Below are 109115 nucleotides of genomic sequence, written 5' to 3'. Positions count from 1 at the left end.
TTTGTTTTCTGGAAGATTTTAAATCACAGTTTCAATTTCAGTGCTTGTGGTTGGCCTGTTCATGTTTTCTATTTCTTCCTCGTTCATTCTTGGAAAGCTATACCTTTCTAAAAGTTTGTCCATTTATTCCAGGTTGTCCATTTTATTGGCATAGAGTTGCTTGTAGTAATCTCTCATGATCCTTTGTATTTCTGCAGTGTCTGTTGTTACTTCTCCTTTTTCATTTCTAATTTTATTGATTTGAGTCCTCTCCCTCTTTTTCTTGATGAGTCTGGCTAATGGTTTATCAATGTTGTTTATCTTCTCAAAGAACCAGCTTTTAGTTTTATTGATCTTTGCTATTGTTTTCTTTGTTTCTATTTTATTTATTTCTGTTCTGATCTTTATGATTTCTTTCCTTCTGCTAACTTTGGGTTTTGTTTGTTCTTCTTTCTCTAGTTCCTTTAGGTGTAAGGTTAGATTGTTTATTTGAGATTTTTCTTGTTTCTTGAGGTAGGCTTGTATAGCTATAAACTTCCCTCTTAGAACTGTTTTGCCACATTGCATAGGTTTTGGATTGTCTGGTTTTCATTATCATTTGTCTCTAGGTATTTTTTGATTTCCTCTTTGGTTTCTTCAGTGATCTCTTGGTTATTTAGTAATGTTTTGTTTAGCCTCCATGTGTTTGTGTTTTTCACATTTTTTCCCTGTAAGTGATTTCTAATCTCAAAGCATTGTGGTCAGAAAAGATGCTAGATATGATTGCAATTTTCTTAAATTTACTGAGCTTGATTTGTGACTGAAGATGTGATCTATCCTGGAGAATGTTCCATGCGCACTCAAGAAGAAAGTGTAATCTGCTGTTTTTGGATGGAATGTCATATAGATATCAATTAACTCTATCTGGTCTATTGTCTCATTTAAAGCTTGTATTTCCTTATTAATTTTCTGTTTGGCTGATCTGTCCATTGGTGTCAGTGAGGTGTTAAAGTCCCCCACTATTATTGTGTTACTGTTGATTTCCTTTTTTATAGCTGTTAGCAGTTGCCTTATGTATTGAGGCGCTCCTATGTTGGGTGCATATATAATTGTTATATCTTCTTCTTGGATTGATCCCTTGATCATTATTTAGTGTCCGTCCTTGTCTCTTGTAACATTCTTTATTTTAAAGTCTATTTTATCTGATATGAGAATTGCTACTCCAGCTTTCTTTTGATTTTCATTTGCATGGAATATCTTTTTCCATCCCCTCACTTTCAGTCTGTATGTGTCCCTAGGTCTGAAGTGGGTCTCTTGTAGACAGCATATATATGGGTCTTGTTTTTGTATCCATTCAGCAAGCCTGTGTCTTTTGGTTGGAGCATTTAATCCATTCACGTTTAAGGTAATTATCTATATGTATGTTCCTATGATCATTTTCTTAATTGTTTTGGGTTTGTTTTTGTAGGTCCTTTTCTTCTCTTGTGTTTCCCACTTAGACAAGTTCCTTTAGCATTTGTTATAGAGCTGGTTTGGTGGTGCTGAATTCGCTTAGCTTTTGCTTGTCTGTAAAGCTTTTGATTTCTCCATCGAATCTAAATGAGATCCTTGTCAGGTAGAGTAATATTGGTTGTAGGTTCTTCCATTTCATCACTTTAAGTATATCATGCCACTCCCTTCTGGCTTCTAGAGTTTCTGCTGAGAAATCAGCTGTTAACCTTATGGGAGTTCCCTTGTATGTTATTTGTCATTTTTCCCTTGATGCTTTCTATAATTATTCTTTGTTTTTAATTTTTGCCAGTTTGATTACTATGTGTCTTGGCGTGTTTCTCCTTGGGTTTATCCTGTATGGGACTCACTGTGCTTCTTGGACTTGGGTGGCTATTTCCTTTCCCAGGTTAGGGAAGTTTTCAGCTATAATCTCTTCAAATATTTTCTCTGTTCCTTTCTCTCTCTCTTCTCCTTCTGGGACCCCTATAATGCGAATGTTGTTGTGTTTAATGTTGCCCCAGAGGTCTCTTAGTCTTAGTCTGTCTTCATTTCTTTTCATTCTTTTTTCTTTATTCTGTTCCACAGCAGTGAATTCCACCATTCTGTCTTCCAGGTCACTTATCTGTTCTTTTGCCTCAGTTATTCTGCTATTGATTCCTTCTAGTGTAGTTTTCATTTCAGTTATTGTACTGTTCATCTCTGTTTGTTTGTTCTTTAATTCTTCTAGTTCTTTGTTGAACATTTCTTGCATCTTCTCAATCTTTGCCTCTATTCATTTTCTGAGGTCCTGGATCATCTTCACTATCATTATTCTGAATTCTGTTTCCGGAAGGTTGCCTATCTTCACTTCATTTAGTTGTTTTTCTGGGGTTTTATCTTGTTCCTTCATCTGGTATGTAGCTCTCTGCATTTTCATTTTGTCTGTCTTTCTGTGAATGTGGCTTTTGTTTCACAGGATGCAGGATTGTAGTTCTTCTTGCTTCTGCTGTCTGCCCTCTGGTGGATGAGGCTATCTAAGAGGTTTGTGTAAATTTCCTGATGGGAGGGACTGGTGGTGGGTAGAGCTGGGTGTTGCTCTGGTGGGCAGAGCTCAGTAAAACTTTAATCTGCTTGTCTGCTGATGGGTGGGGCTGGGTCCCCTCCTTGTTGGTTGTTTGGCCTGAGGTGACCGAACACTGGAGTCTTCCTGGGCTCTTTGGTGGGGCTAATGACAGACTCTGGGAGGGCTTACACCAAGGAGTAACCAACTTCCCAGAACTTCTGCTGCCAGTGTCCTTGTCCTTGTCCTCATGGTGAGACAGAGCCACCCCCCGCCTCTGCAGGAGTCCCTCCAACACTAGCAGGTAGGTCTGGTTCAATCTCCTATGGGATCACTGCTCCTTCCCCTGGGTCCCGATGCGCACACTACTTTGTGTGTGCCCTCCAAGAGTGGAGTCTCTGTTTCCCCCAGTCCTGTCGATGTCCTGCAGTCAAATCCTGCCAGCTTTCAAAGTCTGATTCTCTAGGAATTCCTCCTCCCATTGCCCGACCCCCAGGTTCAGAAGCCTGACGTGGGGCTCAGAACCTTCACTCCATTGGGTTGACTTCTGTGGTATAAGTGTTCTCCAGTTTGTGAGTCACCCACCCATCAGTTATGGGATTTGATTTTATTGTGATTGCGCCCCTCCTACCATCTCATTGTGACCCTTCATTTGTCTTTGGATGTGGGGTATATTTTTTGGTGAGTGCCAGTGTTTTCCTGTCAATGATTGTTTAGCAGTGATTAGCAGTGATTCCAGTGTTCTTGCAAAAGGGAGTGAGAGCACATCCTTCTACTCCGCCATCTTGAGCCAATCTCCTACTCACTTGTCATTCTTAATATGCTCCCCTGTAATTCAGTGTGTCTTTCTGCCAGTTGCTGTAAAAACATTTTAAAATTACTGATTTTCAACAATTTGATCATGCTGTGCCTTTATGTGGTTTTCTTTATCTTGCTTGGCATTCATTGAGCTTCTAGGATATATGAGTATATATTTGTCAGCAAATTTACAAAAAATTTGGCCATTATTTTTTCAAATCCTTTTTCTTGCCCCAATATTTCTTCCCCTCCTACTGGTACACTAATTACATATGTGTTGGTCTGCTGACACTGTCTCATGGGTCACTGAGGTTCTGTTCCTTTTTATTTCAGCCCTCTTTCTCTCTATGTCCCAGTTTGGAGAGCTTGTACTGCACTGACTTCAAATAAATCAGCGATTTCTTCTAAAGTATCTAATCTAATTAGAATTTTTCATTTCAGATATTGTAGTTTTCATGCCTAGAATTTCCACCTGGTTCATTTTTAGTTTCCATTTCTCTATGCAGATTTTAAAATGTGTTCCCTTGTTATATTTCTCTTTAAGTAGTTGAACATTTTAATGCAGTATCTGGTCTGTTTCTATTCTCTGTTATTTCCAGTGCTTAAGGTCCTGCTTCTTCACACACCTAGTAATTTTGAGTTTGTGTTGAACATTATGAATGCTATGTCATGTGTCTGGATTTTGTTGTCTTCCTTAACAAAATGCTGAGTTTCATTCTGTTAGGCAGTCACTTTACTTACAGATTAACTTGATCTTTTAGGACTTGTTTTAAAGTTTTGTTAGAAGGGGTATGGCTTTACTCTAGAACAAGATCAAACCTACTCATATGGCATGTTATGGACTGAATGTTTGCGCCCCCGCCCCACATTCATATGTGGAAGCCATACCCCCCAATGTGATGCTATTAGGAGGTAGGGACTTTGGGAGGTAATTAGGGTTGGAAGAGGTCATGAGGATGGGTCCCCCATGATGGGGTTAGTGGTCTTATAGAAAGAGACAGCAGGGAACTCACCCTTTCTCCACCAGGTGAGCACACATTGAGAAGGCCACCATCTGCAAGCCAGGAAGAGAGCCCTCACCAGAACCCTACCCTGCAGCCACCCTGATAATGAATTTCCAGCCACCAGAACTGTGAGAAACCAATGTTGGTTGTTTAACCCAACTCCCTGTGGTATTTCGTTATGGCCACCCAAGCTGACTAAGACATGGCATGGTCATTCTATGTCCCTACTCAGTGCTTGGACAGCCAACAAGCCTTCCCCTGTGGCTGGCCAGAACTCATGTGAATCAGGCTGCTGACAGCCCTGTCTCCTTGGTGTGTGTTCCTTCCTGGGAGCTGTTTCTTCCTGGCCTTTTGTGTGTGGCGGCTTAGCATCTGACTAAACCCCAGGGAGTCCCCAGCCCTGTTTCAGGTGTCCCTCTCCTCCGACCCCCACCCTGGAAACCCATCCCCCCGTGGCCTCTGATTCCACCCTCTGTCCCTCAGCCCCATAAGCCTCTGATGCTCTGTGGCCAGACTGTGTTTCTAGACAGAAAACCAGGTGACCTTGGGCCTCTCCACACTGCTTCCCTTTCTGTCCCACACAGCCTGTTGCTCAGGATCTGTAAACGGTTATTCCACATAGGTTTAGAGTTACTTATAGCAGGAGGAAGTGTCTGGTACCAGTACCTCCATAATAATCAGAAGTAGACTGACATGGGTGACCTCTAAGGGACCCCCCATTTGGCTTCTGTTTCCTGTGAGAACTGATAGGTAACATCACTACAAAGAAGAATTGCAATTCCACTAGGCGCGGGATGGGTCTGAGACTGGGCGCTCCTGTGGCAGCACCAGCTAGCACAGCAGGTGTGGTGGGAGGGCCTGGAGATGGTCAACAGATGGGTACTCCTGGGGGTGATAAGACGGGGGGGAGCAGGTGGAGTGGGGACCATGGGAACCAGGCTGGAGAAGGAGGGGAGGGGGAGACGCAGACGGTACAGTGCTCAGAGGGGAAGCCAAGGGGTTAAGGGATTGGAGGGTTTAGGAGTAACGAGGAAGCAGTAGAAGCTTAGACATGCTGAAGAGAAAGGACATTTGCATGTCCTCTTTCAGAGGTGGAGTACGGGTTCTGAGTGTGGTCATGGGAGGGGTGGCAGAGTGGAGGAGGGATGGAAGTTCCCAGAGATGAGGAGGAAATAAAAACCTGAGTTCCTGTGGCTTTGGGTGAGATGTCCCTGGAGTGCTGAAGCCGCCCAGGATGTCACACATCTTGGTGTGACAAGGGACACAGCGAGCGCGGTGCCAAACCCTTAACAAGGAGCAGGTTGACAGTCAGCCGATGACGGTGGGGCAGGAGCCTTGAAGGTGGTACAGTCACAGCTGCGATTCCGAGGAGCATGGTGACACTGGGGCTCAAGGTCAATGTCCAGCCCCCAGCCTGAGCCCACGTGATGGGAGCACAGGCACCCAACGCAGCTTAGAGGTTGTGCCGTGCACAGAGCTCCACGTTCAGGTGGGTGCCACTCATACTGTAGACACTGTATCTAACGTAATGACTTCCCCACAGTGGAAGTAACTTGTCTTGAAGAAAATGTGCCTTTTTCTAAAAGCACTAAAATACCGTGTGGGCGGATGGTGCCCTGGATGGGGGCCTGAGCACCTCCACCTGAGATGCATGCAAGAGGAACATCGCAGGGAAGATGCAGGCTTCCGTTAGGGCCAGAGCAGGTCAGAGACCAAGGGGCTGATAAGCCGTCTCTTTGGCATGGGTCAGGCGGTTTTGGTGGGAATCCCGGAAGGGCCAGGAGGGCGCAGTGGGAAGTCGGGCCAAGGGGGAGGAAGCAAGAGGAAAGTGGAGGTGAGAATCTGGGGGAAGAGGGAGGACTTGGGGCCCTATGTCTTGGTGGTGACTAAGAGTGACAGGGACGCAGTGGGGAAAGGTGACTTTCTCAAGGTTTGCAAAGATAGAGTCATGGTGGTTGCTCAGTGGGGGAATAGGCAGGGGTCTGGGGCGGCTGGAGCTGGAGCTGGCAGAAGCCCTGAGCCCTCCAGACCCTGAGGACCCAGGGTTTCCGATTCCACGCATCTCTGGGTTCCTGGCTGCTCAAGCCGTGCTGTACAGATTGGTGGCTCCTGGAAGTCCCCCAGAGTAGGGAGTTTACGATCCTCTCTTTCCTCCACATTCCCCTTCTGTGTTGTGTGTCTCATCTCCACTTCTCTTTTCTCTCTTTGGGTCCCATGCACAGAGTCTTCCCCGGAGCATCTTATCCTGGGCATAGGCTGGCTTACAGGTACCATCTTTTAGGCAACACAGACAGTTCCCATGGAAGAAAAACATGACACACTTCAGGCTTTGCTGAAACGAACTTGTTACTTCTACACTCATCTGGGGCCGTTCCGTTTACCTGGACAGCTTCATCTCCACGAAGAGCAGCAGCCCCCTCCCCAAAACAGAGACAAGGAGATACAGACAGGGGCTGAGAGAGGGGTCTGCAGCCCTGAAGGAGGGTCTCCTGCCTTCCTCGGAGACCCTCCCATTCCTGGAGGAGGCGTCTTCTCTCTGTCCGCGGCTGGCCCGGTCATTTCCCCCAGTAGCCTTGGACCCAATATTTTAAAACTCCTGTGGTAGCCAAGTACTTTTTCAGGAGAAATACATGACTTCTCCCTTCCTGGGTGGGACCCTGTGAGTACCCAGCGCCACACGCGCACGTGGCCTGTCTTCCATGTTGGCATCCTGGCATGACCTGGCTCCCTGCCTGGGTCGGGGGGAGCCTGGGTGTGCCCGGGGAGCCCGGAGGCCTGCTCTGTCACCACTTGGCACTTCAGCCAAGCTACCTCAGCTCCTTCTCCTAACAAAGGTTCCAAAGTGTCAGTGCCACGGGGAGAGAGGGGGTTATCTTGCTTACTGAGCAAACAGAGAGAAGCTTATAAAACAACCCCCCGCAGTGGGGAGCGTGCACTCTTCCGGCGGCCCTGGGATGCAGGCGAGCGTGGGCATGGGGGTCCGCTGCACCCGGCTCCTGGCTGCGCTCCTTCTGCTAGGGCTGTGTGCCCTGGGGGGGGCCCAGAAACCTGGTAAGCGAGGGCTCAGGTCCTCGAGGGGCCGTGGGGACCATTCGGACCAGCGAGCCTGGGGAGGCCTCTAGGGCCCCGAGCGCAGGGAGGGCGTGAGAGGTCCTTGTTTTCTGCCCCTCGGGGTGTCTCTGTTCATGTTAGTTTCCCTCAGAGAGAAAACGCAGGCGATGAGTTAACTTGAGAAGGGAAGCAAGTGGGAAGGTGTCTTGAGGTTTGGGACGCTAGCCACACAGCCAGCTCCTGTGTGCGTCCCCCCGCTTCCCCGCCACTCAGGAAGGGCAGCAGGGGGGCACTGGAGGGGGGTGAGACCTCCCAGGAGGACCCCCTTCAGGATCAGTAGGATGGTCTCAGGCTCAGGTGGGCGGGGGCTCCGGGAGAGGCTGGGTGGGAGGCCCACTAAGGGCTCCTAGGGGTCCGGCCTTGCCCACCTTAATCCCGACCTGGGCCTGAGTGCATCTGTCCACTCTCTTGCCAGAAGGTTTTATTTTTAAACTAAGAAAACCCTTTCAGCTAAGCCCTGTCAGTTCCTCTGAGGGACACTGGCTGGTTCAAATACGACCAAGATAAGACGGCCTTTCCCAGGGTGGGAGTGGCACTGCTGGGGGGTCCCGGACGCGCCTGGGGGCTGGGGGCAGGTGTGGGGGGCTGGCTGAGCCAGGGCCTCTCCGCAGATCCCTGCCAATGCTCACGCGTGAGCACCAAGAACAGGTTGAACTGCGGCTTCCCGGGCATCTCCAGCGACCAGTGCTTCTCCGCCAGCTGCTGCTTCGACTCCAGCATCCCCGGGGTCCCCTGGTGTTTCAAGCCCCTCCCCAAGCAAGGTAACGTCCAGGAGAGCTGGGACCTCCTCCTGTGCCCCGGGTGGCAGCCCAGGACCTGGCTTCTTAGGGCTCCAACACCACCTGGGCCAGCCCCAGGGAAGGGAAAACGTGCCCCCACCCCTATGTCCACACTGGACCCCAAGGGGAGCCTTGTTGGAATCCGTTTTACAGTATTTGAAGAAAAAACAATTCTGAGGCCCCTCTTCGCTGTGGCTCCTGAGAAGCTTCTAAGGGACATGAGGCATTAAGATCAGGGCATTATTAACACAGCTGCAAACAGACCCTCAATGTTAAGAAATTCACTTAAGTCTTCTTGAGTTACCTTTTGAGAGTGAGTTTTGTGCCTGTGCATATTATCAGTTTAGAAAGTCCCCGACTCCAAAGCGTGCACACAAAAACGTCTGTGTGCGAAGCTGACCCGTGTGTGCAGAACTGAGTACCCTGGCCTCCCGTCCACAGCCCCCGAGGCTGCCGGTCAGAGGCTCCCGGGCTCCAGGGAAACAGGCCCGATGGCTGGCTGTTGGCTGGTTGTAGCCAGGCCTCTCCCGGTAGTGGAAGCATCGCTGGGTTTCAATTCTTTGGTCTAATGCTTTACATCCTTAAAGGGTCCCCACAGGAGGTACGGTGGGCCACCCCGCTTTACAGAGCAATGTCAAGTCCAGGGAGGTGAGACGATCTACCCTCCAGACATTCTGACTTTTGGCATCAGGAGGAAGGGGTGCCCACCTGCTGGCGCCCACTCTTAGCCCAGGGGTGACAGTCTCAGAAGCCCCTCATGCTACCCCGAGCCTGTGAGCCCAGCGGCGCTCCCCGGGGAGGATGGAATGGACATGTCTGGTTAGCTAGCTGGCCTAACTGAGTCCCCTTGTCGTCCCCAAATCCGGTGGCACGCGGCAGAGTCGGAGGAGTGTGTCATGGAGGTCTCAGCGCGCAAGAACTGCGGCTACCCAGGCATCAGCCCCGAGGAGTGCGCCTCTAGGAAGTGCTGCTTCTCCGACACCATCCCCCAAGTGCCCTGGTGCTTCTTCCCGCTCTCCGTGCAAGGTAATGTCCAGTTCCTGGACAAGGATGGTTCTCGAGGGCAGTGGGAGCTGGGGCAGAGGAGGTCCTAGGCTGGGCAGGATGCCTGATGCCATCCCGGCCAGGCCCCTGGACCCAGTGGGTGACCAGTTCAGGAAAAAGTGTCCTCATGTAGGAAGCCACCTTTATTGTGAACCAGCTCAAAAGGCAATTCCAGAATGTCTCAACAACGACAGCTTCTTTTTAATAAGTTAAGCCCTCCAGCCTTCCCACCGTGGCTTTTGGATGGTTGCAGAAAGCATCCCTTTCTCAGCGCACCCCCAGGTCCCAGCAGAGTGGGGTGGTGTCACTGTTTTGGGTGCTTTGAATGGCACGTGCTGTGCTGGGCATAGTGAGAGGGACCCAGAGTGAAGCAGATGTGGTCTCTTCTCTCGTGGACCCCGCAGTTCTCTCCCGTGACCACGAGTGACTGGTCTTGCCCCAGCGCCAGTCCCAAGAGAGCCCATCTCCCCTCCCCCGCCACCCCTCAGTTACAGTGTGTCCCTGACACTGAGTTTGATAAGATCAAGGAAAGACCGGGTATTCCAAAAGGTGGTGAGAATGCACTGATCCTTGAAGGACGCCTCTTCCCATTTTGAGAAAATCAGTGTGCTCTAAAGAGCATGGCCTTTCCTTTTAGAAATTTCCAAGTGATTTTTTTGTGTGACCTAAGTGTCTACCTGGAAAATTACCAGTTATCTGGGGAGAATGGACTCCCAGAGGGCATCTGGCCCCAGGGGATTGTGCCCCGCAGGCAGCTCCTTCTCCAGCAGGGACGGCTGGACTAAGGGCTATAGTCCCGTGAACCCACGGGGCCTTCTAGCTCAGGCACCCTGGCTCTCTGACGTGCTCACCAACAATGTCACGTTTAAATTTCTAGACTGTCATTATTAAGAGGCAGTGGCTTCAGAGAACCCCTCAGGCTCCTTGGATGTCCTGAAACTAAAGAAGAACATGCACCATCTTATGGGTTCAGGTTTCATGTTTCCCGAATTCCTGGGTTTTCTTAATCTGCTTTTTATCCTTTTCAATGGCTTCACATGCAATTTCTTCAAATAAAGAAAACAATTAAAATCTGCTAAATTTCATTTTGGCTTCATTGACACAGAGGTGGCAATAGCAGTGTGTGTGTGTGTGTGTGTGTGTGTGTGTGTGTGTGTGTGTGTGTGTGTGTGAGAGAGAGAGAGAGAGAGAGAGAGAGAGAGGTTGAGAGTACGAGTGTGTGTATAATTTTAAGATTCTTTCATTTGCTAGAAGAGCAAGAATTCATCTAATACGTTCAGGCTACTCTGACCGTGAAAAAGTATTGCATGTAAGGAATTTCAGAATCCATGATCCCGTTATAACTCTCGTACTAAATCACTGTATTAAAATTCAAATAATTTTTACCCCAAAAAACATACTAAAAATTATATGCTCCTCTTGGAGCAACATATAATTTCAGATCGCAATTACAAAACGGCTTTGCTTTTACAAATGCATCGCAGACCACGTGCTTTTGAAATTCGTGCCAGGAACCCCAGTACCTCTTCCAAAGGTGAGTCGGGGCTTGTGCCAGATTAGCTCCTATGAGTTCTCCCCTAGGCTTGGGAGCGCACGGCTGCAGCATCCGTCTTGTTGCGATTTGAAAGCCGTTCCAAAGAGGTAGTTGACAGCTTCCGTCAAGGCTTTTAGGAAGCGTGTGTGAAAGTCGTTGCGTGAAAGATATTTCAGGCATCCGGGTGAAGGGGTCCTGGCATTCTTCGGCTCAAGGGTGGAAGTGCAGGCGGGTGACCCCAGGCCAGACTTTCTGTGGCCTGTCCCTCCTCCCTAACCCTCCTCCAGCCCGGGGCCTATGGTCACCCTGGAAACCCAGGGCCTCTCCTTCTAGGTGACACTGGCTTTGCATTGAAAAGAGGGAATTTTAAAAAGTGTTTCTTTCAGGAAGGGACTTGGCCTCACATCCCCTCTCGGGACACCTATGTTGAGAAGGGGGCCCCATACGGTCTTAGGTCACTGAGGCATCTTCATCTTGCTAGTAACACACACAGAAGCTCCATGAAACAACGGCTCTTGCTGGAACACGGAGTCTGAAACATTCAAGACAAGTGGCGGGTGGAGACAGGCGCAGCCTTAGTGAATCGATTCCTCACCGGGAGCCATGTCCTCACGTGCGCTTCGCCTGTCCCGACTCAGCCCCGCGCTCGGCCCCCGCAGAGCCAAGGCCGGCCCTGGTATTGGCACATTGGGGAAAGGGTCTTTGACACATGAATTCTTCATACCCACACCCCCGGGGTTGGGAATTGGGCTGTGCTGCTCCCAGAGCGGCCCTGGCTGTCTTGGATTTGGGGTCTGGAGGAAGCTTTTGGTCTCAGGCCTCCTGTTCCAGGGCTGCAGGTGCGGGAGCCCTGGCTCTTTCTCGGGAGTCCTCGCGCACGACCCCAACCCCACCTCCTCTCGTACGTTCTCTCTGACGCGTTGACGCCCTCATTTCCCAGCCGGCTCCCGACGGCCCTTCTGATAACTGAGCGCAGACTTTTAGATTTTGAAGCAATTTCAGTGGCGTTCCCCGGGCGGGGGATCCTTAGGCCATTTAAATCTTTTTGACGTTATTTCCACACCTCCGCTTGCTCCAGCGCCATTGATGACAGAGAACGGCGTGGCCCCCCAGAGTGGTTCAGACCGTCCCCGTCCCCCTTCTGTAGGTGGCCCATGGGGAGTGTCCTCGTTGCCCCTGGAGCAGCAGCTGGTGACATCCGACCCCCCTCCGTCAGACAACCGACCTTTCTTCCTCCCCCCTCCATCCCCTCCTCGGCTGGGCCTACGCCCTCCAGGGGCACCCCTAGCCCCGCTGGGCTCAGCTGGGACATAGCTGAGGGTGGAGAAGGGCGGGCTTGGTGCAGAGGGCCTGGCAGGGGGAGGGGACAGCAGCTCCGCCCCTCACTCCCACTGTCCTGGTCTCCGGGCTCCGGGGCTTCACCCAGGTCCTTGCCTGGCTGGTTCAGGTAATGAAGGTGCTTTGAGGCAGTCACAGGAGAGGGGATGGGCCAGGTCTTTGGGGCGGAAACAACAGGAGACATCACAGTGCTGGTGTGTGACCTCGGGGAGGTTCTCCACATCTCCTGAGATGTGGTTAGAGCAGTGTCGGGCACGTGGCGAGGGCTTCATGACAATTAATACCAGTTACTGTTATATTCACACATACTGACCCGATAGTCCAGGCCCCATTAAGTAGGGGGACAGATGCGATCTCCTTACCCCAGTGCCCGGTCATCAGCCCCTCCCAGGTCACCCCTGCTGATGCAGGAAGGCTAATCCCTGCCAGGTCCCCTCCCCGGGGGGCCTTCTGTGGCCCTGGCTAATGCCATGGTCTTAGTGGACAACTGTACCCACAGCAGGCTGGGCCCCAACTGCTGGACCTCCTGGGAACACCCTGGGAGTTGGCCTGGCCAGCAGCGTTCCCGTGAAATGAGGGGAAGCTTCATCGTCCCTCTCGCTACACTTGGTGGGGACCCCGGAAGGGATGCTGAGCCTTGGCACCCCACAGCCTTGAGAAAGTGGCTGAAGCGGAGTGTCCTCTGCAGTCCCCGAGCCCACCGCTTCAGGGTCACACGCACAGAGTGCAGCGTGTTTCTGGGGTTTGCACACCTAAGCATCACCTGCGTGCTGAGCAGTGCCCCTTCCCCTGGCTGGTGGCCTGTCTTGCTACAATGAGGTGACACCGTGCCTCCCAGCCAGGCTGGCTCGGGGTGGCGTCCTCATGGACCTCCGCTCTCCCCTGCCGGGTGTCCCAGAGCCCCTCCCCCCTGGTCAAGCCCTTCCCTTTTCACAGCCTCTGGCCCTTCCCCAGGGCTTGTGTGCATCTGTGTGAACAGTTGTGGGAGGTTCCAGGACATGCAGCTTCTTGGGCTTCCCTGCAGCCCAGACGGATGGGGACCAGAGGAGCAGCCTCACTGCACAGCCCCTGGGGGCCGGATCCCCGCTCCAGCCCAGCCAGGCCTCCCTGGCAGCTCAGACACACGCCCAGGTGTCAGGTACCTGGGTTGATACTGCTCCGGGGCTGAGGGGCTGGGTTTCCAGAAAGTCCCGTGGGTGGCGACTTCTGTATTTATTTCCTGGGATCCAAAGAGAGCTCAGCACTTAATGAAGACTCGACCTTAATTTAGCACAGTCAGAAACGCGGCTTCAAGGAAGGAAGGCCCGTCCTGTTCGTCTCAGGACACAGGTTTAATGAACTTCGGAAGGTGTTTCCCCACGAAGAACCTTCAGGCCCAGGATGCTCGCAGGGCTGTCTGTCCTCCAGTGCCCTCTGCTGGCCACCCTGGGGACTGACGCACCCGCCTTCACCAAGGGGCAGGGATTTGTCTGACAATAGGTAGCCTCCTCATGTCCAGAGATTGGCCTCAATAACTATTGTAAAGGGGGAAAGGGGGGAGTGGGAGGAATTGGGAGATGGGGATTGACATATATACACTATTGATACTATGTATAAAATAGATAACTAATGAGAACCTACTGTACCGCACAGGGAACTACTCAGTGCTCTGTGGGGACCTAAATGGGAAGGAAATCCGAAAAAGGGGATATATGCATACGTAGAGCTGGTTCACTTTGTTGTACAGTAGAAACTAACACAACATTGTAAAGCAACTGTACCCCAATAAAAATTCTTTTAAAAAAGATTGTAAGTTGCTAAACTTATAAAGTTGGATCAGACCGAATTAATGATACGGGTTCACGAAGCAGAAATGTCACATGTAGTGTTGCAGCCTAGGAACTTGGAAAGGGCTCTCTTGCTGGTTTGAAGACAGCCACCTTCTGGCTGTCCTTACAGGGACTTTCCTAGGTGTATATACATGGAATGAGAGGCAGAGACTGAGATAGAGACAGAGCGGGACAGGGAGAGAGAAAGCTATAAGGCCTAATCCTATCAGGTCAAGGCCCTACCCTGATGACCTCATTTAAGCTTAATTACTTCCCTAAAAGCTCCATCTCCAAATACAGTCACATTGAGGCTTAGGGCTTCAACAGGTGAATTTGGGGCCACAATTTTGTCATAGCGTTGACTTTTCATTCAGCTCACTGTCTTTACACCAGTAATACTGATAATTGTTATACCTTGAGGTTTTTTTTTTTAATTAGCCTTATTGAGGTATAATTCAAGGCAATAAAATTTGTCTATTTTAACTGAATCAGTTCAGTGAGTTTTGAAAAATGTTTGCAGTTGTGTAAACACTACCACAAGGAAGATATAGAAGATCTTCATTCCCCCCCCCAATTCCCTCACGCCTGTTCGTAGTCAATGCCTTCCTTCCACTTCCAGCCCCTAGTAACCTATGAATCTGCTTCCTTTCACTATTGTTTTGCCTCTTCTAGAATTCCTGTAAATGTAGTCACGTTGTGCATGGTCCTTTGCATCTTTCTTTATGAGATTTATCTGGGTCGTCCACGCCTGTGGCTTGCTGAGTAGGATTCTGCAGGAGGGCATTTCACTGTGTGTTTACCATCCCTCAGTCGATGGGCATTTGGGTTGTTTCCGGGGCTTCACTCTTAGGAACAGACCTGCTGGGGACAAGTGTGTACGAGTCTGGAGTTGGCTGTGTAAATACCTTTTCTCTTGGAAAATATCTGCTAAGTAGGATTGCTGGGTCGTATGGCAACTGTTCTGTTGGACTTGATAAGAATCTAACAAACTCTTCTTGCAAAATGGTTGTGCCATTTTGCCTTCCCACCAACAAAGCATGAGAATCCGGAGGTTTCCCCCACCCTCCCCAGCACTATGTTGTTAGCTTTTACTTTGAGTCATGCTGCTGTGTGATGGGCATCTCATTTCCACTTTAATTTACATTTCCCTAGTAACTAATGATATGGAGTATCTTTTCATGGGCTTGTCTTTTTTTTTTTTTTTTTTTTTTACTTTTTCTCCGGTTAAGCATCTGTTCAAGTCTTTTTATTTTAAATTGATTTTTATTGGAGTAGAGTCGACTTACAATGTCTTGTTCGTTTCTGCTGTACAGCAAAGTGAGTCAGTTATACATATATCTACTCTTTTTTTAGATTCCTTTCCCATATAGGTCATTACAGAGTACTGAGTAGAGTTCCCTGTGCTCTACAGTAGGCTCTTATTAGTTATCTGTTTTATATACGGTAGTGTGTATATGTCAGTCCTACGGTTTTCATCAGGTGTTTTTTCTGCTTTATATTGAGTTCTAAGAGCTCTTTATCCATTCTGCATACAGATCCTTTATTAGATTTATGTTGTGCAGATATTTCCTCCAAGTCTGAGACTTGCCTTTTCATTTCCTTAAGTATTTTTCAAAGAACAGATGTTTTTAATTTTGTAGAAGTCTCATGTTTTCCATTTTTCTTTCATGATTCACACTTTATGTGCCCTAGCTGAAAAAATTATTTGCCTAATCCAAGACCACAAAGATTTTCTAGTATGTTTTCTTCTAGGAGTTTTATAGCCTTAGCTCCTATATTTTGGGTTTATGACACATTTTGAGGTAATTTTTTCAGTGTGAATTTTGGCATTTTCCTTTGCTTTTTTTTAATTCTCTGGAACAATATATGTCGCACTGGGACTATTTGGTATTTGCAGCGTTGTTAGAATTTCTCTGTGAGACCATCTGGGCATGGAGACTTTTACAGAACAAATCTGTAAAACTTGATAACGTTCTCTCTTTCCTCTATGGTTGATTTGAGCTTCATGCCTCTACCAGATCACTTCAGGTAAAGGGTGATTTTCCTAGGAACTTGTCTATTTCATCTAGATTTTCAAAATGAGCTGCATAAAGTTATTCAGAGTAGCCTCTTATAATTTTTAAAGTTTCCTCTATTGTAATAGGTGTTTCCCAAAGAATTCTTACTTTGTTTATTTGGGGTTTCTCTCTCTCTCTCTCTTTTTTTTTTCTGTTTTCTTTATTAGGTTCGCTAGTGGTTTGCATATTTTATTTTTCAAAAGAACCAAGATTTTGATTTATTACTTTATTCTTGTTCTCTGAGCTACTTCATTAATTTCTTCATCTTTGTGTTATTTTGGCTTGCGTTCCTATTCTTTTCCTAGCTTTCTGAGTTGGGAATTTTCTTCCATTCTTACTGATATGTGTTTAAAGCTATACATTTTCTTTTTTTCCTCCCCCCCCCCCCCCAGCTTGCATGTTTTGTTTCTGCCGTACGCGGGCCTCTCACTGCCTCTCACTGTTGTGGCCCCTCCCGTTGCAGAGCGCAGGCTCAGCGGCCATGGCTCACGGGCGTGGCTGCTCCGCGGCATGTGGGATCTTCCCGAACCGGGACAAGAACCCGTGTCCCCTGCATCGGCAGGTGGACTCTCAAGCACCGCACCAGCAGGGAAGCCCTACACATTTTCTTTTGATCACTATTTTAAATGCTCTTCATAGATTCAGAAATGTCGTGTTTTTATTACCATGATTTTTAAGAAAGTCTGTAATTTTGGTTTGTAGTTAATCTTTTAGCCACAGGTGTTTAGTAGAGATATTTAAATTTCCTTATGCAAGAACCTTCAGAAATGTTGTCATTATTTTCTAGCTGTTTTTACATTTGACCATAGAGTGATTGTCACATGTCTGCCATATGGAACACAATGCTTTCTTTGTGAACAAACATATGATTAAATTTTGTGAATATTTCACATGCACTTAGGAAGTTGTGTTATGGAACCCACGTTCGGCTGCTGGTGGCTCCTAAGCCAATAATTCGAGAGGCAATTGCCAGTAGAAAGGAAAGTTGCTTCAATCAGAAAAGCCAGCCATCTGGAGAGAAGGTGGACTCGTGCCCAGAGACCAGCTCCAGAGACTCTGCTCAGCCATGGCAGTTTTAAAAGGAAAAAAAACCGGGGTGGGGGAAGAGGCGAAATCTCAGTGAACTATGGAGTCAGGAGGTTGGGTTCTGCATCTTTCTCCATTGCGTGCAGACTGGATGACTCTTCAGATGTCATCTTTTTTTTTTTTTGCGGTACACGGGCCTCTCACTGTTGTGGCCTCTCCCGTTGCGGAGCACAGGCTCCGGATGCGCAGGCTCAGCGACCATGGCTCATGGGCCCAGCCGCTCCGCGGCACGTGGGATCTTCCCGGACCGAGGCACGAACCCGTGTCCCCCGCATCGGCAGGCGGACTCTCAACCACTGCGCCACCAGGGAAGCCCCAGATGTCATCTTGCCCAAATGGTCTGCAGGATTGCTGAGGGGCTGTTGAGGCAGAGAGCTGGTCACCCTTTAACTGCTTACTTCTTCATCCTTACTTATTTTTATCTAGGGAAAGAATCAACAGGTCAGACACGGCATGGTGGGCATTGAGGAGAGCACATGTCAGGAGTTAGTTTCAATTGCTTAGTGATCTCATTCCTATAATTAGGTTCTTTGTAAGGTTAGAGGGGAACAGAAAAGGGGACACAGGAAAAGGGCAAAAGAGCTGCTTAACAAATCCGCACTTGTCAGACATCACTCCAGCTCTAAAAGGTTATGGGCAAAAGTCCGCCTTCTGTAACTGACGGGCAAAAGTCCATCTTCTGTCACTTCTTCATGCTGAATAGGATGCCGTATTCTCAGAGTGGAAGATGTCAACATGGGTCTGTGGCATCTCTGGGCTGACAATTTTGGTTGCCCGCTTACAGACACGGGCAGAGCAAGCAATTATTTTGATGCCCACAAAAATATAGATTACTATGAGCAATCATGTTAATCCCATTCTCTTGAGACCAGTTCCTGGAATTGTGCTATAGCCACAGACTCAGTACTGCTCAAGATGGAGTAGCTTATGTCATGGCTGCAGTCTGGTCACCATGCAGTTAGCTTTTCCTCTCCAGTGGCAGTTCCAGTATCTGTAAAAGCAATTCGGGAATGTGCATCAGACAATGAGTCTGTGACTCTATTGACCTAATTATTAACTACTCGGTTTTGTACTTGGAGCAGGCAGGGGCTTCAGGGTTCTTCTTGGTTCCAGTTGTATTATCAGGCCTTAAGTTCGACATATGTATGTCCATAAGAGCTACCTTATTGATTATATTGTTTGTCTATCTTTTCTTACTTATATTTTTGTTCACATGACATACCCAGAATGGTGTCCTCATCAACACGGCATGGTGTTCCCAACTCAACATCAGCTGTGTTTTTCTCTCCTTCTGCATCACCTATGCTTTCTGGTTAGTAAAGTAGAATACCTTTGCCCAGCCCCTTATTGGTACGAAGATATTTGTAACTGGTATACCTTCATGGTGAATTATGGCTTATGAAGTGTCCCTGTGTTACGTACAAGTGCTTTGTCCTGAATTCTATTTCGACTGAGGTCAAGACACATCCCCTGCTTAATGTCACATCAGTCAAATCACTTTTGATCCTTAGTGTTTTCAAGTTTACATTTATTAGCAATATATTGACTGATTTTTCATCATAATGACAACTAGTTAAAAGCAAGAAGCAAGAGAAGACTGGTCAAGAAATACAGGAAGCCAATGAGGAGAAAAATCGTAAAAGTAATAATACTGAAAATTCACCTTCAGATCTTCAGCAGAGAAGTTATCTGAAGAATTGATTTAAAAACCTTACAGAGAACATCAAATTTCTCCAGAAAGTAAAAACGTTAAGAAATAAACACAACTGTAATAGAAATGACTGCAGTTTTAAGGAAACACCTAAAAGAAAATATTTTTATATCAATTCACTGTATCCTACACCATACAAAGTTACTGCGACTTATGTTTTTGTAATTCCTAGAAAAGCGTTTGAGGGTTTTTATGTTTTGCTGTGAAAAGGGCACAGTGGAAAGGGCTGGGAAGCCCGGCTCCAGGGCCTGCCTCCACAATTCCTTATCACTCGGAACCTCAGAATCACCCCCCCAGTTATTTATTAGCTACAGAATCTCTGAATTTTTCTACTTTATGGCTACATCATTCTGCAGAAGGTACCGTGGAGCCGTGAGTGTATTGAATTATGGTCCAAATGACCCTCATTAAGGCAGATAAACCCAGCACAGAGATCCTGCCTGCCTGCTCTCAGTTTCCTTTATTAGAGTCTATAAAAGTGGGATGATAAGCAAGCACCCAGCTGGTGGTTCTCCAATCAGTTAACAGCCTTTGGGCACTCGCCCGGAGCTGTGCAATCTGCTGGACTGCTAACTGCTGGCCTCAGGGTATAGCCCTCGCGTACAGGGCTCCTTATCCATGAGCTCCAGGCCAGGTCACCTCCTTCCTTCTCCTCCGTTAGCCATCCCACTTCCACACTCACCTACTGGGAGGACTCCCATCCCCCGCAGCTGGGGTGCCAAGGAATTGAGCAGACAGCAGCTTCCAGCTCAGGGCGAAGAGCTGGCAGGGCAGGGGGTGCCAAGGGTCTGGTCCAGGACTGGACAGCTGCTCTGGGCACAAAACCGAGAGTGGGACCCAGTCCCTGAGGCCCAGTCAAGCTGAACTGAGTCTTGAGGGATGGAGAACGTTTACAGGGTTTGCACCTCCAGATTATCACAACTGCACTCAAGCAGTCACCTTGTATAGGACTCCTGTAGTGATGGCAACACCTGCGACCAGCACGGGAATGACGCGTCGCCCATTAGATTATCCTGACATCACTGCTCCAGCCTCATACCCACCTCGGAAGGCGTCCTAGTTGCCCATCAGGAAACCACAGCTCAGGCATGCGGGGACACCCACGAAAGCTTGAATCCAGTTTTCCGTCTCTAGATCCCACAGGACCATCCTCTCTCAACCTTCCTGCGCGACAGCAAAGATGACATCATGGAGGGTCCAGGTCACGACCACTGTGCTTGGTCCTGGAGCTGCTGCCACGTGGACACCAAGTGCTGGGGACCCTTCTGCCCAGGGCTATCCAGGGTCTCTCACCACGTATGCTCCAGTGTCAGGACTGTCTCACTCTGCCCTGATGCCCTGGAAGGAGGCGTGTTCTCGCTACATCTTCATCTTCCTCTTTCTCACATTTAGGGCAACACACCCCCATTGCCCCCTGGCTGGCAGAGCCCGATTCCGGGTACCCTGTATCTTTCATATTGATATACCCTCTGTTAGGAAGAGTGATGTGCAGACATCGGGGCCCCAACACTCACATCTTTTCCTCCCACACGACTGCCTGTGTGTTTTGAATTTATTTTTGAAATCAGCATATTCACCCACTCAATCCTTCCTAATATAACGAATATGAAAAAGAATGTATATATATATGTGTGTGTGTGTGTGTGTGTGTGTGTGTGTGTGTGTATAACTGAATCACTGTGCTGTGCAGTAGAAATGAACACAGCAGAGTAAATCAACTGTACTTCAATAAAATAAATTTTTTAAAAAATGAGTAAGTTTGGGGAATGATAACAGCTTCCTTTTATGCAAATTGATGTCGGATTAATTTAATTATTCATGAAAGGCTATGTGTTATTCACCTCTATTCAGATAGAATTAGAAGGTATATACATAATGGAAAACAAAGCCCTAAATTGACTATAGAAGTTTTTCAATTAATTTCAGGAGGAAAGAATTCTAAGGTGAAATTAAACTTTGAGACAACGTTATACCATTTCAATACACATATGACCATGTAAAAATAAAGAAATATGGATTGTAGAAAAATAAATAAGTTGTTGTATTGTGTGTACTTTTAAAGACATAAGCTATTTGGAGTACAGTGGAGTTTTTCATGTCATGTTAACCATTTACTTAGTAAAATACCCCCCAAACATCTAATAAAAAGTATTCCTAACGTTTGGAGCCACTGGAGGGAAGTAGCTGCAGCAGAAGGAATGCTGCGTGGATTCCGTAATGAGGCATCTGGGCTTGAGTTCATGGTGCTCCCTTCATGACAACAGCTTCCCTATCAACTGTGACCACATCACCTTCTCCCTTTGGAACCTCCCCAGGGTATCTGGGCCAAAGGCTGTGCACACAACGGATGTTTAGTAAATATTGACTGATTTTTCTTTGCTCAGTAATGTATCGGCCTGTGGGAGTTGAACAAATATTAACGCTTTGGTAAAACTTCTCAGACAGTCAAACACAAGCTATCATGTGAGTGCTGTGGGTATGAATCATCTATTAATGGCCTTGGTTTTAGCTTATTTACATTTAATATGCGAAACAGGGCTACTCTGAGTCTTGAGAACATGTGAGCTCCTTTATAACCAAGAGCTACATATAGGGAGGCTTTGGCGGTTGAGGTAGGCTCTGGCCTGTCGATGTTGCCATTTTTGATGGTCTCACACTTTGCTTTCAATTTCCTGGTGCACTGAATTCTTAATGAGGAGAATATATTATAGCTGGGGAAATGCATTCTCTGAAATACTGAAATGCTGGTGAGTACGAAGGGTCAACCTGAGAGGTAGGCTTGCTTCAAACCCATGTGGCACCTTAGCACATACCAGCCAGAGTCCCTGTGAGCAGCAGCCCTGGAGAGGTGGCAACCGTGAGGAATTCTCCTCCATGCAGAGAAAGCTCCTTTCCCCCTGTGTAGACAGCTTCGAGGGATCCGTCGGAGATTCCAGTCTGGGTAGCGGATACATTCTCTTTGCAGTTTTGATGGTCCAGTATGGCTTTGTTTTTGGCGACACGTCTCTCACTGGACGGGTCTGCTCTCCATATCTTCTGAATTCCCTACAAATTACTTTCTACGCAGCGGAGCCAACAATGGTCTGGGATGTGGTGGAAAGAGCCAGGGGTGAGATATGGCTGCAGTGTATGAGATGTAAGGTGCCTTCAGTTCTGATCATTCTTATCCTGCATTGTAGTGAAAAACTGAATAGGCCATTTGCTCACCTCTGCTGGAATCACTTGCTTTTTGAACAACTTAGTGGTCACCCCTAAGAAGTCAGAACCACAACCTCCAGTTTATTTTCTCTGACGAACTTTGAGGTGAAGGATAAGCTGCTACATGGTGTGAGGGTCACACTGAGAGCACATTTGATCCAGGGACTCTATACGATCCAGGGATCGTATAAAACATGGTCACTTGCTGGACGCTTCCCTGGTGGGATGCTAAGTCACTCTCACGAATGTTGTCCATCCTCACCCAGGGATGTAGCCGGGTCTTGGTAGAATTAGTAGAATTTGGCAAACCTACTAATATACAGAGAAAGTTGGGATTGCACTGCAGATGCCCAGGGACCTCGGAATTAAAACAAGAAGACTTGAACTGGCTTGAGACTTTTATTTACTCTTAAGCTGGATGCTGGGTAGGATTTCAGTGGTTCCCTCCTTCATCCCTGGGCAGATCCATCTCTTTGGTATTGACTGGGCATCCAGGATGGGACGTTCAAATGGCTCCCAAACCGGGTCCCCAGTGTTCTGACCCCAAGTCTTAGTGCTGGCCTCTTCCAGGCCTACCTCACTCTCAGCCCTTCCTCTCCCTGCTTCCCGGACCACCTTATTTATTTGGATATTTTTAATGAAAATTTTAAGCTGCCATATTTTAAGCCCTTTCTCTCAGATTAACAGAGTGTAATGTTATGGGCATCTATATATGTGCTACCCAGATTTATCCACCTTGGACTTTGGTTCTATTTGCCTAGATACCTTTCATTTTATAAAAAGAAATAAAACAATAAATGTGCCCCCTTAACCCATCTTTTTTCCCTCCCTCCCCAGAGTCAACTGTCATTCTAAAGTCAGTGTACATTATTTCCATCATATCCATAAACATTCTATAGTATTTGTTGCTGTTTTTAAAATAATCAGAAATGGTAGGGACTTACCAGCGGTCCAGTGGTTAAGACTCCATGCTTCCACTGCAGGAGCATGGGTTCGATCCCTGGTGAGGGAACTAAGATCTCACGTGTTGCACAGCACAGCCAAAAAAAAAAAAAAGAAAAAATCAGAAATGATACCATAATATGCAGGCTTTTCATCTTATATTGTACAGTTAAATTTTGAAATTTATTTCTATTGATCAATAGGTCTGATTCATTTAATTTAACATAGAATGCATTCCCCTACTGAGAGGCAATTAGGTATATTATTCCCAGTTTCTTCCTTTTGGAACGATACGGACTTGTTCGATTTCCTAGGTATTGCCGAAATGCTTGCCGGGGTGGATGTGTCAATGATTCCCTACCAAATTTAAGAGTTCCTAATTCTCTGCACCCTTGTCAACATTTGGTGATATGTCATTCTAATGTTAGTTTACTTGGTAATTATCAGTTATAAGTGAGGTGGAGCCTCTTTCCACATCCTTATTGACTACTTAGGTTTCCCTTACCTTACACTTCCTATTTGTGTATTCTAAAAACCATGTTTGTCCTTTGTGACCTTAGTTTGTAGGAGTTCTTTGTGTATCCTTGATAGCAATCCTCTGTCAATTATGTGGGCTCCAAATATCTTCTCCGAGTTCAAGACTTGACTTTTTACTCATCTGTTACATACTGATACATATGTAGTCTTGATTTTAATTGAGTCATATTTGTCAACTGTGCCTTCACAATTTGTGCTGTTTTAGAAAATCCTAAGAAACCTTTGAAACAAAAAAGTTATAGGATACAAAGTTAATATAAAAAATCAATTGTGGTTTTATATATTAGCCACAAGCAGTTGGAAATAAGATTATGTTCTGTGAATAAAGTCAATTTTACTTCTTCCTTTGTGATCTCTACTATTTTTTTACCTTGCCTTAACACATTTTCTGGAACCACCGTCATAATGTTAAAAGAAGTGGTGCGATTGAGAATTCTTGCTTTGGTCCCAATCTTAGAATGAGAATGTCCAATATTTCACCTCAAGGTATGATGGTACTTGTGGGCTTCTTTTTTTGCCGATACCCTTTATCAGCTTAAGAATGTTCCCTTGTATTCCTAGTTGCTGAAATTTCTATCATGCATGGGTGTGAATTTTGTTGAACGCCTTTTATGCATTTATGAAAATGATTGCATGTTTTTATTTTCATTTTCCTATTAATGTGGTAAATTGCATTAATTATCTGATGTTAAACCTACCTTGTTTTCCTTAGATAAATCCACCTAAATCCTGATGTATCATTTTTGTGTCTTGCTGGATTCAATTTACTAAGATTTTGTCAGGTATTTTTGAATCTATATTCACAATGGTCTTTCATAATTCATAATGTATTTGTCAGGTTTGAGTATTAGGCTCACGCTGGCCCCATAAAATGAGTTGGGAAGTATTTCCTTCTTATCTTTTTTTTCTAAGTTTGCATTAAGATTAGAGTTCTTTGTTTGATAGAATGCAATAGTGAAACCACCTTAGTCCAAAACTTTCTTTGTAGGAAGGTGTTTGATAGTAACTTCAAACATTTTAATAGAAATAGGGATATTTAGATTTTGTTATTTATTCTTGTGCTCATCTAGGTAAATTTTGTTTTTCAAGGAATTTGTCCATTTCATCTAAGTTGTCAAATTTATTGGTATTAATATTAATTAATATTATTCTGAATATTACCTATTTTTCCTTTTAATGTCTGTAGGACCGTAGTAATAGCCCATCTTTCATTTCTGACGTTGGTAATTTGTGTTTTCTTTAATTTTTGTTTCTTCACCAGGCTAGTTAGAGGTTCATCATTTTGTTAATCTTTTCAAAGATCAAGGATTGGTAATTTTTTTATCTTGTTCATTTTTTTCTATTTTACTTCTGTTAGATGTTTTGATAGTTTCCCACAGGTACTGAGGACTTTGTGCATGTTTTAAACTTTTTTTCTTCTCTGTTCTTCAAATAGGATGATTTCCCTTGCTCTATCTTTAAGTTAACTGACCCTTTCTACTGCCATCTGTATTTTGCTAAGTCCATCCAATAAGTTTTAATTTCACATATTGGAGTTTTCAGTTTTCGAATTGTTATTTGTCTATTTTATTACCATTTTCTTTCCTTTTATTTCCTTCCTTCCTTTCTTCTATGATTTTCTATCTTTTCATACATTGTGAGCACATTTTTCTTTACTTCCTCAAACACAGTTATGGTTGCCGTTTTAAAATCTTTATCCTATTGTTGCAACATCTGGGCCATCTCCGTTTGTTTTTTCTCTTAAGAATGCATGACACTTTCCTGTTTCTTTGTCTTTTAGTAATTTTGGATTAAATACAGGATAATATATTGTTATGTTGTGGAGACTCTAGATTCTCTTACATTCCTCTGAAGACTGTTATATTTGTTTGTTTGTTTGTTTTAACAAACCATCTACTTGGTTGGATTCAAACTTCAAACTCTGCCTCTTGAGTGGCACTCAAACCTCAGTTCTTTTATTTTAGCTGGAGTCTGTCCTGCATACACATGGTTCAGAGGTCAGACCAAAATTTGGGAAGAGTTTTTACACACAATTTGGGGTTCTCCCTGTGGCTCTCTCCTTTTGGGAATTTCCCCTTCACTTCCCAGCCGCTGGGCTTGTCTTGTTCTCTGTATGCTAGTTACTTAGGCTAGAAAGACTGTAGATTTTCTGTTGGGGTTTCAGCCACCACTAGACAATATCAACCATGACCTACCCTCAGGCAAAAATCCATAAAGATAGCAAATTCACTCCATTCCCTTCCTCCAAGTGTCAATGCCCCTCTAGGATCTTACAGGGCATTTTTGTTCTGTTTTCGCTTCATTTTTCACTCCCCATTGCCTACACGTCATTGTTTTTGTATATTTTCCAGAGTTTTCATTATTATATTCAGGAGGGTTGGGTCTGGTGTGAGGTGGCTGGTCATCTGTATTTTCTTTTTAAATTTTAAGGCTTACTTTCACTTTGGGGCCTTTAATTTATCTGGGAATACGTTAATATGAGTTGTAAGTTGTGAATCTAAATTTACCTTTTTCTCGATATGGATAATTAAGAGATGCTTAGTGTTGTGATGCAAGGATCTAAGTTTATCCTTTTCTGATATCAATAACTGATTGTCCTGATACCATGTACTTAGCTGTCCTTTCTTTCCCCACTGATATGAGTCTTTTTCTGTTATTATCCAAGTTACCTTATATAAATGGATCTATTTCTAGGTTTTCTGTTCTGTTCCAGTTGTCTGTGACTCTATCACTGCACCAATACTTCTTTGCTTTAAACACAATTTTTGAATAATCTGATTAGACAGATACCTTCTGATCCTTCTCTTCCTCTTTTTACTACTTGTTTTTTAAAAGTTTCACTGGATATCTTTGGTCCTTTACCTTTCCATATAAATACTAGTACCAATTTGTGGTGTTTCATAAAAATCTCCCTCAGGGATTTTGATTAAAAATGCATTGAATATGTAGTTTAATTTTGAAAAAATTGCTACCTATAAAATCTAGTCTCTACAACAAGTGGTGTTGGGAAGGATGGACAGCTACATATAAATCAATGAAATTAGAACACTTCCTCACACCATATACAAAAATAAACTCAAAATGGTTTAAAGACAAATATAAGACATGGCACCATAAAACTCCTAGAAGGGAACATAGGCAAAACACTTTCAAACATAAGTTGCAGCAATATTTTCTTGGGTCAGTCTCTCAAGGCAAAAGAAATAAAAGCAAAAATAAACGAATGAGACCTAATCAAACTTAAAAGCTTTTGCACAGCAAAAGAAATCATCAACAACCAAAAAGACAACCTTCAGAATGGGAGAAAATATTTGCGAATGATGTGACTGACAAGGGGTTAATATCCAAAATATACAAACAACTCAATATCAAAAAAACAAACAACCCAATCAAAAAACGGGCAGAGGACCTAAAGAGACATTTCTCCAAAGAAGACATACACATGTCCAACAGGCACATCAAAAGATGCTCAACATCACTAATTATTAGAGAAATGCAATCAAAACCACAGTGAAGTACCACCTCACACCTGTCAGAACAGCTATCACCAAAAAGTCTACTAATAACAAATGCTGGAGAGGGTGTGGAGAAAAGGGAACCCTCCTACACTGCTAGAGGGAATGTAAATTGGAACAACCACTATGGAAAGCAGTATGGAGTTTCCTTAAAAAAATAAAAATAGAACTACCATATGATCCAACAACCCCACCCCTGGGCAGATATCCAGAAAAGAAGAAAACTCTGCTTCAAAAGATACATGCATCCCAGTGTTCATAGCAGCACTATTCACAATAGCCAAGACATGGAAACAACCCAAGTGCCCATCAACGGATGAATGGGTAAAGAAGATGTGGTACATATATATAATGGAATATTACTCAGACATAAAAAAGAGTGACATATTGCCATTTGCAGCAACATGGATGGACCTAGAAATTGTCATACTAAGCAAAGTAAGTCAGACAGAGAAAGACAAATATTATATGACATCACTTATACGTGGAATCTAAAAAGTAATACAAATGAATCTAAACACAAAACAGAAACAGACTCACAGACGTAGAAAACAAGCTTATGATTACCTAAGGGGAAAGGGGGTGTGGGAGGGATAAATTAGGAGTATGGGATTAGCAGATACAAGCTACTATATATAAAATAAACAACAAGGCCCTACTGTATAGCACAGGGAACTATATTCAGTATCTTGTGTAATCTAAATCTATTTCTATTTATGTTTACATATATATATATATATAAATGAATCACTATGTTGAAACCAGCACAGCTGAAACTAACACGATATAGTAAATCAACTATACTTCAATCAAAAAAAGTACAAAAAAATGTGGTCTTCTTATCCATGAATAGGCACCTCCCTACTTATTTAGTTCTTTCAGGGGCTTCAGTAAAGTACACAATTTGTTTATTTATTTAGCCTTCTGTTGTGCTATGAAGTCCCTCATGAGAAGGAAATGTTCATTTACCTGATTTTGTTCTCTCTCACTAGAGTCTGTCACAGTGACCTGCCCATTAGAAGATCTCAAGAAACAAACTTAGAACTTCTGTCTTTGGATTTTATATTCAATCAAGAATAAATACAGTTATAATCTCTCTTCTAGGTCCCCTACCCCTAGGGTCATAGGATGTTAAGAGTGGAGGGTCAGCTGGGACATCCAGAAACAACAGATGTCATGTTTCAATGTGAGATACAGACCATGACATCTTAAAAGTAATTTGGACAGTTAGATGAGTCTTAAATTTTGTACTTGTATTGAAGCTATAAAAGCTTCATGAGCAGAGAATTTTGGAGAAAATGACATGTGAGAACATTCAGAGAGAGCTGTTTAGGTGCTGCGAGTCCTTCCCACTCCCATCTTGCCCCAACAGGGAAGGAGGGTGGGTGTGCCTGCCCTTGATCTCAAGTCTGGTGGACAAGGCGTAGGGGGACCACTGAGAGAGCTTGGTCCATGCCCGCCATAGCTGGGGGTGACAGAAGGCTCGTTTCTGACTCTTGAGAACTCTAATCTCAAGCAAGGAACAAGATGAGCTGTTAGGATCTTCCTGCATCCCAGAGTTCGTTGGGCAAAGGATAAATAAATGTTTCTACTTATGAACCAGAGGCGGGCCATGGGGCCTAGGGGAACTCTGTGCATCCCCTCTAGGGCTTGTACAAGAAGTGTGAACTCTTCTTTTTTTTAAAATAATCTACCAATTTTTTAAAAAATTTTTTAAATTAAAAAATTTTTATTTTGGCCATGCTGAACAGCAGGTGGGATCTTAGTTCCCTGACCAGGGATCAAACCCGGGCCCTGGTATATATCTGAATATATATATAGGTACCTGAATATATATACAGATACACAGTCATAAATCTACAATACAATTATCATGCTACCACTAATCCCTTTATAGCATCAAATGAAATCAAATTTAGAATTTTGAATTTAATTATAACATGGAGCTTAAAGCTTCAGTTCCTGACAACTAAGTTTTGTGACTTTAGGGATTATGGGATCACCTGAGTTTTCATCCCAAAAGGAAAAGAATCGGTCCCCACTGAATGGGAAATGAAAACAAAGACACTTAGTGATGCAATCCCACAGGCCCTGTGTGGTTACTCCGCTCACTGACTACTGATTAGGGCCTGCAGTGGCCTGAATGCTTGTGTCCCTCCCAAACTCCTGTGTTGAAATCCTAATGCTCCATGTAATGGCCTTTGGGAGGTGATGAGGTCATGAGGGTGGAGCCCTCATGAATGGGATCAGTGGCCTTATACATGAGGCTCCAGAGATCCCCAGCCCCTCCCGCCATGTGAAGTGCAGATGTCTCTGAGCAGGCAGGCCCATCTATGAACCAGGACAATGACCCTCCACAGAAGGCCTCAGTGCCATGATCCTGGGCTTCCAACCTCCAGAGCTGTGAGAAATACGTGTTGTTTATAAGCCGCTCCATCTGTGGTGCTGTTATAGCAGCCTGAACACACTGAGACAGGGCTGGATATTCACACTCATACCCACAAGCACACTGCCCGCCAGGGCACAGGCATGCACGTCAGAGCGTGACGGACCGTGACACACTCATGTTTGCGCCCCTTGGCTTTGTGTCTGTTTCCAGAGCTTTAGAGAGCGCCTTGCCAGTGCCCCATCAAAGCCTCACGCTGTTCAAATCAGACTCAGAAGTGACTGCCACTGGTGAGGGGCTGGTTGAGTGCCCTCTTGGCGGGTGGCCTGGGACCCCACACCTCCTGTCCTGGCATAATCGCTAATAGCACCCCATACTCTCTGAACAGGTCCCAGTTTGGACAACTCAACTCACGACACGGTTGCCTCCCTTGGGCCTCCCCTGGCGTGGGCTGCTCCCTGCCCTGGCCCATGAGGCCCTGATTGGGAAGTGGGACCGCTGCACTTCCCTGCTGGTCAGTGTGGTCCAGCCTCCCCAAGACAAGGAAATTGGAATAAAGGAGCCATGGGGATTATTTGGGTGACGTGTGGAAGCATGGGAAGGGATTCAACAAGCACGTGGTCATTGATTATAGCCTGTGATTCAGAGGGGCCAACAATCACATGCGCACAGTGAGGACAAATGCAGAGGCCCGGGGCAGGGGTGGAGTCACAGTCTGCACAGCAGGAGGGTCGGGGTCCCAGGCGGGGGGCACTGGGCAGAGTGCATCCAGTTCACCAGGGGAGGGTCAGGGTGGGGAAGACGAGGGTCTCTTTTCAAAACAACTGCCGAGATTTTTAGCTGTGCCCTCCCCTCCCTGCCCCTCACCCGAGAAAGTACAAGTTAAAATAGCCCCTCGGAGCTGGGTGTCCCTTGGGGCGACCATAACAGAGTACCACAAACTGGGTGGTTTCAACCACAGAAATCCCTTCTCCCACAGTCTGGAGGCTGGAAGTGTCAGCGGGCTGGGCTCCCTCTGAGGGCTTGCCCCCGTCTCCGGGCTCCTTGGGTCTGCCCGCGTTCCTTGTATCTTAGCTGTATCTCCCGGTCTCGGTCCCCGAAGTCAAGGGCATCTCCCTGTCTGTCCGTGTTCACATCGTCTCCTTTCTGTGTGTCTGTCTCTGCATTTCCTCCCCTCTTATAAGGACACCAGTCAGATCGGACCAGGGACCCACCCTACTCCAGCCTGACCTCGTCCTAACTGAAACACATCTGCAACAACTCTGTTCCAGATAAAGCCACGCTCTGAGTTTCCGGGAAGGACGTGAATCTGGGGAGGACACGCTTGTATACCCAGCACACCTGCAAGTCATTCAGTGACAGCGGCTTGATTCACAGGGAAGAAGTGCGCGGTGGCTTTTATCCAACTTGGCTGGCGGGAGGATGGGGTCCCCGGGGTCTCCTGCAGCTGCTGGGCCTTTGTCCTGCCCTGCCTGTACCGGGGGCTCTCAGGGACCACCTCTGTCTTCCATGGCTGTCCCCCTGGGACACAGCGCAGGGCCAGGGGCTGGCGTTCGTCAGCCCCAAGTGGAGGCACACCCAGGTGCTGCCTTAGCAGCCGCCAGGCCTAGGTTCCTGCTGGAGCCCGTCCAGCTGCAGAGAAAGGCCGTCTGGGTCCAAAAGGCAGGGCTGTCCACGAGGGGCCGGGCACATCCGCTCCCGGCTCCCAGCTCTGTTTGCTTCTGACTTATCTCTGTTCCTTTGGGTGCCCGGGTCATCAGCTGACTTGTTCTTGGGAACATTTCCTTGGTGTCACGGCACCTGGGGCTGACGCATAGCTCCAAACCCAAGCGAGCCCTCGACGTAGAGGTCACTGTGGCAGCATCACCAGATATGTACCTTGAGCTGGACGCTGCTTTCCCTGAAACCCCCAATGGCTGTCACATGCCCTTGTATGTGGTATGATGGGTGCTGGCCCAGGACTGGGGGCAAGAGATCCAGGGTCCATGAGGGGCGTATTCGGGCCCATAACCTCTGTCCGGACTCAGGACCCGCTGTCCTCTACTCCTCCCCTACAGCTGGTGCGCGATACATGTGCACGACTCTAAGCCCCCCGCTTGTCCTCGGTGTAAACCAGGAGCCTCCCTGAATCGGTCCATGGTTGCGTCCCCAAAGCATACACACTCAGGTCCGGCTCCTCAGGAAGGGTCGGGCTGGAAGGAACTCTGTACGGAACACAGAGGGCAGGGCCACACCCAAGGCAGCCGCAGAGCGATGCGACAGCTGGTCAGCAGGAAGCTCCCTGGGGAGGTCTGTGGCCCCAGGGCTACCCTAGGTGTGTGGAAAAATGTGACTTTGTATCTTCCATCTCTGTGTGGCTCTCTGCCGGCTTGAGTAACCCAGAGGGACGGTATTAGAAAGCTGAGGGGTGACATGGAGTATTTGGCCCTGACTGTATTTTCTGTGAGGTGGTGAGTTCACAGTGACTGCCTGGAACGCGCTTCTGACCTTCATCCATCTGTGAACTCCTACTCATCCCTCAAGACCCAGTGCAGATTTCACCCCGGATGAGAAGCCTGCTGGGCAGCATTCTGCCAGGTCTTGTGGCGTCATACCACAGTTCACACTTCAAGGCTGGTTCGCCCTCACAGGGCTGTGGGCTCTGAGGGCAGGACTCTGCCTGGTGTCCTCAGGGCCCTACATTACAGGTCAAGTACCAGGCCTGTGATCACACTCGGTCCATGCTTGTTGTATACGTGCCAGGGGCCATGCATCCTGCAGGTGGGAGGTTGCAAACCTAGCACTTGGGGCCAGACAGCCTGCTTCTTGGCCCTCGCCTTCCCTGGGCACCAGCATACAAAGACCAGGGAGGGAGGATTGCAGGGTGGGCTCCCAGGACGGCCCAGGCAGCTCCTCACCCTGGTCTCTGGGAGCGCTGGGCAAGCCATCTGTCAAGGCTGGGCCAAGACAGGTGACCCTGGGGCCTGCCGCTCTGGCACTGGTGTTATTTCATTCCCGGAACTTGAACTCCCCCGGGGAAACGCGGATGGCTATGGGCCTGTGCGCTCTGGAGGGCAGGATGGGCTCTCTGCCCCCATCTTCTGCCCCTGGTGGACAGCCCAGGGTCCCCAGAACAGAACAAAGAGCACACACACGGCTGAACTTCCCCCAGCAACGTGTGCTCACCTCTCGAGGCTCCGAGGCCGGCCTCACCCTCTTCCCTCTAAGAAGCCTGTGCTCCGTCCCCCCCGCCCCCCTTCCCACAGCTGCCACTTCTATCAAGACCTGGAGTCTGCGAGGCTGGACCCTCTGCCGCTGTAGCTGCTGCACCGCAGCTGGCAGGTGATCAGGTGTGACCCCAGCACCTGGTTCGGGCTCACCAGCTCAGGCAAACCTGCAGATGAGGCTGTGTGTGACAGGCAAGGAGCTGGGGCACCGGCGGGAAGTGAAGCATCCAAGGTCACACAGCCCGGACTTGGGACCAGGTCTCGCAGCTTCATCATTGTAACGGTGACCCCCGTCTCCCTGTGAGGGAGTCTTTCAGGACGGGGCTCTGCCCCCTTGTTATTCCTTCCTCAGCCCCAAGCCCCAGGCTCCTGCAGCGGGGTCTCCACCCACATCCACCGAGTGAAACTGCAGCAGACCAGCAGGCAGTGGCTCGCGCTGGCTGCCGGGAGAACTCAGTGGTCTCCCAGCCACCTGCCCGGGCAGGCAGGGCCCAGGGGTCCACGCCGGTCCGGCCCTCCAGGTGATTCCAAGGGCAGCCAGGCGGGCTCCCTGCCAGGGCAGCCTTCACATAACTGCCCCTTCTAAGCCCGTTTCTGGGGGTCTGTGTTTTCCTGAAACCTGGTCCAACCCCAGCCTGGCCTGGCCTGGGGTACTATGGGGGGTGGGAGGGCGGGGGCTGTGGCAGCAGTGTGGCCAGAAGAGGCTCCCAGGAATTTCCCCTGCGATGACATAACCATCATGCCCTCTGTTAGCTGGGGCGACTCTCTCCCTCTGGGAACAGAGCGAGGGGCATGAAAACGATGAGGAGCCTGCTGTCTCCAAGCCTTGGAGCGGGGAGCAAACCAGATGCGGGTGTCACGGCATGTGGATTCCCCCAGGGCTCACTGGGTAGGCAGCAGGGCTGGGCCAGGGGAGTGGCGAGGGGGGACAGAGTCCCCGTTCCCAGTGTAAGCACAGTCTGGCCCTATGGGTCACTCAGGGGAGGACAGCTCTGAGGAGGAACCCCTGGGTGGTTTGGGGACCCCCTCCAACACTGTAACCCCACCTGGGGATTAAAGTGCGGCCAGCAAGTGGGTCCGCCCTGGGATGGTGTACAAAACCTACCCCACGGTCCCTGGGTCAGAGCTGAACAGGGAGAAGAATAGCCCAGCCAGGAAGGAAGCCTGAAGAACACACGATAGCTGGACCCCAGGTGCGCCCTCTCTCCCCAGTCAGCCAGCTGCAGGGTGGGGCGGGTACCCTGAATGGAGAGTGGAGACCGCAGGGTCCCACAGAGGCAGGTCGAATCCCAGCTCCGCCGGGTCCCCTAGGTAACCTTTGACAGCCATCCTGTAACAGAGAAGTACAAACCTGACTCCAGGCGGGATCTGTCCCCTCAGCTCTAACCTTGTGCTCTGTGCTTAATCATGTTGCCTCTTCACCTGGGTACCGGAACGTCCCCTATGGCCTGAAATATACATAACAGCCCTTTCCCAAGGCTCTGCCTCCCAGACTTGACCTTTAAATGTAAAACCCTTTTCACTCACATAGGGATAAAAAGTTGCACAATAGAGAATAACCCTTGTCTTGTTGGAAGTTTACAGGCACGCGGTGACTAGACCTACGTGGAGGCTGCAAGAACAAAGGTCTGGGTCTGGCGGCGCTAAGAAGTTTCAGGCATCAGCCGCGTCCCCTCCCCTTTTAGAATAAAAGAAGCCCGAATTCTAACCCGGGTAAGATGCTTCTTTGGGACACGAGTCCACCATCTTCTCGGACTCCCAGCTTTCCCAATAAAGCCGCTCTTCCTGCCCCAACCTGTCTCTCGATTTACTGGCCTTTTGTGTGGCCAGCAGTATGAGATTGGATTCAGTAACAACGTTTTGAGCCTTGGTGTGTTCCTCCAGAAAATGGGTAAAGTTATACCCGTATCATGTAGGTATGCTGTTATAAAATAATTTCCAAGATATAGCCTTCACTTAAAAAAAAAAAAACCAGCCAGCTGGGCAAGGTGTAAATTCGCCTTTGTGTTAAAAATGTGCTTAAATGTACAGAGAACATTCTGGAAAACACCTAAGAACGTGTTAAACATGGACAGCACCACACAAAAGGGGGAGAGTCTTCTGTACTGTCTGATTTTAAAAACCTACTGCAGGGACTTCCCTGGCGGTCCGGTGGTTAGGACTTCGCCTGCCATTGCAGGGGGAGCGGGCTCGATCCCTGGTCGGGGAGCTAAGATCCCACATGCCTCCTGGCCAAAAAACAAAACATAAAACAGAGACGATGTGGTAACAAATTCAATAAAGACTTAAAAAAACCAAATGGTCCACGGCAAGAAAATATTAAAGAAAATAAAAACCAGCTGCAGGTATTGTATTTTTATGAAAATGTATTGAATAAGTTTATTTAATACATTTGTTAACGTGTAGCTGATGATAAAAACAATTTTTTTGCTGGAGAAAAGCAAAAAGGAAGAAAAGGAACTTCTACCTTTCAAGAGCTGTGAAATCTGTGTGCACCACGTACCGCACTTGCGCCGTCACCTGTCTTTTCAAGTACCCGAGACTGGGCTGCGATTAAGCGGCCTGGGAGCTCTTGTCGCTGAGCAGGAACCCTGGTGGCCTGCTGCTGGGCGGGTTGCAGGATTGATGCCCAGGCCTGTTGACCCTGCCCTCCAGCCCCACGCTGAGCCTGTATCCTTTTCTTCCAGCCAGGCTAACACAGGCATCAACACGGCCCTGCTCCCTGACAGAGAGGTATTCGCAGGAAACTGGAATCTGCTACCACCACTGGCTTACTACCAGAAAGGTGGGGTCGGAAGCAGCCTCTCCCCTTTGGGATGGACGACGCTCTGGGGGCTGTACCATCCTGTGCAGGGGAGAAGCAGGTGGGGCTGGACCTAGAGGGAAGGGCTCCCCAGACAAACAGAATCCGGAGTGCCTGTGTAAACACAGGGGTATAAAAAATGAGTCTTCTTGGCAGACGTGGCATGTCCTCTGAGCCGACGGGTCCCCAGAGCCCGCCCGTGACCATGGAGGCCAGAACGTTCTGGCTGCTGGTGATGGTCCTGCCCTTGGTGTCCTCCAGCTCGACTGGGCAGTACGTGGGTCTGGGTGAGTACCGCTCTGACCTCCTTAAGGAGGAGGGGCCGGGTGGCGGGGTGGGAGCACATGACAAGCGGACGGGACGTGGGAGAGCCAGGCTGGGGGCTTCCTGTGACTTGAGGAGAGTGACCAGGCCCCTTAATAAAATTGCCACTTACCAGACACACACGTTTTCTCTCAACAGCTCTACATATTGGGTCTTGCTGTCCCCATTTTACAGACAAGGAAACTGAGGCTCTGAAAGTTGATAACTGACCCTCTCGGGCAGTGTGGAAATTAGGATTGGAACCCAGGTCCACCCGGCTGGCAGCCAACACCGAAGCCACTATCCCACTGCCTGTCTTGCTGGGGATTTCCAAATTACAGTATAGGTCTTTGTGCATTATGCTAGCACATTCGCAAGACAAAAAGAAAAGACAAATGAAAACGATCACATTTTCAATACCTACAAACACAGTTTTCATTTAGCCATTGCACTGCAGTTCCAGTGGAATGAGTCTGCCCCATTAACCAGCGTGTGAAGAAATTAGGGTGTGGAGCTTCCCTGGTGGCGCAGTGGTTGAGAGTCCGCCTGCCGATGCAGGGGACACGGGTTCGTGCCCCGGTCCGGGAAGATCCCACGTGCCGCGGAGCGGCTGGGCCCGTGAGCCATGGCCGCTGAGCCTGCGCGTCTGGAGCCTGTGCTCCGCGGCGGGAGAGGCCACAACAGTGAGAGGCCCGCGTATCGCAAAAAAGAAAAGAAAAGAAAAGAAAAGAAATTAGGGTGTGGCAGTTATCTGCTGAGAGGTCTCGAACTTGTCACCCATCAGAATCACCTGGAAGATTTTAAAACTCTTAAAGCCCAGGATACGCCAACTATATCAGAGAGTCTCTGGGTGGGAGGAGGTAGCAATGGTTTTTCAAGACCCCCGGCTGATCCCAATGTGAGCGAAGTTTGGGAACCAGTGGAATGAGGAATTATGAATTGGCAGCCATAGGAGAGGATTTGAGATTTCACGTGATTTCTATTTTCCTAAGGACAAATCCAGTTTAAGAAATGAGGCAAAGTGGACTTTTGCTGAACTTCAGACATAAAGGCTTACCTGGAAAATGAAGAGTAGAGGCGAAGGATGTACAGGGAAGGCTTGACAGGGGGGTAGGGAGATACAGAAAAGAAGCAGGAAATAGTAAACATTGTGATTTTCTCTTTTGAATACCCGCCTTCTATTATACTCCTTTTGTTTTAAGGGGGAGATTTTGTTGATAAGACAATAAAGAGGAACTGTTGTTTCCGGGTTCGGGGGCCCTGGATTCCCATGGGTACCTGCCAGCTGGAAGGAATCCAGGCCCTATTGACTTCCTGGCAAGGTGCTAGGAGCACCCAAGTGAGAGACACCAGGCAGCCAGCCAGATCTCCTACAGAACGTTTCTCTTTCAACATTTACGGGAAGAGTGTCCTCGACAAGCAGACAAGCACAGGTTATGGGAGGGGTGAGATCACAGCCTTTGAACTCAGGAGCTGGGGGAGGGTGCAGACCAGCAAATGCAGCCGGTAGACCAACCCCAAGCCAGCAAGGGCTCTGACTGGGCTTTGTTTGGGACAGCGCCGAACCAGTGCGTGGTCCCAGCCAAGGACAGGGTGGACTGCGCCTACCCCGACGTCACCGCCGAGCAGTGCACCAACCGGGGCTGCTGCTTCGACTCCAGCATCCCCGGGGTGCCCTGGTGCTTCAAGCCCCTGCAGGAAGCAGGTGAGTCAGCCCCACGTGCACGGGGGACCTTTCTGGGCTCCCAGGAAGCCACACACACCTGAGCCCTGGGTGGGACCCCCTGTGCCACGGCCGTCAGTTGGCCGAGGAGGTCTGTGCAAACTCTAATCATTTCAGAAAGGTGTTCAAAGTCGAGGCCCTACGGAGAGGGAACTAGTTTGGAGAGAAATGGACAATACGTAGGTTTGGAAAGTTGGGCGGATTTCAAGGTCATTTTCAGCACACGACCCCTGCAGAGTCTCTGTCCTTTGTGACTGGCGACATGCTGGGCTGGAGTCCTGGCACCTCTCCCCACCCTGCCATCCCCCACCCTGCCCCCAGCACGAGGTGCTCACCCCTCCATCGCTGGAGTAGTGGGGTGCAGGGCAGCCCCTGGGGAGCCGCGTGTCAGGAGCAGACTGCGCACAGGTGATTTGCCTCCATGCCCCGCCCATCACCTGTGCGGCGTGGAGGTGGCCGTGAGCCACCTGGCAGCCCCGGTGCCAGATCACCGTCTACGATGAACGTAGCTACCTAAGGCCCCTTCCTGGAACGAGCACCCGGGGGGGCCCCTCTTGCGCTTCGTCCCCGGGTAACGACGAAGGAGGCCACGTCTCAGCCAGATGCCGGCTCCCTAATCAGCACGGGGCCCCTTCCCACTGTCCAGGGCCTCCTCCCCTTCCCGGCAAAGCCAGGCAGAGGTCCAGATGAGGCTCTGGGCCCAGGAGGGAGAGTCAGCCCTGTGCTGGCCGTCCCCGCTCTGCCGGCTCCTCGGCCTGCGACGACACTTCTTTGAACTCTGGCAGTGGCCCTACCTGGGCCCGTCTCCGGTGCCATCTGTTCTGACAACCTGGGTCCCCGTGGGGCATGTGGCTATTCTCCCACGAGGGTCGGGGGGAGCTCAACCCTTCCCCAGGGACTTGGTGTGGAAAGCAGCAGACGGCGCTGACCTCGGAGCCTGTCTGGACCTGGAGAAGCGGGGCAGCGGGTGGGCAGGCACGGGATGGCTCAGGGTAACGCATGTCTGTGCTTTGTTTCCAGAATGCACCTTCTGAAGCCGTGCTGCTGCCCGACAGCTTGGGAGGGGACTCTGCCTGGCGCTAGCACCTCTCCTTTTCTATCACCTGCTCCCGGCAAGCACTGCCCCTAATGTGTGAGGCCTGATGTTTAAAGAATAAAGCTCCCGTGCTCAGCATGAGTTCACGTCTTCATTCCTGAGACTTTCCGCTGCTGTGTTTTATTTCTACCGAGTCACACTCCCCCTTCTCAGCATTTCACAGATGGGAGCGGAGGAGGGTGTCTTAGCATCTCCCAGCGGAGGGTCTCCCCCAGGCCTGGGGAGGAGGGAAGGCTCCCAATCTAGCTCCCTAGCTGTGACGGTGCAGCAAACCTCACATCTAGTGCTGACCAGACAGGGAGGGCAAGCCGCCTTCTAAGTGTCCCTTGAGAAACACCGTTTCAAATGTAAGTTCCAAAAAAAAAGATTATTAATGTCTTTCCTGGCGAAGAGAAAGCTAATAAAACCATCTTACCAATTGGCACTTTTTGGTTTCTTTGTAAGTCAAGTTTACCATCTGTGACAGCTTGGGTGGCCTTCTTTTGCTTTTTTCCTCTGAAAATGGATGCAGCTTTGTGGATACATGAACAAATGTCACCACGAACACTCATGAAGTCTTAGTGACCCCGAGATGGAGAGCTGTCCCCTCCCTCCCTCTTGGGGACACGCAGCTCTCCACGGACACCAGGAGGGTCTCCAGCCGTCCAAGCTGAGTGTCCTGCTCTCCTCCTGCTGACAGGACTCTGTTAAGGTTGCACAGACGATTCTACTCATTCTACCGCAGGGCTCGTTTACGCCGCATGCGCGGGGCGGAACGGAAAGCAGCGCAGCCTCCGGTCGGGGGTTTCTGGGTCTGAGCCATCCTTCCCGCTGGAAAAGAGACACTTGCTCCTTTTCGAAACCAAAGGCTTTGTTTTTAAGCTTGCACTTTGGGCCAGGTCTCTCGAGTGAGATCCTATGAACATCCTAGCAGTGAGATGTTATTCCCTTTGTTGTAGGATAAGTAACTCATCCCAAAGCCCCCGCTGAGGGCCCACCCAGGGGAGGCCTGTTACACTGCGATTTGTCACGTGAGGTCTAGTTGGAGGAGCTAGAGCCCCTCTGAGGTGCACGTGATTCCCCAAGAGCGAGATGCCCAGCCCGCTCCCTGAGCACTCTCACGCCCTCCACCCTGCGAGAGGGACTCCATCCTGTCCTTCCTCCCTGACGGCCGAGTCCGTAGCTCTTTGCGGCGTCTGCCCTCACGCACTCGACTTGTCCGCAGAGTCCCACCAGCGCCTTCCCCCACCCGCAGGTCCCCGCTCGCCCTCCACCCCCAGGAGGACCAGGCATTCAGCGGACAATCCCGTGGGGTGAGGAGGGAGCGGAGGCTGGGGACCACCCTCCACCCCAGAGGCCCCAGCATCCCAGGCCCCTGCACCCGCCCTTCTGGATGGAGCTCGAGGCCCGGGGAGCTGCTATCTCCCCTCACAGACGCTGCTGCCACCACCCCCCGTAGCTTCCGTGGTCAGATCTGAGCCACTGCTTCTGTGTCAAGGCCACCGACACCATCAGGGGAGACGGTGCTCACCCCTCACCCCCAGGCCCCAGACGGCGGCTTCTGTTCCCTTGCCGGCTGCTCAGGGCCCCGTCTTGAGTGTGTGCTTTCCCGGGGGAGACCCCGGGCCAGACTCAGACGCTGGAGCGACCTTCATCCCTGCTCAGGAGAATCACCCACAGGTGGGGGGATGGGGAGATGGACCTTCATCTTCCCCTCCTGGGGCGCACATGTCTCTCCCCAGCCTTCGCTCCGTTGTTCGTGCAGGGGGCAGAGGGGGTCATTGCGCAAGCCGGGCCGCGTGTGCCCTGGGGTCCCGGTGAACGTGAATATGGAGCGGCGCACCCTCCTTCAGTGCCCACCGCCGCAGCCCTGCAGGGTTTTACACATTTGACTTCCGTTAATTCCCACAGCAGCCCCGGATGATAATCTCCATTTCTGCAAGTGAACGAGCAGAGGCACAGAGGTTAGGTCAGGACCCCACGGCCACACGCAGTGCAGGGAGATCTGGTTCCAGTGTCCGAAGACACTCTCCCACCCCGCAGCTCTGAGCTCTCACAGGACAGGGGGCTCTTTCTCTGTTCCCAGCCTGGACGCCGGACGGGGCAGCCTCCGGGTGGCGGGGAGGGGAAGATGCGCGGGTGTGGCGGGCGGCTCCAGTGCCCTCAGGTCAGTGAGGACCCCGGTCTGCTGTGTGTCCTGCCAAAGAGAGCGGGAAGCAGCCCCGCTGAAGCCGCAGCTTCCAGAAGGGTCTGGGAGGGTGTCCCATCGGGACCCCACCTTGGTGCGCGCCAGCCCCACTGTGGGGGGGCTTGCGGAGGTCCACACCACCCTGTCCAGCATGGAAGCCCGGACCCCAGCAAGCCCCAGCTTGCTCAGCAGGGAACGGGATGGAATTTGCCCCAAAGTGCCTGGGTGGGGGATTTTAAGTTCGGCAGTAGAGAAAACTCAAGTCACTGACGTGCCCATCGCAAATGAATTTTGGGGTGAGGCCGAAACACGTGTGTGCCACATTTTGTGTGTCTGCCCTAATGGTGTGGCTGCCTCTCGTTTCACCCTTTGGGCAGACACACAAAGGGTCTGCGTGAAGCCCAGCATCTCAGGGTGACATCTGGGGGGTGGAAGGAACTTGGAGAGATGCCGTTCCCGGGGTGCTCTGTGTTGGGGGCAGGGTGGTTTCTGCCTTTATCTTTCCCCCAGGTATGGACATCTCACGGTGCAGCCAGCCGGGAGTCCCTGGCGGACACCCAGAGGAATCTGTAAAGATCATCAAAGCTAACGAGACGATCAAGCACTTGGCATGCGTCAGACACCCACCAGGTGCCTGAGATTTGCTAACTCCCTGAAAGCCCACGCAGTGAGGGGTACCACCATCCCCATTCTCGTTTTCGGAAGAGGGAACTCTCCACAGAGCCCCACAGTAACTTGGTCAGGGAGTGGCGCCCAGCAGCAGCCTGCGAGGACAGGCCAACGGCAGGAGGCGGGGAGGGTTCAGAGCCCTTCTCGAAGGTTGTGGCTGAATCCTAGCCCCTCCCACGGGTCATTCCCATCTCATTCAGTCTGTAAGTCACAATAGATCGGGGATAAGGAAATTACATAGTTACTATGTTTCCAACCTTGTGTAAAGGTCCATAATAACTGGCTAGGTTTAAAAAGGAAACACTGAGCTGCCGATAAGCTAGAGTAATTATTCTAATTACTGGCTTGCCAGGAGCCAGCAGACGATCCCACGGAGCCCTCTGCTGTCCTTGCGTTCACTGTGACTCGATGGGGGTCCCTCAGGGGTGGGTGGTCTCTGTCGGGAATTTTAAACAACCTTCTTGGCTCCGGACACTGGCTGTCAATTAAGTACCCAGAGAGTGCGAACCGATTTTAAAATTCGGGGATAAGAAGTACTACAGTGTGGACTGGAAACGTTTTTTTCTTTTATCTAGAGTGCAGTGAGTAACTTGATATTTACCGTTGCTTCGCCAATGAGGACATTGGGACAAATTCGCTCCAGGACACAGCCTTGCTAAGACTCAAACCCGGGATGGGCTGTGGCCACTTCTGCTGGGCTGCGTCTAATACGGTCATCATCGGTGGACTTCAGCCCCCCTGAAAGCACTTAGCTGACACTGACTGCCCACGGCCCACGTGGCCTTTACACCCCCTAACACTTCCCCACCTCCTGGTCAGTGCGCCTCTAAAATTTGAATCCACAAGTGGCTCAGGGTGAATTCAAATGATCAGTTGAGTTTCACAGGATCCAGGGATCACTTTGATATCAAGTACCTTCCTCACTGACTAATGGTGCATATTTGTAGAACCTTCCAGAAACCATGGAATGAGAGCTTTGACTTGCCAAGGAGAAGCCAGAACCCCACTGCTGCTGGTGGAAAAGGAAGATAACACCAGGCTTCCCTCCCACCAGCCCCCAACACACAGCGTGGCCACTAAACCTACGGATAACTTCTCGTGGCGTTTATGTGCTTCTCCCCTCCTCTTGTGTCAGTGTGGTTGGTCCGTAAGAGCGTCGCTTCAGCGTTTATTTGGCAATTGTTCCCTATGTACTGTTCCAGAGTATGTCAAAAGTTCACTGGAATTCGTCGCGCTATTCCAAGAATCCTTGAACAGTCAGTGGCACGGAGATGAGGGATTTAGCTTCCAGCTCAGACACCTGCGCAGGGTCAGATGCTCAGCAGACTCGTGGTGGGGGGGCCCTGTGAGGGAGAAGACCGGGTGGTGCAGGAGGTCTCAGATCTCACTGCGGATCTGACACCACTGAATGGAGCAGGGAAGGAAGGACTGGGTGGGCAGGGTCTCAGGCCACAGCCAACTTAGACAAGGTCTCCAAAAAGTGGATGGACGGTCCCTAAACCAAGGTGCCCCGTAGGGGAATCCTGTTTGGGGCAGGAATGGCCTGGTTGGGAGAGGCCAGGGGGAAGCGTGCTCGTGTGGGTGACATGGGACTGGAGGCAGAATGTGGGTGCTGGATGGGGCTGCCTTGAAAGCACCGTGAGAGTGGGAGGCACCCGTGGGGTCTGCAGCTCCACCTCCAGTGGGAAACCTTCTCTGCGTGCCTGTTGGGTTTCCTTCCGCTTGCGTTTCCAGAAAAGCTTCTGTGGTTTAAACGGTAGGTTGTAAGGATATAAGTACAAGGATGTTTTCCAAATTTTCAGACTTACTGAAGCACGGTTGTTATGGTAGAAACCACCACAGCAGGGATCAGGAGGGACATGGCTTTACGGATTCTGGAACATTCTGACGAGGGCATGAGTGCTGTACCTTCCGGTCCAGGGCGCTGTTGGCAATCTGGGGCGAGGCGCAGGAAGCGCGGCAATGAGGAGTGTCTTTCTGGGTGGGATGAGGGGCTGGGTGATAACCTGCCATCTGGTTACCTGGAGGGGGTGGGCTTGGGATAGGATGGTTTGGGGATGAGATTACTAACTTTTGTATTATTTGTTCAAAGAAGTGTGCAGGGTATTTGTAAATTAAAATTTCTAATAAAGAGCATTTGGGAAGGAGTGGGGAAGTAGTGGGGAAGGAGTGGGGATTTTGGTGGGGAAGGAGTGCGGAAGGAGTGGGGAAGGAGTGGGGAAGGAGTGGGGATTTTGGTGGGGAAGGAGCGGGGAAGGAGCAGGGAAGGAGCGGGGAAGGAGCGGGGAAGGTGGCAGGTGGTTCAGAAGCACAAGACAGCGTCCAGGGACAGAGAAGCCTGGGCAGGGAGAAGGAACGGAGGAGCCAGGTTTCTCTCTCTGTCCTGTCCCTGCACGCACACCTTCCTCCACACCGACAAAGGTAACCTAGTGCAACCCCATTACGGCCACACCCGGGTGATTAATCCCAGAGTGATGCCTGAACTCCAGTGCTGACCCATATGGGGCCCTAACAGCACAAAGACCCCCAAAGCTGACTCCTGGGGATGTTCGCCCATCACCCTACCCTAAGCAAAGTGTCTGGGAGAAATTCCCCCTGGGTGTGGGGGACGGACTCCCCCAGGCCACTTCCTGTGACCCGATGGATTCTTTGCTGTCAGTTTCTCAGTGTCTTCTTCCAAACGAGGGAGTGCGAAGCAGGGGCCGGAGCGCCGGTTCCCTGGCTACTGTCACCATCTGCATTCTGCCTCCACCACTTGCCTCGGGCCACTTGTCTAACCTCTCTGAGCCTCAGTTCCCTGGCCCGTGAAATGGGCTGGCAGTGACACGCTGGCCCCAAGGATGGCAGTGAAATGAGACCACATATAAAAGGCACCTGACCCTGTGCTACCACATCACCTAACAAGGGGGGCTTGCACATCACCCCCGTCACTCTTATTTTTCTTCCCAATTTCATCCAAAGCCATTATAACACCTACCAGAGGAACTTTTTCATTAAAAGAGAGGGCAATGCAAGAATGAGAAAATTCCCCACAGGCTCCGTCACACCCCAGGCCCAATTCTCCCGCTGGTCCGCAGGCTGCTGTTGTTAAAAGCAAACCAGAGAGAGAAACAGAAATCTGAAAAGAGCGATATGCTTTATTTTGATTTATGTCACATTTTCATAAATGGCATCTAATTTCAGAAAACAGTGTTCAAATCTGCAAAAAATGCACGTACAAATTTTCTAAGGAGATTTCTGCAGAAATATACAAAGCAGGACCACGGTCTGTAGAGTCAGAAAGCTTACATGTTAGGGTCTGCTCGGGTCTATGTTCCAATAGACCCAAGGGAAACAGCCAAGGAGACAAGTACCCAAGGGGGCCGCTGTTATTATATATATATATATATATATATATATATATACACACACACACACACACATATATGTGCACGTATGTATAGATGTTCTCACCTGGGACAGTGCACACCTCTCCCAGCGTGCGAGCACAGTACTTCCTAAAGTCACGTGGCTAACTCAATGTAAGGTTATCCGCACAGCGTTATAAAAACCAGACGTTACATAGTTACGCATTAGATATACAGACATACGCACATCTTTACACGATGATTCAAAGTGTTATTTGCATTGACTCTTGCTTTGGAAGGAAGAACAAAGGAAAAATGTTAACTAGCTAACCCTTAAGGAAAAGGCAGCGATTCAGACTCAGCTACGAGCAGGTATTAAGCCGCTAGGTCTGCAAAGGAAAAACAAACCTGGGTGAGGGGGTCAGCTACACACGCTCACTTTTGAAACATACTCATTCCATGGAGAAACTCATTTCTGGTCACCCCCTTCCCCAGGGAGCATTTGACTAGAGAAACAGAAAACTCCTTGTGTGGGGTGGGTGGTCCATTTTGTTAGCGGTTTGGATGGTAGGACTTTCAGCTACCAGCTTTCACTGGCCGAGGACTTGAAATGAGATATTTATGATGAAGCTTGGGCAACCTGTGTTCCAAAGGTTGTGGAAAAGAGACCCCCCAAGGTACGTGATGACAGAATTGTGAAAACATGTAAAGATATAAAAACAAAATATCTACCATGGCCACTGACATAGAACCCAGCCGTGGTACCTTTCAGATCAGGTTGCACCTCGGATGTCCAGGAACCCATGAATATAGGGACCTTAACCTTGACCCAGGTACCCATGACTTTCAGCCTTTCCCTTCAAGGCCAGATCCATTCCACCCAGCACAAGAGAGCACGTGCTGGGGCCCCAAGCGTGGAGGTCGGTTTGATAACTTCTCCCCAAGAAATGCACGAGCCTGCTGCTTCCTCTGCTTCAGCAAAGCCCTGTTGGGTAAACACTGTTTTCTCGAAAGCTCCACCACGCTGATCCAGGGCTGTGATGGAAGGAAGGGGCTGAGGCTGGACAGTCACCTCACGGCAGGTGAGATGAAAGAACGCTCCCCTCCCAGTGGCTGGCAACAAGGGCTCCCCGAACCCTCCTTCCAGGAGATGCCCTGCGGGACTTGAGAACTGGCCCCCAAGCAGGTGGCAGGGAGGGTCACACGTCACCACTCCGACGCCTGCCAGCCAAGCCTCAGCGTCTCCGTCCCAGCTCACCTTGGCACCTGCTGCAGGTGAGGGATGACTCCCGTCCTGCAGAGGGACGAGCAGGTGGCTTACAAGTTCCCCAGAATCAGATGTCCGAACATCAGTGGACAGAGGAGATACCATTTAACTGTATACAGCATCACGGCCACGGTTAGATTCACGTGCAAAGTACAGGCCAAAGGCACCCACAGGTGATCAACAGGGTTCTCTTTCACGTTTATTCAGACACACCAAGCGGGGGATGGGGCCACGCCACTGAGAGAAAACGTCAGCTGAACGTAATCGCTTCCGGCTTTGCTATTTTTCGCTCGTGTGTCTTGGGCTCATGCCGTTCCCAACATCTGGGTCAAACCACGAACCCCAGGGATGAACTCACACGTTCCTGTGGCCACGTCCCTGGCTTGGCGTGTCTCCCTGGGAACCGGTGGGCCGGGCCCTCCAGCTGTGTGCGCACATCCCACCACGCTCCTTCCCAAAGCGGGGCTCGGCTTCCGCCCAGCCTGTGACAACACGAGGGCACTTTTGTGCTTCTGTTCCTTTCCCTTCAGCTTTACAATGGTCATTATATTGTGGAAAAGCCCTGAAGCCATGACCCCACCGGTGATAACCCCTTGGCTGGACAGAATGCGATGGCCAGTGTGCCTGGGGTACTTTCTCCTTTCTGACACCACGGGACTCTTTTGAGAACAGGGAGGGGGTCAGGAGCTCTGCGCCTGACCTGTGCTCACTTTAGTCATTTGTAGACTTGGCTGACCTCAGGGTCCGCTCGAGCAGGCCACAGAATGTCAGTCTGAGGAATGATTCCAAGTGGACTGTTCAGAGGTAACGTAAAAAGTTAAGCTGATGCTAAACCCTCGTTTCCTTAAAGATGGGGAGAAGGGAAGGATACGCGCTAGTTAACAGAAAACCTAGGCTAGGCCTGCAGAAGGATGGGCGTGAGCGCATCACCTTCACGCCCACTTCTTGCCCAGGAGGCTGGGTTTTCAGCACAGGCTGAGCGGAGCCTGCAGGTGTGAAAACTGGACTGTGCAATGGGGGTGCGGGGCTCCCCGACGTATTCCTGCTTCTGGTCCCAGGGAGGCGCGCCAACAGGGACGTCAGGAACATCTGGCTTTGGCAGACTCCGGGGAATCTCCCTGAGGCAGGAGGCCCAGTGCCCGGACCTGAAGGACCATGACCTTAATGGAGGCTGCACAGAAGAAGGGCGGGGTCCGCAGGGCAGGAGGGGTGCAGAGAGGAGGCTGAGGGAGCCTCGTGAGCTTGCCCCACCCCAGGGTGCTCTCTGAGGCTCCCCGCACCCTCTCTCCCTGTCGCTTGGCGGGACTGCAGGGGCCGTGAACTCTGGGACTTGGCCCAGCGCCGCATTCTGCCCTGTGTCCCTGAGGAGGAATGCAAGCCGGGGGTGACAGCCTGGCCCTGAGCGCGCTGCTCTCGGAAGCGCGGCTCAGTGTAGTTCACCCACCAGAGCTGAGCTAAGACAACACCCTACGCCCGGCTCCTAGGTCCTCCCACCCAGGGCCCGTGTCCCCGGGGACCACGGCAAGGGCGGCACACGTGGGGCCCGTGCATCTGGGCTCCGGGCATTTCTTAAAGCCCCGGCCGACATTAACAAGAGGGAAGAGATGGGGGACGAGGCTGGAGAACGGAGGAAAAACACAAAACTTTAAGACAGTTCAACCTAAAACGTGCAAGTTACCGAGAGAGAAGGGTGACTGTTGACAGTGGGGTGTTGGACCAGAACACTGAGGAATGAACCAGAACCCACGCTAGACGTACAACGAAGATGTTCCAAATACAACCTAAAATTCCCCTTTGCCTGGTACAGTTCAAGCCAGTTATTTTGAATCTGAAGCATTTAACACTGAACACAGGTAAAAAGTTTTACATAAATATTTTATTAGCAGTCTTATTTCTCCAGAGCATCTAACTTTATAGCCACACACGCTGCACCACCCTCCGCCCTGCTGGGTTGTTTTGTTTTGGTTTTTGTCACATTCCAATTGAGCTGGTATTTGCTGAAAGACTTAGTGGGTTCTGACTACACTTTACCAACTGCTCGGCAGGCATGAGGTGAGGGAAGGTTCTCTTTCTTTCTTGCAGTAAAGGACGATTGACGATTTAGAAACACCACAGATAATACTATGAGATACATACCCGGATCGAGCTGGCACGTGCCCTCGTGTGTGTGCACACGTGTGTGCATGCACACACTCATAGGCACACACGCATGCGCGCACACACACACACCAGCCCCTCTCGGGCCCCAGTCAGCCCACTGGTGCGCTGAGTTAAGAAGCTAAGGCTGAGCGAAGGCAGAGGAAGGCACCTCTCCACTGAGACGGGGGGTAAGAAGCTGGGCCCCCAGGCCAGCTCGGGACACCCCTACGCCAGGCAATTGAGGAAAGGGGCACAGGCTACCCCCCATCTCAGCTGTCCGTTTGATGACAGCAAGTCCAGAGCTAACCTAGTATTGCATTTCAGACCTCGCAAAGTGTTTTCCTGTACATTTGCACACTATGAACAGGAGGCAATACGGCAAAACAACAAACAGAGAATTTGGGGTCCGACGTGGGCCCTTTCCCGGCCCTGGACCCGGGGCCTCACGGACCCTCTCCAGCGTCGGCACCCTGCGTCTGCAGAACAAGGTACCCCGCAGCCTGCCAGCACTGGAGGGCGAGCCCGCTCTGAGCTCCAAGCCCCTGTGCCTGGGCCACGTCAAGCATGCAGGGATGGGTCAACACACGTCTGCTGAGTAAGTGAACAGAGGCGTGGGTAAGGCATCCAGCCAGCCCCCGGGCCACCCGGCAAGGAAGGATGCTCGGGGCACTGAGGCCCAAGCTGTTCTCTCCTCAGTGAACCCACCGGCGGGCTTTCTACCCCGTGGATTCAGCCTGCCCCTGACCTCCTGGCAGTGCCTTTCTTAGGTGGGAAAATGACCTTTTTGTGGGTCTCCAGGATGAGTTTTTACCTAAAAGCTTAAGTCCTATTTCTTGGTTCTGAAGCCCCTCCCCACAAGGTGACAATCAGATTCCAGCATCTTCTATGTAAAATGTTTACCTGATTTCTTTCCTTCCCATGTCACCCACACAGGAGCTTTTGAAGCATTTAATTCTCGAGCTGATACCCAGCAAGGGTAGGAGGCACAAAATGCTATGAACGTGGACAGAGGAGCACGGCTCCCGAGACAGGGCTGGTCAGCAGACCCAGGCCCTGACGCCTCCGCGGAGCGGGCACTAGGACCCAGCGGAGGCCCTTCCTCTCCCCAGTTCCATGTAACAGTGATATTCTTTGGACTTCCACTTCCTTCTCTACTAACAACTGCAAAGGCTGCACATCGTTCATCCGACGTTTCCTCCGTCCTTCTAAACGAAGAAGCGCGATCAGACGAAAGGAAGATCTGAGTCATTACATTCAGAAATTACTTAAAAGAAGTAGATTTGGGAAGTCGGCCTGGTTTAAATTCCAGCGTATGAAAGGTAGCACGTCACCGCCCCCCGCCCCACACTTCTTAACGGCACCTACTTAGAAAAATAAAATCAACAAGTTGCTTGCATGTTTTCTTGGGCCATTGCAATAAGCAATGCAATCTTCCCTATAGCAAAAAGCAGAGGGGAAGCATCTGGAGACCCAAACTGCAGCGTCTGGGTCTATGCTGCCGAGGGTTTAGGGTGAGAGAGCTGGAGCGAGGGGCATCGCTGACACTTGAAGACTGATGAAAGCAGCTTTCCAGGTCGACATCCTCACTGGATACGGCCTCAGGTGCTCCGAATCAGATTATCCTGCGGTGGTGACCTCAGTGTACTCACCGCACTCCAGGTAGCATCCTTGAAAAAATACCCGTGTGCATGTCCTTCTTGGGCTCACAGACCCACGACTGGAAGGACTCACCTGGAGGGAAAAATCTTTCAACAGTGGCCTCAGCTGATGTAATTCTGAGGCATGGTCCAGGACTTCTCCTATGCCCAACTCTCTATTTCACCAGGCTGTTCCCACGTGTGTCTTCCTACGTGTGACATTCATACAGGCAAGTCTACCTTGAAACTGAATAAAGACTTTTTATAAAGGCTAAGTTTGACCCTGGTTAAGTAACTTAATCTGGAAGGCAACGCCACATTGGTGTAAAACAGGCAAACGTAAAATTACATTTGAAATACCTCAATTGTGTTTACTAAAAGGGATCTGAGGGTGAAAAAGAGGCCTCTAAGAACTTGCAAATCAAATGCATGTGACTGAAATTTGCACCTTCCTCATTCTCTTAAATAGGAAAAAGAAGTTCTGGAACACAACCTAGGAATCTCAGAACCTTTCAGAGCTGAACGTGACCTTGAGGACGATCTCGTGCTGCTCTTTACAGGTGGGGAAACTGGGGCTCAGGGACATGAATGAATCTGTCCACAAAAAATACAGTCTTTCATTAGGAGACCTGGATTCCGGGTTCACGGCATTCTAGAAGGGGAAAGCGATTCCGTTTTCCTTCCGAGGACCTTCTTTGGCCAGAGTCCCCTTCCACACTGGGGTCATACTGCCGCCAACAAGCACACGGGCGCCCGCCATGAATTCAAAGGCCGTTTACCCTGCAGACGTGCCCACTGCTCCTGTGCTAGAGGGATTTTACTTATGCGACTGTATCACTGGAAAGGAGTTTCTGGTCTGGAAAGACTATGCTAGCCCGGCGCTGAGAAGGTGAAGGTGCCGCTGAGACGCCATGGAAACCAGATGTGGGAGACGGACTCTCCCACGGCCCTCAGTGCATGATGTGATGGAGTTCCAGATGCCTCGGCCACACTAAGTCTTCGCCAGTTTCTGGCAAAGGCCTTGGATTCTCAGGAAATCTCAGCATCTTCCCTCCTGTGCAGTTAGCGCAACTTTTGCGGGCTACACCTGCACAACGCTCACACCTGGAGTTTCTCTAAGCCCAGCTTCCCCAGGTTCAGTGGAGGTAGTTGATGTGATATGTCAGGGAAGAGAAATGTTTGTAAAAAATCAACAGGATTGATTTTCTAGAATTTTTTTTTAGGCAAAATTAAGGTGCTTGGAAAGTTAGGAAGAAAAAAAAACCCAATATATTTTGCTTAAAATAAGAAGCACGGGGAAAATAAAAGACTTTGAAAGAGATGGCCAATTTCACCTTACACCTTTCTGTGTGACTTTAAAAGATTTCCACACGGCTTAGTGCGTACGGTTCCAAGGTCACCCTTCAACCTGGAGCCGGCTTCTGTGTCTTTCCCAAGTTCTGTCTGTAAATGAGACCAGCTCAGCGATCAAATCAAACCCCTCTCATCTCTAAACAAAGTATATTTACCCTGAATAATTTTCTTCACCAAGTACTAAAAAGGTACAGTTTCTGGAAATGAATGAAATTTATCGACTTTTGGCTTGGAAAATGACCTCGTTGGAAAAAGAGACAAACCGTAGAAAGGTGAAACTACGAAAACACTAGTCACAGAATGGAATCGCTCCTGGCTTTGCCTTTCTGCCCCTGGACGTCTGACTGCACAGGGATTCCCAGGAAGCTGCCTGAATCCCCAGTCCAGGACCAGAGCTCCCTGGTCAGAAGGAAGAATTTTGCCGAGGAACCCTCTCATCACCAGCTTTGTTGCAGTTTTAAATTCTGCCTCAGGGGTGGTATTTTAAAATCCTGCACGTGGAAAAAAAAAACCTTTCTACTTCTTCTTCTTAGTTACAGCTAGAAAGGGTAATGGAGAGAAGGCCCAACCCAGCAGGGCGGCGATGTCCATCCAGCACTGGACGCCCAACAACCAAATGTGGTCCCAGGGGTTGGGTCACAGGAGTGTCTGTGTCCTCGGGCCCGGGCTTGCCGCAGGTTCTGCAAGTGGCCCTTGGCCACTGTGTCCGATTTTCCTCTCTCTGGCTTTCCAGTGCTTTACCTCTCTGCCCGGATTTTGTATCTCAGCACAAGGTAGGCAGTGAGACGCAGGGAGATGAAGAAAATCCCCAGGACAATGAAGTCCAGGTAGAGCTTGGCGTTCTCCACGTCCAGCTCTCTGAGAATGGCCGCCGACTTCTGGAAGTGGCACGTATCATCGATGTCACAGTGCAGGTCCTCGCGGTCGAGGCCATAGATGGAGAGGATGACCCCTTCGAACCCATATCTGAGGAAGGAGGTGCCAGTGTGAGGAGGGCTCAGGAACCCTCCCCCCTGCCTCTGCCCACATCTGCGGAGGGTAAGGTACCACCACCATCCCCCCATCCTCAGCCTGGCTCCCCTCCCTCCCCGGAGATCTTTCTCCCTGGAACACTTCCTAACGACTCCACAGCTTCCTCAGATAAATCCATTCAATGGCTTGACGATGTGTTTTCCAATTTTGTTTCCTCCAAAGTCTCAACGAAAAAAACCAAAAACCCACCCAAAAAAACCAAGAGTAGGTATTGTTCAAGGGTGATACGAATGGAAAAACACTTTGATTACTTCTGAAATCATACATTTTTTAACAGTTAAATATAATAAAGGGTCCGATAGCTTTCCAAGGACTGGGGAGCATTTAAATAAAACATTTCTGCATCACCTTTCATTCTGTTCCAGCCCTGCATCATCAGAACAAAAACGCTAATTCTGAGAAGAAAGACACGGGTTTCTGATTTCTTGGTCTTGGAAGGTGCACCTATGGCTGAAACTCTGTACAAGTGCTTTGTTTTGATTTTGTTCTCCGGAACAATAGACCTGGGTCTGAATTGACATTCTAGAAAAGACAAGCTTGTCCACAACCGGGGACCCTGGCTGTCACGTGGAATGGCTGTGTCTGGGGAGAAAAGCTCTAACGACCAGCCTCTCCTGCCGAGGGCCGACGTGCCGAAGCACCTCTGCGTCGAGAGCGTGAAATCTGATCGCCTAAGGGCTGAGGCACCAGAACTGCCTTGTTCAAGAACATTAAGATGCTTGAAACATGACCTGTTTGCCACTGGATTTCTTATTAAGGTTTTACGGGTTCAGAACCTTGTTCATCCCAGAGAGGAATGAAGTTGCTAAGAGATGGAAATATGCAAGGCAGCGCTCCGAGGCACGCTGGACACGGAGCCACGAGCATGCGTGTGTGTGTGGCATGCACAACTAGGAAAAAACAAAAGGCACCGATACTCTTCGGGTTCAGGATCAAGGAAACATGCCGTCGTCTAGCTGACAGCGAACAGGGGGCTTTTGTGAGCCTCTGCACGTCCCCAAGTCCCTTCCCTCTGTCGTCCTAAAGTCCCTGAGGCGTAAGGTGCCCCCGCATGTACCTGACATAGGAAATGTAGGACATCCACTGCAGGTAGGTGGGGATTGTGTGGAAGCTGACGAAGAATCCTGAGAAGAGGAGGACGGGGACGGCCGTGACGGGGCCCACGAAGGTTGCCACCTGAGAGGGGACACAAAGGGGACTTACTCCCATCTACCTCCTCCTCCCCAGGTGGCCCGGAGGCCACAGCCCGTGTTTCTGGACGGTCGCCAGCAGCTGGCAAAGGGCCAGAGACTTCAGGACGGGTCACACCAGGGCCAGGACGGTGCAGAGAAGCACCCTGTTTGGGGAGCGAGCTGGCTGGTCTCTGGCACAGGGAGGGGCTGGGGCTTGTGCCCAGAGGCCCAGCAGAGGGGACAGAAGGTGAGAAAGAGTAGAAACCCCACAGAGCAGGGGCGGCACGATGCTGGACATGTGGTTGAGGGTGCTTGGCTGGGAGAGAGGCACAGCGTCCCAGGACCTGATGTCAGCGTGTTCCAGGGAGGAAGGCTCGGGAGCGCGATTCCCTGGGTGCTGACTGCAGCTGGTGTGGGCCGAGCACTTTCTACGGCTCGGCTGTGGGGTGGATGCCATCGCTATTCCCAGCCACAGATGAGGGTACCGCCCAGAGGCTCTGAACACAGAAAGGAGTCCATCACACGCCGGGGAGGGGGGCGTCAGAAGGCCACGGTGGTGCTGACTGCCCAGGCTTCTGGATTCGTCTTCTAAGGGTCGGACTGGCCTGAGCACCAGGAAGCCCCAGAGGCGCAGAAACTGCAAACGCAGCGGGTTTGGCAGGTTGGGGGTGGGTGGTACCAGGCATCCAGAAGGGACACCTGGAGGGGCTCAGGAGGGTGGGAGCATGGGGTGCAAAGGGGGGTGTCTAGGGGACAGCTGAGTGGATCCCGCAGGGGCAACAAAACGTAGGCATTGAGAGCTTGGCCTCTGAGCCGGCTGTGTGACTCTGACAAAAACATGTTGCCCCTCTGGGCCTCAGTCTCCCCATCTGTGAAATGGGGAGCATTGCACGTAACTCATGGGTGTGCTTGGACTCGATGAGCTGATGCTCAGAAAGCACTGAGACCAGCAGCTGGTGTGCCCCGAGCTCCACACAAGGGCACCTGCTGCTGTCAGTTTGCCCATCCTGAGAAACCAGTACCACTCGATCCCTTCCCTGGGGGTCAGTCGACCTACTGAAGCCAGACTAGGAACCTGGGGCAGAATCAGGAGGAGGGTCACAAGGTGGGGGTGCTGAGCCCCACCAGAGCCACAGCCCCGGTCGCACGGGCCAGGGTGGAGAAGCGAGGCCTGTCTTGTGGTGCGTCCTCAGCTGATACCTGCAGGGAGGTGGAGGCGGCTCCGATCAGCAGGCCCAGAGACTGCGCTACCAGGGAGGTCATGGTACCCAGCGCCGCGAAGAGGACGAAGCGCACGGCGTCGGACGGCTGGGACGTCATCCAGTACACGATGCTGCAGTAGGCCACGGGGAACATGATCTGGAAACACAGGGCCTGTCACCCTCTCCCGGAAGCCGTACTCTCCTCTCCCCCACGGGGGGTACTGGAGAACCCCTGCCCCTCTTCACATCATGCCACTGCCACTCACATACCTGAAAGGGCACGTCAGCCATGGTCTTGGCCAGGTAGTAGGCCTTCAGGCTGTACCAGTAATTCAAGTGTTCTCGAAGAAACACTCCCATCTCCAGGGGAACTAGGGGACGGGAAAATGGAAAGGGTCAGGCTGACATCACAGCGGGATCACCACCTCAAACAGGTGGTCTCGGGCTTCCCTGGTGGCGCAGTGGTTGGGAGTCCGCCTGCCGATGCAGGGGTCACGGGTTCGTGCCCCGGTCCGGGAAGATCCCACATGCCGCGGAGCGGCTGGGCCCGTGAGCCATGGCCGCTGAGCCTGCGCCTCCAGAGCCTGTGCTCCGCAACGGGAGAGGCCACAGCAGTGAGAGGCCCACGTCACGCAAAAAAGAAACAACAACAAAAGAAACAGGTGGTCTCCTGCCAAGCCCTCTGTAGCCCCAACCTGTCCTGCACCGCCCTGTGGACCATGCAGTACTTACAAAGTACATTAAGGTTGAATGGAAAGCTGTGAAATGATTGACCCGTCTGGAAAAACTGCCCATCATTTTTACAACGGAAGCGTCACGAAGGGGAGAGTCCAAGTGCAGAGCATCACTGTAGTGATGGGTACAAATGTCTACGGTCGCCCTTATTTTCACTGAGTAACTGTAACAATGTGATTCCCTTCCTGGACAAGACCTCGCAAGCTGCTCTTGGAAATTCAGGGCAATTTAAGGAGGAGGCATTGCCGGGAGGGGGTTAAAAAGGTCTCTTCAGCCTTCCACCAGGCTTACAGGACTTCCTAGCGGTTCATTCCTTTGGCTTAAATATAGTATGTATTTTCTTGTCTAACAGAAAATACAATAATACCTACATCTGTCAACGAAGAAAACGGTATTTAAAAACACAAGACGCTATGTGTTCGTGGCCAAGCCAGCCATGGCCTCAGCGGCAGATAAGGAGGGAGAGGTGGGCACGGGGTCCGCCAGACACTCACACGTGAGGACGGTGGGCATGAGGGCTGCAAACATGAGGAAGAGCATGGAGAAGAAAAGGAAGCCAGAGTTGCTCAGGACCTTCTTGGCTTCGTTCCCGATCCCCAAGTAGAGCAGCCCGATGAGGAGGCCGATGCCAATGTGGGAAGTGATCCGCAGGTGTGTCAGGACCTGGGGACAGACGTGGTTCACACTCAGGTGTGCAGAAGTCCGAAGGCGGACAGTGAAAGAACAAGGCGGCCAAGGCCCCCAGAGGCAGCGGCCAAGGCGGGTCACAAGCTCTGTCCTGCCCCTTCCCTGCACGAAACAAGCCCCCGACCCTAAACCAGCACACGTGCGTGTGTGCGTGCCCACACACACACACAAACACACACACACACACACACACACACACACACACGGCAGCCTTTTACTGCCGTTAAAACAGAAAGAATTGCTCTCCTTTGTGAAATTCCCTTCAAACCAGGGAGGGCAGTGTACCTTCAGCGGGGAGGACAAGGGACAACGATGGTGGTGAAGGGGGCAAAGAATGGATACGTGACAGGCCCACCCTTGCAGAGCTCCGCCTGGTGGCTACCAGCCCCTACATCTTTCAAACTGGGTCGCAGAGGCCCCTGGGCACTCAGCCCCCTACACAGGTTGTCGGATCATCCACTCGAAAGGGTGGATATTGTCACGGTTCCCAATCCTTCACCAACTCCTTCCTGTAAGTGTCTGCACCACCCACCATGCCCTGTGTCGGACGGAGCTTTCCGGAGGGAGGAACACACTCCCCGACGTCAGCCTTGGCCAGCGGAATGTGAACACCAGTGACCGTTTCCCTCCGGGAGCCAGAGCCGTAAGGGCTGCCATGTGGTTTCTCCTGCACTTTCCCTCTGCCATGTTCCAGAAAGGAGCCGGTCCTCCATTCTGGGTCCCAGGACGAGAAGACTCGTGGGGCAAGGCCATGGCCCACAACCCGTTACACGAACCAGACATAAGTATTTACTGTCCCAGCCACTGGCATCTGGGGAGTGTTTGTTACTACTGCTTCACAGGGAGCTGACGGATGCAGATGGAAGAATAGTCTGAAAGTGCAAGCAGGATGAAAACCCGGAAATGACCCGACAGCTTCCTTTGCCACGGAGGCCGCCTTACCGAATCCCTCATGATGCTGAGGAAAGTCCTTTTGAAGAGGATGCAGAACTGGGTGAGGCAGCTGGCAGAGAAGCTGTGACAGCCTTCCATGGAAGTGGAGTCCTGAGGACACACCAAGGAGGGAGGAGGGGTGAGACCCCAGCCCTGGGACGCCTCCCCTCTCGGCTAAGAAAAGTTCTCATGCAGCGGGCGCACGAGGGGGTGTGCAGCGCTGCTGGGGGCTGGGGCTTCGCATTACCTTTCTCCACCCCTTCAATCGTTTTGCCTGCTTTACCTCTTCAGAGGGCCGGTGCCAAAGAAAAGGGTTCACCTCGCCATCACCTCCGGGCTCTCTCCTGTAGTCAGAGTCACACATGCCCTCCCGGACGGCTCTCACCAGGCGGCCGTTCTGATCGCCATATTCACCGGACGCGACTTCCATGACTGCACCATGAGACACAGACAGGGTCACCCTAGGCATCGCTCATGTGAACGGTGGGCCTCTTTGCTTTGCAACAAAATCATTAATCTAGCAGGAATAATTTTAACTGATTATGTAGAAGCTGTGTGATGATGCGAATGATATGATAAAAATCATTTAGTGACCAATGTTCTTTTGGCTCTAAACGCCCAGGCAAGGCCATTTATCACATCAGGAGCCTGAAAACGCAAATACGGATTTGATGTCGGGGAGCCCAGGAAGTCATGAGCTCATGCATCTGTTAACTTATTCATCTGTCCAATATTTACTGAGTGCCGGCCATGGGCATTCAAGCACCAGAGCTGGAGCTGGGAGGAGGGCAGAAGGAAGCAAGATTCCTGCTGGGAAGGCAGTTCCCCGGGCGGGGGGTGAGTGACGGGCGCTGTGGCAGCTCTCTGGGACCAAGGAGAAGTGCTGGGGGTCCTGAGGGAGTGCGCTCAGCGTCCTGGGGACGTCGAGATCATGGACCACCAGCCCCACCTCTCAGATCCCCAGGGACCATCTCCTCCACCTTCCTTCCTTGGCCCCGGTGTCATGCCTCTGCACCTCAAAGTGTCCAAGGTCCCCCGCTGCCCCTTCTCTCCTGGGTCCACACTCCCCCTGACGACTGCTGTTCCTTCCTGCCCTCCCACCTGCCCTCTCCTCTCCCCCATCCTGTCCCTCCTGGTGTGGGTCCCAGCCCCTCACCTGCATAAGATTCTTGCTAATGCAAAGCCCGCAGGGACCCCCCCCCTGGCAAAACCAGCCGTCTGTTTCCTGAGCCGGGGTGGCTAAGCCGTCCTCCGTCTGGTCACACACCAGGAGAGGTTGTCCTCACCAGAATGTCACGATCAATGACACCAAACGAGCCAGCACTGACCACTCTGCTGGTCACTCACACTCACCACCCTCCAAACAGCCATCCTCATCTCTCACCCTCTCAGGTGTGATACTGAGGGTCTAGAAGCCACCGGACAGGCACACCGTCCCCTTCTTGGGCCCTCCTTGCAGTCCCACGTGCTCTGTTCCTTCCCCTGTCATCTTTCTCTCTAGGTTCTCACCTCTTCACAGGCCACGGACCTCACTGCCCTTTCCTGTGCAGCAGCGCCTGTCCCCGACTGTCCTCTCTCCTGAACGACCGGGCAGCTATCAACCTGACCCATCCCTGCCTTTACAGACGCTCAAGCCTCCTCTTCCTCCCCCTCGGCCCCCACGTCCTTCCAGCTCACGGCACTCTGGTCCTGCTTCGTCAGAGCCCCTTCTTTTAAGAGAGAAGCAGTTCCCAGCAACAGCGTCTTGTGGAACACTATCTGGGAGGTGACATGTAGAGAATGCGGGGTCTGGATGCTTGAGAGTAAAACAACTGAGTGAGAAAGCCCGGTGACCAGGAGACCAAGGAGGAGAATTATGGTGGATTGAAGGGTGTTCCCCCACAATTCACGTCCACCTGGAACCTCAGAATGTGGCCTTATCTGGAGAAGGTTCTTTGCAGGTGTAATTTTCTGGTTATAGATATTGAGATGACATTATCCTGGATTTAGGATGGGCCCTGAATCTGAAGACTGCCCTTATAGTAAGAGGAGAGGACACACAGAGACACACAGGAGAAGAGCCGTGTGAAGACAAGGGGCAGAGACTGGAGGGATGCGGCCACAGCCAAGGAATGCTGGAGCTTCCAGAAGCCGGAAGAGGCAAGGAAGGCCCCTCCCCCGGAGCCTTAGGAGGGAGACTGGCCCTGGAGACACCTTCACTTCTGGCCTCCAGAGCCGTGATCAAATGCAGTTTCTCTTGCTCTAGGCCACCCAGTTCGTGGTGCTTTGTTATAGCAGTGCCAGGACAGCAGGATGCGATGGCCAGGAAGGGACCCCAGATACAGTGGCGGAGGGAGAGACTAGGACTGGGTCAGGCTGTTTGAGCACGTGGTGGTCTAGTGAATATGAGCTCGAGAGAAAGAGAAGGCGAGGGGGGTGCAAGGTCTCCCCCCTTGTTGTAGTTCCCAGGTATTTTATCTGGAGGAAACGAAACCTCTTTTGACGCGGCCTTAAAAGTTCTACCTCAGGGTGGCACTTGAGCTATCTGTGGAACGTTCAAGTAATTCTTGATGTGGAGGCTTCAGGTAAAAGCGGAAACCCACCAAGAATAAAAAGACCCCCTTTCTTTTCCTTCCGGCTGGTCATGGCTCTACTTACCAAAATCGGCCGGGTTGTGGTAGGTTGGGCAATTCAGACCTAAATCCCTCAAATACGGTACAAGATTTGAGACTTTTCCCCGGTACACACACTGTCCTTGACTGAGGACGTAAAGCTGGAAGAAAGTACGGAGAAGGGAAACATCAACTCCTCCTTCCTCTGTAAAGCAAGAGACACTCTCAATCCATCCATCCATCCATCCAACCATCTGTACATTCATCCAGCCATTCACCCACCCATCCATCAATCCATCAATTTCTCTCTCAGGAGAGCTTTATGTTACCTCCCAAGGACTCAAAGTTCAAAGGGAAATCCATGATAAGTCAGGGAAAACAGAGGATATCATGCGACCAGGAATTATGGCGTTGCTTTCTCCCCTTCATGCTAGCCACCTGCTTAGGAAAGGTTTTGGAGCTATATACACGTTTCACGCCTTGGGACATTTCTTCTGCTCATGACAGTATCAAAGCCTAAGATTTGTAAAAGAGATGATATTGTCCAGACATCACAACCTGCTAGCTAATTCTGTATGGCCAGTCACTCCCCCACTGCCACCAGGGGGTGGGGCTGAAGCCTCAGTAACGCCAGCGACCCGCCCAAGACCCCGTAGCCGGACGCCAGCCCCAGAGACAGGATACTGGTCAACTCTTCTACCCCCTCCGGTCCTGCCCCTGAGCTGCTTATAGAGCCAAAATCTTAAGAAACATAACACTTAAAGCCACTCAGAAATGAAGACACCCCAATGAACTAAGGGGAAGCCGTGAGCACCGGGATTTGGGTTTCCCCGGGCTGATCAAGCAAGGCGTACGCACCTGGTCGAACAGCTCGAAGAGCTTGGCGCTGGGCTGGTGGATGGTGCAGATGATGGACCGCCCCCCCTGGGCCAGCCCCTTCATCAGGGAGACCACCTGGAAGCAGGAGGCGCTGTCCAGGCCGCTGCAAGGCAAGGGGCACCGTGAGACGCCTGTGGTCCCCAACCAGACCCCGCGTTCAGAGTGTCCCGGCTGGGTCTGCGCAGGGAGGCGAGGGGATTCAGGAGGTATCCCCTCCTGCCGGCAGGGAGGGCAGGGGTCCTGCCTCCATGGCTCCTGCTTACCTGGTGGGCTCATCGAAGAACATGACCGGAGGGTTGTTCACCAGCTCCAGCGCGATGGCCAGGCGCTTCTTCTGGCCGCCCGAGAGGCTGCCGGTCCGCGTGTTGGTGCAAGAGAGCAGGCCCAGGGCCGTCAGGATCTCCTTGACCTGGGGGACAGTGGAGCCAGAGTGGCATCAGGGACCACCTGCCCCCTAGCCGCCTACAGGGCCCACGTGGAACCCCCAGCTGCCACCCCAAGCCCACTCGCATGCCTGCCCTTTGCCAAGGCGGCAGACACTCGGCAAGTGTGAGCCCAGGAGGCTGAGAGGCAGGGCTGGGGCCAGGCCGTCCCGGGTTGGGGTCCTGGTCCTGCCCCCTGCCGGTCACCTGTCAAGTCCCTTCACTTGTAAGCCTCGCTCAGGGCCCGGGTCAGGGAAGATGTTGGATAAACACTGCAGAAAGTATGGATCAGTGAACACATAGGTGGACGAGTGACCAGGTGTCTGACCAGCACAAAGGGGAGGGCCACCCTGATGGTCTGATGCAATATAGTAAGTCCCCTACATATGAACCTTCAAGTTGCGAACTTTCAAAGATGCGAACGTGCCCGTGTGTGCCAGCTGTTATACTGTACTACGGTACTTTTCAAGGTACTGTACTGCAATATCTAAAATGTTTTATTTTGTGTGTGTTTGTTTTTTATGTATTATTTCTGTGAAAAGTATTATAAACCTATTACGGTACAGTACCATATAGACGATCGTGTTAGTTGGGTACCTAGGCTAGCTAACTTTGTCGGACTTATGACAGATTGGACTTACGAACGTGCTCTCGGAACGGAACTCATTCGTAAGTAGGGGACTCAGCGCAGCGGATAAGATGCTTGGCGCCCGGTAAGCATTTACTCGAAGGCAGCCATTAGTGACACTGTTACTAGTGTACACAGCTCCTGTAGACACAATCAAGCAGGCCGGGCCTCTCGGAAAGAAGGGGTGAAGCCCCTTTCACACTTGTAAACAGGCAAAGAAGGTCTCTGATTCGGCAGCAAGGTGAGGAAACTGCTTAAAGCTGCCCCCACCTCCCTCAGCGGCCCTGCCAATGCCACCCTGGAAGCAGCCTGGGCACCAAGATATAAACGGCCCACTGTGCACTGAGCCCTCCCTGGCTGTTCCCCCTGATCATTGATGCGGTATTGACGCGGGGGGCAGGAAAGGTCAGCGGACTTCGGTGCAGGCTGTGGTGTGGCGTTCAGTGTTCAGCGTTCAGGGTCCATCCCAGCGTCTTGCCGGGTGCAGCGGCCCTCCCTGCCTCCAACTCCAGGTTCACCTCTCGGGGGACAGCCTGCCACGGAGGCCCTGCCAGCATCCACTGGGCCATCGTCCCAGCTCCTGGCGGCAGCAGGGGGACCCCGGTCCGGCGGCTTCTCTGGGGAGATGTGGTCATCCAAAAGGAGGAGAAGCTCACAAGGAAGAAAACTTCCACCCCAGCTCTTGAATTACTTGCACGGTCAGGACAAAATGTGGCTTTGGTGACGGGAAGAGTCAGGGGATAGCGGTTCCACGGGCCGGGAAGCAGGCGGGTCAGACGGATATGGGTTTGAATCCTGCTTGGTCTCTCCCTTGCTGAGCCCTAACCCAGCTCCGCTGCCTCTTCCCCGGAAGGCAGATCAGCGTGGTCGCCCAGAAAAGGCCATCTTTCAGGCACACTTTCTCTCACATGGACCGTCTGCTGGCGTTCCCAGGACAACACGGCTCCAGCGGTCCCCGGGAACCCAGGCGGAAGGTGCAGAACAAAGACCACATCCCCACCTGCCCTCAGCTCCACCGGAAGGGTGCTGGAGGTGGAGGTCAAGGTAAATCCCTCCCGTTTCCACCCTGTGCTGGCCTCTGGTCCCCGGTTCTCAAGAGTGACGCCCTGAAGGCTGGTTTTGTTTTAAAATTAATCAGAAAGAACAATGTTCCGGCCTTGGGAGAACTGGCTCCTGAGGAAGGCTCCTCGCTGGGGGTTCTCGAGGGTTGAGGCTGCTTTTCTGGGAAATGAGGGAGGTAGGCAACATTCTACCACCTGCTGGAACATTCCATTCTATTGTGTTTCCTCGAGAAGTAAACAAGCAGGACCTAGGTACACACAGGGGCTGGAGGGAAATGAGTCAGGGCAGGCCCTCAGCAGCAGTCCTCCGCTTAGACGGTCACACAGTCCCGTCAGGGTTAGGGTTGGCTAAGTTGAGTTTCCCTTAGACAATAAACATAAAGGGATGTGTAAATATAAACCAGGCCTCCCCACTAAGTGGGGCTTTCTGGCGCCCCCTGCGGGGTCTGCTTACCCAACACCTCGTGCTCCCTGGGGTTTTAGGGAAGCAGAAAAAAGAATTTAAAGAATTAGGAGATCTCCATCATCCCGGAAACTTGTTTGTGCTATTCTTAAAAGGCTGATGAGTAACACGTAAGAACCCAATTTCTCCTTGCAAATGTGTCAGGGTGGACTCTGGTTACTTTTAAATGAATGATTAACTATCTTCATTGTTGGTGTTTTATAAACAAACGAACAACAAAAAAAAAACAATGGAGCATAACGTGTATTAAACACTGAAAGGGCAGAGCGCTGGGTCTAACCCCGAGGCTGGGGCCTCAGGCCGGCGTCCTGCACATCCTCGCTGCGTCTGTGTGTCTGCGTCTGAGAGTCCCTGGCGGCGCGGTCACTCCGGGTGTGTGCCAGCCCAGGCACACACCGCGATGCCACTGCCACCCACACGAGGACAGCCGGGGCCAAGCCACAGACTCAACCTGCCCCCAAAGGCCCCTCCACGCACGTGTGCTGAGTGGATTTCGGGCAATTCTGGAGCACCTGTGGCCCGAGCAGACACACTCACCATCTCCCGTCTCCCTTCGTCCTTGTCCTGGAGTTTCAGATGCGCAGACACCTGCAGGGGATGAAGACCACAGTGTGGAATCAGAAGAGGTGGACGGCAACAGGACAGACTCACTCAGCGACTGCAGGCCCAGTGCCCCGAGGGCTGAGCCGCCAGACGACGGAGGAAATCCTCAGAGGTCTGGGCTTCCAAGCTTCCTTGGTTAACTAAGGTAGGTCCAGGAGAGCAGCGATGCCTGGGTTGCATCCTGTTACCTCAGGGGATTCTCTGCTGTGCCCCGAGGGACGTTAGAGAGATGAGGAATCCCCAGACATCGTCGAGGGCTTGAAGCCGACTGGCGCCTATTCAGGAATTTCACAAGTCACCTGCTCAACCACTGATAGCTTATAATTATCCACAGCGGAGGATTTATGCCACAGAAACTGGTAAGTGGGACATATAAGAGCTCCAGTTTTGTTGTTGCTGTTGTGTTGTTTTGTCTTGTTCGAAATCCTGCCTGTTAGCACACCGTGGGGCCCCTGACCCTGCTTGGTGAAACCCTGAGGAAGCATCACCGTGCCAGCATCAGCCTTGGTTCTTCTCTGCCAACGCCTGTGACCTTGGGAAGCAAGGATTTCGGCTTCCCCATCAGCACAGTGGTGAGGTTAGAACCTGCCCACCCGGTGAGCTAGTGAGGTTGTCCCGAGGCTCCATGAGACACTAAGATGCAGGGGCAAGGGGCCAAAGGGCCATGGTCCCAGAGTCAGACAGGGCCAGTCGCCTGCCCTGTGACACCAAGTGTGGTGGTGGAGGGCCAGAGCAGCACATGGAAATGTACCACCAATGGCTGGTGGCCAATATCACCCCTGCACGTGGGACAGGACGCTGCAGAGCGAAAGGTACCCTTTCTCATTAACTCAGGGGAACTGTTTTTATCAAAGGAATCGTGAAATTCTCAAAATCAAAATCGAATTGATTTTAACTCTGAAAAATAAATGGATTTCACAGCAGAGCCTGATGACAGGTTGGGGGAGGATGGAGGTGACAGCAGGAGTCACCCATCTTGTTTGCAAGAGAAAGCAGTGATTGAGCTGGAAATCAAAGTGAAGTTCCTCAAACAAGTAACCAAGGACTTCACGCAGTAACTCTGACAAGCGAAACGCTGGTCACCCCAGATGAAGGTGAAGTAGCGATTAAGGAATCCACAGGGTCGGTAGAAATCTTGGATCTCCTAACTTTACCACCCTATTTTCAAACACCTCCTGAGCTCCCGGTGCCCCCATCAGTGTGCCCACTTGGAGGCCAGAGAAGCTACATGGTCAGGGTGCCCGGCGCTCATGGCTGCTGGGGGAGCTCGTCAGAGGGCAGATCACGTACCCGACACCTTCCCTGCTTCTCTTTGCTCAGCTAAGGATCTCCTGGAATTGCCCTTCGGACAAGATGCGACACCACAGACAGGAAGCCTTGTGCCATCCGAGTCAAGAGTGCAGGGCATGGGCTTCCCTGGTGGTGCAGTGGTTGACAGTCCGCCTGCCGATGCAGGGGACACGGGTTCGTGCCCCGGTCCGGGAAGATCCCACATGCCGCGGAGCGGCTGGGCCCGTGAGCCATGGCCACTGAGCCTGCGCTTCCGGAGCCTGTGCTCCGCAACGGGAGGGGCCACAACAGTGAGAGGCCCGTGTACCGCAAAAAAAAAAAAAAAAAAGAGTGCAGGGCAACACTTCACCCGTAGCAGCCCAAGAGGAATGGCCATCCACTGCCCAAGTACAAGGCAGACCAGCTGGGAAGGTCCCAGACGTGCCAGGAGAGGCCCGGAGGTCGGGCACCGCCTTGTGCCATGGACGAGGGGACGCAGGACATCAGGCAGCCCCGGGCACACACGCTCCATGACGGACAAGGGCAGCCCACTGACCTTCCAACCTCCTCTGGCCGGGAGGCTCTCTAGTGGCTCCCGTGGCCCACGGTTGGTCACTGTGGTCCCTGTCCACCTGGTACTTGGCTGGGTCATGGTCTGTCCAAAGAGCACAGCTGGGCCAGGCCATCCTGGACCACACTGCACAGGACGCCCAGGCTAACTGCTAAACTCTCGGAGGTGACTTTCCTCGTGTGTTTTGCAGGATTACATGTCTGAGGACTGTGCCGGGCTATGAAGTTGAAGGCCTGGGACCCAACCGGTGTGCAGCAAACTCTGGTTTCACCCCCACCTGGCGGGCACGTGAGTCAGAGGACGAGACCCTCGGGGCCCTAACCCAGGCACCAGACTGCCTGGAACTTGTGCCCAAAGCCACAGAACACTGATGAGAAGGGAAGAGCCTCAGCTGGGGCACAGGACTGTGGCCACCCTGGAAGCGGTCCCTCACATCAGCCAGGCTAATAACCTTCTCAGAAACCTGACCTCGATTTCGTCATCCAGGGTCTACAGAACCCAGGGCCTTGAGGGGTTGCCTTGGGCAAAGCTGTCCAAGGTGTCAGGACTCCGTGTGAGGGAGGGGTGCTGGGCGCTGCGCTGTCTCACGCGAGGAGAGAGGGGGGCGGCCAGGTGAGGGGCTGCAGGCCGCAGGACGCTCACCATCATGGCCTCCTGCACGGTCAGGTGAGGCAGCAGCATGTCGTCCTGCATGATGTAACAGGACACCTTCCGGAAGCAGCGTAGGTCCCGCGGGAGGCCGTTGATGAGGACCTCGCCCTTCATGCCCGTCTCCCTGCAAGGCCAGCGAGAGGACGTGTCAGCCCGATCCCTCCTGCACCCCTTCCTCTTCCAGGGCCTGGGGACGGGAGAGAGGACGGCCCCTCCCAGCATCTTCTCACTGGACCAGTAGGGACACCAAGCCAGGCAGGGATGGGAGGCCCAGACAGCACCAGAACTCAGAGGAGGGAACTGCACAAAGAAAACACTCAGCGTGGAAAGGGAGAGGCAAGCGTGGGGCCTCTCTGGGACAGCACATTCGTAACAGGCGCCTGTGGACCAAACCAACGGAGATACACACGGATGCCCCTACACGCAGCCACGAGGCCCCACGCACACCCCTGGCTTTGCAGGGGTTTATGAGATGGGCGTATGAACAGTGCTGTGTGCAGCTGAGGCTACACCAACCGCCCCAGAGGCCCCAGAGGCCAAGAATCTTCGGTCTGGGGTGTGGCCACTACATCAGAAGCAGTTCCTGGGGGCTGCACGACGATGATGCTGACTGGCAGGACCACTGCAGGCTCTCTGGGCTCAGGTCTCAAAGAGGAGGAGGTCTGCGCCCTGACCCTCCTCGGCCAAGCGATGGGAAGCTGTTCTCTCTGACCACAGTGGAGGTGGGGCATCCTACGTGTACTGTGGAGATGGAAGGGCATGGCCCCGCCAGCCACGCTCACTCCCTCATCCACAGACCCGCTGGACATCGCTATGGCCCGACGCTCTCCTGGGCGCATCATCTCAGCCCAGGGTCACAGTGGGAGCCATGGGCATCCTACCAAGGATCCCCGTTCTCCAGCCCTGCCTCCCTGATGCCATGAAGAACAGAAACACAGAGGGTCTATGGAGACCAGTGCAGTTATATCTGGCGTCCAACTTCATCCAGCCCATTGCTGTGACTGTGGGCCCTGTGGTGGGTCCCTTCTTTCCTTCAGGGAATGGGTGGGATCAACTGGCGTCCCAGGGACCCAGGCTGGGAGCTCAGTTGTCTCCAGGTTGCCCTCTGTGGCTCCAGGACGGCCACGTGCCGCGCAGGCTGGATAGCAGCTGAGGGTGTGGGATGAGCTGAAAAACGGCTGCTCTCCCCTCCCGTGTCCCCAGCATGACGCTGGGTGTTGGAAGTTTGGCTCTCACCTTTAGAAGTGAATACAACAGACAGGAATCTGCCGTAAGCGAGACTTTTAAAAATCCTCATTTTCATCTTTAAAGAGTAATTCAGAAGTCATAAGGGGGGGGGGCGGAATTTCTCTTTCTTTGCCAGTAAATGAAGTTATTTTTTAAATGTATTTGCTGAAGTAGCAAATGGAAGCCATGAGATCTGAAGAGAACTGGCTTTAAGAGACCATTTTGTTAACACTTCTGAAGGTTGTTTTCAAATCATCCTCACGTGAACGTCACCGGACAGGATGTCGAGAGCTGTGTTTTCCGAATGTCGGAGCAGCTAACGTGGCCACAGGCAAGGGTCGCGTGAGCTCTGGGCCCCAGCCTGACGCTGCTGCTTTTCTTCTGAAAATGGCTCATCTTACCTTTGACCTTCATTCACACTTGTCTCAGCATTCTCCTGCCGGCCCCCTCCCCAACCTGGACCTCTCCATTACTTCCTGTCCCATAAGGCCTGGCCCTTCTGCCCCAGGACCTCCCTCTCCTGAGCACAGCATCCACTCACCACCACCAGGTGACAACCAGCATGTGCTGCCTTCTGATGCCCCCAATGCCGGAGCTCTGCTCCCTTCACAGGTTCCAAAGCCCCTTACTGTGAGACACCCCTCCGTCTTCCCGGGAGGCTGTCCAGAGCCTTAAGAAGTGACGGGATGGACCATTCATACTGGTGGCCCCTGGCTGACCACTGGGCGAGGGTCTGCTCACCTGTATCCGGCCAGGATGTTCATGAACGTGGACTTCCCAGCCCCGGAAGGACCCATGATGGCCACCAGCTCTCCACTGTTGAATTTCCCAGAAATTCCTTTCAGAAGGGTCTTGTATCCTGTGAAAAGCGGATCACATTCATTTTCAAACCAGGACTCACTGGTTTTGCCCCCAGTACTGCAGAGGCAAACACACAGTACACTTGGCTGCAGAACCAAGGCCAAAGGCAAGGCTTTTCACACCCTAGTACAGCATTCCCCAACCTTTTTGGCACCAGGAACTGGTTCCGTGGAAGACAATTTTTCCACGGATGGCGGGGGGGGGGGGCGGGGGCGGATGGTTTCGGGATGATTCAAGTGCATTACATTTATCGTGCACTTTATTTCTATTATTATTACACTGTAATATATAACGAAATAATTATACAACTCACCAGAGTGCAGAATCGGTGGGAGCCCTGAGCTTGTTTTCCTGCAACTAGAGGGTCCCATCTGGGGGTGATGGGAGACAGTGACCCTCGAACGGTGTTGCTTATGTCCAGCCTACTCCATAAGATGCAGCTTAACTGTCACTTGCCACTCACTGATACGGTTTTGATATGAGTGTGCAAGCAACTGATTTATCATGGTCTCTGGGCGGTCAGACCTCTCTGCTCATGAGAATCTGTATTTGCAGCTGCTCCCCAGCGCTAGCATCAACACATCAGCTCCACCTCGGATCATCAGGCATGAAATTCTTATAAGAAGCGCGCCACCTAGATCCCTCGCGTGTGCAGTTCACAGTAAGGTTCGCACTCCTATGAGAATCTAATGCCGCAGCTGATCTGACGGGAGGCGGAGCTCAGGCGGTAACGCGAGCCCTGGGGAGTGGCTGTAGATAGAGATGAAGCTTCGCCTGCTCCCCCGCTGCTCACTTCCTGCTGTGCGGCCTGGTTGGAGGGGCGGGGCTTGGGGACCCCTGCCCTGGGGACCCCTGCCCTGGGGACCCCTGCCCTAGTATTTATGAAAATGCTGAGTTCTGGGCAAGAAAATGGGGTTTTTTTGGATGCCTCTGCCTACTTCCTCGATTGTACGTCATGGGTGTATCAGTGATAAGTACCAGTGTACGTACAGCACTCTAGAGTTTACAAAGCCCTTTCGCGGACATCGTCTAGGGTACGAGGACTCCACCATTCTCATTTCGGATTGAGGAACTGGACGTCCAGTGGGCCTGGGCGACTTGTCCAGGACCCCAGAGCCAGTGTGAACAGATCCTAACCCAGGGCTGCACCACTCACCACAATGGTCAACTCATGCCTTTATCAATTAAGTGATTGATTTATTATTTCATGTATGAATGTTCTGTTTCTCATCTCTACCGGTATAAATTATTTGTATAGAATTTATTCACACGTCATGACTTTATAACTCAATGACTCGTGTATTAATGATTCATTAAGGGTTAAAAGCTTATCATTTTGCACTTGCATCACATTGCTTTGGACTTTCTGCCCAATCTCCATCCGAGAGCTTCGTAAACGGAAAAAAAAACTACGTATGCCAAATGGAGTCACGTTACTTTTTCTCGAGCAGACTGTTCAAATGAGCTACAAAGAATAAAATAGAAGCAACTGGATTCATCTACAGACTCCTAATTCAGAAACATTTTTCAGGGACGTCCCTGGCGGTCCAGTGGTTAAGACTCTGCGCTTCCACTGCAGGGGGCACAGGTTCGATGCCTGGTCGGGGAACTAAGATCCCACGTGCTGTGCGGCTCAGTCAATAAAATAAAATAAAAATTAAATTTAAAAAAGAAGAAACACTTCTCAGTCCCTGAGAAACATTCCAAGGACATACCCTTAAATGATCAGAATCGGACAAAAACAGTACTTTGGCTTCCCACGCAGAGCTGAAAGCGGCCTGATGGGGAAGGGGCCTGCGGAGCCCTCGACTGAGCCCTGGTCTCGGACTCTGCCCCAGTCGCTCCCTGAACCCCCAAACCTGTGTGTCTACTCGAGCCCCAGCCTGGGTCTGGGGAGTCTTCTCCCAGCCGCCTCTCGTCTTCCAAGATGGGACACCCTAAACGCCCAACCTGTCACCAGCTGCCTCCTTGAGCTGGATGGCAAGTCCCTGAGGACCTTTGAATCAGGCAGAGAGAAGCGGAAGGGAAAGGCAGGAAGCACGCGGCCCTGCGACCTGACTCGTTACGGGGAGCGGCAGTCACCTGGGGAGACCTGAGACGGTCACCCCTAGTTGGGGGGGAAGGGCTGAGGAGCAGACGGACGGGGGCAGGGGGGCCTGGGGCAGCAGCTCAGGACCGCAAGTGAGTTAGACTCCTACCCCCGGGACGTGGGTGATGGCAGGTTGGCAAACACACAGCAGGGGAGCCCAAGGAGACCAGGGTTGGGGGTCGGGGACCCTGAAAGATCATGTCTGCCACATGGGGGACAGATGGAGGGAAGAGCTGGGGGACAGCAGGGCCCCCTCCCTGCAGGGTCAAGCCCCAGCATGGGCTCCCCATGGGATGGAGCTCTGCAGAGGGGGGCCAGGTGCTCCGGGTCCTGGGCACAGGGGACCTGTGTGACATCACTGAGGGAGCACTAATGTGGGGCGTCTGCTCCTTGCTGTCTTCCTGGGGGTTCAGGCGGCATTGGGGTTACTCCAGAGCAAACCTTCCTTTAGGCTGTTCTGCCCCGAGTTCAGAGCCGATCCCCAGCTGGTCCCCTGGCAACCAGGAGCCGCCCAGTTAGGGAAACGGATGGCTGAGGTGACCACTGGCCACGTAGAGGCCACGTGCAGCCTGCCCCTGGGTCATGACGCCTGAGGACAGCCTCACCTTGGGGATCTGAGGGGTCCGTTCCCTCCAGCAGGGCCCATGGGTGCTGCTTTCACTGTGACCCGTGGTGTTGGGGTCCACACGGGGGCACCGGATAATAACACTGCCAGGGAGCTCCCACAGGCTGTGACACCCACGGCCAGGACGCCAGGAACAGACACGGGTCTGGGAGTTGGGGGAGCATCAGGCCTTTCAGGGGAAACGGCGGGCGGACCGGGGTTATAGACCGTGGTTTTGTCATTTACAGCCAGCAAACTGGAGTTGGGGGTCTGGCTGTGGACCCCAGAGCTAAAGTGACACACGTGGAGCCAGGTGAGTCAGTGGCCCCAGCTCTCGCTCTGGAGGGGCGTGGGCTCCCAGGGGGACGTGGAGCGAGGGGCAGGGCCTATGTGTGACACGATGCAAGGCCGGCCAGCTGAGAAGCGTCCTCACGTGCAGTCCACCCTCTCGGGCGGTGCTTCTCTAATATCAGAAACCTGTTTTTCTTTTATTTCTTTCTTTCTTTTATTATTATTATTTTTTTGCGGTGCGTGGGCCTCTCACTGCTGCGGCCTCTCCCGTTGCGGAGCACAGTCTCCGGACGCGCAGGCTCAGCGGCCATGGCTCACGGGCCCAGCCCTTGCTAGGCACGGTGTGTTTTGTAAGGGAGGGACAAACATGCCACAGCATTTCTAACTCTCCCACGGATCCACTAAACTCGGAGCTGGTGGACGGACCAGCCCTGTGCCTTGCCCAGTGGGCATCAGGAAGGAAAACCACGATGGAAAAACCGGTAAAGGCTTTCTCCATAAACCCCGCTAGTGACACGAAAATGAAGCCAACTGGAAGTGACTTGTCCATGATCTAATCCTTTCCAAGGGGAGTTGTGACGTGGACAGAAAATCCGCACGTCCGTCCAGCACCCACCTGGTGGGGCTGTAACTGTCTATAAGGACATGGAGATAAAGATGCTTATTAGCAGTTAGCAGTAAGTGAACCTGAAGGGCTTTCTTAGTTATGTCTGCAGTTACTTTTAGTTGTGTTACTTTTAGAAGGTTACCAGTTCGGAAGAAGCCTGTCCAGACATCCTGAGTTTCAAGAATGAGGGAGACATCTGAGCAGGCTACTTCTAAAGGCTAGGCCCGCCTGCCAGCCTCAAACCGAGTGCCCGCCAGGAGCCCAGCGCCTGACACCTGCCCCCAACGCACACCTCCTTTTGCCTCCCGGCCCTAGCATGGCCCCTAGAGGCCGTGAACATCAGCTCCCCGAAGACATGACCAGAACAGCCTTCTGAAGCACCGTGTCCTGTGCGTGGAGCGGTGCTGGGCACGTCGCGGTCACTGAAAAAGCGTCTATGACGTTGATAATAAGAAGGTGAACTCTTGGCACAAGTGAATGCAGAGTGACAGCCACCACCTTGGGCATTGCCCTTTGGTTGTCACTTCTGTCCAAGCCACCCCCAACGGGACCAGACCCCTCTGGCGAATGCTGGGCCAGCAGGAAACGGCCAGGAGCTCCCGGAGGACCAGCTGTCTGGATGGTCTCTGAGGTCAACTCACAGGGCGGGCACTGCCTTATGGAGGGGCCGTGGTGTCCCTGTGCCTCACATCCTGTAAGTATAAGCCCATGCCCCGTCGCCAGTAAACTTTTACGTAGCAGCAATCAAAATGGGCACATTCCATCATTTCTGGGCAATCACTTTTGCTTGTTTGTTTGTTTGTTGCGGTACGCGGGCCTGCTCACTGTTGTGGCCTCTCCCGTTGCGGAGCACAGGCTCCAGACGAGCAGTAGTGGGATCTTCCCGGACCGGGGCACGAACCCGTGTCCCCTGCATCAACAGGCGGACTCTCAACCACTGCGCTACCAGGGAAGCCCACTTGTGTGTGATTTTAAGCCACCCAGTTTGCAGCAATTTGTTATAGCAGCTACACGAAACGAACACGCCCAGTCTCCCACTGCCCACACCAGCCACGCCCACGCCAGGCCTCCTGGGTCCTCCCCGGGGGACCACATCCCTCAGAAGATAACTTCCTGCTTCTTCCATGAACATTATGTAACAGTTGCACTTGTCAGCTAGCAAGCCTTCCCAAGGGGCAGTGTCCTGAGAAGGAATGTTCTAGAAGCAATGAGAGCTGCCACCTTGCAGCTCTTCCAGGGGCCCTTCTGCAATCCAGGGTCATTCTCAGACTTTCCTGTGCAGCCCACATGGGCACGAAGCCTGGTTAAAGCATCCCCAGTGCAGGCTTTTCATAATGAGGTTAAAGGAGCCGATTAAGCTCTGTCCAATTAAATGTGAAAAGAAAGATGATCGACCTTGGAGTTTCCAGTGGGGACCTCGGGAGAGGGGGGAGCACGGGGGTGGGTGGCAGCCCGGGCCTCATTCCCAGCCGTGCTCATGGCTGGACAGTGGCCATGCACAGGCCGTCCGTCCACCATCCTGGCCTCAGTTTCCCCTGATGAAAGAAGAGGTCTACCCTCCAAAGACCCAGAATTCACCAGGTGTGCGCGTCATGTGGGGCTTTCTTCCCTGGACGACCAAATGTCAGCTGAGGTTCAGGTGTGGGCTTTCATTGAAATGGCCAAGGGTCCCAACCTAAGGGCCGGAGACACGGAATTCCATCTGCAGACTCAACGCTCACGGCAAACGTTGCTATCGAGGCTGAACCCAAGTTTACCAACATGCAGAGCCTGGCCCAGAATCCTTCCTCAATCTGAAGCGGGTCTTTCCTTTCACAGAGATGTTTTTCAGTTGGTTCTAAACAATGACAACTAAAAAGAAACGAGGGAGCCCAAGCAAATTAGAAAGAGCCAGGCACTAAGGCCAGATCACTGACTATTTTCAAATGGATGTGTGTCTTTAATTTTGTTTTTTTAATGGTAAATTTTTGCACAGTGGACTCACAAGATTCTAGAATGAGGCATTTCCTAGCTCTGCCAAAGAAGACTTGCCCAGCCCCAATGCACTGCCCTCATACCACACGCATCACTGGCTCTCCCCTACCTGGAACTGTGCTCACTGACTGTGTATTTTCTCTGCTGAGAGGGAGAAACGAGGCAGACATTCCTACCCGGCTGATGATAATTATCGTCGATGTCACGGGATGCGAAAATTACGGCATCAAAGGATTGTCTGATGTGGTGAGCACGAATCACTCTGGATCCTTCTCAACGTTTGGAAACCAGGAAGGGAACATCAGCTGAATGATGGGAGAGGGAAGTGGGGCTGCGGGACACAGAAGAGGTTGCCTTGGCGGCTCAAGAGAGGACAAGTCGTGTTCTGGTTGCCCAGTCGCCTCTGGAAGGAAGTGTAAATGTCTCCTGTGCTCGCCAGTGTTGTCCCTCGTACCCAGCTGGCATGGAGCAATTCAGCCCATATGCACATTCTCCGTCCTCATGAAGCATCGTTTTCGAGAACTCCTTTGCTGGCATGATAGCTGGGCTCACTCTAGCCATGCAGGGAAGCACCTCTGGACTGCAGGCGTTTCGGTGGCCAGTTCCATCACATTCTAACGTGTGTGAAATTCATCTTGACCACGAATTTAAACATATTCCAATTTCTGGAGTGTCGTATCCACTGTGGGGGGATGAGCACAGTGGGTGGGTGGCCTGAGGGAGGGGTCGGCCCTCTAGAGTCTGGATGTCCCAGCGTCGTGCCTTCCCGTGGTCGGTGTCTATGCCCTCACACTGGCCCAGCAACAGTGTGGGCCTCCCAACAGCCTTGGGACGAGGCTGCTTAGAGGAGGGGGGACGGACAGCGGGTCTCAGCTCATCTATCCCAGCACCAAGCAAACTCCAGCACGTGTCCTGCCTGAAGCTGTGTCTCTTCACCAGCCCTGTGCCTCCTTAATAATAACTCTGTAAACAACGAGGGATAATTCAGACCAGACACTGAATGGGAAATAATTCTGCAGAGCCGCCAGCCCCGTGGTCCCAATATCGCCTGCATGTGGAGTCTTCCTGGAGCTTTGGAAACAATTCTGATGGAGTCGGTCTGGCCCCAGGGGCCCCTCCATCGCCCTACAGCTGTGCCTCTGGTTTGCTGTTTGACTGGGGCCAGTTCCTTCTGCTTCCTCGACTCACCATCCTCACCTGGTGAGGGGCAGGGAAGAGTACTTGACCTTAAGGGTGTTTGTGAAGATAGAACAAGATCACGTGTTTGAAGGATGTCACAAGGAGCTGCAGGTAGATGGTGTACTAAGCCGTGGTCGCTAGAGATGCAACTGGGACAAAACACATCCCGGGAACTGCAAGCCACGTGACAGCAGCGTCTCTTCACCCGAGGAGGAACAGCTGGACCACCGTCCTCTTTCAGGTGGACTGAGGATGCCACACGTGTCCTGGCGCATCTGCGGGGAAGGGGCGCCCACCAAGAGCGCCCGCCTCAGGGTTAACATTCTGGACGTGGGTGCTCAGGCTCATGATCATTTTCAAGGAGCCAGAGCCCATTTCTGGAAGGTTCCAGAAAGCCTCCAAGTGCTGCTGGGTGAAGAGACGCCGGTCAGCCTCTGTGAGGAGGGACAGGGCTGCCTGGGAACCCTGACCCCAGCCTCCCCGGAGAGGACCTGCATCTGTTTACACCATGAGAACTTCTGTCTCTCAGTGGCTCAGGGTCCCAGAGAACACTGATGGGACATTGCTGGGAAATCATTTCCGGCCACCCAGGCTACACAGGTCACCTGGAATCACAGCCCCCTCAAGCCAGAACTCCTGGGTTGGGTGCTCAGAGCAGCTCTGATGCTGATGCCAAGACAACGTGCTGTGCACCCCTACATGCACACACCCCATGTACATACACTGCGTACACAGACACACACCAAGTACACACACACCGTGTACACACACACACCATGTACACACACACCCCATGTACACACACTGTGCACACGCACACCATGTACATACACTGTGTACACACACACACACCAAGTACACACACACCGTGTACACACACACACCATGTACACACACACCGTGTACACACACATATTGTGTACATACACACACTGTGTACACACACACACCAAGTACACACACACCGTGTACACACACACCCCATGTACACACACTGTGCACACGCACACCATGTACACACACACACCACGTACACACACACCCACGCCCCACAGGCAGCTAGCTCATCAGCGCACTGGCAGTGGAGCCCCTACCCTAGTAAAGATACTAAAAAATAGGTGGGAGTTATTCACATCTGCCTGTCAGGCATGAAGCAGTTTTCTATCACTGCAGTATTTTTATCCTTCTAAAAGAAGAACTGGTCTTTTTCACAAGCTTCTAAACCTGCTAGAACAATGAAGAAAAAACATCCTTCTGATTACTTAAATTATGCCAAAAGCACCAATAAGGCTGCCAAATAACCTCCTAGTATCACGTCAACTTCAGTCTGAAATGAACGCAGCAGGTCCATTTCTGCACCCAAAGTCGTGTTTTCCTCTAGATGCCAACATTGACCAGATAAGCCCAGCTGCGCTCCCTACTCCTCCCCCTTCCCCTCCCCCATCAGTCTCCCCTTGGAACTGAAAGGGGCTCTTGGTGAGAACAGACAGCCTTATTCTCCAGACCCCTCTTCCCCCCTCTCCAAGAGAGAGCTCAAGGCAAAAAGGACAAAGGTCCATATTCCCAGACACCAGTGACATTTCCTTCTCCCCCACCTGCTTCATCCCCCAATGCCCAAGGGCCAGCTCATCAATGCCTCACTTTTCCTTATTAAGGGGCAAAGCCACACCCACAGCTCAGACCTCTTCTTGTTTTTCTCACCTTCTGAAATCGAAAGGCGGCTTTTTCGCCGACAATAACAACAAGAACCAGGTCTGGGAAGCTGGGCTTAAAAATATCAACATGGACGCGACCATAACACGTGAAGGCTTCTGAGTCACGGGGAGGGAGAACCACTCGTGAAATGAGGACATTGTCATTTGTCCCCAAACCGCGCAGAAAGCACGTCACCCCCTGCCAACCCCCGCTGGATGTTGCAGCAGGAAGTCCACTCTGCCTTCAGAACAGCTGCTCGCTTTGTCAGGCTGTGAACACGGATCCCTGGATTTTAGCAGGCGCGCACGCTCTGGAAGTCGACAGGGCAACAGACAAGGCGGCAAGTTTTCCGGAAGGTTCCCCCGAGGCGCGACTTTAATGGACGTAAAATGGTCCCCTGGGGACTTCCCTGGCGGTCCAGCGGTTAAGACCCCGTGCCCCCAATGCAGGGGGCCTGGGTTCAATCCCTGGTCAGGGAACTAGATCCCGAATGCCGCAACTAAGAGCCGGCACAGCCTAAATAAATAAATATCTTAAAAAAACCAAAACCTCCAGGGACACCCAATCACAGTGGGTCCCCACGCTTTTAAAAAAAAGATGATCCCCTGACCACAGCTCAGGGATGCTTTCCATCCTTTTGTCCTGAGAGCCTCTCCCCGCTTCACCACCCCGATCTCCTCATGTTTCGAGGTCCCTGTCTGTCTGCCTGCCCTCCCCCGCCCTCCACAAACCCAGTGCCCCCCTCGGTTCCACTTCTGCCCCGACCCCGAGTGGAAGCAGCCTCTCATCCTTCTGCCTGAATGGGTCTAAGTATTCTGAATTTCGGCGGGCCATGATCACGTCAGTAGGCATCGTGTACAGTGATGCTCTGTGTCCGCAACACCGCCAAGGAGGCGCACACAACTTCCTCTCACCTCTGATCCCACAACACTGTTGGGAGATCCACCACCTCAAAGTGCGCCCCTGCAACACAGAGCTCCTTGCCTGTCCTTCAAAGCCCATTACTCTGCAGACTTGGAGGACAGTGGCACGTCAGGGGCCACTCAGCAGAGTCGCTGAAATGCAATTTCCCTTTCGTGTTCCCCAGAAAAGAGTCATAGCACCGAGGGTGGCGCCCAGCTCCTCCCAGGCGGGCTCCTGGCCTGGGGACAGTGGGACGCTGGCTGCAAGTGCCCGCGGGTCCCATCAGATGGGGGCCTCCCTCCCTACCAGGATCCAAGGGGCTCTGTGAGACAACGATACAGTGGGCTGCCTCCCAGGCCTTGCCGAGCTGAGCCCGGCACGGTTCTGGCTCACTCCCCACCCGCCGAGGGGGCACCTGCGCATCCCTGGTCTGATCCTGGGACCTGCTCTGGGCACCTGCCCTGACAGGTGCTGTGGTCTCTGCCCCTCGCCCGTGTTCCCGGCTGGCATGCCCACGCCGACCCTGGTATCTCCTGCCGGGGCAGTGGCCAGACCTTGATTCAGGGCGCAGCAGGCGTACCCCCTGGGGACCAGCTGCCCCCAGGCTGGGATCCGGATTTACATACCTGTCTGCTGCTCTTGAAGCTCCGGCTACGCATGTCCCCACGTGTCGCTGTCACATGCAGGCGTGTGGGGACTCTGGAAGGCAGAGCACACAGGTGGCAGCCCCAGCACAAAAGTCCCTTCCACTGCTGTGCCCAGGCAGCAGCCCCTGAACCTCGCTCACTGCCGCCACCACCTGGCCTGGGACGACATCTAGAGGTGGCCTTCCCTCCAATGACTTCCCAAACTCCGTCCCCAAAGCGGGTTAAAATCCAAGGTTGCCGGGAGGAGGGGGGAAAGGTCGCCTCCAGCCTGCAGTCACCCAGCCGGGAAGATGCTGAGGTCCCCAAGCAACTCATCTGTGAATAAAGCTTCTCTTGGGACACATTTCAAAGCTGAATGACATTGGAGCCACCTTCTATTAAAGAAAGATCACAGTGCAACACCAACCAGAGGCCACAGACTCTCAAGAAAGGCACAGGTAAGACTCTCGAACAGGACAGCCCAGGAGGTGAGCCAGAATGCCCCGCACCCAACAGCCGCCCCAGCTCTGTGCCTCTGAGCTCGGCTTCCCAGCCCCGCGGGCCGATTCGCTGTCGGGGGTCTCTATTCCACGAGAGCCGGGATCACTGCTCTGATACAGCAAATGGCTGTACTCCTGGCCCCAAATTCATACTGTGAAAGAGAAAGAGAAAACAAAGCAAAAACCAGCCCGCACACAAAGGCAGGTGCAGAGCACATTGGAAGCGGGGCTTGGCTGGGAACCACCGGGCTTTGGTGCTTCCCCAAATGTTTACGTGAATGACATTTCTCAGAGCCCGGCAGCCCGCAGCTGCCGCGCCTCCAAGTAGCCGGGCACAGCTGGAGATGCTCAGCTCAGCCACTGGCTGCTGTGCGGGAGCATTTGGGGGGCAGTTTTAGAAGCAGCAGCTCGGAGAGCTGCTGTGTGTCTACACTGGGGATGTTCAAGAGCTCGGTGACCTGGCTGAAGCTGCCGCCACCTGCTTCGTGAACTTGCCCTGTGTCCCGTGGAGAGAGCACTGCACACGGGGCTGGCTGTGTGCCCATATGTGTCCTCGACGGGCTCCGGGGACACATCCTGGACCAGTGGGGCTCCTGGGTGGGATGCTGAGCCTCTCAAGGCTCCCTCTGGATGGGGCCCCCCCATCTCCCTCCAGGACCAACTCTACGTGCCCCAGCCTGGGGTTCACGGCCTTCCTTCCACAGTACACATGAGCCCTTCTAGGCCCATCTCCCTTTACCCCCCTTTACCCACTGCCTCAATTTCCCTGCACGCCGGGCTGGTCTGTTTGGGCTCTCCCCAACCCGCCCGTGCTGGTGCACTTCCTCCACTGAGAACATGCCCACCGTCCTCTCTCAACCTTGTCCTACTTGTTCTTCAAACCAGCTCCCTGGCCCCTGAGGAAGACAATGACCTTTATAGGGTGACAACAGCTCAAACCTTAAACCCACCCCTCGAGTACCGTGGGACTTGGGGCAACTTGATGTAGCTCTGTGAGCCTCTGTTTTCTCATCCGTAAATTGGGGATACACATACCTCCTACCACTGGGTGCTGCTGGAAGATGAAATGACACAAGGACTGGGAAGCATTCCATACGTGGTTGGGTCTCAAAGACTGCCCCCCACAAACCTAGAGCAATGGCTTCCTCCTCCAAGCACCTGGGCCATTTTCATCCATTTGCCCAATTTGCCAATTCATCATTTCACCACCCTGAGGGTCAAAATGGGAGGCCTGGAGGCAAACCAGCTGATCCCCTGCCCGCCTCCCTCCTGGGCCAATGACAGAGTCCCCTGGGCCCCAGATTCCTCACCTTCAAGGGAAGGGCGACGTAGCTCTGCCGGGGCTGTAGGTGGGTAAATAAGGCAGCGTGTGCCAGGCGGGGACGGAGCCTGGCCCCGAGTGGGGGCTCATCGCGCTAGTTACTATGATCGACGCTGTGCTGCGATCACGTCTATCGTTGGCAGCAGTGTACTTATTAGCTCTGCCGTGGTTCCCCTTCCCGGCTGTCTGGCAGGTCTCCCCTGGAAGCCCCATCCTCCCAGGTACCTGGAGCAGGCCTTCCACACACCGCTGTCTGTTCCTTGATCTGACTCCTGAACAAATTCCCAAGCCAGCAGTCAGGCATGATAGGAGGAAAGGTACAATTGCAAGAGAGACAAAAAAGCTTGTGCTATCCTCAGTTCTGTGAACACGAGGCATAGAACCGGCCTGGGTTCACGGTACCGTGTGAGAGACCCTGATGCAGACAAGCATGCCTTCTGCTGACACCATGAGTGACCCCAGAGGACCAAGAACAGCCACGGGGGGACCCACGAGCAGGCCAGGAGGAGGCGCTTCTCCTGGACGGCCTTGACTCATTCCCGCGGACGCCCCAGTGCCCATCTTCAGGCGCCACGTCCAAGGAGCGAGCTTGAGTGTAGCTTCTCAACGTCTGAGCGCCACCGCATGCAGCTGCCTGCCCCTGGGGAGCCCGGAGCCACCCTCCCGGTGCAGGACATCCACAGGAACCCCGAGGAGACCAGAGGACGATGCAGCGCCCAGCAGCACGGGGAGGGCGAACTGGGTTTCAAGCTGCCTTCTGTCCATTTAAATGCTTTCAAAATGTGACCAGAAGGGCCAACGCCCCCCCCCCAAGTCCCAGCTCAGCTCCAGCCCCTGCTTTCCCCTGGGAACACGCCTTCAACGGGGCCCCTACAGCACCGGCCAGCAGAGGGACGGGATTCGCCCCAGGAGAACGCCAACCACCCAAACAGAATCATCAGCTCCGCCCAGGCCTCACCCCTCTGTCTTCATTTTGTGTCACTGCCTCCTGTGGTTCCCGGCCACCCAGGCTGACAGTTAGGGTCCCCACCACCCCCGTGTGCACTCACCTCATTTCTGCATGGTCCCATCCCTTCCTTTTTTTAATTTCAGTGCACTTCACATTTACAAGATGGTGACGGTGACGTGATGACAACTACAGTAGCCGACGCGTATCCAGACGCACTACATGCCCTGCACTATTCTGAGCTCTCACGCGTATTGACTTTGATTCTCACCACAGCCCTATGTGGTACAGACTTTAATATCCCCATTTTATAGGTGAGAACATGGAGGCACAGAGAGCTAAAATAACTTTCTTAAGGTACCATGGCTAACAGGTGGAGGGCCAGAACGTAACACCAAGCAGTCGGGCTCTAAGCCCATACTTGACACTATACTAATTCTCTAACGCAGACTGCATGTCTGTGAGGTTTAAAGAAGAAAAATAAATGAAGACACACGCTGTGCCTCTTCTGATCTCAGTCCCCTGCCTCACTCCAGATGTCACCATTGTCTTGAATTGTATTATTCCCTTATTTTTGTCTCTATTGTATCACATTTGTATTTATCCTTAAATAATTTCGGTAAGTTTTGCATGTTTGGGGGACTTATATAAATGGTGTCATAACGTGTGTCTTCCAAGAATTGCTTTTTTCTCCTCTCCACCTTATTTTGTCTGTAAGATTCATTCATGTTGATGCTATGACCGTGCTCATTTTCTTTCACGCTTCCACACTGTTCCACCGTGGAGTTAACCACCGTTTGTTACCCACGCTTCCTTCCATGAGCATTTGGGTTGTTGTCTCCAGTCTTTCTGCTATTAACAAAAAACACACGACTGCACTGCACACACCTAGGAGGGAAAGTGCTGGGTCACCAAGCGTATGCGTCTTTGACCTGGCTTCATAAAGCCAGATATGTTTTCCGGGGCTGCACCCCTCCACACCCCCGGAAGAGAGGAGTGGTCTGGAAGAGGACGCTCCCTCTACGTCCCCACCGACGCTCTGCAGTGAGGTTCTTTGTCAAAATGTTGATCCCTTCTTTTCTTCTGCAGTCGTCTCCTGGAGCTGCCTCAGTAAGTTACCCCAAAGTTTGCAGCTTAAAGCAACAGAAATGTATTCTCTCACAGCCTGGAGGCCAGAAGTTTGAAATCAAGCTGTGAGCAGGGCCGCGCTACCTCCAAAGGCTCGAGGGCAGGGTCCTTCCTGCCTCTTCCAGCTCCGGTGGCTCCGTGCCCCCCTGGCTGGTGGCCGCATCTTCAATTTCTGCCCATCTTCACCTGCCTTCTGCCCTGTGTCCTTGTGTCTTTTAGCTCAGAGTGTCCCTTTCTCTCCTAAGACCTTGTCCTTGGATTTCAAGTCCACCCTAATCCAGGATGATCTCACCTGCAGATCCTTAACTTATTATCTGCCAACACCCTTATTCCCAGTAAGGTCCCATTTACAGGGTCCAGGGTTAGAACAGAGACTCATCATTTTTCAAGGTCACCATTCAACCCACTACCCCGTTGTCACTGTGGGTGAAGAATGTCACCTACCACGTGAGTAAACAAAGGATGCTGTGGCCACGAAGCCAACAGCCACTGCAGGCGACCCCAACCTTGCATCCTGAGGGGACTCAGGATGGGAAAGCACAGGATGCTGGCCCCAGATAGCTATGGCGCCTATGCAAGGAATGATTTCCATGAGCCCAGACTCTAGCATCTTCCCGTACACAGAAAAGCGCTAAATGCATTAACTTGAGATGTCTGGTTTTCTTTGATTATCAGTAATCTTTTGATGGTCCAACTACCTGTTGCAAAAACTGCTCTATATCCTGGCTCCCCCCAGCCTCTCTGGAGCCATCTGGGAGGCTGCCTCCTAGGCAAGCATGAGTCCTCAGAAAGTTCACCAAATAATCAACTCTCAGCCTTTCGGTTGTGCATTTTTTTTCAGTCAGCATCACACTCGAGTCCAAGATCTTCACCCGAATTGTGGTGAAACACCCTTTATGGGCCTCCAGCCTCTCTCCTCCCAGGCACCCTGCACCCTGATCAGGCAGCCTCCGGAAAGCCCATTTCCATCACCAGGTACCACTGACCTCTCCCAGCACCAAATCTCAACTCCACAGCCAAGCCCTCAGCAGGGTCCTTCCTTGTGGCTCCCACCCGCCTTCTGTTCTAAAGAGGTTTCCTGCCAGCCGTGCTGGGCTGCCTCTGCTCCCCCTGGACATTCTGTCCCCAGCCCCCTCTTCCCCACCAACTGCATCTGTGTCCTGTCTTCCCAGGTCATCCAAGTCCCCCCTCCCAACGCCCAGAGACCTTCTCCATGCCAAAGAGAAACTCATCGAGGGCCATGGTTCGTCCACTTTTTCCTCCCCAACACTTAGCAAAAGTACTTTGCTTATAACAGATAATTAAAATCAAAACGTGTTGAATGACAAACAGATGCTTAATCCCGCAGAATGAAATGGAAAAAAAATTCAAATATTTTCTACCTTGAAATTACTCAGATTGAAAAAGAAGCAAACGCAACCAGAAGTAGGAAGAGGCTCAGCTAGAAACTGCTTCTTGAGAGTTTATAATCCCTCGCATTCTTACCTTAGACGTTATTGACTAATTTGAAGTACAAGGTTCCCCCAGTGCCATTGTAACACCAGAGTCAAGGCTACAGCTTGGTGGCTCTGTTGTAATTGTAGGTGTTTGATTTTTTTTGATTTATCCTAATCTGGTTACATGAGGCTTTAGTATTGACAGGAGAATCATCAATATTTCACTTTCTCACTCTGAACAAAATAAATACATGTATATAAGACACAAATTTAGACGTGGCAGTGATAGGACTTGATCTCAAAAGCTGGTTTATCTTAAACCCCAAATCTCTCAACCTGCAACTTGGTTTTCTAATCTCTAAAATGAGAAGACTGAACTACAGGAATCTTTCACGGCTTTTCCTAACTTAAAAAAATACTCATATATAAATATAATCACCCATGAATGTATTTATATATACAAGCACAAATATATGCACATGCTCTTGTATCGTGAAGTTACATTTGTTCCTTTCTGCAAAGGCAAATTATGAAAAAGAAACTAAAAGGCTCATGGAGTTGTACTTCATCCCTTTACGTCAGTGAGGAAAAGCCGTGCTGACTTCTCCTTTAGCCAAAGCAGCTCTGTTTACTCTTTTTGCACTGGACCGAGCTTCGTCTATGAAAATATTCATTCACAGGCAAATTATTAGAACAGCTTCATTGTCTTTGCCAGTATCTTAGGTGAAAAATGTCTCGATAGTAATAATTCCTTTTAAAAGCTATCTTATATCCATTGATGACTATGTTTCCCCTCGAGCAACAGCCTCTAAAACTCCCCATATTAATTCCTCTGAAGTGCTTGGATGGCAAATTCAGTTCCTGCCACCTCCCAAGTCTGGAGGCTGACAGCTGAGCCAGTGAGCTGCCCAGAGGTGGGAGCTACTTGGTGGGACGGTGACCTCCTGCCCCCTGGGCATTTGCTCCTGTTCCCCCTCCCAGAGCTGTTACCTCCTCCGGTGACAGGTGTCCCACTGCCCTGGGCTCTCTGGGATGTTCCTGCCCAGGGTTGCTGTCCCTGATTTTATTCCGGGACATTTTGTGGAAGAGACGCAGGCAAGGTGTCTCCTGCTGCCCCACCAGCACTTTCCCCACCTTGAGCCCCGTCTGCCAGTCGTCAGAGCTCCAAGACACTCAGATGTGGAGGTGCCTTTGAGAAAGGGGGTGCTCAGAAACAGACGGGAACTGCTGGATCGCCTGGCTTCCCCCAGAGTTTGGTCAGTGAGCTTAGTTCCCACCCAACGGGCCTCCCCTCCCCTGAGCCACTCTTGTCCTTGCCCTGACGGGACATCCGCCCGCCTGGCCAGCCACTCCCTCTCCCCGGATCTCTCCGTGCCTCCCTCCCACGAGGGGACCCGGCTTGTCTTTGCTTCTGGTTTGCCATCTGTCCTGTCCTCTGGCTGCCCATCTCATCTGTGCCGGACTGCAGGATGTGTGGCCCAGCTTACAAGTGAGAGGACCCCACTGTCCACGAGAGCGCCTCGTCCGGGCAATGTCACTGTCGTGAAGCAAATCAGGACGAAGGTGTCCTGCTTCCCTCACTGGGTAATCCCTTTATCTGGCCCGAATGCCTAAAAGTCAACTGGAGAAAAAAGCAATTTCCGGTGTCTTTATAATTTTTATGACTACAAAAACCCCAGACCAACGTCTCCCTTATGAATCAGGCTTATACACAAACCAACAGAATGGCTCAAGCTTTTACATAAACCCCTTTTTCTTTGGTTCTTCCATCTATGGACTTTCAAAAGTCTTCTGATTCTGGGGCTTCCCTGGTGGTGCAGTGGTTAAGAATCCGCCTGCCAATTCAGGGGACACAGGTTCGAGCTCTGACATGGGAAGATCCCACATGCCGCAGAGCAACTAAGCCCGTGCGCCACAATTACTAGGCCTGCGCTCTACAGCCCTCAAGCCACAACTACTGAGCCCATGTGCCACAACTACTGAAGCCCGCACACCTAGAGCCTGTGCTATGCAACAAGAGAAGCCGCCGCAATGAGAAGCACGTGCACAGCAACTGAGAGTAGCCCCCGCTCGCCGCAACTAGAGAAAGCCCGCGCGCAGCAACGAAGACCCAGTGCAGCTAGAAAAAAAAAAAAAAGTCTTCTGACCCTGAAGTTGGCTTCATCCTACACCCTCCGGTACAAAGCACAGGGTGTCTGGAATTCACTGGAGGAGGCCCAGGGGCAGCCCCGGAGGACACACTCCAGAAAGTCAGCTGCTAGGATGGGGCTGAATTTCAGGAGGCACCTGAAGGGCAGAGCTGGGCCAGTGACTGGGCGATTCGGGACCTGCTAGGCATGGGGTAGTCTTCCTTGGAGGTCACCCTCCACAAGCGAGTCGGGAAACGATGGCGCCCACATTTCTGGTTTCTCCTCCCCCTCCCGGAATGACTCTCTCTGAACCTGAAGTTCCTCCAGCAGGTTTGGGGTTTTCTCTGCCTAAGGTCACCACCCCCAAAAGGGAAGGTGCTTCCCCAGGGGTGCAGGTCACAGTCATCTCTCAGCGGGTGTTTTCCAAGCTTTTCGTAGAGTCGGTTGTTTTTGTGTCGGGGGAACGGACTTCCTGGAAACAGGCCCTCGCTTCAGCACAGAGGCAAGAAGGCTTCCGATCACCGAGCTCACGCTCCGACCACTAGGACACCTCCGTGCTCCAAGCAGAATTTTTAAAATTCATGAATTACTATCCCTGCATTTCAGAATCTGCCATCTGGGAGACGAGGAAGAGGCTCCAGTTCTTTGCCAGAAGGAGAGTGGGGATCACAGGGTACGGTAATGCCATCCATTAGACGGTGGGTACCCGGTGCGTGAGAGGACAGACTTCGGAGGCCTTTCGGATGCGCCGAGTGATTGGCAAATCAGTGACAACATCAGGTGCCCGTGCTTCCTATCTGGTCCCTGGAGCTGCTGCAGAGGACTGTGGACATGCTGACCTTATTCTGCAGTGACCGGTATCACTACTTACAAAATACCGAGAGAAGGGCTCAGACAGGCTCACGTCAGAACACAGCGCCGGGAGGGGACGGAGAGGCTCAGGTCCAAGGCCCCACCCTAAACACCCAGCAGCCCCGCAGCTGCCCCTGCCATGCTCTCCCCACCCCAGACTGACCACAGGCTCCAGCCTCTGCAAATGATTTTGCTATTTGCTGTGTGGTTTTAGCCAGAAGAGGACAATTCTTCTTTTAGTCAGAAATAAGGAGGTTTACAGACAAGAACAGAGAACAGCCAGGGTAGCCAGGTGAGGAGTTGTGCGCACCTGGCTCCCGCCGACGACTCTCCCACCGTCCGTCTGGGCAGTGCTGCGAAGCCCTTCCCACCAGCCCTCTCCCCAGATTTCACAGAGGAACTGGCCAGGGGATAAGTCGGACAGTGACAGAGATCAAAACAGCTTTACTTGGAGGCTTGACCAGGTTTTGCAAATAAGCAGAAGGAAACTTTTTCTTTATCCTGCACAGAAGATGCTGCAAACCAGGAAGCATGAATACACACACACACACACACACACACACACACACACACACACACACACAGAGGGATGGGTACCTAGAACACGGTTCTCTGGATCAGATGAAGATAAAAATACAATCTGTGCTCTCTTAAATAATGGCATAAATTGCTAAATCCTCGGAATTCCCTGGTGGTCCAGTGGTTAGGACTCTGCGCTTTCACTGCCGAGGTCCCGGGTTCAATCCCTGGTCAGGGAACTAAGACCCCCAAGCCGCGAGGCACGGCCAAAAATGAATAAATAAATAAATTGCTGAATCCAGGCATTCCTGCCCTGTTATCCAGCGTCTGGAAGCACAGAGACGCCTTGAGGGACAGTGAACTTCTACAGGTCGCTGTGGAGGGGAGGGGCCTGCAGGCTCCCTTAGTCCACAGACTGGGGGGCTCAGAAGCTATGCCTGGCCCTGCATCTCCCACGAAGTAAGGTCTGCATCCTTGTCCCACCACCCTCATCCCCAGGGAAGCTGACTGTGTGAGCAGGGCCGTTTCCGGCTCCGGCTTTTAAAAAGGTCAAGTGTGGTTCTCAAGTGGCCGCCAGCTTCTCTGCTCTACCCCAGCGGCTCTCAGAGCAGGGTCCCCGGGCCAGCATCAGTGTCACTCAGCACTTGCTGGACACACCGAGGCTTGCCAGCCTCAGATCCCCAAAGAGGAGCCTCGGGGCAGGGCAGGGGGCCGGTCACCCTCCGGGGCCAATTTGGTGCTCACTCGGTTTGGGACCGCTGCTCACTGTGATGGACTCCTGCCACGTCAGCTTCTGGCCAAAGGGCCACCTCCCGGGCCATCACACGCTCACCAGCTCTGAGAGCAGCTGTGGACGTGTGACGTGTGAAACAGCCCCCAGAGAGGCTGGCCTTCTCCCAGCAGCAAACTCACCCCTTACCTCTCGACACTTCTCTCCATCCCCAGATTGACCATCCGGGTCTGGGTACCAGGCATCGCTGCCCTTAATTGCTCCAGCACCCTCCTCCCCTCTCATAGCACAGTTTTTGAAAAGCCACTAATCCCTAATGGGAACGCAGAAAGTCCAAATACAGTAGTAAGAATAGCACGTGCTTTGATAATTTTGCACAAAATAAAAGAAAACCTCACTGCCCTACGTTCCTTAGGGAGGTATCTGGCTCCACTGTAGGGTCCATGGCAGGCACGTTTGTAAAAAAAGTGACCAGGGCTTCCCTGGTAGCGCAGTGGTTGAGAGTCCGCCTGCCGATGCAGGGGACACGGGTTCGTGCCCCGGTCCGGGAAGATCCCACATGCCGCGGAGCGGGTGGGCCCGTGAGCCATGGCCGCTGAGCCTGCGCGTCCGGAGCCTGTGCTCCGCAACGGGAGAGGCCACAACAGTGAGAGGCCCGCATACTGCAAAAAAAAAAAAAAAAAGTGACCAAAGCACCCTGGGGCCTTCTCCATATGACGGAATCATTTACCAAACAGTAACAAATAACATTACCAAACCCTATGGATTTTCAAACTCCCCCCAGAAACACAGCTCTGATGTGTCCCCCTTCAGTCTACAGCAAGCGCACGGATGTCATGTGAACCAAGAAGGCCCACTTTGCACAGGTTTTCATGAAACCTGGTGGCCCAGCCAGGTCGTCCGGCTCTCACATTCCAAGTCCAGTCACGTCTGGACGTGGGCAGGGCTCTCAGAGCAAGTCCTTGAGCGTCAGAGTTACGAAACTCCCAGAGATCCACGTGCTCCTTCCTGGCCATTACAGGCCTCCGGGGCCCCGATTCCCGCTGGAAAGTCTGCCCACGTGACCACCCCACCCCCGCGAGGCTGACAAAGTCCCAGAGCAGCGGATTCACCCCGCACTGCCCTGCGTGCGCGAGTGTGGTGTCCACTTGTCACAGCCGTCTGCTGTCCCCAAAGACGCAGAGCAGGCTTAATCTGGGCCGGATGTGAGCCCTGGCTGCAGGATCCCCACACCACAGCCTCCAAGCTCATCAGATTTCTCTCTCATGACACTACCTCGTTCTCGAAGAAGACAACGCTGCAGGGCACAGCGTTGACAGAAGGAAATATTTTAACGTTTCAAGTTCATTAAAAATGCCTGTGGACCTGGGAGGTCAAAGGATCTTTTGACAGGAAGCAGGACAGAGAGGGGGAGCCTGGGGTCCTAGTGGCCCTCGTAGGAAGGCTGAACGTGTCGCTCACGCTTCTCCAGCAGCGGTTCCCTCGTCAATGACAAGGCGGTGGGGCCGCCGGCAAGGCTGGTCACACCACTGCCATCCTCCTCTGCCCACTGGGGGGCCTCGCAGCCCAAGGCAGGTACACAGGGCTGGACCCTCCCTCTAACACAAGACTTACAGCCCTGTGACCTCGGGAGGTCTTTCCCCTCCTCCCTCGCACCTAGGAAATGCTCAGCTAAGTCAACGTTCACCATAACTGTGCAGTAGCTTCACTCCTTTTATTTCTAAAGCCCCAACTTACTTTTAGAATGATAACATCCTGTTGACTCTAGGCTATTATTATTTTATTATATCCCATATAATACCATTCATAAGGACTGTAGCTACTGTTTATTAAATGCTGCATGTTGGGCACAGAGCTTCACCTGTATCAAGATATTTGGTCCAATAAGATGGGTATTATTATTATTAATTATTATTATTAAGTATTATTATTATTATTGAGTATTATTATTATTAAGTATTATTATTATTAATAACTCCTATTATTATTAATAACTCCTAACAGGGAGGTTACGTGACTCAGCCAGTTGCCCAGCTGGTAAGTGGTAGAGCCGGGTTTTGAACCCTGACTCTTTTAGTCTGGAGGCCACGTTTCCAGCCCCACCCCCTTCTCTGCTGAGTGCATGTTGCTAAAAGGCGCTAGACGGGGAATCATTTTATTAAAATAAACAGTGAGAGAAAGAAGGAAAATTTTAACTAAACCCCACATACAATTCAATTCATCTTAACCTCCTTCTTGGTACACATTAATTCAGAATGACTGTAAAGGAAGGAAAATACATTTTCTACAAAACTGCAGCCAGTGGGATTTCACATAAAATATCTGCAAATCCAAGAACAGCCTTCTGTGCTGGCCATGCCGCTGCCACGCTGGGACCTCGCTCACCACCGACACCCCCGCGGCTGCCAGTTGGAGCAGTGGGTACAACACACTTAATGTTCAATCGTCAAAGTCTAGCCACCAGACTAAAATGTGCGGCACCTGATAAAACCTCACATCCTCCTAAGGTAACCTACACAAACCTCAACTCCTGAGGCCAAGCCCTAAAGTGTAAGGTTGAGGGTAGCTTCGTTGCAACGGTGGAAATTTCCATCCAGTAACGACAAGTGTAGATGCTTCCTTGTAAATGTCTGGACCATGCAACCCTCCTCGGGTGGTAACCTAAAGCTCTTGGAAGACCTCCCGGATAGAATAAACTCTACCTAGCTGGTCCACGAAAGCACACGCGTCTTGACAAGAGGCATTTGTTCACATCTCTGAAACGCTCGGTTGATTTAGTCCTAATTGTTGCCGTGAGCAGGAAACCCAGGGGCACGGTAGAGAAGGAACAGTATAGAAATTCTCTCGCAGAGCAACCCTCGGGAAGCTTGTCAGCTGTCTCCCCCTGGGAGGGCAGGAAGCTCCAGGCATTTGGATGAGAGATCCCGGATGCCGTGCAAGAGACGGCACTACTGTGCTGCTGGACAAGTGCGCAAGGGACTTAACTGCTCTGAACCACAGGGCAAGGGTAAGCAAACCTTCCCACAGGGTTGCTGGGAAGACGGGGTAAGTTACTGCACATGAGCTGTATTATTATTATTTTATTATTATTATTATGCCAAATCTTTAATGAAGCCAAGAACCCAACCCTTCAGAGACCTTCGACCCACACACTAAAAAGCATTGAGCCCCACTGTGTGCACGTGGGTCACAGTCACTCCCCCCACTCCGACCCTCTGAGACCGGCACTCTTACCAGGCCCATTCTGCAGATGAGAAACCGAGGCCCCCAAACCACGTGGAGCCAGGCTTCAAGAGCAGGCTGCCTGACCCAGAATCCAGGCTCTCCCCACTGCCCGGCACCCCGTCTGCCCATCCACGATGCTGTAGCTGAGGCCAGCGGTTGAGCTGCCCCAAGGAAGCAGCACCTAGAAACCACTTCCTACATGGCTAGTCAGAGATGGCGCACGGGCTTGATACAGCAAGGGGAGATCGAAACAGTCCATCTCCTCAGGCTCTTGCTTTTCCTCCCCGCTTCTCCTAAGACCTCTCCTGGGGTGAAAGCATATGCTCTTCTACTGTGATGCAGAGTTTTGTTATTTCATACATCCATTCGGCAGACACCTAGAGGGTGCCGACTCTGAGTGAAGCCTGGGGTAGGTGGCAGAGATGAGGGGTGACGGACACAGCCCCTGCTTGGAAGCTCAGAAGAAGAAACACATAAAATCATGCATTGAGTTCTATGATCGTAGGGCAGAGGGGTGGGGAGGTGCCCAGGAAGGACCCTGGCCCCGGAGGTAAGGATGGATGAGGGCAGGCTTTCCCCCAGCTTGGGGAGGCAGGGAGGCTTCCTGGCAGAGGGTGTGGCCCAGGCAGAGAACACACAGGTACTGGGTAAGCAGCCCCTTCTGCAGCAGGCGGTCCACCTGGCTGGCACATGCAGAGTGGCTGCAGAGAAAGGAGACAAGGAGGAAAGGGCCCACAGAGAGACTTCCGGCCAGGCTAGGCACCTGCTAGAGACATATCCAATCCTGAAACTAAGAACACTCTTAAGAAGAGACGAAGGGACAAGAGGACAGTCGTCATCTTCCTCTCTAAGCCAGACAAAAATCAGAGACGAGAAAAGGGTGTGGGGTTTGGACCAAGGCATAAAGCACATTTCTGACAACTTACAGGGTAGACCAGAAGCCCGTGATTAGACCGCGCCCTCTCATACCATTTAGGACATGACCATGTTCTGGACAGGCTGACATGCAGGTCTTAGAAACAGGAAACCCACAAGCTTCCTCTCCAGGTCTCAATGGGGACTCTCATGAAATGTGAAACTAAATGTAAGCGGTCCCCACTTTTCAACCAGCTTTCGGGTATAGTCTGTGCTTGGGTTGGCAATGAGCACTGTTATTGTTTATAGCAATGGAACGTCTCGGCTATCATAAATGTGCACTTCCTTCTTTTTTCCGAAGGTTTTTCACCCACCTCACCAGCCGCACCTCGGGAAAACACAAGAGGGAATTTATGTGTAGAAGTTACCCACCACCATCTCTGATTCCTGTATCCAACCTTCAGGTCAGTGAGTCTCAGAGATTTGAGAACCATACTTTCTAGGTAGGTTTATGTCAACTGTACAATCACAAAATCAAATAAGGAACCAAGTAAAACCCAAGACGGTTCTCATAAGAACAATCATTAGCTCCCGGTCTCCTTGTGTTTGATCAGGAGCCATATGAATGGCGGCATTGAACGTTTCATAATTCACCTAAATTCAGCCCATAGGAACCAGACCGGCGGGTGTCTAGGGAAGACCCTGGTTCCCAGGGACAGGCAAAGCATGGTACCCCCAGTTCCATCAAGGCACCCCAGGCCTTTGAGGCGCTGGAACGGAGCCCAACTTGTAGAAATCATGTTTATATTTATGATCGCATGTATGGATTCACACACACACACACACACACACACACACACACGCGCGCGCGCGTGCGCACACACGATGTGTACTGGATGCTACGGGAAGCACACCTGAAGTTCAGCTGCTATTTCTCTAAGCCTCGCCAACACACCCAGGACGGAAGTGAGTCAGCAGGGATCAGGGAAGCGGCAGCCTTGCAGCGTGACACTGGATTCCAGCCCACTTACTGAACCTGCCACTCAGATTCCTAAGGGAATTCCAGGATTCCAAAATCCACCCTGGTCATTTGTAAACGCTGACTGCTTCATCTGCTTGGCCCAAACTGGGAGGCCCTGCCTCTCGTTACTTCACCCACAGGGAGAACCTAAAACAAAGCAAAACAACATTTCCTGAGGATTCAGGTTTCGGTTGTCTCACAGGAAACGCATGCACCTGACCTAATGGCCCCGCTTGCCACTTTAAATAGAAGTCTGGAAAATTCATGAAGCCTCCCCATTCTGATGAACGCGATAAGGACTGAGACACTGCCCAGGACGCCAGCCGTTTTCCTGAGGACAGCCTTTCTAAATATCTATGTGCTACTCCTATTCCAGTGAAGTTTCCCAAGTATGCTTAGAGACATCAAAATAATAATCACTGGGTAAGAAATGTCTCCATTCCTCAGATACATTTTAGTGATGCCTCCAGAGCAAAATTAGGCTACTGGAAAGGTGCTCCCACTTTCTGGGTCCAGGCGTTCGACGGATCTGGGCTGGAGCAGTGGGGAACGCATGCCCGGGGGTCCGCTGTGCACAGGGCGCCCCAGTCGGGGGTAGGCGCTCGGAGGGGCCGCAGCATCCGGACCTAGGAGCTCGGCGTCCTCTGCTCGCGCTTAGCAACAGCGCCCGGCGCGCAGCCAATCGCGCGGCGCCGCCGAGGTTACCCGCGAGCGTTGACCGGTAGTAACCCCGGCGCGGGCGGCGGCGGCGGTGGCGGCGGCCGGCGGCCACTGCGCACGCGCAGCGGGGCGCACCTGCCCGGCCCGCAGCTAGGCTGGCCGTGCTCTTATCTTTCAACTATTGAAAATTTAGGATTCCCGAGGAGCACGAAAACCTCCGGGGAGCCTCTGCCGGACCCTCAGCCAGATCTATATCTGAAAGCAGGTATGTCCCTGCCGATTGGCTGGGACAGCGCAAACGTCGCCCTGGGCCCCATGCCTGCAGAGTCAGCGTCCGCCCCGGCCAAGAAAAGAGATGGGTTTTTACTCCATTTTTAAAGCCGGCGGAAGAGCCGTCTCGGCGGGCGGGAGGTGGGCCTGGCCAGAATGAATTCGCTCCTTCGAGACAAGCCGGTCCGGTCGCCCTTGGAAGGAACGTAGGGGTGGACGACAGGGGGGCTGATAACCCCGTCCTGGAGAGGCAGGGCGAGCAGAGGCTCCCTGCACAGACCCCAGCCAGCTGGACGGAGTTCTGATTCACGATGGAAGCCAGAACTCGCCCCAGCCCAGCTCATGAAGGAAATCTGGGGGTCCCCTGCCCCAGCAGATGAGAAGGGCTTTTGTGGCACCCCTGCTGCCGCCAGGGTCTGGGGTTGTGTTTGTCATCCGCAAAGAAAAGGTGAGAAAAACAACTTATCTTACGTGGACCTGCGAAATGACAAAGGGGAGAAGTGTTCTCAGTGGAGCTTGTTGAGAGGCAGGTCGTTAGGACTTGCGGTCTAAGCCTGAACCTGAGATCTGCCTCCTTCTAAGCCTCCTTTTCTCCTGGGTAATGTCCACACTGATAATGGCTTTCCGGGGAACACATAATGAGACAGTGTGCTAAAGCAAACAGCATTTGCTTAGTAAACAGTTATTTTTAATTTAAAAAACCCAGACACTTCTCCCGCCAAAAAAGTGGGAGGGAAGAAATAAAAACTGAGAAATCCCATAATATTCCTGCTAAAAGTTTCGCTTTCAAGATAGGCAGTGGAGCTATCAAGGCGAGGGACTTTTTTGTCTGAGTGCATCAGCTCACCTTATGACAGTAAAAGAAACAGAAACAGTCACTCAGGTTCTGTTTTTCCGTTGATCTCCACCCTTACCAGTTCACAACCAAAACCAAGAACATTCCAGCAGGGGCCCCTGCTCACTGCCCTGCCCCCAAGGATGCCACTGTGGTACCTGCTCCCAAAGCAGGACTCCAGCCTCATCTCCTCCACAAACCACAGGCTTCTTATTTCCTCCTTTCCAGGTAGCCCTGGATCTTGATGTACCTGTTTTGTACATGGTTAGGCTTTTCTCCTCCCAATTGGTGAGCTCATTTCAAGACCAAGATTGTACATGTTCTGCAGAATTCCAAAAAGCAGAACTTGGATCAACAAACGAACATGACTCGAATTGAGATTTCAGCTCAACAGACAGAATTCTAAGAATGAGAGTTGTGCAAACATGGACCTGGCCACGCAGAGGGATGTCAGGGTCTGGCTGCTGCCCAGACAGGCTGGCCGCCCGTTGTCACGGGGCGAGAGGGACTGCTCCACGCGTGAGAGGTCAGATGAGGGAGCTCCCAGGACCCTTTGGGCTCCAGGATTCAGGCTCTAAATATAGGTCTCAGCTGGACATCATCACAGTCTTGAAATCACTCTGGCATGTCTCAGTTTTGACACCGAATGCCGTTTACCCCACAAGCACAAAGGTGACTAACGACAACACAGCTGACAAAGTGAGAAGTGAAACTAAGGGCTGTGGGTCAGGCCGGGTCCCTGCAGGTGCATCAGCCTCCATCCTTCATTCTGAAAACTCCTCTTGACGCCTTTTCTCAAATTAGGGGCAAAACCACTCAGTATCAGAGATATTTCACTTGAATGTAAGCGTTCCTATAGAGGTTTTGGAACTCCATCAGCAAGGGTTTTATAGCGCATGTACCTCCATTCTACAAACCCCTGGTTTGTACGGTTCAGTCTTTCCAAATGTTTTTTAATCTGACCCACGTGGTTACCTTTGTTCCTTAAATAAGCAAATCTGTTGATTCTACAACGGAACTCAAAAAGAGCAGGTGTATGGTTACTAAACGTTTTCTCCTGCCAATTTATAGACAAAAGAAATGGTTTCGTGCTCAGCAGAATGTCACCCTGTGTTATTTCTTGGCCTTGATGGATTCGGTTCCAGTTTACAAGAGGGGACGTTAGTTCCTGCATGTGAAGTTTTCAAGGTGTCAGCATATTTGGGGGTGTTAAAGGAAGGCAGGAGGGCACCCCCCCCCCAGCAAGTGAAAATGAGTGTCGCAAGAATGTCCTTGAAAGTGATAGTGACACCAACCCCCCACTGAGCAGATCACAGTCCTGCAAAGTCACACTGAAGAGACCAGATGGCTCCAGACCAGGCACTCTCTCTGGAAAAACAGCAACGTGTTACCGTGCGTTGCCGATCGGAAGGCGACGGGGGTGGCCTGACAGTGACGCAAAGGAGAAGAGCCGGTGTCGACGGGGCCACTTGTGCCGTGTCTACAGGGGCTGTTGAACCTGATCGAGCCACACTTGAATCACGCACCCCTGATTCCAGGTCCCAACTGGTGACGGTTTGGCTTCCGTGCAGTGTGCTCCAAGGGAGAGAAGGGGCTGGCTGGAGAAGGGGCGCCTAGACCCCTTGGATGTTCCAGTTCTGCTGTAAACTAGCAAACCCTTTTGGTTTTGTACATGGTCACGCTACATCCGTCTGTCCTGAGAGTCAGCTCATCCTCCACAGTTTTTCAAAGCCTCTTTTGGAGCATGTAAGACGGAGGTACAGAACTATTCCAGAAGACCTCATCACCAAATGGGCCTGAGAGGAAGCCACTGAGAGCCTAAGAACTGGCCCGGGAGGGGATGGGAGGAGGTCTCCAGCCATCTGCATTCACCAAGGTGACCTGGGGTCATTGGGCTCCTGGTGTAAAGCCCCAGCCTCAGGCAGGGAGCTCTGGCAAGCAAGGTTTAGGTTTGCCACACTGCACTATAAGACCGTCACAGCCTCAAATAAAGACAAAGGAAGAGCAGCAAAAGCCATTTCTTTTGCACCCCAGAGAAAGCCCACCTTAGCACGATAGTTTCCAAGAAGTACAAAAGTAATTCATTCATGCTTGGGGAAGAGAAACCCGCCTTTGCACTTGAGCAGCTCCCCCTCTGGAGCCCCCTCTCTACTCTGGGATTTCTAGATTCTCCCTTTCTCTGGGCTTCCCTCCCCACCACTGTCCCAGTCGGTTGGATCAAGTCTCCCAGCGCTGGGTTGGAATCCAGTCTTCCCTTAATGGAATCGCTGAAAGGGAATTTATTTTTTATTTTTTTTATTTTTTTGCGGTACGCGGGCCTCTCACTGCTGTGGTCTCTCCCGTTGCGGAGCACAGGCTCCGGACGCGCAGGCTCAGCGGCCATGGCTCACGGGCCCAGCCGCTCCGCGGCATGCGGGATCTTCCCGGAACAGGGCGCGAACCCGCGTCCCCTGCATCGGCAGGCGGACTCCCAACCACTGCGCCACCAGGGAAGCCCGCTGAAAGGGATTTTAATGGCACATTGTACTCGTTTTAGCCAGCCTGTCAGCGCAGGCCTTGTGCAATGGCCATGGAAATTAAGAGGAAGCAAACTTCAATTTGAGAAGGGTGTTCAAATGCATTTTTATAGCTCAGAAGCAAACCAATACAGATAATCTGATGTGGGGCTGCCTAGAATATTTAACTCCATCCTGGCATTTGGCAAGGATGAGGCTGGAGGGTCCGGCTTCAAAGTAGGAGGTGCTGTCCCATTCCATCGGAGTGTTACTGTGGTGAGGCCCCAGCTGGGCTGGGGAAGAGTAAAGAAAACTCTCCAAACCCTCAGATGTGACTTTTGTTCTCAACCCACGAGGTAATCTTGGGAGGCGTTATTTCATTTCTAAGAATCATGTCACCTGTTTGCGCAAAGCATGCCGTACATGCCAGCCTCACCTTCCTGGGGAGGAGACAGGACAGCCAAGCCTCCCCATGGGATTAGGAAACCTCTTTGTGGGTCCTTGTGAAAGGCAGAGGTGACTGACATCCAAGCAGGCCGATTAAAGGGGAAATGAGTCAGAGGTAACAGTCAAGGCCACCCCCAGTGGTTTTGTAAAATGGGGTGAGACACATCCGTGCCATAATGGTCCCGTTGTGTGCTCACATCAGGGCCGGATGTTTGCTAGGTGTCTTGTCAGGTCCTGTAGCCTCAAGCCCCCCAGACCTGCCTTCACGTCCCCTCTCCCCTGCTCCTGTGACCTGGGATCTATCTCTGAACCTCGTGTACTCCACACATTGAAAGGACAGAATTGGCCCCTGCGCCAACTGGACCAAAGGGCTGCTTGAATTGTATAAATGCAAATGGCTCCAGTCTCCTTGGGGGACAGACGACCCAGAGTACCCCCTTAACTCCACCGTGTGGACGAGCTCTGAAAGCCAGAGAGTGCTGTCTGAGTGCAGAATTTTCTCCGCTCCACCTCAGCATTTCACAATGTGGGTTCTCTTCTTAACAAGGGGTCCTAAATGTTACCAACGCCAACGCAGTGTCTGCCATCCAGGAAGCAAAAGCCGCTTTCAAAAATGAGTCACACTGGGGTGAGTGAGGACAATCAAACCGGATTGTTCCCCTACGTCCCTCGACACAATAGTTTGTGTAACGGCACCAGAGTCCACATTGTTCCAAATCATCTGTCCCATCAACTTAGGCTATGTGAGTGAATTCCTTGAGGGAAAGTAATCACTGTATCAGAAGCCAGGGAAATCATCCTTGGGGTGTACTTTTTTTCTCCTGAGAACAGTTCCTTTCACAATTATGTTGTCTACTAGGAATCTATTATACGATCCAGATTTTCCTCTCAAGCCATCATTAATCATATGGTGAAAATGGAGCTAGAATTGAAAATACAAGTTGTTTTCTTAGACGCTGAAGTCAATGTCTGGCAATTGTCAAGCTCAAGAATTAGAAAGCATCAGCGCCTGACTTTGCCTTCTTCAAAATGCTGCTATGGAGTCACTTACGACCCTTCTACTAAGGGTTATGAAGCTCTCTTTCTCCGTCTTCTTTCTTTAAAATAACTGTGTAGGAGTTTTTAGTATTATTCTAATCCCAGTGCCAGGCTTGGCTACAGCATTCTGTGTTGAGTGTGTGTGGTAGCACCACGTTCTGGGAGAAAACGGCTTTCCTAGAGTTTACTGGAGTGGCCCAGTGTCTTCGAGATGGAAAGAAGCCTGAACTAGGAATCCGATGGCTGGGTGGCGGACCTTGCTGGCTCCGACCTTGAGCGAATCACTCCAGCCCTCAGGCTCCTTTGTCCTTCACTGCACACTTCACTGTGGGCATTACAATGAGCTCAGCACATAAAGTTGAATTTTTAAAAAAACAAAAGACTATTGACTTGATACAGACAGAAAAACAGAATATGGTCAGAGAAGTAAGAGCATAAGCTCCTGCCCCAAAGTTTGGTCACACTTGGCATCACGCTGGGCATCACACAGAGGCGACGTGAAACCTAAAACTACCACCAAGAGAAAAGGGGAACGCTTGCCAGCTCGGCAGCGTCTGTGGGCGCCAAGCCTGGAGAAGGAGCACAGCTTCCCTATGGCCGTGGGGACCCTGGCACCCTGAGGCCCTGCGCCAGGCGCTGCCCGGTGCCCAAGCTTCGGAAACCACCACCCAGCCCCCGGCCTAGCTCCCAGCTCAGGCTCGGGCAAGCCCTTCACACGTGGCTTCCTTTCTATTCAGTGAGAATGTGGACGAGTATCCCACACCCTCGAGTTATGCGGGAGTGATAAACAATCTAAATTCTGAACTGCGAGGGTACCAAGAACAAAAGAAACGATGGGGCTGCACGGGAGAAGGGGCACAGAGAGGGAAGTGGACACAGGCACTGGGGTGAAGAAAGAGGCCAGGAGGAAGCCAGACAGAGAAGTCAGGCCTCGTTGGCTGAGAAACCAAACACCTGGACACACCAGGCTGACGGTGCCGACTTCCTCTCCAGCCCTAGCCATCTCTGACTCACAGGCAGGTCCCGGGGGCCCACTTTCTACTCCTCCCCGCTTGAGCCCACACAGGTTACTGCAGGGCAAGTGTTTATCCGGCAGCCATCTGGGCGGGGCTTCCTAGGAGGCCACCGGCCATGGACGGTAGCGGCTCCTCCCTCATTAATTAAGAGGCCATCACTGTTGACAATCAGTGTGACCAGTTCTAATACGTAGAGAACAGAGGGTGGGCAAGCCGCACACCTGACCAGGAAATGATATTCTTCACCTGCCAGCCCCAAGTGAACACCTGCAGGGTTGGATTTCAAACCAAGATTCTGCCATGGTTTTCAAACATGTGCATTTCTGCATCTCAAGCCTTCACCTGCGAGGATACCCACCCAAGCGTTTTCAGCATCATGACCACGTTTCTAAGGCCACACGTAACACGTGGACAGAAACCTGCCCACGTGGCCCACAGGTCTGCCGCAGTTTGTCTATAGAGACACAGCAGGTCAAAACCTCACGACACCCTCCTGGTCGCCCAGTGCATTGTTTCGGTAAAATCTTTGTTCAAGTGGAGAAGGAAAAGGCTGGAATCTTATGTCGAAATTTCAAGAGACTCAACCAAATGGGCCCGACCCTGAGCCTCTCACAGAATTTCTTTGTTAACAGAACAGGCTGGCACACTCTGAAGACGTTGAGTCTCAGATAACAATGCGACGGTATCAGCCGCTGGGGAGGTTTGGGATCTGTTCCCATTGGTGCAAACAGACACAAAATCATCCCACAACCAGCTCGGCTCAAAGGTCCCAGGCACCAGGCAATCAAGGTTCTAAAATCATGGCTCTAAGGAATTCCAGGGTGCCCACGCCAACCGTCTCAACTGCTTCACGTCAAGAGAGTAGGAAGCAAAATGAAGGCAATAAGGGGCAGAAAGATGCAAAGTAAACAAGTGAGTCTTGGTGGGTCTCCTTCAAAAACGAAGAAGGATTGAATCTAGATTTAAGTTGAGAGCTCTAAACAACCCCAACATTCCAGGATATTCCGGGGGTACCTGAGTCACTTTGTTGCAAATTCCTCATAGATTTTCAAGTTGTTTTCAATGATTCATCAGAAACTGAGGACCACTGTTTCTGGGTGATGTGTAGCACGTCCTCTCCAAGTCACCCCCCCGCCAAAGATGGATACATGGAGGGTGCATGGGGCAGCGGGGGACACGGAGTGAGTTCCACGGGAAGAAGTCGGTCGGGCTCGAGAAAGAAATACCAACCCAGGGAGGCATTAACTCCACACACTTTGAAAACCTAGAGCTGGCAAGGGAGCATCCACGTTGCTAAGAAAACTCAGAACACCGTCAGTCATCAATTCCCATTAACATGCAACAGGCTGGCGGCAAACTCCTGGGGGCGTGGCTCTCCCGAGACCTCCGAGTCCCACCTGCTCTGCCCTCTCTTCTGTTTTTATGGATAGCCCACCAACGACCCCCATGAGACAGTCCTTTCAAGATCTGTAAACATACACGTCTGGTTTCCAGAGAGGTTACTGTAGGTCACTTGTTACTTTTCAACACGTCAAGCTTGGGAGGAAACACCTGGCTTCCACTTTGCTCTGAAACATTAAAAAAAAACAGTCCTATCTCGAAAGACTAACATTAACGGCATCCGGTAAAGAGGACCCTCCGAGTGCAGACAGGAAACTGGCACACATGGACCGTGGTCAAACTGTGTGATCAGATCAGAGCTTAAGAACCAGCGTGTGACTCACAGACGTAGAAAACTTATGGTTACCAAAGGGGAAAGGAGGGGCGGATAAATTAGGAGTTTGGGATTAACAGATACACACGACTATATATAAAATGGATAAACAACAAGGACCTACTGTATAGCACAGGGAACTATATTCAATATCTTGTAATAACCTATAATGGAAAAGAATCTGGAAAAGTGCATATATATATATATATACGTATATATATATATACATATATATATATATATGTATCACTGAATCACTTTGCTGTACACCTGAAACTAACACAACGTTGTAAATCAACTATACTTCAGTCAAAAAAAAACCAACAAACGCTGTGAATCTTGAGTCATCTAATCTGATCTGTTCATATCGTAAGTGAGGAAAAATCAGGCATAAAGCAATTACATGCATTGGCCACAGCAGAGCCAGAGTCTGGAAAGAGAATCAGCCTCCCAGCTTCCAGACCCAGATCCTCCCAAACAACCTGTTCCTTCCTCCGAGGTGCCGCGCCTCTGGATGCCCCCGCCCTACCTTTCCTCCTCCACCAGGGACCTTCTGGGACCGAGTAGGAAAGGTCCTTGAATTCGATGTTCACAGCTGCCCTCCGCGGCAGGGAGGAGAGGCGCTGGGCCTCTGTGAGACTGTTATCCTCTTTCTTCAAAAGTCCGTTCAGCAGCTCCATCTCTGTCACCTCCCTGCTGCTGGAGACCACCTCGTCCACAGAGACGCACACTGACTTGGGCTCTGTCATTGCTGCAGAGTGACTGCTGCCATTCTAGAAAGATGGGGAGGAAAAGCACCAAGAGGAGGTATAAGTTACACCACGGGAAGGACCACAGGGACTCACCATCAGGCTCAGGGCCATCGATCAGTCAGAGTCATCGATCAGTGCTTCTCACCCTCCATGGTGCCCTCAGTGTCACAGGAAGGATGCTCACCTACAGGAATTCCTCCTCCCCGGCCCTCACTTACTCTTCTACTAAAAACATGCTAAAGATAAACTATGATCTACCGTCTTATCTAGGAATCCTAACATCTAATCACAAAACTGATAAATACATCACCTGTCTCAAAGAATGAGACACCAGCCACCCTAAAAATTATCTGCCTGCAGTCCACTCACTAAAAAATCCCATAAAAATGCATGAGGCTGCTAAGAAACGCACAACTGAAAAAGCTTTACAATGAGCTCTTTTAGTCCCTTCCTGGCGTAACCTCATAAACGTTTCTCGAGAGCAGCGATACCACTTGGACCGACGGGGTTGGTAGGAGATGGCCTTTGTGTTTCCCTTGTAAATCTTCCCAATCCCTTACAGCTCTCCTCTCTCACTGTACCTTCATAATGGCACTGAAGTGTTCGAAAGGTTGATTTGTTTTTCTCTGGGATACAGACAAGGAAACTGAGGCACAGACTATGTTAAGGAACTTGCTCTGAGCTCTACGATCAAGTGAGGGGCAGAAGTGATCCCAGTGTGAGTCATCTTGAAAAACGGTTGCCTCTTCCACTGCATCACCTGGATACCTAATACATAGCTACACTGGCTTTTCGAGATTCCATCGGGAGTCCTTTGAACTGTTACAGATAAGCCAAGAACCAAAGGTCTTTAAGCAAAGAAAGGAATATTCTTGCTAATGGCTTGGCAACGGCTGGACAAGTCAATATGCTTTAGGCACCTCCAAAACACAGAAGAACCCTGGGGTGGATGAACCATGCGCTGTGCTTTTTCTAGCTGCCTCTTGAATCAAGACAGAACATTCCACAGTGCCCAAAGCGTGGCCTCTGGCGACACTCCTCCGTACTGTTGCAGGCAGTCAGCCTGATCTCGAGAGCCCGTGGACAGCCACCTTTGATAATTCAGGCCCTTCTGATGGCCGTAGGACTGGGGAGACGCCGCCATACTGCTGTTTGTTCTAAATAACATCATACTGTTATTTTTCCACAGCTTGTGAGGTATTTCTTTAAAGTTGATGGCTTTTTGATCGTTATTGTTCCTAACAAAAGGCTAAAACAAAACCAGAGAGTGCGTCATCCATAAACACCCTTATAAACTCCAGCAACTCTAGTGACCGAAACAAGCCCTCCCCCGCCTTAGAGTGGCCTCTTGAGGGTACGTGACCGCATCCTTGAAGAGGATTTCCATTATTATTATTCCACATGATTTCCATCGTGGAAATCTTGGACGATTTGGAGGTTCTGAATCTTTAAAACACAAATGGGGGATGGGGAGATGTGGGCACAGGGGCTTCCGGTTCTTGTGCTGTTTGAAAATGTTGCTTTGCTGTTTAAGAAAAAGACACACAACACACACACCTCCCAGGCATCTCCTACCTCTGGAAAGCTTAACCGTATCAAAACTTAGCTCACTGACTATAACATTCTGTGGCTAAAAATTAAAGTGCGGAGTAAAACTCTGACAAAATTAATCTTGGTTTGCCGCTGGCGCCGAGCATGAGAAATGCTTCAAACACAAGCAGGAGTATGTTCGTGCATCCTCCGCATAATTGGGGAGGTTTGTCTTAGCCTGACAACGGGCCTCCTCAGAGCCTGGGCTGAGCACGAGCCTCTCCCGCTCCCGGGAGGGCGCTGCAGGGCGTGGCCTCTGCATCCGGGCTTGTCAGGTGCCTTCTGCGTCGGCGCCCCTTGCAGGATCAACGGGAGGCCCTGCCCCAGTTCAGCAGGCTCTTGGCTTCGTGCACCTGCAGCTCTAGCACCCAGAGCAGCACCAAATGCCATCCCTGGGCCCACCTGTCTTGCTCTTGGGGAACACGAGCTGCTGTCCCAGGGTTATAACCCCGTTTGACTCCACAGGGGCCCTGGAAACACCAAATCCTGGCTTTGCTGGGGGGTGGGGGGTGGGTAGTGGACAGAACAATGGGTGAGACAGCTCCAGGCCTGGTCCCAAAAGTCCATCCTCACCTCCACCTGGAAAGGTGAGACGTCTACTTCCAGACCCGCGTCCTGCCGGGGCACTGGCCCTAACGCCGGGAGAGCCAATTGCTCTGTCTTCAGTTGGGGGCGGGAGCTTCCAGAAGCCCCTCCCCAGGGCGTGGCCCCCTCCACCTCCAGCCACCTTGGACCATCCACACCCTCCCCCAGCACCCACCACTTGCGTCAACCCCTGAGGAAGCCCAGGGACAGGTCGGGTCTTCCCTTTTTAATGAAACCTACACGAATACAGGGACGAACGGCCATGACTCCACCCACCTGCCAGCTGGAGCAGATGCCAGACCTGGATTATGATGAGGGTCTGACTTGCCTGTCTAGATTCCAAGCCTATCTATCCTCTCACTCACTCACTCACTCACAGCCCAGATAAAGCCCTGGGCATCAGCAGTCAGCCAGACAGACGTAGCCTGTGGCCTCAGCTCGCTCAGGTCCAAGACTGGGCCGCAAACGATTTCAATGCCAAGGGGCAAGAGCTAGAACAAGATGATGCAGGGACCCACGAGGGTCACGCAATGCAGTGGGGGCCCTGGGTGGGGATACACGGTGTTTCTGAGGAAATAAACTGTGAGGTGAGCTTAGCGAGGTGGGGTGGGGAAGGGGTGCTCGTTCACGACCGACATTCCCTGCGAGGGAATAGCACGTGCAAAGGCTCGGCAGCAAGACAGAGGAACAGCTGGAGATCTGTAATTCAGGGTCTGGAGCTCTGATCTGGGGAAGGCGGGAGGGGCTTTTGGAACAAGGTGGGACTAGCGAGGCCCACGGGGTCCGCACGGTGGAGGGCTTGCAAAGCTTGTTAAGGGATGTGCACTTTATCCCGAGGTCTCTGCGGGCCGCGGAGGCATCTCAAGGCGGAAGTAGCAGACCAGCGAGCCGGAGAGAACGTCTCCTGCAGCTGCCTGCAGTGGGGAGGGTGCGTGGCCTTCACCAGCGGGGGGCAGTGGGGAGGGAGACAAGTGGACGGGCCAGTGGGACAAAGCTGGGGGAGTAAACTGATTTGGGAGCGAGAGAGGCCCGTACTTACTATTTACAGTTTTGCATTAATACCTCCCGCGGAGTAGGTAAGCAATTATGAACAGTAGCGGCTATTCGTGCAGCAATGCACAATTACTGCGCTCATTAAACTCCAGACTGCACAGGTTACTCCTCCTCTGTCTCCACAGCTCTCCGGGGGCCGGGGCCGGGTGGGGTATGACCCTCTGCCGCTCCGTTTCACGAGGAGACCACCTCACCTGCCTGAGACCCCACCGTTAAGGAGTAGCCAAACTGGGGTCCAGCTCTCTGCAGCTTCCCTGCCTGCACAGGTCCTCCCAAACAGTCCCCAGCAGCGCCGGGACGTTGCTTGGCTTTCTGTAGGCAAAGCTGTAGTGGACCCTGGGTCACCCCAGCCCCCGCCCCTTGCAGGGAAATCCACAAGAGAATGGGGGACCACACAACCCTACCCCCAAAGCAACCGACACCAAAGCGGTGCATGCCATCACCCACTTTTCCGCCATGGGTGTCCAATTAATAAAATTCTATCTGAAATCCTATCTGATGGGTGGCAGTGGCTCTCACTCCAAAATAGACCAGCTCTCTGGAAACACATCCTCAGATGAGAGCCGCCGGTGATGTAGGTTACAGCTAGCTTGTCCTCAGCCTCCTGAGTTCATTAAAGATGAAATACATCCTCCCTCCCCATTCTTTCCCTTTCTTTGTTCGCTTCCCTATCTCGCTGAAGCATTGTCTTTGACCTCCTCTTCCACACACAATTTGTGCTGCATAATAAATGGTAAGTACTAGTGAGTCCATTCACAGGTGTGGAATGCAGAGGAGACCCTGTTTGGACTGTTCCTGCCCGCTGTTGTTAGGAATATTTTCTTGGGCACTGATTTCAGTTTGAATGCTAATATATTGAGATGCTTGTTTAGCTGGGGAGGGTCTCTAATGGTCAGAGAGCCCCTGAGCCATTGTGAGGCTGCTTCACTCTCTTTACCCAGGGAAGTCCAGTTGGAGATAGAAACTTGCCCCACAGCATCTTGGGGAAGGGAGGAAAGCCAAGAGGAACTCACAGGCTCCAGGCGTGCACTCTCACTGCTGCCAGCTATGGTGCCCACCTAGACCAGCAGACCCTGCAGTTGAAGGGCAGATCCCTCCCTGGGACCCTGGGCACATTAGAGGAGAACGTACTGGTCCAGAATCCTCAAGACCACCGCCTAAGGGAAAAGAACCCAAACGTCACGCCCTTAACTAAGCAAAGGGTAGGTGTCACTGGCCTGGTCACTCAGAATGCCAACCTCATTGTCTCCAAAATCTGGCTTCCAACAGCCCCAAATACCAGTCCCCATTGGGAGCCCTTGCCTGCCCCGCCCAGCCCAGCTCAGGGACTCTGAAACACCATGTGGGTGCTTCTTCCATCCTCCAAGGCACCTTCTCCAGACTCACACCTGGCAGCCAGCCCCGGGCTGGACCGCAGAGCAAAGTTTAGGATGCTGGGTACCTCCCCAGGGCTCTGTTTATGACTTGGGTAGAATTTTTAAAATTAAAAACAAAAAAGCACAAGGTTTTCAGGGAGAATGGTTTTCACACAGAACAACATTCTCTGAAAAAATGAGCTCAGCCATTAGCACCTCCACACGAACGAAACACCTGAGTTCTGGGGCTGTCTCCAACCATAACGTAACATCCAAAATATCTTGACATAAAAACACCTGTACCTTAAAACATTCTGATTCATTATTGTCCCACGTGTATGAGCTACTTCTGCAGTCTTGAAAGGGCTTCAAGAGTTAGTTACCCAGTGTCTCCACGACCTGAAACTTTCTTTACCCACAACTAACAATACTAACCTCCTTCATTTTCCATTACCACCGTCATTTAGGAATCCCAAAGAAATGAACACGGGTAAAATGAAGAATGGCCAAGTGTTACCCAAACATGCAACCAGATAAAAGCAAATGTCATGAGGAGGGGACTGCCTCTTTCAGTTTTTGATCCCTCTTATATGTAAGAAGCTAAGTCATAGAGGCAGAACATGCCCAGAGATGGGACCCGGCCTGTGGGTCCCCCTGCCCCTGGCTCTTTCCTGCTCTACCAACCTCCTTAATGTGTCCGAGGCCCCACTGTATCGGTTTACACAAAATCATTATATAATGAGCTGCCGAGGCTCGGTATGTTCTACAGTAACCTGTTTGGAATCATAGGATGCAGTTGTCAGAGCAGAGCATGCGCAGAAACCCGGCTACTTCTTCTTTTTTTTTTTTTTTTTCTTGAGCTCAAGGCAAGAGGTAACTGTCGGTCAAATCCTGCTGAGCCCTGCTGACTTCAAATACGGGATGCTAAAAATGAAATAAAGGCGAGGGGTGGAGGTGAAAACCGATGTGCACGGTGGGGTTACAGCTCAAGGGAAGTGACTAGCAGGATAGTAAATACATAGACAAAGGATAGAAGGGGGATGGATAGGGAGGGCGAGAGGGCTTGGAATACGGAATGCTTTCTACTTGTACTTTAGATGACCTGAAATCGGTCCAGAGGTACCTAACTGCACTGTTGGCGTGCTAGGCATAGAAATGAAGGGCCCTAGGATGGGTGAGACGATGGTTAGTTTGTTTTTTTTTCCTAATGTGACTTTATGGAGATATGTTAAAGGGGCAAGAGGAGACTCTTGACCACTCAGAGGAATAGCACTTACTGTAATAGTGTCTAGCAAAGAATGCGCCTGCAGCCGGTGGTACCCCTAGGGAGCTGGCACCCTTGGGAAAAGTGAGATGCGTGCCTCTGTCTCCACCCTATTCTCTCTACAGGGTGCAGAAATGTGGCCAGAGGTACCCAGGCTCGGCCCTCATCTGCCTCCCCATGACTCCGCCGCCCCCTCCTGAGCAGGTCCGGGAGAGGCTGTCCCCGAGGGCGAAGGGGCAGCACGGGCCCCGGCTCTCCACCGCCTCTCTCTTTTGTTCCCCCAGACAGTGCCGGTGCTCCGGAGAGTAGCGCGAGAGGCGCCCGCTCCCCAGGCTCTGGCCGCACGCGCCGGCAGAGGGATGGGGCCCCCTTTCCCTCTGGCCCGGGCTGCCGCCCCGCCCCAGTACACTCCGGGTCCCCAGGCCCCAGGCCCCTCACTCGGAGGCAGACGAGGTCAAGGCCATCAGTACACTTGTGGGGCTGCTGGCCTCCTTCCTCCCTGCCTCTCCTGGCCCCTCCGCCTTCCCCGCATCCTCGGCTGCAAGGGGCATCCCGAGGAGCCAGGTAGCTAGGGCGGGGGGCGATGGGAGGCGGGCGCCTCTCCCGGGGCTCGGGGGACAGGTGTCAGGGTGCGGGTGCGGGTCTTTGTGCGTTTCTTATTCTCCTAGAGAACAGAACCAAGCCCCGGGGCCAAAGGATGCGCTCACTCACCATGGCGGTGCCGACCGAGAAAGCGGCCGTCAGACAGGCCATGCCCCGGGGGCGGCGGCGGTGGGGACGAGGCTGCGGGCAGCGGGGACGGGCGGCGGGCAAGAGGCGCGCTCGCCCTAGGCTCGGCGGCTGCGCCGGGCGCGGACTGTGGCTCTGGCTCCGGCTCCGGCCGCAGCTGTGGCCCCGGCCCCGCCCACGACCCGCCCGCGCCGGCCCCGCCCGCGACCCGCGATTGGCCGGCGCGCAGGGGCGGGGCGGAGCCGGCAGGTGCGCGTGCTCTTGTTTTGCTCCTGTGCGGCGCGGCTGCCCCAGTTCTAGGCAGTCCGGTTCCTCGCGCTGCCCGCGCCCCTGGCCTGGCTGGTGCCGAGGGTCCGCCCCGGCCCCGGAGGCGCCGAGTTCGGAAACTCGCGGGGCCTGGGCCAGCGACCCCGGGCCCCCTGCGGTCAGTCAGCGGGGGTCCCCCTCCAGAACTGCCACCTCAAAGCCTGCAGTGCCGGGCCAAGGAGGGCCAGGGGAGGCGTCTGGGGGGGGGGGGGAGGGTGGAGGGGCACTTTTTTCCTTGTTGGGCATCACTCTGCCACGTAGGAGCGTGAGAACTAAAGGAGAGATGGCCGCTCCAACGACCCCTCCCCCGCCACTGCAGCTCCATATCTGGGGTGGTACCCCC

At 51.8% G+C, this 109115-nt stretch overlaps 3 protein-coding genes across 5 annotated transcripts; 2 read left to right on the top strand and 1 right to left on the bottom strand.

Moving 5' to 3' along the window:
* Nucleotides 1–7262: 7262 nt before the first annotated feature.
* On the top strand, nt 7263–10222 carry LOC137224601 (trefoil factor 2-like). The gene is made up of 4 exons (XM_067737316.1): nt 7263–7341; nt 8013–8162; nt 9060–9206; nt 10102–10222. Exons 1-4 carry the CDS (start codon nt 7263–7265, stop codon nt 10113–10115), a joined length of 390 nt encoding a protein of 129 aa, XP_067593417.1. The 3' UTR covers nt 10116–10222.
* A 25182-nt stretch (nt 10223–35404) lies between these two features.
* Nucleotides 35405–38764, top strand: LOC137224600 (trefoil factor 3-like). Its single transcript, XM_067737315.1, has 3 exons — nt 35405–35632; nt 37207–37353; nt 38392–38764. Exons 1-3 carry the CDS (start codon nt 35485–35487, stop codon nt 38403–38405), a joined length of 309 nt encoding a protein of 102 aa, XP_067593416.1. The 5' UTR covers nt 35405–35484; the 3' UTR covers nt 38406–38764.
* Nucleotides 38765–47773: 9009 nt separating this feature from the next.
* On the bottom strand, nt 47774–108606 carry ABCG1 (ATP binding cassette subfamily G member 1). Of its 3 annotated transcripts, none has more exons than XM_067739557.1 (15): nt 108449–108606; nt 101668–101911; nt 67914–68031; nt 65937–66069; nt 63389–63439; nt 60541–60686; nt 60257–60380; nt 59445–59559; nt 57055–57239; nt 56817–56918; nt 55682–55850; nt 54723–54823; nt 54451–54609; nt 53136–53254; nt 47774–52012 (listed from the first exon to the last, which is right to left on the bottom strand). In XM_067739557.1, exons 1-15 carry the CDS (start codon nt 108488–108490, stop codon nt 51784–51786), a joined length of 2037 nt encoding a protein of 678 aa, XP_067595658.1. In that variant the 5' UTR covers nt 108491–108606; the 3' UTR covers nt 47774–51783. The 3 variants fall into 3 exon arrangements, with proteins under 3 accessions (XP_067595658.1, XP_067595659.1, XP_067595660.1); XM_067739558.1 differs by having other exon boundaries at nt 57091–57239; XM_067739559.1 differs by lacking the exon at nt 63389–63439.
* Between the last annotated feature and the right edge of the window lie 509 nt (nt 108607–109115).

This window comes from Pseudorca crassidens, chromosome 5 (assembly GCF_039906515.1).
Source record: "Pseudorca crassidens isolate mPseCra1 chromosome 5, mPseCra1.hap1, whole genome shotgun sequence".
Taxonomy (NCBI): Eukaryota; Metazoa; Chordata; class Mammalia; order Artiodactyla; family Delphinidae; genus Pseudorca; species Pseudorca crassidens.
The sequence above is the reverse complement of the archived record's forward strand: the minus strand, read 5'-3'. Positions and strand labels throughout refer to the sequence as shown.

Bases quoted from the DNA above. Each gene is read 5' to 3' on its own strand.
- LOC137224601 (XM_067737316.1), top strand. From the start codon at position 7,263: ATGGGGGTCCGCTGCACCCGGCTCCTGGCTGCGCTCCTTCTGCTAGGG. The intron at 7,342-8,012 runs GTAAGCGAGGGC...GCCTCTCCGCAG, and splicing joins GGGGGGGGCCCAGAAACCTG to ATCCCTGCCAATGCTCACGC. The intron at 8,163-9,059 runs GTAACGTCCAGG...GGCACGCGGCAG, and splicing joins CAAGCCCCTCCCCAAGCAAG to AGTCGGAGGAGTGTGTCATG.
- LOC137224600 (XM_067737315.1), top strand. From the start codon at position 35,485: ATGAGTCTTCTTGGCAGACGTGGCATGTCCTCTGAGCCGACGGGTCCC. The intron at 35,633-37,206 runs GTGAGTACCGCT...TGTTTGGGACAG, and splicing joins TGGGCAGTACGTGGGTCTGG to CGCCGAACCAGTGCGTGGTC.
- ABCG1 (XM_067739557.1), bottom strand. From the start codon at position 108,490: ATGGCCTGTCTGACGGCCGCTTTCTCGGTCGGCACCGCCATG. The intron at 59,560-60,256 runs GTGCGTACGCCT...ACTTTCTTCCAG, and splicing joins TCTTCGAGCTGTTCGACCAG to CTTTACGTCCTCAGTCAAGG. The intron at 56,919-57,054 runs GTAATGCGAAGC...GTGTGTCCTCAG, and splicing joins GATTGAAGGGGTGGAGAAAG to GACTCCACTTCCATGGAAGG.